At 36.2% G+C, this 119,304-nt stretch overlaps 2 protein-coding genes and 1 long non-coding RNA gene across 4 annotated transcripts; all 3 read left to right on the forward strand.

Annotated features, from left to right (window-relative positions):
- Positions 1-305: 305 nt before the first annotated feature.
- f11r.1 (F11 receptor, tandem duplicate 1) lies at positions 306-13,927 on the forward strand. The gene is made up of 10 exons (XM_028466904.1): positions 306-516; positions 8,688-8,747; positions 9,021-9,137; positions 9,944-10,093; positions 10,931-11,133; positions 11,232-11,334; positions 11,443-11,550; positions 12,094-12,106; positions 12,213-12,282; positions 13,261-13,927. The coding sequence occupies exons 1-10, from the start codon at positions 468-470 to the stop codon at positions 13,294-13,296; spliced, it is 909 nt and encodes a 302-aa protein (XP_028322705.1). The 5' UTR covers positions 306-467; the 3' UTR covers positions 13,297-13,927.
- Positions 13,928-15,734: 1,807 nt separating this feature from the next.
- Positions 15,735-42,032, forward strand: ubash3ba (ubiquitin associated and SH3 domain containing Ba). The gene is made up of 14 exons (XM_028466496.1): positions 15,735-16,197; positions 30,486-30,539; positions 32,210-32,396; positions 33,238-33,436; positions 34,572-34,741; positions 34,815-35,023; positions 35,873-36,011; positions 37,797-37,917; positions 39,082-39,204; positions 39,280-39,372; positions 39,958-40,102; positions 40,178-40,284; positions 41,106-41,215; positions 41,302-42,032. The coding sequence occupies exons 1-14, from the start codon at positions 16,055-16,057 to the stop codon at positions 41,437-41,439; spliced, it is 1,938 nt and encodes a 645-aa protein (XP_028322297.1). The 5' UTR covers positions 15,735-16,054; the 3' UTR covers positions 41,440-42,032.
- Positions 42,033-49,043: 7,011 nt separating this feature from the next.
- On the forward strand, positions 49,044-108,157 carry LOC114476233 (uncharacterized). 2 transcript variants are annotated; one of them, XR_003675549.1, is made up of 3 exons: positions 49,044-49,389; positions 73,669-73,720; positions 107,662-108,157. It is a non-coding gene; the product is annotated as an uncharacterized LOC114476233 (long non-coding RNA). The 2 variants fall into 2 exon arrangements; XR_003675548.1 differs by lacking the exon at positions 107,662-108,157 and adding an exon at positions 74,727-74,863.
- The last annotated feature ends 11,147 nt before the right edge of the window (positions 108,158-119,304 follow it).

The following is a 119,304-nucleotide window of genomic DNA, read 5'->3' on the forward strand; positions in this document are numbered from 1 at the left end:
TAAAAAATTATTGCATTAACTCAAAAAAAAAAAAAAGAAAAAGACGAAAAATATTTCATATAAAAAAAAGAAAAACATGTCAATTTAATTTTATTTACTAATTTTTATCTCACCAATTCACAAAAAACGAAACTTGTTCTAATTCTGTGATTGCAATAAACTTCCGTCAAAACCAAACTAAACAAAAACCCAGTGAAAGAAACCAGTGTCAGGCGCTGGCTTCGCTCGTGCTTTCTTTAGTTCCGGTCGGACCTGTTTTTCCGGAAGTCACCGTGATGTCACCTGGCCAATGGGCGGGCTGGGCTGGGCTGGGCGGACTCCTCAGGTGAGGGCGGACAGTTTCTGCCTCAGTAACCCTCGGTACCGACCTGTTCACCGGAGGAAACACCGTGTCTACACACTGCTGGGACCGTCCGTTTGTTGGAGGACTTTTATCCGGAGAAGAAGGCTCTGTGACCGGGGACACGATGACGAACCACGGCCTGGTTTTGGTGCTTTTGTTGTTCGCAGCCACAGGTGAGAACAGCAGCTCTGCTTCATAACGAGGCCTTTGTGAGGCCATGAAGCCTCTGGAAATGTTCTTTTCTCTACACTTACTATTAAAAATACACACAATAATGCAAGTTTAAAGCGTGTCAATAATCACGTTTGCTTTGGCCTGTTGTCCTGTTCTGAACTAGTGAGAAATGTAATACATTAGAGCAGAAACAAGAAACTTTTCATCAAAGCAGGTCCATAAACTGTGATATTAATATTCATGTCAGCATTTAGAATAATGAACAATCTAAGCAGTGCTACATTAATCAATTTAGACTTTCTTATATGAGTTTTTGGTGTCGTTTTGTATACTTTTGTTTCAATTTGTGTTGGATTTATTTTGTGCATATATTTGATCGTTTTGTGTAATTTTGTTGTCTCTAATATGGTTTGTCATTATTTAGCTTTGTTTGGTATTTTGAGTCATTTTTGTTTTATTTTTCCCTTATTGTTTCCCTCCTCCTGGCCGCCAGTTGCTCATGTCTGATTTAGTATAATCTTTGTTGTTTTGTGTATTTTTTAATTTCATTTTGAGTGTTTTATTTCGATTCATTTGTGTATTTGTTTGGTTGTTTTATGTAAATTTGTAATTATTTTCTGCATTATTTGTTTTTGTTTTGTGTTTTGGCGACATCTTTTTTAATTATTCTGTTATTTTGTGTCATCTGTTTTTTTTATTATCATTTTGTAAATTTTTATTTCATTTTTATTTGCATTTCTTTGGTCATTTTGTGTAATCTTGTATTTTGAAGTCTTTTTTGTTTAGTTTTTCTATTATTGTCGTGTATATTTATAGTCGTATTGTTATTTTCCTCATTTAGAATAAATCACCACTATGAGCATCAACAGTACACAATATAGATCAAAGGGTTTTGTCTTTATTGCTGGTTTTTTTGTCTCATGTTGTATATTTTTCTCTCATTTTATGTGTTTTTTGTTTTGTATATTCTGTTGTATTTGTGGCGTTTTCTAGTCATTTTTGGGGAAAATCTTTGTGTGATTTTGCATGTTTATGTTGGGGACGGCACAAAAATAGACCTAGAGCCACATGTGGCCCCCATGTCTAAATTATAGCCTATACATTACACCAACAAAATAAAAATTCTTTCCTCATTGAAGAAGTCCTGGGAAACCTATATATAAATTAAAGCTTCTCCTTTACACAAACACAATCAACTTATAGTTTCCCTTTTCTGTAACACAGCCCTCATTGTTTGTAGTGACATCATTCTCAATATTTAAGTTAAATATAATGCACTAAATCACATTGTTTATTTTATATTATATAGCACATTTTTAGCACAAACTGGTCTTATTCAATACTAGGTTGTTAATAATTCTTCAACCAATTAGATCTTTCCCACTGACCTCATCAGTGCATTTGTCTCAACTTCCTGTCTTTTTTCCATTCAGTTGTTTTTAATGAATATTAATATTATACAATGAGTGAGAGGATAAATTGACTTAGTGATTAAATAGGGTTCAGTGCAGACCACACAACTTCTTTAGAAACTCAAACTTCAGTTTGCTTCAGTTCTTTGTACTTTTAAAAAAATCTAAATCAGTCACATTATCTCCTCCAAAACATTGGCTCTAACTAAGGCTGAAACAACGAATCAATAAAATCCATCAAAAGCGACTAATTAAAGCATTGGCAACAAACGTCATGATCAATTCTTTGCGTCGTGCATTTTACATGCAAGCACCAGTTTTTCTGTGTGCACACAAGTGTTTGTGCGCCCGCACAGGGTTTGTTCTTGCGCATTAGTGTGTGCGCACGTCACGCGTGTTTCTGTGTGTGCATGTGCCATCAGTGTTTGTGTGCGCACACGAGTGTTTGTGTGTAAATGTATCATGAGTGTTTGTGTTTGTGCGCAGATTGCTTGTGTGTACACGCACAAGTATTTCTGCGTGTGCACGCCAGTGTTTGTGTGTGACTTGCTTGCGTGAGCGTTTCTTTGTTTGTGAGAGACACTTTTATTTCAGTTGAATCAGCTTAAGCAGGGTTTAAATGTGCTTTATAGATAAACTGTGTTTTAAAAAGAAAATCTGATTCATCGATTATTGACCGATTAATCGTTAGTTGCAGCTCTAACAATAACCTGGAAAACAAAGTTATTTCTACATTAATGCTCCCAAGTTATAACAATAAATAGTCCTGGTTCACAGTAAAGCTCAGAGGGCTGAGGCAGACAAAGAGGAAGCTTTCAGGAGTGGAGACAGAGACAGAAAGTCAAAGTACACGTTTGGCAAAGAGGTGAGGAAAACCAAACGTCTGTACTCTGAGAAACTTCAACACCAATTCTCAGCTAACGACTTTGCCTCTGTCTGCGAAGGTCTCAGAGTAATAACAAACTACAAGCCCAGAACCCCTGCTGCTGCTAACGACCTCCGTCTGAATGACTTCTATTGTAGATTAGATACACATTGGCCACGGTTACATGATGTTTTTTTTAATTCAAAATGAGTTATTCTGAATTTATTAATAAATAAATAGTCTCAGCTCCAGTCCGGACGGCCGTCTTAGATTAAGTAGCCATCGCAGTAAATCGTGCATGCACAAAACGACCCGAATTAACTTAAAGCGGAATTAAACAAGTTCAGTGTTTACAAGAAAGAAGAATTATCTAATTCGCAATTGGAATAAACCAGCCACTTAATTCAGATTTAAATTTAATTCTGAATTAAATTAGCATTAGGAATTAAGTGTTTACATGGTTTGTTTAAAGAGGAATTAAATTTTATTCTGCTTTAAAGAGAAATTAAAGCTCCCAATGGGACAGCCCTGACTCCATCCCCCCTCACACCTATGACCAGCCACATTCCAACACCCCCCCCCCCCCCCCCCCCCAATCACAGCTGGAGCCTCACCACAGCTGCTCTCTCCCCTCACCCCCTCACCCTGGGAGACTCTACAGTGAGCTCTGTGGAGTCCTTCTGCTTCCTGGGGACCATCATCACTCAGGACCTCAAGTGGGAGCTGAACATCAGCTCCCTCATCAAAAAAGCTCAGCAGACGATGGACTTCCTGTGACAGCTGGAGAAGTTCAGTCTGCCAACAAAGATGATGGTGAACTTCTACAGCTCCATCATCCAGTCCATCCTCTGCTCCTCCATCACCATCTGGTACGCTGCAACTACGGCCAAGGACAACGTCAAACTGCAGCGTATCATCCACTCTAGAGAAGGTCATTGGCTGAAATCTGACCCCTCCCACCCCGGACACAAACTGTTTCAATCTCTCCCTGGAAGGAGGTTTGCGTCCATCAGGACCAGAACCTCCCGACACAAAAACAGTTTATTTACCTCTGCCACCCTAGTCCCCCACTGACCCCTCCCCCCCACCCCCATCATCACCTCCATGAAGACAATATTACCTGCTGCACTGTACATATATATTTATCCTCTATCTATTCTTTATTTATCCTTCATCCTTTATACTTATCATTATTAATATTATTGTTGATGGCTTGTTTTTTGTTCCAACTACCAACTTAAATTCCTCGTGCTGTTTTAAAACTGTATCTGGCAAATAAAACATTTGTGATTCTGATTCAAAATGTAATTTTAAAGAAATATATGTGATTACATTTTTAGGGCCTCATCACAATAAAATGCACATAATCTGCAGTTGATGACAGTGTACTTGTTTTGTAAATCTGAAATTAATAACAATAGTTAACTCAAATAACCATAATAAGCGTGTTTGGCATGATTTCAGGAAGTTTAACAGCCTGTAATGATGAGGAAAACATGATGAAAAGGGAACAAAACGTTAATGTGTGAGTCAGAGGATCTACTTCATGAGGTGTGATGCGCCCTGTGGTTTGGTCTGAGTGTGTACTGTAGTAAAAACCTTGAGCATGGTGTTATCTATGTGTGTCACTGTCACAGATGTGTGTGTGCTGCCGATGGCTTTAAGGTCACTCTGAACAAACAGAAGCTGTTCTGTGAGAATGAGGACACTTCACAGCTGAAACTAGGGCTGCACGATTAGTCACATTTATTATCGTGATGACAAGTTTGTCTGCCACGATTAAATTAACCTGATTGTGGGCGACTTTCATTTTTAAAATGCCAGCTATTATTATTGTTATTTAGTAGCTTTTTAGTTTATTTAGTAGCTTTTTAGTTTATTTAGTAAATTTTTAGTTTATTCAGTAGCTTTTTAGTTTATTTAGTAGCTTAAAAAACAGTTTTGATCTGAAAAATAACCTATGACCACAATACCAACTCTGCGGTTTGGTAGTAGACAATGAAGCAGAGAAGAAGAGCTCTCCTAAATGACCTTTACTCTTACGCTGACGCGCTCTGGTGGCTGAAGTTAGAGAGTAAATCTTGTTGAAGATGCACAAAAAAATGACAGCGAATCAAGAAAAGTTTAGAACATCAAGAAACACCAGCGTGTTTAACATTTACACTGGAACGGTACAGGGACTTTGTGAAGCAACATTAGCTTTAGCCTTCATGCATTTATTGTATTTAAAGGGATGATCCACTCTTTTTTACAAATGTGGCCTAAAATCCTTTTAAAAAAATACAAATTATCAAAATTACTCTAAAAATCCCCAGGACTTTAAAGTATTTATTTCTATTGTTGTTTAAACCTTTTATTTTGCATTCTTATACAATATTGATCCAAAAAGAATTTAAATTATCAATTTGGCCATAACTGTGCAGCCCTCGCTGAAAGTAGGAAAAAATAAGTTATTATTATGGGATGGTTCTCTAACTATCATAGCTCCACCCAATCTTAAGTAACTCTACAGAAGCCCTTCATAAGATTGCAATACTTGCTTTAGATTTATGGATTATTATTATTATTACTGTATTATGCTAGCTTTGCTAAAGTGTGTGAGGAAGCCTTTGGAAATATGTTGCAACATTAAACTTGTCTCTTTAGTGTGGATGCTTTGTGATGAGCTGGTGTCTCCAAAATGTAAATATGTAAGAATCAGTAGCTCCTTTGGAGGGGTTCTCAACCTTTGGGTCAGCACCCCATTTGGGGTCGCAAGACACTGGGAGGGGGTCGCCAAATACCTTCAAGAAACAGAATATATTTGAGCCCGTTTTTGCTTATTTTTACCCTTTTTTTGCAACTACACCAAACTTTCCATATTTTAACCTATTTTCATCACTTTTTCTTGCCAGATTTTTGCTTCTTTTAATGTATTTTTGCTACATTACTCCCATTTCTGACACTTCTACATCACATTTCAACGCATTTTCTGCACATTTTTTCCACTTTCTAGAGATGTTCAGCACTTATAAACCCTTTCCACCACTTTTCCTCCTAATGTCACATATGTCGACCCATTATTGTCACTTTTAACCTATTTTCACCAAATTTCATCCTTATTTTGGCCAATTTCTCCACATTCATGATTTGTCATGGCCGTTATTTGCCAGTTTAAGCTAATTGTTCCAACTTTACCCCCTCCCTCCATTTCTGCCACTTTTAACCCAATATTGACACTTTAAACCCTTTTTTTAATCACTTTTTGTCTCTGTTTTTGACCACTGTAGTGTCTGTTTCTCCATTTTTGGTCATTTTTAACCTCTTTTCACCATATTTCATGCTTAATTTAGCCAATGTAACTACATTTACGTTTTGTCATGCCCATTGTTTGCCAATTTGAACTAATTGTTTCAATATTGACACTTTTAACCTTTTTACCACATTTTCTGTCCGTGTTTGGCTGCTCTAATTTGCAAATTTCTATGTTTAAAGAAAAAAAAAAAAAAAAAATCACCACCTTTTTGTAATTTTGAATCCATTTTATTTGTGATTAAAACAAGGATTTCCATCTTTAAGATGACTATAATAATAATAATAATAATACATGTTCCTGGATAACAGTGGATATTATTCATAGAACAATGGACCATCATTTTACTGACTTTATGGATGGACCCCAAAAATCTCTCCCCTTAATTCCCCCTTATAGATGGTCCTGTCTCCACATGACTGTTGTTCAATGTTCATGTCTGTGTTCAACTTTTATTTTGGCGGTCTCGGGGCTGAGAAGGTTGATAACCAGTGCTTTATTATAGTAATGCGTGTGCTACGCTGTGTGTGTGTGTATGTGTATGTGTATGTGCGTGCGTGCGTGCGTGCGTGCGTGTGTGTTCACTCTAGACAATCATTGACCCACCCCACACTGAAACTCAAAGAATGCAAACAAGGAAGTAGTCACATGCTTTCGTTTCAAACTGAGGCTCAAAGATTATTGTAACCACTCATTTATATATTCACAACATTGATCTAAAGCTGCCTTTTTACGTAGTTTGGCAACACATTAATACTGTGACTCTGTAGTTAATGATCAAAGCTGTGCAGGAGCAACACATGGAGTCACTCATATATTTATTTATTTCTATTACTGTCTGTGTATGTGTGTGTCTGTGTCTGTGTGTGTGTGTTGTGTGTGTGTGTGTGTGTGTGTGTGTGTGTGTGTGTGTGTGTGTGTGTGTGTGTGTGTGTGTGTGTGTGTGTGTGTGTGTGTGTGTGTGTGTGTGTGTGTGTGTGTGTGTGTGTGTGTGTGTGTGTGTGTGTGTGTGTGTGTGTGTGTGTGTGTGTGTGTGTCACTCTGTCCTGAACACAGTTTCACCAGAAGATAGCTGACTCAGCACATTGGAATGAGGTGTCTTTATTATTTAGGATCCACACCCTTAATGCTCATAAATTAATTAATATACAAACCAGGAGATGTTTTTAAAGGTTAACCTGCCTTTTAAATGGTTTTATGTTTTTATTTTCAAAAGTATCACAAACACCTGTATTTGTTTGATTTGTATCTTGTCATTTTAAATATTTTCTCTTAATTTAAGGAAGTTTATTTATTTAACTGTTAATTTTTTTATCTTCCTTTTTAGACCTTTCTTTTACATGGCAATATTTGGAATATTTCTAGTTTTTTATTCACTTTATTCCTGTTTTGTGTATTTCTATTGTCATTTTTGTGTATTTTTGTCAATTTATTTGTCAACTTTATTATCATTTTGTGTTTTTGAAGCTATAATGTGTGTTTTTGTTGTTTTGTGTTATTAGTCATTTTCTGAATTGTTGTTTTTTTTTGTTAATTTCAATTCATTGTCATTTAGATTTATTTTTTAGTTATTGTTGTTCTGTTTATTTTCTTTGTATTTTTTTAAGTATTTTCTCTCATTGTGTATGTTTTTGATCTATTATTGGAATCATTTTTATGTTGTATTGTTAATTTCATTTGTTTGGAGTCATAATGTGTGTTTTTGTTGTCAATTACATTTCTTTGATACTTTTTTGTTTGTTTTTGAAGCAATAATTTTTGATGTTTTTGTCTTTGTTGTTTTGTGTATTTTTTTAAAATAATTTAAAAAAATATTTTGTCATTTTTTGTGTTTTTGTTGTTTTGTGTGTTACATTGAATTGGAGTCATTTTCTGTTTTTTTTTTGTTGATTTATTAATTTCATTATCTTTTTTTATTCATTTAGATTTAAAAAAAAAAAAATACGTGTTGATTGTGTTGCTTTAGTGTTACATCTCAATGTTTCAAAAAGACACAAAAATACACAAAATGACTTCAAAAATACACAAAAAACCAACAAAATGACAAAAAAATACTCAAAAATACACAAAATGACAAAAAAATACTCAAAAATACACAAAATGACAAAAATTACACAAAATGACTTAAAAATGTACAAAAGGACAAAAATACTCAAAAATACACAAAATGACAAAAAATACACAAAAGGACAAAAATACACAAAATGACAAAAAATACACAAAATGACAAAAAATACACAAAAGGACAAAAATACTCAAAAATACACAAAAGGACAAAAATACACAAAATGACTTAAAAATGTACAAAAGGACAAAAATACACAAAATGACAAAAAATACACAAAAGGACAAAAAATACACAAAAGGACAAAAAATACACAAAATGACTTAAAAATGTACAAAAAAACAAAAATACACAAAATGACAAAAATACACAAAAGGACAACAAAAATGTGTGCGTGTGCACATAGGGCTGCATTCATAAAGCCTTTAGGAAAATGTCAACATTAGTTTAAATACAGGGATAAAATAAAACAAATAAAAGATGATTTTTGTTGACACTGAACTTCATTTCTTCTCTTTTCTTCTTTTATTTTGTAGGTGTGAGCAGCTTCACTGTTAACACCAAAAATGCAAACGAGAAGGTGAAAGAGTTTGAAGGTGAGAAACATCTGAAATTACTTTCTAATGGTACAAATGTCTTTTTATATTTCAGCCTGTGCACGAATTATTCCCATCTGCTGAATTGTATTTTTTAAATTTATTTTTTGAAAAGTTTGTTGGTTTTTAACACTAATAAACACTGAAACAATCACTTCCTTGATGTACATTTATTCAGTTTAAATAGTAGATAGTAAATAGAAAGGGTTTGATTTCATTCATTTAAATTTCTGTTACTGTGTGCGTGTGTGCGTGTGTGTGTGTGTGTGTTAGGAGTTGACCTGACGTGCTCGTATTCAGCAAACTTTGGCTCCAATGCCAGAGTAGAGTGGAAGTTCTCTAATGTCAAAGGTTCACAGACGTACGTGGTTTATAACGGAAAGGTCACACGTAAGTTTTTGTTTTGTTTTGAGTCATTGTGTGTTGTTGTTGTCGTCATTTAATGTGTTTTTGAAGCCATAATATGTATTTTATGTTTTTCTTATTTTGTTTACGCTAATGTATGCTGTTGTTTTATGTGTTTTTTGAGTCATTTTCTGTTGTTTTGTGTGTTTTTGTTGTCATATGTGTTATTGGAGTCGTATTCAGTATTTATGTTGTTTTGATAATTGTATTGTCATTCTGTATTTTATAAGTCATAATGTGTGTTTTATTTTTGTCGTTATTTTGTTTGTATGTTTCTGTTGTTTTTTGTGTTTTGTTTTGGAGTAATTTCTGTGTTTTTGTTATGTTAAAAGTATTGTTTTGTTTATTTTTTTAAGCCGTAATAAGTGTTTGTCGTCATTTTGTATATTTTCTCTCATCATATGTGTTTTTGTTGTTTTATGTAATTTTTTTGGAAGTAATTTTCTATATTTTTATTTTTTTACGTATTTTTGTTGTTTTGTGTATTTTCTCTCATGTGTGTTTTTGTTGTTTTATTATGTGTTATTGACATCATCTTTTGTATTTCTGTATAATTTTATTGTCATTTTGTGTCTTTGGTAAGCTGTGTTATTTTTTGTTGTTTTGTGCTTTTTGTGGTTGTTTGTGTGAATTTTATTGTCATTTTGTGTGTTTTTGAAGCTACAATGTGTCTTTTTGTTGTCGTTTTGTGTATTTTCTCTGATTATGTGTGTGTTATTGTTGTTTTTGTGTGTTATTGGAGTGATGTCGTGTATTTTTGTTATGTTAAAGTTGTTGTGTATGTCCCACAGAGCCGTATGCTGACCGTGTGCAGCTCTACGGTGGCAGTAATCTAAGATTCTCTAAAGTGAACCGTAAGGATAACGGATTCTACGACTGTGAAGTCACTTCAAGTACAAACACTGAGTTTAAGGAAACCAGAGTAACTCTGACCGTTCTGGGTAAGAACAACATTATGAAGTTCGTAGATTTTTTGATCATTTTAATTGTTTTTAGAGTCATTTTATATCTTTGTTCTCTATTTTGATGTGTGGTGTTTTTCTTTTTGGATTATTTTGTGTATTTATGTTGTTTTTTTGGGGTTTTCTGTCATTTTTGTTCATTCTGGTAGTTGTTTTGTATATTTTTCTGACACTAGGAGTCATTTTTGTGTATTTTGTTTATCGTTTTGTAGATTGTTCTGTCATTTTGTCATGTTTTTGTGTGTTTTGAGTCATTTTGTATATGTTTTTGTTTATTTTTGTAGTAGTTTTGTGTGTTGTTATGTTTTTGGAGTTATTCTGTATATCTTTGTAGTCATTTTGTATATTTTTCTGATACTTTAGTAGTTGTTTTGTGTATTTTTGTTGACCATTTTTTCAGTTTTCCTGTAATATTTTATTTTATGTTATTAGAGTCCTTTTTGTGTATTATCTATTATTTTGTAGATTTTTCTTTCATGTTGTGTTTTTATTGGAGTCATGCTGCTTATTTTAATTGTCATTTTAAATATTTTTATGTCAATATGTGCAATTTTGTTGTCATTTTGTGTGTTTGTTCTTTCATTTGGTGTGTGTTGTTTTGCGTTTAAAAATGAATAATAATTTTTTAGTGTCTTTGTTGGGTTTATTGTGTGTTTTGCTGTTATTTTTGTTGTCTTATATATTTGTTTGATACTTTTGGAGTCGTTTTGTGTATTTTTGTTCTCCTTTTCTGTTTTTCTGGAGTCATTTGTGCTGTTGCATGTCTGCTCTGAGGCTTTGTGCGTTTCTAATAAACCTGTGTTTCCGTCTCCTCAGTGCCGCCGTCTAAGCCAATGTGTAGAATTCCAGTGTCATCGACCACAGGCAAACCCGTCACTCTGACGTGCTTCGATGGCGAGGGTTCTCCTCCTCCCACCTACAGGTGGTACAAAAATGGAACGCCTTTACCAGAGAACCCCAGTCAGATTGCTGCCTTCAAGAACCTCACCTACACGCTGGATCCTAAAGCTGGGAAACTGGTGAGGAGTGTTTGCTTTTGCTTTTACTACGTCTGTGGATGTTTCTCTGATTTAAAAAAAATAAATAAATAAATATATGAATAATTTCTCTGCTGCAGACTTTTCCTTCTGCTAAAAAGACCGACACGGCCCAATACTCCTGTGAGGCGTTCAATGAAGCTGGGCCTCCTCAAACCTGCAAAGCTGTGAAGATGGAAGTTCGTAAGTTCCTTAGAAGTTTTTCCTTAATTTGATTTCTCTCCAAAGAAGAAGAAAAACATGAAGATGTAAACGTAAAAATGAGCGTCTGTGTGGAATGTTCTGTTCAAGGTGACCTGAACGTTGGAGGAATCGTTGCTGGGGTGATTGTGGCGCTGCTGCTTCTCGCCCTCCTGGCGTTTGGGATTTGGTTTGCCCACAAGAAAGGATATTTTCCTCGTGAGTTATCTTCACTTGTTTCTGCATCGTCTGCTCACATCATTTTTAAAATAGACAAAGTTATGAGAAATGTCATCAAGTTTTCATTTCGTAAGAGGCTTTAAATTAGGTTTGCAAAGGAAAAAAACATTTCTGGTTAATTTCCATGAGAAGCTTAAGAATTTTGGGAATTTTCAAAAATAGAAACTTTTCGTGGGAATTAGTTATTGGCATTAACCAGAAATTGGGAGTCATTTTAGCTAACTAATGCTGATGCTAAAAATATAACCTTTTCTGTTTTTTGTGTTATTTTGAGTTGTTTTCTGTAGATTGTTTTTATTTATTTTTTCTATCAATTAGTTTATTTTTGTTGTCATTTGGTATATTTTTCACCAGTTTTGTGTTGTTTTTGTGGGGGTTTTCTTGGGAATCATCTAACATATTTTTGTTGGGGTTTTTGGAGTAATTTTGTATATTTTTGTTTAGTTTGGTAGTTGTTTTGTGTATTTTTGTTGACATTTTGTATATTTTCTTAAATCTCTTTTCTCTCTCTTCCTCTTACAGAGAAAAGTGAAAGGTGAGCAGAATATTTGAATGACTTAACATCCATCATATTTTCTGTTTCCATGTTTATAATGTTCATGATAATCTCATCACATGCACTTTTTAAACTCCTCCTACAGCAAACCCAGGCCCAACGTGGTCTACCAGCCTTCGTCCGTGTACAGTGGCGCTGCTGATAATTATGATGACGTGAGTAATACCGCTGCATCAACGAATTGATAAAAATCAATAAAAATTCACTATTAAAAGCGTTGGCAACGAATTTCATTAACGATTTGTGTGTGTGCGCACCACGAGTGTTTGTGTGTGTGTGCGCGCACCATGAGTCTTTGTGTGTGTGTGCACACCATGAGTGTTTGTGTGTGCGCACCACGAGTGTTTGTGTGTGTGTGCGCTCACCACGAGTCTTTGTGTGTGTGTATGCGCGCACCACGAGTGTTTGTGTGTGTGTGTGCGCATTTGTGTGTGCGCACCACGAGTGTTTGTGTGTGTGTGCGCTCACCACGAGTCTTTGTGTGTGTGTATGCGCGCACCACGAGTGTTTGTGTGTGTGTGTGCGCATTTGTGTGTGCGCACCACGAGTGTTTGTGTGTGTGTGCGCTCACCACGAGTCTTTGTGTGTGTGTATGCGCGCACCACGAGTGTTTGTGTGTGTGTGCGCGCATTTGTGTGTGCGCACCACGAGTGTTGTGTGTGTGTGCGCTCACCACGAGTCTTTGTGTGTGTGTATGCGCGCACCACGAGTGTTTGTGTGTGTGTTTGCGCATTTGTGTGTGCGCACCACAAGTGTTTGTGTGTGTGCGCACATTTGTGTGTGCGCACCACGAGTGTGTGTGTGCGCGCACCACGAGTGTTTGTCTGTATACGTGCACCATGAGTGTCTGTGTGTGTGCGCGCCCCACAAGTGTTTGTGTGAGACTTGCGTGCGTAAGCATTTGTGTGTGTGTGTGAGACACTTTTGTTTGAGTTGAATCATCTTAAGCAGGGTTTAAATGTGCTTTATAAATACACTGTAAAAAAAAAAATCTGATTCATCTATTAATTGATTAATTTATTGACCTGGTTAATCTATTATTAATATAGTCGTCAGTTGCAGCTCTAGTAAGTAATACCTCATGTTGAAAAAAAGTGTGCACGTACTGACCTGTGCACGTGTTTGTGTTGCAGGGGGAGTTCAAGCAGAAGTCTTCGTTTGTGGTTTAGTGCATGTCACGTCTCAACGAGCAGAAGTGCACGTGTCAGCATCGTTCAGCTCTACTACAACCATGTACAGTTTAGTCACAGTGAGGTTTAACTCACGTTTGAAGTGTGAGTGACTCGTTTAGACCAGTTTTTACTCATTATTATGTTTTTAAATAACACCCATTGACCTTAAACACATTATGCACTAATCACAGTTTCAACACAGGATGTGTTGTGGTTTGGGTTGGTTTTTTAAATACAACTACTGTGTTTACCCTTTGTGTTTGGTTTTTAATTTAATTAAAAGTTGACAGTTAAAAATTAGGTCTTTCATGTACTTTGACCAAAGTTTATAATTTGACTTAAGCAGTTTTTGATTTGTTCACTGTACTTCAGAGGATCTGTCAGCGAATAACAATGTGTGGTGAAAAAACCCTCATCCCATGAATTTGTTTTTGTTTTTTGTTTTTATGAATTGTTTATTGATACTCAGGTTGTTTGCTCAGATTTCATCATGTAATGTAGACCACAAGTTAGAATATTTAGAATGTGTGAATTTTATGTTTTGTTTTTAGGTGTGATTGTTTCTGTATATAGAAATGTTACTCTAAGATTTTTGCTGTACATTTATTAAAAATTAAAACAATCAAAATGTTGTTGTTGAGCTTAATTACAACAAAGTAACTCCCTTGTCACCTTTTCAATTTTATACTTTATAGATTACGACAAAGGACCTGCCAAAAAATGAATGTTTTATACTAACACTAATGAGATTATTTGAAAAGGTTCATAAACCCTAGAGATGTTAGCACTCCATTGGAAGCTACTTGTGCTTCCGTGTTTTGCTGAAAGACACTTTGTGTATTTTTTCCTCTCATTTTATTTGTATGTGTTTATTAGTTTTTTCTGTTATTTTTGGTAGTCGTTATATGTATTTTTCAGTAATTTTGTATGTTTTTTGGCGGCCCTTTGTGTATTTACGTTGTCATTTTGTATATATTTTGTAGTTTTTTTGTTTTTTTCTTTGATTTTGTATGTTTTGCAGTTTTTTGTTTGTATGCAATTTAAAATTTTTGTTGTAATTTTGTCTATATTTTGCATAATTTGGTGTTTCTTTGGGAGTTGTTTTATATATTTTTCTGTAATTTAGTAAGCTATTTTTTTTTTTTTAGGCCCTTGTTTAATTACGTTGTCATTTTGTATATTTTTGTGTGTTTTTCTTTGATTTTGTATGTTTTTGTGTGTATGTAGTTAAATTTTGCATGTTTTTTGGACACATTTTTGTTGTCATTTGTGTATTTTTTTTGTGTCGTTTTGTATATTTTTTTTTATTTGTGTGTTTTGACAGTAATTTTGTGTATTTCTACATTGTGGATCATCCGGTTATGTGTTTGTACCTAATGAGCCACCGTACTCGGAAGTTCACCCGTGTAGCCAATCAGAGCGCTCCTAGGTCTGTTAGCGGTTGGTTGCTAGCTGCTGTGCTAGCTCGTCTTAAAATAAAAAGCTCCGTCAAACAAACGTCAGATTTGAATGTTACTTTACATAAAGCTTGAAAACCGCTCCATTATTAAAGCGGATTTAACAGTTTAAATAAAAAAGATTTTTCATTGGCCTCCTGTGTTTACAGACCATTTCTAGTAGAAAAATACAGGCAGGAGATGAATTTATTGAGATAATAATTCATAGGTTAAGGATGTCTAGGCTATAGGATTGAAACTGAAAGCAATATTTAACGTAAAGAAATAAAATAAAATACAAAAATTAAATAAATGGACACAAAAAATCAACTCAAATCTTAGGGTAATTTATTAAAATTATTTTTTTTAAAAAAAAATAATAATTTGGAAAATAGATTTAAAATAAAAAATAATTATTTGAAAAACGGATTCAAAAAAATAATTCCGAAAACGAATTAAAAAAAAAAAAAAAAAATCAGAAAACTGATTAAAAAAATATAGAATTTGGAAAACGGATTTTAAAATAAATTAATTCGGAAAAATGATTTTTTTTTTTTTCCTTTTCTTTACAGACTACAATGCTCCATCGTAAGATTTTGCAGCTTTGGATAAAAATAAAACAGTTCCGACTGCTTTTTTCTTTCATCGATACATGGTTGTCCAAAAGCGGCACATAGGACCTTATTCATTTTAATTATTTTTTTTTCAAGTTATATTGATCTACGAGGCTTACACTGTCTTTAATGAGTTAAAAAGAATAGTCTCCAACAGTTTTGAATTAATAATGATAATAATAATAATAAACCAAACAATTTAGATAGATTTTTTTTTCAGAACGTAAATTTCACGTTTTCTGTCTGTTTTCCCATTTTATTACAACTTTATTCTCGAAATTTCAACTTTAATCTCGATATTATATTTCAACGTTATTGAAATGTCAAGTGTCTGCGGTGTGCGTTAATGTGAGTACTGTCCCTTTAATTAAAGGGGCCGTGCACAGCCAGGCTGAAGCTAACACAGCAGGCTCCTCAGTCGGAACCCATTCATAAATAAGACATCATTGGAAGCGGAAGCCGCTCACAGATCATGTTCTGATTTGTCGGTGAGTCACGCAGCGAACGACCGGATGCGGGTCGGGTTCGTGGGGACTTCTCATGGCTGACGGCCGTGGATGCACGTGCGGAGCGTCAAGCGGAGGCTTCTCGGTCCAGTTCGGAGGCTTCGAACCCACCACCACCTCCTCCACCGCCACCGCCACTATGCTCTGCTTCCGCCTCAGCCTGGGCTCGTGAGCAGCCGCTCCCACCGACCGTGAGTCCATGGACGTCGGAGCCATGGCCGCTAAGGAGGACGTTTACGCCAAAGTGACCCCGCGGAGGCAGCGCCAAGCCCGGGGAAACACCGTCAAACACGGCTCGGCTCTGGACGTGCTGCTGTCCATGGGCTTCCCCCGAACCAGAGCGTGAGTACCACTGTTTACTGCTGTCCTACTTTACCCTTACTGTTACTGGGCTAATGGGCTGACTGGTTAGTGGTCATAGCAGCACCCAAGTTTCATCATCATCATCATCCGCCATACAGCCACGTCCTTCCAGCTGTGTGTAGTTCTGAAAACACACACACACACACACACACACACACACAGGTCAGGGTTTCAACTGTGTTGTAGAGCTGCAACTAACGATTATTTTCATACTCGAATCAGATTCTTTAAAATAAAAACACAGTTAATATAAAAAGTACATTTAAACCCTGCTTAAGCTGATCAAACTGAAATAAGTCTCTCTCACACACACAAACACATGCACGCGTGTACACACAAACACTCGTGCACACACACAAAACACTGGTGACACACACACACAAATATTCATACGCACACACAAATGCACTCACACACAAACACTTGTAGTGCAGGCACACACATACAAACACTCGTGCAAACACTCATGTGCGCACACACCTGCAAACACTTGTACGCACTCGAGCGCACGCGCACACAAGCACTCGTGTGCACACACACAAGCACTCGAGCGCGCACACACACTCACTCGAGTGCGCACACACGCAAACACTCGTGCGCACACATAAGCACTTGTGGTGCGCACACTAAGGATGCAGAGATTAATCGATACAAATCGGTATCTAGATACAAACGTGTGCGATGCGAGTGTATCGTTTTCTTCAGTGTGCATCGGCACAATTTACGGGTGAAATTGAGAGGCATCGGTCACTGCGTGCCTGCATCGGTAAAATCCATGGTTGCATCGATTTTGTTTTTTTCATCTATCCATCATTTTCTGATCCACTTGTTCCTGTTTTCAGGGTCGCGGGGTGATTATTACATGTTGTCCTAGCACTAATACAAATAATGTAGTAGTACAGGGACTAGGGGTGGTAACCTCTGGGTCCCTCACGATACGCGATACAAAGCTCACGATATGATGATACTGTGATTATCGATATAATGGTCAGAAATCAATCTACGAGAATCTGACATAACAAGAATTCGTTATTTTTAATTTTATATCTGAAAGACAATAAATTGAAAAAGTGTCCTATGAACAGTGACACTATTTTAGTGCAACATTTCTGTAAAAAAGTGTCAACATACAAATGTAAATGAATAAGTATCTACAATAGTGATTACTGTAAACAATAAATAGGGTCTTTATTACCAGTGACATCATTATAGTGAAATATTACAGTAAACAATATATTGGTTCCTTCAACAAACAGTGACATGTCTGTGAAGACGTACCTGCACATTTTAGTGAAAAAAACAAGAAAAGGTTTTTGAAAATAATGAAAATACATCTTAAATCTCCCAACAAAAAAAAATATATTTTTAAAATCATACTTAGCGCGCATATCGATAATCGAAAATATTGCGATATAACGCCGTATCGAGATATTGTCACACTTCTAGCAGGGACGTCAAATTCATTTTAGTTCAAGGGTCAAATACGGACCAGTTTAATCACAAGAAGGTGGAAAACAAACAAATTCAACATTAATGAGCCCAACTTTGCACTTATCTATAAATTAGATATTAAGTATGGAAGGAATCAACAATAACAATGCAATAAGTGACAGATACTTAAATGTCCTTTTCTTTATTTATTTTTTGATTTTATTTATTTGGGGAGATTATAAGTAATAATTCAAGGAAAATCTGCAGAATTTTTGAAAAAAAATTTGTTCATTAATTTGACACAATCCTTCATGTTATATTTGTTACTTTCACTTTCTCCTGCGGGCCGAATCGGACGCTCTGGAGGGCTGGATTTGGCCCCTGGGCCTTGAGTTTGACACGCATGTAGTAGTGTATTAGAAGTTTGTGTTTGGATCAGATTCAACACAGTAAGGCTACAACAACCAATCAATAAAATTGACTATTACAAGCATTGGTGACGAATGTGTGCGCCCATGAGTGTTTGTGTGTGTGCGCCCACGAGTGTTTGTGTGTGTGCGCCCACGAGTGTTTGTGTGTGTGCGCCCACGAGTGTTTGTGTGTGTGCGCCCACGAGTGTTTGTGTGTGTGCGCCCACGAGTGCTTGTGTGTGCGCGCCCACGAGTGCTTGTGTGTGCGCGCCCACGAGTGCTTGTGTGTGCGCGCCCACGAGTGCTTGTGTGCGCGCGCCCACGAGTGCTTGTGTGCGCGCGCCCACGAGTGCTTGTGTGCGCGCGCCCACGAGTGCTTGTGTGCGCGCGCCCACGAGTGCTTGTGTGCGCGCGCCCACGAGTGCTTGTGTGCGCGCGCCCACGAGTGCTTGTGTGCGCGCATGTGCGACTGTTTGTGCGTGGGTGCGCACCACGACTGTTTGTGCGCGCACCACGACTGTTTGTGCGCGCACCGCGACTGTTTGTGCGCGCACTTGCGAGTGTTTGTGTGCGCACCACAACTTTTTGCGTGCGCACCCACGACTACTTGTTTGCACGAGCGAGTGTTTGTGTGTGTGCGCCCACATGTCATTTTTTGTGTTTTTGGGGCCATAATGTGTGTTTTTGTTGTCATTTGGATTTTTAAATAGATTTTTAAATAGACAAATGAAATCCACAGAGGCTGGATGGGGAGCACCGCTCCCCTCCATCCCCCTTCTTTTAATCACACCCCATACATTCACCAAACACACACATTCACACAGGGGATCGGGAAGTGCCTCTCCATTGGGGAATGGAGAGGCACCATAACAGGGTGGTGGGTTGGTACACACATTTGGGCCTCTCCGGTGGGGGCCTGGCCCCTCTGTTGGTGGCTGGGCCACTGCATAGAGTAAAAATACATCACGATGGTGCGGTCGGGCGTGGCGGTGGGTCTCGGAGGGGCTTTGCCGGGGTCTCTCCTTGCGGGGTCTTTCCGGGCGGTGTCGGCCTGGTGGGGCGCGGGGGTGCCTCTCCCCCTTGGGTGTGGCTTGGTGCTTGTTTCGTCTCCTGGTGGCCTTGGGGGCGGGCCCCGCGGTGTGCGGGCCCGGGGCGGCCTGCCTCGCCGGTTTGGGGGGTGGGTGTGCTGGGGGGGTGCTGGTGTCCTCACCGGGGTTGGGGCGGGGTTGTTTGGCGCCTCGGGATGATGCTGTTTACTGGGGGGGCGGCGCTAGCTGTTCCGGTGGTTGAGGTTGCTTTCGGCCGCCTGGTGGGTACGTCCTGCCATCTGCGGACTGGTGGGTGGGTCCGGGGCATCTTTGGCTGGGGGCTGCTGTCCCTTACTTGATGTGTGCCGTTGGGGTGCCTCCGTCCCCGCGGTGGGGGTCGCCGGTTGCTCGCGGGCCGGCGGGGGGCGCTGCCCCGTGGCTTGCGCCGTCCGGGGGACGGCGGGCCCTGGGCTGCTGGCCTTGTGCCGTCTGGGGCTGTGCGGTTCTGCTGGGCTGTGGCCGGGTCCTGGGCCGGGGTGGGGGGCGCGTCCCGGGGGGCTTGGCCCGGGGGCTTGCCCTTGGGGGGTCCTGTTCCCGGGGGGTGCTCCTGGGGCCCGGGGTGCTTGGCCTGCTGGCCGGGCCGGTCGTGGCGGGGGTCTTTCGGGGCGGGTGGCGCGTGCCGCGCCCTTGCGTACCTACTGGTACGGCCCCTGCTTGGGCAGTGCCCCGTGAGGCAGGGTGTCGGGGCCCGAACAGGGGGCCACATCCCGGCGGGGCGGTCTGGCTTGGCCCTTGGGGGGGGCCCTGGCTTTAAAAAAAAAACTGAAGCTCAGCGCGGGCGGCATCAGCAGGGGGTGATCTGGGGCGCCATGGGGGGCTAGGTTGGGGTGCCTGGGGGCCGGCGGGGGGACTCCCAGCGGCCCCCTGGTGCCTTATGCGGCTTGGGGTGTGGTCGTCCTCCCTGGGCGGGCTGCTCCTGGTGCTGCATCCATTCCGGGTCCTTCTGGCCTGGGGTCGGGCCCCTGCTGGCTCTGGGCTCGCCGGCGGGTGCCCGCCGGCTGCCCGTTCGGCGCGGCTCTGGTCGTCTGCTGGGCGTGGGCTTCGGTTCCTCCGCTGGGGCCTCGGGCAGGGAGTTCTCTGGGCCCTCCCCTCGGGGGGTTGGGCGCGGGGGTGTGTGTGGGGGGGGGGGGGTCGGTGGGGTGGGGGGTCTGGGGGTTGGGGGTGGGATCGGTGGCGTGGTGCGCTGGGTCCTTGGCTCCTTGGGGCTTTCTCGGGTGTGTATGGGGGGGGCGATGGCTGCCTCTCGGCTTGGGACCTTGGGGGCGTGCGGGGGGCTGCTTGGCCGTGGGGTGGTCGCCGGGGGCCCTTAGGCTGCCCGCTCTCGCTGCTGGCCTGACTGCTTCTTCGGGCCCGGGGGCGGCTCGTGGGTTTTGCAGTGGCGGTTCTTGGAAATACATTTGTCATGTATGCACTGGCCTTGGGCTGTGGGATAACACTCATACTGGGCTCAACCTTAGACACCTTGTTCCCAAATACCTGTTTTATGGAATTTCCACTCACCTCTTCCTCTGTTCACAGCCACCACTATTATTCCTAAACCGCACACTGGTCACCAAACTGCACAATATACACAACCACAATTTCACATCGCATCACTTGGAACCTAACAACTATTCCCCACTCATTCCATATCCTATCTTGTATCCCTCTTCCCTGTTAACTTCCCCACCCCCCTCCAACCCCTCACCTTGGTGTAAACACTGCCCTCTCTTTTTTTACATCCTCCCTTTAATAAAGTATTTCTTACCCTTCCCTAGGGAGGGCTGGTGATGGTCACAATTATGCAATGAAATAAATAAATTTATTTAATTGCAATAATAAAATATGCATTGCTGTTAAAAGATTGCACTTCTTGTAGTGTTAACCTTCGACAGCATGTGCAGACAAGGTAAAAAAATAAAAAGAAAAAAAAAAAAAAAAAAAAAAAAAAAAAAAAAAAATAAATAGACAAATGAATCCAAAAGCAAAAAGGGAAACTCAACAAAAATCCACATTAAAGCTTCAAAAACAGACAAAATGACAATAAAATGAACAAAACAACAGAAACACACACCATGAGAGAAAAGATACATGATGATGGTTATTCTTGGTTTTTATGGTTATTCATCCACTCACGGTTGTTCTTTACACAAATTTAATAAATACACAGCATCATTTGTTCTTCACTGACTGACAGGAAGTGAACATTGGACTTTAGATGAACATGTGAATATAAACTGGCCTCTAAATGTGTTTCTAGTAAAGGATTAAGGAATGTAGCTCCAGATGTAAACATCTGGACTGTATCTAACCACTATATGTTATTTACAGCAAGAAGAGATCAGTCAACGGATAAATATTTGTGTGTGAGTTGGACGCGTTCCCTGACATTCACAGATAATAAATAGTAGAGATGTGGTGAAAAATGTGCTTTAGTCAGCGTTGCTTCATTCATTTATGAGTGATGAAGTTGCCAGGAAACAAGCAGCGTTATGGGCTGGTGAGTCCTGGAGTCTGTGGATTATATAAGAGTTGTTAAAAAATCACAATGAGGAGAGACATTTTCTCCTTTGTCCTCAAACAGCTGATGAGAAAGTTCTTTATTTAGTGTTTAATGGCCGTTAGGTGGTGGGTCTCATGGCACAGTGTACAGATGTTATATTAACAGATGTTACAATAAGTATTATTATAATATTTGATGTTATAATGGTAAATGTCTTTTTCTGAGGTTTTTGTCTTTTTGTTGTTGCTTTGTATGTTTTCAGGAGTAGTTGTGTTTTTGTCTTTTTGTTTATTTTTGTCATTTTTTTTGAGTATTTATCTTGTGTATTTTAATTTTTTGTAAATTTGATATTTTTTTGTATATTCATTTCCTATTTTGTGTAATTTAGTCTTAAATATGTTTGTCATTTTGTGTATTTTAATTTTTGTACCTTTTGTTTTTCTGTCCTTTTGTGCATATTTCTCACGTTTTGTGTCATTTTGTTGTTCTGTGTGTGTTTTTAGTGTTTTTGTTACTCTTTTAAATAAAGATGTTTCTGTCATTTTGTGTATTTTAGTTTTTTGTGTTATATATAGATATAGTTTTTCTGTCAAGTCTTTGCGTATTTGCAATCATTTATGCATATTTCTCACGTTTTGTGTATTTTTGTTGTCCTTTTGTATTTACGTTTTGTTGTTTGTGTGTCTTTGTTGTCCTTTTGTGTATTTGTGTGTGTGTGTGTGTGTGTGTACAACACTAAACAGTGTGTTTAACTCAGCAGATCCTTTTCTTTTCCATTTGTTTGTTCTCCATTTATTACACAGGAAGTTGTACTCATAAACAGGAAGTAGTGGTCGCCTCACAAGACTAAGCTGAAGAACAGCAACCTTAAAGTCCGTCTGTGTGTATGATATCTAGCACTACATATAAAATGAGATTTAATACAATTAATGGAATTGTTGTGGCATTTACAATAATAATAAATAAAATAATAAAGGGGAGAGATTTTTGGGGTCCATCCATAAAGTCAGTAAAATGATGGTCCATTGTTCTATGAATCTGTGATAACCACATTTATTTATTCATCTGAATAATATCCACTGTTATCCAGGAACGTTTATTATTATTATAGTCATCTTAAAGATGGAAATCCTGGTTTTAATCACTAATAAAATGGATTAAAATTGACCCAAAATGGTGGAAAATGTGCTCAAGTGTGATTTTACAAACAGAAAATTGGTTTAAATTTGTGAATTAGAGTGGCCAATAGTAATGTTGTCTTTAATTTTGACCTATTGGATGACTAATGAATAATAAATACCAATTAATAGATTAACTAAAAATATTTAAGTTATTGTTGGCTGATAAAATCAGCAATTAATCCAGATGTTTTTTGGCTTGTTTTTACAAATTAAAATAAAAATCTGTGTATTTTTTTTTCTGGATTACAGTATCTGTGCGTGCTGCCTGTTCAAATAATCATGGTTGAATGTTTTATTTTTGTGTACTTGTGTGTTTACTTTGGATTCTGCACAAAATCAAATAAGTTTGTTTTTTTCGGTTGTGTTGTGTGTTTTTGAAATGATTTTGTATATTTTTCTGTTATTTTTGTTTAATTTTTTTAATAATGTTGTCTAAAATATCTACATTTTAATATAGTTTTAAATATCAGTGAATAGATGAAGTTATATATATATATATATATATATATATATGTATATATATATATATATGTATATATATGTATATATATATATATATGTATATATATATATATATATATATATGTATATATATGTATGTGTATTTCTTATAAAATGTTATTATTATTGGCAAAAAATAAATAAAATAGTCAACATTTAATCCAGATGTGTTTATTTTTTCAAAAAATAAAATAAATTATTTATTTATTTACTTATTTAATGACTAATAAATGGTATTCAATGCAAATTAATAGATTAACTAAAAAAGAAGAAAAAATGTAAAATACTATTGTTGGCAGAAAATTGAATCAAATCAGCAATTTAATCCAGATGTTTTCATGTGTTTGTTTTTCAAAAAATAAATAAAATGTGTTCTCCTTTCAAATCTTAGCTGTGTATTTCTTTTTAATATCTGGATATGAATGAAAATCCAATATCCTGGTAACTTGTGTTTGACACAAATAAAGTTGTTTAAAAATATGTAACAAGTTTGCTTTAATTTTAACTTGATGAATAATAATAGAAAAATACTATTGAATACCAATTAATAGATGATCTAAAGTTATTTTAAAAATATTTTGAATATTATTATTTAGAACAACAAAAATATAATAAAATCAGCAATTTAATCCAAATGGATGTTTTTTAAACAAATAAAAAAAAAAAAAAAAGTGTTTCTTTCCATATCTTAGCTGTTAGAGTTCTTATAGACTTAAAACGTTCATGGTTAAACCTTTTTTTTCACGCAGTTGGTTTTCTCTGAACCTGCTTCTGAGGTTTTATCTGAAAAGCCTGAGAGGAAGTTAGTTATTTCCGGTTTTGGGCTCATGACCTTTAACAAAGCTCAGTTAGAGACTAAATAGAAGCAAAGAACTCATTCACATTGTTTTTATTCATTAAACTGTCATTAAAAAAAACTCATTTTGTGAATAAAAACAAAACAACTGATAAGGTTGTGTGTGCGTGTGTGTGCGTGCGGTTCATTGTGTCTGTTCTGGTCTTTTAAAAGCAGTGTTTCTCAAATGGGGGTACGCGATGGCACTACAGGGCGTACGGGAGAAAGAGAGGAAAACTAAAAAATTAAAGTATTAAAATTATGGGGTTTTATAATTTATTTATTTTTTAGTTAAAAATGATAATCACACTAAATATTACCAGCAACTCACAACACAACAAAAACACACAAAACAGGAGAACTTTTACTGAATGATAAAAATAACAAAAGACAAACAACAAAATACACAAAATGACACCAAAAACACGTTAAATGAGACAAACACACAAGATCACTATAAAAATACTATTAAAAAACATAAACAAATGACAACAGAAACGCAAATAAAACAAAAATATACTGAATAATAAAAAGATCAGATAAACAGCAACAAAAAACAACAAAAACACACTAAATAAGAGAAAAATATACTTAATAATGAAACTATCAGGGGTGTATTCCATAAAGGAGGGTTAACAAACTCTGAGTCTATCCATAAACTCTGGGTCAACATACCCCCCATGGGAAACTCTGTGTATCTGATTCCACTACAGCTGGTATGAAGTGGGTTAATCAACCCTGAGTATGTAAACCTTGGGTTACTTACGTGCACGTGCGATAACAAGCCATCATCAGTGGATCGAAGATTACATGAACTACCATGGTAACCACCCGGAAGAGAGTGATTTATTCAACCTGATGGTGAAATAAGCAGGTGTTTGAGGAATATGAGCCTGTTCCAAAGTGACTTTAGTGACAATAGTGCCTTAAATCACCCGTAATTAGTCACACTTTTTGGTCGCTTTGTCACTTTATCTCTCATTTAATGTAATATTGTCGCCAGAGTCCAAAAAATGTGTCATAAAAAAGACTGAAGCAGGATGAGAACCTGTGACCCTATTCTTCTAAGAGCTGTGTCATATTTGTGTGTCAGAGAAAAGTGTCAAGGTAAATTAAAGTGTTCAGAAGCGGCGTTCAGGTGGGCGGAGCCAGGTAGAAACCCAGGGTTTCTTTGATAAAACCTGCCAGCGACCAGGTTTAGTTCATGGGTAATGTTGCCATGGTGACAGACTCAGAAAAGAACATATATCACATTCAGGAATGGAATACTCAGTTTACCTCATTTGAGCACGAACGTACTCAGAGTTTGAACGAAACCAGCTTCATGGAATTCCCCTCTGACATACAGCAACAAAATACACAAAAACCACAACAAAAATGACGACAAAAACACATTGAATAGGAGAAAAATACAGTTAATAATAAAAAAAGATCAGACAAACAACAAAATACACAATTATTATGAGCTATAGTTTTTGTTTTTACAGAATTCTTGTAAAATGTAGGAGTGGAGCATAAGGGGGGACTTAGAAAAAGGGGGAGTTGAGCTGATAAAGTTTGAGAACCACTAAAGTGTTGTCGTGTTACTGGTTGATTATGTCACACGTCTCCCTCTGACACTGATTGTGTTACTGTGTGGGTTCTATTTAGTGTTTTCATTTCATTTACAGCACTAGTGTTGTTTAGTGTTAGTGTTTTATTTACAGCACTAGTGTTGTGAATAAAGCAGTGAATGGTTCAGTGCTGCTGTCACACAATCCCTCGTTGTCTGCTCAGCACATCCGGACCTGTTTTTTTTTTTTTTTTTTGCTGCTGTTATTGATACATGATAAATGTGGCTTTATGCGAAGCTTTAATCACGTATTTCCTTTCTACTGTTGCTCTTTTGTTTCCTGTATGTACTGCTGTGTCATACTTTCCACTGAGTCCAAGTGTCTTAAAGCTGTAAGCCCCGCCCCCACGGCTAAAAATAATCACCAAAACACTTTACTGTTATTAAAATTTAACCAAACGTGATAAATAGGGTTTATAGAGACAACTAATATTTTATGTTTCAGATAATTCATGTGAAGACGATAGCGACGTTAGCCACAATGCTAACCCTCAGCCTCCTGTTGGCTATAAACAATAACAATACAAAAGTAAGTAATAAAATAGGATATTCATTAAAATACATGTATATAAAAAGTAAAGTGATTGTAGTAAATAAAAGCTGGGATGATTAATAGATATCACAATAAATAATAGAAAGACAAAAGTAGGTAATACAATAAAAATAAAAGTACTTTTAAATATAAAGATGTAAATAAATATAGATGTTAAAAAGTCAAGTAATTGTAATAAACAAAATCTGATAAAAACCAAAGCAAGTAATAAAATAAATAATTTAATTTTAAAATAAAATACTTAATTTAAGTACACATAAAATATAAGTGTCATCACTTTTAAATATAAGGGGATATGTATGTATAAAGTAGGCCTTAAGTGATTGTAATAAATAATACTGTGATGAGAATAAATGACAATAAAATGACAAAAGTAAGAAATAAAATGAATAACTTAATTTTGTGTGTGTGTGTGTGTGTGTGGGGATTATTTGTCGTTTAACAACAGTTTTACTGCAGTTGGCGTCCAGGCTAAGTCTCAGTGAGCTGTGATAAATAGTTGGAAGAGGAATGTTTACATCATGTTAGAGCTGCAACTAACCATTAATTTCATCATCAATTAATCGGTCAATAAATGAATTGATGAATAAGATTTCTTTTTTTAAACATAGTTTATCTATAAAACACATTTAAACCCTGTTTAAGATGATTAAACTCAAATAATAGTGTCTCTTACACACAAACACTGGTGCGCACCCACACACACATTTGTGCGCCCACACACAAACACTCATGTGCGCCCACACACACACACAAACACTCATGTGCGCCCACACACACACACAAACACTCATGGTGTGCCCACACAAACACTCGTGCGCGCCCACACGCACATTCGTGTGCCCACACACAAACTCTCATGCGTGCACACACAAACACTCGTGGTCGCGCACAGACAAAGCTCTGCAGGTAAACAAACGTCTCTGCGTCACAGTCAGTGAAATATAAATCATACGACGCAACGAATCGATAGTTAAATTTGTTGAAGATGCTTTTATTATGAAAAAGAAAAACGCTTTTAATTGATTTTATGAATTAGTTTTTGCAGCATTAATTCATGTTTGAAGAAGACAAAAACATGCAGCAGCCTGAGTCAATGTTCCACAGGATCCATATGGGGGTGAAAATAAATCTGTGCTCCAGGCATTAGTGACTAGTAGTAACAACCCAGTAATAGCTGTGCTCTAATCATGATGTCACTGTCACTGTGTTCTCTGTTCAATGCTTTCAGTTTAGAACTGGAAACTATGTTACACAGTTGGTGATTTGTTCTTTATTTTTAGTAATGGAATAAATGTTTAAAAAACTTTAAAGAAATGAGATTTATTTGGATAGAAAAAAAACAATCAAAAACAAAACACCCAAATATTGCAATTTAAGAAGTTGGAATGAATATGAAACAACATAACTCCAAAAACACACAAAATGACAGAAAATGTTAAAAAAAAAAAAAAAAGTTTTAAAAAACTCAAACATTCCAAAAAAACGACACACATACGAAATACACAAAACCACACAAAATGATTCAAAGACAGTGTCAACCAAAAATAAATACACAAAGATTCCAAAATTACACTAAACTACTCAGAAAATGACACACATACAAAATAACTCCAGACACACAAATATACACAAAATAACCAAAATGTACAAAATGATTTAAAAAAAAAAAAAAATGCTGAAAAGTAGAAAGAAAAAGACACAAAACCACAACAAATAAACACACGAAATGACACACATACAAATGCTGTGAGTAAAACAGTAAATATTATTCTGCTTAAATCTGCCGTTGGCTTCACATTCTAGGAAAATGATTTCTAGTAATTCCAAAGACCTTAAAACTGAAAAGATTAAGTGTGTGTGTGTGTGTGTGTGCGTGTGTGTAATCCCATCATGATGTCGTACTCCACGCGCTGCTGGAATCTTAGCAGAACCAACAAAAGATGGCTGAACGTAATCCTTCAATCTGTTGATTTTTCGTCTGACCAAGGAAATAAACACACTGTGTGTGTGTGTGTGCGCGCGCGCGTGTGTCATCTGTAGGCCTCACTGCTTCAGGGGTCGTGACCCCAGGACCCTCTGCACTGGGACAAATGTAAAAAGAGTTGATTGAATTTAAACGCTACAGCGACACAATGTTAGTTTCTCTCTGGTCTCACATTTGACCTTTTCTACACTCACTAAGAAAACATGTTTTTGGAGTAACATGTGTTTTTAGTACATTTTTTCAGTCATTTTGTGTATATTTGTTTTTTTTGCATAATTTTGTTGACATTCTGTAGTCATTTTATATATACTTGTTATCCTTTTGTGTATTTTACGATGAATTTTATAGGTTGTGATGTTGTTGTGTTTTTCTAGACTCATTTTGTTTGTTTTTTGAGTAAAATTGCATATTTTTTTTGACATTTTCTATATTTTGTACATTTGGGCCACAGTCGGAACTTGTCCTGATGACTAAATGTTTTTGACTAAAAACTAAGTAAAGATTCCACTGGTGTGAAGCAACAGACACAAACATCTCTGCTTAGATGAAAAGCTGGTGTTTGTTATGTAAGAAACGACACACACACACACACACACACACACACACAGTCTCCTGTATTGACCCAGTTTGTGAATGTGACTCACTGGTGCTGCTGGAAACTCACATTCATTGAAATGAAGTGGAAACCTCGGCTCATTTTGTCCCCGATTGTTGAAGAGAAGATGAAGGTTTTATTTTATTTAAAAATCTCTCAAAGATTCTATAATATTTGGACTTTCACTTCCTATTTTATTTCTTAGTTTTGGTACAATCAACTACCTGCTGCACGTCTCTCTATAAAAGCAAGGAACGTCTGCGTGTGTGTGCGTGTGGCACATACTGTATCTCCCCGACACAGTGTTAAAGCTGTTAAACTTTTTTAACGGCTTGTACATAGCCAGAGTGTGTGCATCCATTATTTTTATTTTATTTCTATCGCAGTACCTCCAGTTCCAGTTTAAAACGTAACTGTGTTGCAGTTTGTTTATACGTTTAAACCATAGATGGTCACACATTCCAGCCCCACCAGATACATTTATTATCAGCATCTTCAGACAACCTACGTGTGTGGAAGCTCTTCTTAAGATGATGATCTTTCAGATTCTTCTGATTCACCCAGAAAGGAATTAAGATAGGACCAATGTTCCGTTTCAGCTGGTGCCAGTGTTACCTGGTGACTAACTACCAGTCGCGCTTGGTCTTTGCTGTAGAAAACCAGCAAAAACAACTCATTACACAGAAAAAAAAAATCTAAATTACATAAATTCTTCATTACTTTTCTATAGCAATTCATACTTCCTACTGGCACTGCACTAGTTTAATTATTCACAGGAATATCTGCCAACTTTAAACAGTGTTATGATCCAAATAGTATCCAGATAATCTGGTGACTGACTATCACTGTGAGGAACAATAGATGTTAGAACTTCTACCATTTGACACTTATGCAAAAACAGTTACAGCTATTGTGAGAGCAGTAAAAATATTTGTTTTGCATGTTATAAATACCACTAACAGCAGCCGTCAACATACACGGAAGTTGATCACAAGAAATGAGGAGCGCCAATTTATTCATTACACCACCTCTGGTTCTGGATCATGTGCATTCTTTACTTAACATCCATTTTTTTGGTTTATTATTAATTTATCAATGTATTAATAATGTTTCTATTCTCCAGTTCATCAGTAACGTGACTTATGCATTGCTCCTTTTTTTGTCCTGGAGTAAAAGTCCGCCCCCCTGTGTGTCCCCTCTGTGTGGTGAGATTAAAACATGAAACTCTCATCCATAGTTTCCCCTTAAATATCCAATTATCACACAAACAGAACAATATTATTTTCTGTGGTGTTGTTTTGGTTTTAAGTCAGTAAAACAAAATAACCACACTGTTTATTTGTTCTTTTGATTTGGTTTGAAAATGGAATAACCAAAGAACGAAGGGAACATGGATGAGATAAACACACTCGAGGAGAACATGCAATCCCTGCACACAGGGACAGACCTTAGAATCCAATTTTATTTTTTACTCTAACAGTTCATGGAGGAAAACGGGAAATAATGTGGAATAAATGATGTTGTTTTATTTTGTAGGAAAAGCTGCTCTCTTCATTTTTTTTTCTAACTCTTTTTCTTTTTTCTCGTTGCAGTTTAAAAGCACTCGTTTCAACAGGAGGAAAAAACGTCCAGGCAGCCTGTGATTGGTAAGAGAAAATGTTGATTTTTAACTGGCCAATCAGAGCCCACTACAGTATCCTACTGATATTATTAGTCCATTTTTCCTTTTTTTGATTATATATTATTATAATTTTTTTTCTTTTCATTTTAAGAATGTATGAGAAAATATAGTCTAACTTAAGACTCAAAATACCATCTTAATGTGATCCAAATTAATCTGTTGGATTGAATATGAGCGATTAGTAATTACATCACCACTTATTCAGATTAATATGTAAAAAATAGAAATAATCAAAATATAAAGAAGTACATATGATGGACAGGAAGTGTTTCTTACACTGGCACAAATAATATGTACAGTAGAATCTGATTGTAATGTTTTCTAAATAGTTGTTTTAGGTGATTTGTGATTTAAAAAAAAAAAAAATAGAGGTTTTATGGTGAGATATAAAGTTTTGGGACAATTTGACACTTTCAGTGTCTTAAAGCATCATGAATTAGGATTGTTTTATGTTTGAGTTGATCTAGGTTTAACTAAGACCGACTCTTAGGTTGAACCTGTAAATCAGGGGTTCTCAACATTGGGGTCATGAGACACTGGGAGGGGGTTGCCAGATGCCTTCAAAAAACCAAGAATATTTTTTAAATATAATTTGAGCCCATTTTTCCTTTTTCTGCAACTACACCAAACTTTCCATATTTCAACGTATTTTCATCACTTTTTTTAATGTATTTTTGCTGCATTACTCATTTTCTGACATTTCTCCATCACATTTCAAAGTCTTTTCTGCGCATTTTTCCCGCTTTCAAGACATTTTCAGCACTTACAGTATAAACCCATTTTCCACCATTTTTGTCACTTTGAACCCATTGTAGTTCTGATTAAAACAAGGATTTCCATCTTTAAGATGACTATATACTATGGCCCAAATAATAATAAACTTCCTACCACTTTCACATCACATTTAAATGACATTCTGCACATTTTTTCCACTTTTAAGACATTTTCAACACTTATTTTTCTACTTTTTCAACCTAATGGCGCATATATTGACCCATTATTGTCACTTTTAACCTCTTTTCACCATATTTCATGCTTATTTTTGCCAATTTAACCACATTCACCATTTGTTATGCCCATTATTTGCCTGTTTAAATATTGAATTACCCACAATTTGCAACTTTTAACTATTTTCTGTGGTTTTTAGAATCTCATTTCACCACCTTTTCCACCATTTTTGCTCACTTTGAACCATTTTATTAGTGATTAAAACCAGGATTTCCATCTTTAAGATGACTATAATAATAATAATAATAAATGTTCCTGGATAACAGTGGATATTATTCAGATGAATAAATAAATGTGGTTATCACAGATTCATAGAACAATGGACCATCATTTTACTGACTTTATGGATGGACCCCAAAAATCTCTCCCCTTTATTCCCCCTTATAGATGGTCCTGTCTCCAATGTTCATGTCTGTGTTCAACCACCTTCAGCTACAGTGGGGGTCCCCGCTCTCTGGGACTTTTATTTTGGCGGGTGACAGACTAAAAAAGGTTGAGAACCTCTGGTTTAAATAAACTCTGATCTGGGTTTGATTAATTCTCCTCTGCTCTGAGCCGTAGTGATTTTGCTGCCCTCTGTTGGTCATCATCATCATCACCAGTATCTTCCTCTCCTCCTCGTCCCAGGCTCTTCTCCCACGTAGACGACCCGTTCCTGGACGACCCTCTCCCCAGAGAGTACGTGTTGTACCTGAGGCCCAGTGGAGCTCTGCTACAGCAGCTTTCTCACTTCTGGAAACAATCCAGACTCTCCTGTGGGAAGAACAAAGCCCACAACATCTTCCCTCACATCACCCTCTGCCAGTTCTTCATGGTCAGCACCAGCCATCATGCTCTTTATGTGGATGTTTTTGGTTGTTTTGGTTGTCATTTTACGTGTTTTTTGTTTTTTTTAAGTCATTTTGTGATTTGTTTTTCTTTCTGTTTTGGGTTTTTGTCATTTTGTGTCTTTTCTGCTATTTCTACATTCTATTTTTTGTGTTTTTGTTGGAATTTTGTGCTTTTTCTGCTGTTTTTTTGTTTTGTTTTGTGTTTTTGTTGTCATTTTATGTATTTTTTCTGCCGTTTTTTTGTTTTATTTCTACTATTTTGTGTTATTTTATGTTTTGTTTGTTTTTTAGTCATTTAGTGATTTTATTTTTTACTGTATAGGGTTTTTATTTGTGCTTTTGATTTTGTGCATTTCGTTATTGTCATTTTGTTTTGTGTTTTTTTTGCAATTTTGTGTTTTTTTTTTTTTTTGCAGGTTTTTGTTTCGTGTGTCGGTTGTCATATTTAGTCATTTTGTGATAACATTTTCTTTCTGTTTTGGGTTTTTGTTGCCATGCCACAGCTTTTTTCTGCTGTTTTTGGTGTTGTTTCATGTTTGTTCATGTTTTTGCCAATTTTTCAGTATTTTTTTAATTATTTTGTGTCTTTCGGTCATTTGGTGTTTTTTTTTTTTTTTTTTTTTTTGCCGTCATTTCTTATTTTTTTTAAACTAATTTGCACTTTTTAATTTATATTTTGTGTCGTTTCGAAGTCATTTACATATTTGTTTGGCCCATGTATTCAATAGACAGTTTTATGTGTGTTATTAATTTGACAATTCTTAAAAGACTGAAATGATTCAGAAGTCACAGAATACTAAAGTACAATATCTGCGTTGTTGTCAGTGTGCAGATGAAAAAGTGGAGGCTTTGGCCGATGCCGTGCAGGCCACCGTGTCCAAATGGAAAGGTCGCATCCCGATGCCCCTCCCCCTGGAGCTCTACACCTCCTCCACCTTCATCGGCCTCTTCGTCGAGGAGCAGATGGCTGAAGTCCTGAAGAGTTTCGCCGCTGATTTTGCCACCGAGGCTGCTTCTAAAGCAGGTGTGTGTGTGTGTGCGTGTGTGCGCGTGTGCATTAGAATAATAATCTGATCATTAACAAAGGAAACTAAAAAGGGTTTTTGTGGTTGTTTAATATATTTTTTTTGTTATTTTTGTTGTAGTATTGTTTTTTTTTTTTGTTTTTTTTATTGTTTAGTATATTGTTCTTTTTGTGTGTTTTTGTAGTGGTTTTGTGAGTTTTGAGACTAATTTTTTGTGTTTTGATTTTTGTTTTATATAATTTTTCTGATATTTCTTGAGTCATTTTGTGTTTTTATTTAATTTTGTATGTTTTTGGAGTCATTTTATTTTTTGTTTTGTATTTTGTTGTTTTTGTGTTGTTGGTGAAATTTTGTATGTTTTTGTTGTAGTTTTTTGTATTTTTAAATATATTTTTCTTATTCTTTTGTGTGTTTTTCTGTAATGTCATTTTGTGTAATTTTATGTAGTTTTGTATGTTTTTGGAATAATTTTTGTGTGTTTCAGTTATTGTTTTGTATAGTTTGTCATTTTGTGTATTTTAAATTTTTGTGTCATATATTTCTTGAGTTATTTTATGTATTTTGGTTCTCGTTTTATATATAGTGTTCTTTTTTGGTGTATTTTTGTTGTAATTTAGTGATTTTTTTTTTTTTGTTTTTCTCATCCTTGTTTTTTATTTTATTTTTTTATGCGTAATTTTGTGTATTTTTATGTAATCTTGTAGTAATTTGTGTTTCAGTTATCGTTTTGTATATTGTTATTTTTGTGTCATTTGGTGTATTTTCATTGTTGTTTTGTGTATTTTTATATATCTTTGTATCTTATTTGAATAATTTTAGTTATTTGATTGTTCTTTTATTGTGTTTTTATCATCGTTTTGGGAGTAATTTGGTATATTTTTGTAGTAATTTTTATAAAAGTGATTACTATTGTTAATATTTATTGATCCTTGATGTATTTTTTTATTATTTATTTATATTTTTCTGATATTTCTGAAGTTATTTTGTGCTTTTGTATGTTTTTAAAAAAAAATGATTTTAGTTATTTTACTGTGTTTTTTGTTGTCGTTTTGGGAGAAATTTTGAGTATTTTTGTAGTCATTTTTATGAAATTGAATTACTATGTTAATATTTATCTCTCTTTGATTCATGCAGACGTTCACGTGGAGCCTCATAAGAAACAACTACACGTGACCTTGGCCTATCACTTCCAAACCAGTCACCTTCCAGTTCTGGAGAAGTTGGCCAAACTGGTGGATGTGTCGTCGGGCTGTGATTGGCTGGCCGTGCTTTTCTCTCGGGACATCCGCTTCGCTAACCACGAGGTGAGAGCGCTGATCGTTTCCTCCCCCCTGGGGTGAGTGACACTCTGTGACCTTGTGTGTTCTGCTCTTCCAGACGCTCCAGGTGATGTACCCGTACGGGCCTCAGAACGACGACGAGCTGGAGCTGATGCAGGGCGACTTCATCTTCATGTCTCCAGTGGAGCAGAGCACGGCCAGCGAGGGCTGGGTGTATGGCACCTCGCTGGGCACGGGGCTGTCCGGGCTGCTGCCTGAAAACTACGTCAACAGGGCCGACGAGTCCGACACGTGGGTCGTACACGGGTGAGCATGAACAATACACACGTTTAACAACAAAAATATACATTATTACTCCAAAAACACAGAAAAATAACAGAACACTATACAAAAGAATAAAAGAAATACACAAAAAGGACTCCAAAAATACACCAACTTACATAAAAATATTACAAAACAAGAACAAAAACACACAAAATGAGAGAAAAATATACAAAATGACTCCAAAAACAAACAAAATTAACAAAACAATGTCATATGTAATTTTGTATTGTTCTAAAATCATAAAAACTCAATAAAAAAACCTCCAAACATACAAAACTTCATAAAAATACACAACACAACTACCAAGTAAACAAAGTAATAAAAAATATTACAAAACACGAACAAAAACGCATGAAATGAGAGAAAAATATACAAAATGACAAAAAACAGACAAAATAACAGAAAATACTTCATATGACAATAAAAAACACATCAGAGAAAATTATATAAAATTAGTATAAATATACAAAATTGCATAAAAATACTCAAAAATATACACAATGGCATAAAAATACATAAAACAACTTCAAAAACAGGCCTTTATGAGAGATTTGTGTTCCAATTTAAAACTCCAATAAAGCAAATAACAGCAAAAATATACACTATGACTCCCAAAACACACAAAAAAACAACACATTATACAAAACATTAACTGAAAGACACAAAAATTAATCAAAAAACATACAATATTTCATAAAAAATACACAACACGACTACCGAGTAAACAAAAGTAAGAGAAAATATTACAAAACAAGAACAAAAACACATGAAATGACAGAAAATACAAAAATAAGTGAGTTGACTGTTTAGATGTGTTGTTTGTTTGTGCAGATCTCACTCCTTCGTCAGCTCAGCGTCTCCATCCAACTGTAGCTCATCCAGAGGTTTAATGTTGGATGGAAAAACCAACGAGACTCTGGACAGCATGGTGGATTCCTCCAGCCTCACTGCTCTGTGTCCTCCTATGACGGTACATTCACTCATTCACCAATGTTTTCATCAATAACTTTGACTCAGCACATTTTTGCTGCCATTTCATGTTTCTGGCAAAAAATGTGGTATTTTTGTTGTCATTTTGTAAAGGAGCATAGGGCACGATTTGAGAAGAAACTAGGCAAATATGTATTTGGCAATTAAAAACAGTACGTCATCTTATAGGGTCAACGTCAAAGATGTGCAGTTGACCCTTTTACGGAGCCTTAAGGTCGCGTCAAGTGTCAAAAACCAACATTTTCTCTATATCTTAACCAATATTTATTATACAAGTTTGATGCTTACATTTATGAAAAGCTCATCTTAAGTGGAGTATTTTATTTAATTAGACGAAAGCTGTACGAGGTCAAAGTTCATGAAATATGTGTTTCCCTATAATTTGGCCACTGGTACCATTGAACAACATTTAAGTGAGACCTCCACGCTCTCAGGACGACGAAGCTCAGCCAAAACAAAAAAAGATTCTTTTTTTTCCTATAACTTGGTCACACATTGAGATCCAGAGCTCAGACTGGTACCATTGAACAACATTTCCTTTCAATGTGTGACCTTGACCTTTGCTCAAGGTCATATTTAAGGTCAAGGTCAGTCTTGTGGTTTTTAATTTCATGAGTAAAATTGTCAAAAACTTGTCAACAAATCTAGATACAGGTTGTTATTATTACCAGTTACTGCATGTAAACCACACCATGTGATCCAACACCACCACCAGTTCTAAATATCTGTCTGAACCCGACCCGTCCGGTGCCTTGGGGTTCCGTTAGGGTTCGGTCAGGTATTCATCTTCATTTTGTTTATTTTTTTGTTTTTTCGTTTTGTTTTGTCTGTTTTTGGAGTCATTTTGTGCATTTTGGGGTCGTTTTGTATATATTCTGTTCCAGGTATTGTTGTTTTTTGGACTAATTTTGTGTATATTTGTTTCATTTATTTTTTAATTGATTTAATGTATTCTTGTTTTTATATATTTTGTTATTTTGTGTTTGGACTCATCTTGTGTATTGTTTATTTTTCTGGTATTTTGTGCGTTTCTGTTGTCGTTTTGTATATTCTGTTCATGTTTTTGGACTCATTTTGGGGGTGTTTGTTGTCATTTGATGTATTTTGTATATTTTTGTGATTTTGGGTGTTTTTGTGTTTTTGTATATTCTGTTAGTTTGTGTATTTCTGTCTGTTTTTCGACTTATTTTGGCTGTTTGTTGTGGTTTTGTGTTTTATATTTTTTCTGTCTTGTGTGTTTTTGAGTCAGTTTGTGTATTTTTGTTGTTTGCTGTGTATTGTTCTCTGTCTGTATTGTTTTGTATATTTTTTCTCTCATTTTGTGCATTTTTGTTGTCGTTTTGTATATTCTGTTCATTTTTTTCACGTTTTTGTACTCATTTTGGTTGACTTTCTTGTTGTTTTGTATATTGTTTCTACATTTTTCTGCAATTTTGTGTGTTTTTGTTGTTTGTATTGTTCTCGATTTGTATATTTCTGTCGTTTTGTGTGTTTTTGCTGTCGTTTTGTGTGTTCTGTTCATGTATTTTAGTTTTTCTACTCATTTTGGGTAAGTTTGTTGTGGTTTTGTCTTGTATGTTTTTCTGTCATTTTGTTTTTGTTGCTGTTTAGTGTATTTTTTTATTCATTTTGTGTATTTTTGTTGTTTGGTGTGTGTTTGGACTCATCTTGTGTGTGTTTGTTGTGGTTTTGTATGTTTATTGTGGGCGTCGCCCGTTGCCCTGGTTGAACTCTCTCACTGAGATGACTCCCCATGGTCCTGTAGGTGTCCAAAGCAGCGGCCCCGTCCTCTCCGTCCAGGATGAGACTGTTTGTGTGTCGTCATGGTGAGAGGATGGACGTGGTGTTTGGAAAACACTGGGTCACTCAGTGCTTCGACTCCAAAGGTTAGAACACACACACACACACACACACACACACACACGCACACACACACACACACACACACGTTATATTAGAATTGTAATCATGTAATTGATAATTAATTACAATTATGGCATAATTATAGTTGTAATTGAAAACATCTGTTGCTGCTGTAATCATAATTGAGTTTAGATAATTGACTTTGTAATTGTAATTGGCATTAAAATTATATAAAAACTACAATTTAATTCAATGCAAAACTATAGTTTTATGTCTCACAGATGTGTAGTTAATAATTATTAAAATATGTTTCACATCAACTTTTCTCTCATTTTGTCTTTAAATAAAATGAAATCGAGGCGGATAGTGACAGAATAAGTTCAGTCGCCCAAACCAAAATTATTAATACCAATATTTTCATTGATTAGGAAGCCTAACAAGGTAACCAATAGATTAGAAATTAATTAAATGATAGATAATATTTATAAGTGTATTTTACAGCTGATTTAGGACCAGTTAGCTTAAGAGATGCTAACAGAAAGCTAACATAAGAGGAAGGTTATGTTATTTATTAAAGGCTCAGTAATTGTGATTAATTGAATTTGAACTTTAGTAATTGAGAACATAATTGTATAATTTTAATTGACTTTCAATTGTAATTTTATTTATGAGAAATATGCTCAAAATGACAACAAAAACATACAAAATGAGGGAAAATATATAAGAAATTAGAAGAAAGACATATCGAATGAGAGAAGATGTACAAAAGGTCAACAAAAATGCAAAATGACAAGAAAAATGCACAAAATTAGAACAAAAACACTCAAAATGAGAGAAAAATATACAAAATGACTCAAAAAACAGACAAAATAACAGAAAAATAACAGACAATAAAGAACACATCAGAGAAAATTATATAAAATTGCATAAAAATATACAAAATGACATAAAAATGTATCAAATGACTTCAAAAACGTCTATCAAAAAAATAACAAACAATAAACACACAGCATGAGAAAAATACATAAAACAACTTCAAAAACAGGCCTTTGAAAAATGATGGTCACTGTAATCGTAATTGAGTTGTAATTGAACATGGATAACTGAAGACGTAATTGTGATTGAAAAATGTAATTGAGCCCAACCTTGGTACACACACAGTAAAGCTTGTGTTCCGTTCCGTGCAGGTCGCTACGTGCGCTCTAACCTCAACATGCCCAGCAGCCTCCCAGCCAGGGGGGGGGGGCACTGGGACTACGACAAAGACTGTCCCATCACCGTGTTTGGCTCCACTCAGGCTAGACTAGTGGGTCAGTGCTGCTCACACACTGTTATTATGGTGTGTGTGTGTGTGTGTGACTCACTGTGTGTGTGTGTGTGTGCAGGTGAAGCTCTGTTAGAAAGCCGTACAGCCATCGACTTTGTTTACTGCTCTCCTTCACTGCGCTGCATTCAGACGGCTCAGCACATCCTGCAGGGTGAGAACATTCTGCTTTTATCCACAGCAACATTAGCAGCGTCTGCACTAACACACACAGAAGAGCGGCCCCCAGGGGCCACGGGTGGCCCTCAGAGGACAGGCACAAAGTCGCAACAAAAACAGTGAAAATATACAAGAAAAACACTCAAATTGAAGGAAAAATATATTAGAATGTCAACAAAAATGCAAAATAACAAGAAAGAATCACAAAAAAGAAAAGAAAAACACAAAACAACATAACATAAAATAAAAATATACAAAAGGCCTACATAAATGCACAAAATAACAAAAACATAAAAATTAGAAAAATAAAAACACGCAAAACACAAGTTAAGATAAAAAATACACAAAATGAAAACATAAAACACACAAAATCTGTTGAAACACACTAAAGTCAATGACTTTCTGATCATTTCCATGGTTATTGTGAACTATTGATGAAAGTACCGATCACATGACCTACTCTTACTTTCATCTTATTATTGACACGTGTGACTGATCAGGATAACGTTATAATGATTGGATGAGGAGGAATCCCATCTTTAAGTGTGTGCGTGTGTGTGTGTGTGTGTGTGTGTGTCAGGGCTCCAACAGGAAGCTCAGACTAAGATCCGTGTGGAACCAGGTCTGTTTGAATGGACCAAGTGGGTGTCAGGCTCATGTCTGCCTGCATGGATCCCTCTCCCTGAGCTGGCTGCAGCTAACCTTAGTGTGGACGTAACCTACAGGTACGTGTGTGTGTGTGTGTGTGTGTGTGTGAGAGACCAACCAATGAGAACCCCTGTCCTCCATCTGCTCCACAGACCTCATGTTCCACTCAGTAAGTTGGTGGTGTCGGAGTCGTACGACACGTACATCAGCCGGAGCTTTCAAGTGACCCGAGAGATCCTCACAGAGTGTAAAAACATGGGTACGTCATCATCATCATCATCATCATCATCAATCACAGGAGTCACACTACAAGTTTAGATCCACTTCATCAATCACAGGAGAAAACACAAAATAACAAAAACACAAAATGACAGCAGAATAACACAATAATAGTAGAAAAACACACAAAATAACAGAAAAACACACAAAATAACAGAAAAACACACAAAATGACTCAAAGAACCCATAACATTTCAACATAAACACCCATAATGGCAACACACAAAGGGACAGAAAAATAAACTACATCACTAAAACACACAAAATCACTTTACAAACACTGAAAATTGCAACCATAACACCCAAAACAACAACAACAAAAAATGAAACGAAAGGTGTGGTCCTCCTGAGGCCGAATATGTGCATCCCTCACAGGTAGAGTCAGAACTGCGCCCGCGAGAGGCGAAAAACTCAATGTGGCACCAGCGGACGCGTTTTATTCCCTGAGTCTGATTGTGGTTTGTTTTTGACGAGAGGCCGATTTGCGTTCGCAGGAGTTTGGTGTCATGATCCGTTTTGATCTGTTCTGCGTATGTTAGCTAAGGTTAGTTTAATACTTTATTTACAGTCTCAGTCACATTATGCTGAGCTGCAGCACTGATCCACAGGTTAGCGTACACAAGGTCAGATCTGATCGTACCGTACCATCACGTCAGAATTGATAAATATCAGATGAATTTGTGAATTTGGTCAAACGCACATTATACGCTCAGATCTGAACGTAGGAACAGTTAATAAATGAGGTCCAAGGTGTAAAAATGTATGTAAATGTAAAGCTTTAACTCTGTGTGTGTCTGACAGGAAGTGTGGTTCTGATCGTGGCCCATGCTTCCTCTCTGGAGGCCTGCACCCGTCAGATCCAGGGCCTCAGCCCCCAGAACTCTAAGGACTTCATCCAGGTGGTTAGAAAGGTCTGTTTGGAGCTTTGACTTTAGCTTCTGATCACACTGAACCTCATCCATTGATCCATTGATCCATTGATCTCCTCTGTGAACAGATTCCATACCTGGGTTTCTGTGCGTGTGAAGAACTGGGGGAGACGGGTGTGTGGCAGCTGGTGGACCCCCCCATCCTGCCTCTGACCCATGGACCCAACCACAGCTTCAACTGGAGGGAGCTGCTCACACAGGACTGATAAACGATCACTGGTTCTATTTATTAATCAAGCCACACAGCTGTTAATCAATACCAAAAAGCTTCCATTAACGGTGACATGAAGGACTAAGCATGACTCAGCGTTCAGGAATGAGGACGATGCAGCGACAGACACGTGTGTGTGTGTGTGTGTGTGTGTGTGTGTGTGTGTGTGTGTGTGTGTGTGTGTGTGTGTGTGTGTGTGTGTGTGTGTGTGTGTGTGTGTGTGTGTGTGTGTGGGGGTGGGGTCTCCTCGTTCACACTGTGACCATAACTCCTCCCACCACTGAAGTATTGATCACATGGTAACTGATTGGTGATCAAACTGTGTTTAAACTCTACTAGTCTCACATCTAGAGCACATGCACCAGCTTCAGGTTCACAGTGACACCAGTGCTACTAGTTAGCGTCATACGCTAATACAGGGGGTGGGGAAAAGCACATGCAGGCTCCTCATTGGCTTTAGAAAGTATTCCAGCCAATCAGAGAGCTGGATTTGGTTGTAATCCTTCCTACTTGTTTTACATGATGTGTACTAGTACTACTAGTAAGAAACTAGTAGTAACACAAAACTGTCTACTAGTTAGTAGATCCTTATGATTGACTAGTAGAGACTAGTAAGTACTGGTGCTACTAGTAAACTGTTTTTAGTCTACTAGTAGTACTAGTAAACTGTTTTTAAGTCTACTAGTAGTACTAGTAAACTGTTTTTAGTCTACTAGTAGTACTAGTAAACTGTTTTTAAGTCTACTAGTAGTACTAGTAAACTGTTTTTAAGTCTACTAGTAGTACTAGTAAACTGTTTTTAGTCTACTAGTAGTACTAGTAAACTGTTTTTAAGTCTACTAGTAGTACTAGTAAACTGTGTTTAAGTCTACTAGTAGTACTAGTAAACTGTGTTTAAGTCTACTAGTAGTACTAGTAAACTGTTTTTAAGTCTATTAGTAGTACTAGTAAACTGTTTTTAAGTCTATTAGTAGTACTAGTAAACTGTGTTTAAGTCTACTAGTAGTACTAGTAAACTGTGTTTAAGTCTACTAGTAGTACTAGTAAACTGTGTTTAAGTCTACTAGTAGTACTAGTAAACTGTGCTTAAGTCTACTAGTAGTACTAGTAAACTGTTTTTAAGTCTACTAGTAGTACTAGTAAACTGTGCTTAAGTCTACTAGTAGTACTAGTAAACTGTGCTTAAGTCTACTAGTAGTACTAGTAAACTGTGCTTAAGTCTACTAGTAGTACTAGTAAACTGTGCTTAAGTCTACTAGTAGTACTAGTAAACTGTTTTTAAGTCTACTAGTAGTACTAGTAAACTGTGCTTAAGTCTACTAGTAGTACTAGTAAACTGTGCTTAAGTCTACTAGTAGTACTAGTAAACTGTTTTTAAGTCTACTAGTAGTACTAGTAAACTGTTTTTAAGTCTACTAGTAGTACTAGTAAACTGTTTTTAAGTCTACTAGTAGTACTAGTAAACTGTTTTTAAGTAGACCTAATGCAAATGAAGCCTGATATTGCCTGCCCCGCCCCCTTATTAGCCTATAATGCTAACTAGTACTCTTGGTGACCCGTTTTTCTTGTCCATGTCCTTTAAATGTGAGACTAGTGGAGTTTAACACTGGTTGGTTTTCACTGGTATTAGATGAAGGCTCAGTTTTCCAGTGAAGAAGGAAAAGCACAAAAAGGAAACGTTGACAATCAATCACAGGCAGCGGGACGTTTAGTTTGTAAAGCATGTTGTTTTCCTGCCTCACGCCAATATATTTATGTAACCGTATGCATCACTGCAGCATCTGTAAGTACCGTACGTAAGAGTTTCACAGGAAGGTTACATTTCTACATTAAAATGCTGAATGAGATCTATGTGGTCGTTTCTCTGTGTCCCAATCAATGAAAGTACACATTTATATCATATTCATAAAGAACCACCACAATCTACCCAAATTGTCCACTCATGGTTTAAACATTCAGTGTTTTTGAGGAAATATGCTTCCTTTCTTTGTAACATTATGTTAATATAAGCTCTGACCTCAGCCTGCTGCAGCTGATCAATTAAACTCTTTTATATTGTCTGATTTGGTCAGAAATAACATGACGTGAGTAATAAACGCTGAACAAATCAAGGACATGTATGAGGATGAAAGCTTTAATGTAAGCATGTAATTTCCCTTAATTGAAAATAAATAAAACAAATATATTTTATTAAACGTTTGCTGTTGATGTAGATGGTGATTCTATATTACATGGAGGGATGTACAGTAGTTAAATAAAATGACCCACTGAACACTGTAAACTAGTAAATGTAGAAAAGTTAATTTGATACGCCAATTATTTAAAAAGCTGAGTAATTTAAACTATCGTTGTGCGGAATATGAAAAACTGTTCAGAAGTTTTGCAAGTAATCAGAAGAAAGATGACACTGGAGAACCGTTAAGATTTGGATCAATAGTATTTTGAATTTCTTGCTTTGACTCGGACGCATTCCAAGTAAGTTCAGTTAAAGACATGATTGTATCCTAACATTTTATACATCTATTATGCTAAGGTTACTATATACAGTATGTTAAGGTTATAAACCCATCTTGTGCTAACGTCAGTTGGTTTTCTTTGGTACTGGTGGTAATTATCCAGGACGTTTTCCACAAAACTTAGTATTGGACGAACACAGTAAGATAGGACCTAAAATACACACACTATTGCACAAGTCTTTTTTTGCCAGTTAATCCAAATTTGGAGCCAATACAAAACTCCATTTTAGAAGATCTAAGACCATAAAAGAAGTATAACAGTGAATGACTAAACTCCAAGCTTGGACCCAACATAACTCAGAATTTAAACTCAATCTAATAGATACGGATTATAGAAAAATACATCAAAACAATAGAATAGTTAAACTATAAATCATGTATTTTCTGAACACAGTGCACTCCCAGTTGGAGAAATATTGGTTCACCTGTAGGATTAATAACCTTTCTGTATCATGGAGGTACCTAAAGAAGAGTGCAACTGCAAATTTAAGCCTTGGTGGCAACTCTAGCCCAGACTCCCAACCAAGTAGAACAAAACTAATAAAGTAGACGACAAAACTCCAGCTTCAACCCAAATAACTCAGAATCAAAACTTAGCCCCAAAGGATTTATGTATTGTACAGTATTGCTGTATCATGGTTATGAACATTCCTTGGAGTTCTGTTGATGTTTCGTCAAGAACAAATTGGCAAACATTCATATCCACGCTTTTTATGATGGTTGGAAGGTTGCCATCTCAAACTACTGGATGTTTTATGGATGATTGTCTTTCGTTGGAACCTGGCAGTAGAACCTTCCTGGTAACGGTCTTTCGTTGGAACCTGGCAGTAGAACCTTCCTGTAATGATCTTTTGTTGGAACCTGGCAGTAGAACCTTCCTGGTAACGGTCTTTCGTTGGAACCTGGCAGTAGAACCTTCCTGGTAACGGTCTTTCATTGGAACCTGGCAGTAGAACCTTCCTGGTAACGGTCTTTTGTTGGAACCTGGCAGTAGAACCTTCCTGGTAACGGTCTTTCATTGGAACCTGGCAGTAGAACCTTCCTGGTAACGGTCTTTCATTGGAACCTGGCAGTAGAACCTTCCTGGTAACGGTCTTTCGTTGGAACCTGGCAGTAGAACCTTCCTGGTAACGGTCTTTTGTTGGAACCTGGCAGTAGAACCTTCCTGGTAACGGTCTTTCATTGGAATCTGGCAGTAGAACCTTCCTGGTAACGGTCTTTCATTGGAACCTGGCAGTAGAACCTTCCTGTAATGGTCTTTCATTGGAACCTGGCAGTAGAACCTTCCTGGTAACGGTCTTTCGTTGGAACCTGGCAGTAGAACCTTCCTGGTGTCTGTCCATGTTCTTGCTCAATGGGCCACTAGAACTGTTTCTTTTGTTTCAATTTTTAAGCAGCTTTAGTCAAAGACGTTATGAAAGTTATTTTGTTTTGGTGAAACGATCTTGTTCATTCGCTGCTGCTACATTGATCTATTTTCTTATGTTTCATTTTAAAACTTTAAAAGGAGACAAAAATCAAAACTATGTTTTCAGTTCATGTCATCAAGATTATCACAGATGTTGAACTGTGTACATTAAAATGTTTTTCTATTCATAGCTTAGAATAGATTTTATATTTTTATTTACATGTATGTGATGAAATGTGCCTTTGAATATGAACTCACTCCAAAAACACATAAGACGAATACTCTGTTAGTATTTATTATATACTGTGTAAATGAGAATTTCTCCTCTGTGGATCAAAACAGGTGTATTCTATTATTTTCTATTCTACAAATATACATAAAATGAACAAAATCACATCAATAATACACAAAAAATTCATAATGTAGAAAACAAGAATACATAGGACGAAAAAATTGTGATTAAAAAAAAATTCACAAAATTCGCAAAATGAGTGGAAAAAAAATGCACAACGAATTTTAAACAAACGCACCAAAATGAAAGAGAAAAATACAAAATGACAATTGAAATAGACAGAAATCAAACGACAGTAAAAACAGCCCTTCACTTGATATTTATGATGTCATGTATAATTTTCCTTTATTCATATAGTTGTTTTGGGTAATTTCCTCATTTCTTATCCTTTTGTGTTTTTCTTTAATTTTGAATTTTATGTATTTAAAAAAACATATATATATATATATATATATATATATATATATATATATATATATATATATATATATATAAAATTGTCATTTGGTAAATTTTTATATAAAATTTTTTTGAGTCATTTTTAAAATGTATTTTGGTTATCGTTGTTTATGCCGTTCCGTTATTTTTGTGTGTTTAATTCTGTGTATTTTGTATATTTTTGTTTGGCGGAAGCATATGTCGTGATTAGACCTCAGGGTCTCAATGGCGCGCATTGATATGTTTGCACCGATTAGAACCAGCCGGATCTTCTTTAATCAGTCACACCTGTTAGCAAACGGCTAATGCGAAGAAAGTTTACAGGTTTGTAAATATTCTTTATATTTTCATGTTTTTATCTGGTTTTGGAGTTAATTTGTAACGTTTTGACAAAACTAATTAACTTTATAACATATTTGGATGATAAAAGGAAGACTTAGGGCCGCATGTTTAATTACGGAAGCCGACACGGAATAATTGAGGTTGTTAATATAAAATAGGTCAGAGATTCACTCTTCTATTAAATAGTTATAGTATGAATTATCATAAGAATTGGAAAAAATTTAACAGTAAAATATTGTCATTGTGGACTTAAAACGCTCACAGAAATAGACTTATTTGAACAGTGAAGAATCTTTGTTTTTTCTAGTGTGTGTGTGAAGTGAAACGTAAACCAATCTAACACTAGATGGCGCTATTGACCAGGATCAAAATATACAGACGTTTAAACGTGTGATTGTATTTAAATCTGAGGGTCACGTGATCGATATTAATATCAGCAGTACAATATTAACACAGGAAACTACAAAGGCTTTGTCATTTTCTATATTTTTGTGTTTTTTTAGTTTAAAAAAAAAATAGTTTTGTTTATTTGTTATTTTCAGTGTTTTTGTTAATGTTTTGTATATTTTGTAGTTATTTTTGTTTATATTTGTTCTTTTCTGTATTTTTCAATAAACTTGTAATTTTTTTTTTAGAATGTCTGATGTGATTTTGTGTTACTTCAGGGGCTGCACTAGACCGAGGGCCACCAGTTTGTGTGTTTTTGTTGTTGTTTTGTGTGTTATGAATTTATTATCGTCTGAATTTTTCTTTAAAGTTAAATTAAAATAAATACATAAACAAAGACCTATTAAAATATATTAATTTTTTTGTTGTCTTATAAAAAACTAAACTATAATGTCCACCATCAGAACTAAGTTTATGTATTCAGTCCACCATAATCTTAATATAAATTATTAATGCTGTCAAGTTTACCACTGATTTTGTGTTTTTGGAGTAATTTTTTGTGTGTTTTTCAGGTATTTGTTGTCATCTTGTGTTTTTGTTGAAGTTTTGTCATTTTGTGTGTTCTTGCTGTCAATTTTCATGTTTCTGATATACATTTTTTTTTTTTTAGTAACACTAACCAGTCTACGACTAATTAAAAAAAATAAGACTATATTGAAATATATTGAATTTTAACTAATAAAAACATGAAATCCAATCAGAACTAAGTTTCCTTTTTGGAAAGTATTCAGTGCACCACAATCTTAATGTCATTTAGTTGATTAAAACAATGAAGTTTCACACTGATTTTGTGTTTTTTGGAGTCATTTTTTGATTAAACCTCTACTATTATATGATCTTTCTAAAACTGTAACATTAGCTAGTGTCGCCCCCTGGTGGTGTCTCTACACACACATTTACTAATTATTGAACACAGACTCTCCTGTAGCAAAAGTGTTTGTAGCAAACGTCATGAGTGCATTGATGAGATTCTCACAGGAAAAGATGCTTTTATTTATTTTAGGATTTTTTATTTAGATTTTCTGTATTATTCTCTGCACTGGAAACCTTTCAAATGTGATTAAATAATCCATATCTTATTAAATTATTGTGAATCTGAGCTCTTTCCTGTATTGTTATGAAATAATTCAAAGGCAATCAGGTTTTTTTTTTTTTTTGGCAAATTGACCAGTTTAGGCAAAGTTATAGAAATTAATAAAACAGACATTTGCCATTGGCGGCCCCGGGGCCACATGCGGCTCTCGGTCTAATTTTATGAGGCCCCTAAAGTAAATGTACAAAATGACAGAAAATACGTAAAACAAAAGCAAGAATACATAAAAGAAACAAAGAATGACAACATTGCAGAAAATACAGTAAAAGACAAGAGAAAAACACAGAAAATACTTCAAAAAACACACAACTACTACAAAAATGAAACTACAGGAACACACTAAATTACTAAGATACAAAATTACAGAAAATGACAACAGAAGTAAACAAAAAGACAAGAAAAAACGGAAAAACAACTCCACAGTACTAACAAACAAGTAAAATGAACACAGAAAAAATTATGCAAAAAAATGCAAAATGGCAGCACTAATGCACAATATGACTCCAAAAAAACCTCTATTTTACAGGAAAAATACACAAAAGGACAACAGAAATGCACAAAATGCCTCACAACGATCAAGCAAGACAACAACACAAGAAAAACACATTTACATTACAAAATTAATATAGAAACTTAGTTATTTCCTATATTAATGCTCAGATCACGCATTATTCTAAATGCTGACATGAATGTTGATCATGTGACCCTCCAATCATACCCACCCGCTATGATAAAAGTTGCCTACCTCTGCTCTAAAGCATCAAAACAGTTTTTTAAAAAAAGCTGCTGAAAAATCAAGCTTTTTAGGCCACAACGATCACAGAAATTGGCCAGAAGGACTTAAAGTTTGGACTTTATATAAAAATACTGACAGCAGGTTCTATTATTATTCAATAAACATATTCAATGATGTAGTTAAATAGAAGTTGAGGAGCAGCTGCTGTTGTGGAGTTCTTTTTCCCTCTGGTGTCCTGGAGCTGTTTAGGAAAGAGAGAGAGAGAGAGAGCGAGGAGGGAGGGGGTGCAGTAGGTGGAGTATGGTTTGAGTCCCACACAAGGGAAACCACTGGCAAAGGCTTCTTTTCATACTCTGTGTGTGTGTGTGTGTGTGTGTGTGTGTGTGTGTGTGTGTGTGTGTGTGTGTGTGTGTGTGTGTGTGTGTGTGTGTGTGTGTGTGTGTGTGTGTGTGTGTGTGTGTGTGTGTGTGTGTGTACGCACGCACCTGTGAGCTCTCTCTCACTGCGTGTCCATGTTGTTATTTCGGCAGCTCAGACCTGGAACCACTCACAGCTGGAGGAACTGTTTGAACAGCTTCTGCCTCCATCTTGAGACCAACAAAATGTGAGGAACAAACTTTACCAGAGTCGCAACGAAGAGCTGACAACTGTAGCAGACGAGTGACAGAAGAAAGTAAGTCTATCACACAAACTGCTGCTGCTGCCTTCATCTTTGTTTACCCCAGGATTAGTGAGAAAACTACTTTATTAAGGCATGTGCAGCTGGACTTATTGTGTGTGTGTGTGTGTGTAGATAACATTTTATGATTTGTTGCCTCCGCCGTGCTTCAACTTTTGTAGCAGACTCACTTTTGTTGTTCGATTGTTCAGGCATCGCAAAGCTCCAGATATAACACACACACACACACACACACACACACACACACACACACACACACACACACACACACACACACACACACACACACACACACACACACACACACACACACACACACACACACACACACACACAGGACAGAAGCTGGCTTGTAATTGGACGTATCAGTGTATCACAGCTGCTTTGATTGTATAGAGATATTGAGGTTTTTTCATTGGAAATGTTAATTTGTGTTTGTAGATGTTTTGTGTGTTGTTTAAATTATTTATATTTCTTTTTTTTATGCTTTGTGTATTTTTGTTGTCTTTTTGTTTTTCTGGAGTCATTTTATGTAGTTTTGTTGTTCTTTTGTGTATTTTTGTTCTTTCTGTATATTTTTGTTGTCTTTTTGTGTATTTTTGGAGTCATTTTATGTATTTTTGTGTATTTTTGTAATTTTATGTAGTTTTGTTGTCCTTTCGTATATTTTTCTATCATTTCGTGTATTTTTGAGGAGTCGTTTTGAGCGTTTCCTTTTGGGGGTTGCACAAAATTTGACCCAGGACCGCTTGTGGCCCCCATGCCGCCTGTTGCCTATGTCTGCTTTAGGATATTTCTGTTGGATTGTTCAGGCATCTCAAAGGTCCAGAAATAACACACACACACACACACACACACACACACACACACACACACACACACACACACACACACACACACACACACACACACACACACACACACACACACACACACACACACACAGGAGAGAAGCTGGTTTGTGACTGGACGCGTTAGTGTAGCACAGCTGCCTGGACTGTTCTGGTATAGATGGTGTTCATGCTATTTGATGACCATCACTGGGGCTGTTCCTGAACGTTCTCCATCATTGGTTCTAGTTGAAATGTGAGCGTTTGAAAAAAATTCACTTGCCAAAAAAACGTTGTTTGCAAACATTGGTGAGGGAAGAATTTGGCATGCGACGCATCTTTTTCAGGGTGTAACCAACGTGTCTGTTGAACCCAGCAAATAAAGTGTTTAATTTAATGTTCTGTTTATTCAGCTGGATACAAGCAGAAAATATAACTAATATAAGAGAAAATGATTGGCCTTCAGTCAGCTCCTAATGACGTGAAACAGTTCTGATCAGAGGGTCACGTGATCAACATTCATCTCAGCGTTTTCAGAAATGACCATTGATCTGAGCATTAACACAGGAAACAACTGTTTTTTTTACTTATACTTGTCTTTTAGTCGTCTTGTGTATCTTTTGGTTTGTTTTGTGTATTTCTGTCTCGTTGTTCTTTTGTGTGTTTCTTTGTAATTACGTCCCTCAAGAAGGTTATGTTGTTTATTTATTTATTTGTCTGGATTTTGATTAAACCTAAAGGAATTAAGGAACAAGTGGTAAATTAATCATATTATATTGTGTATTTTTTATCATCTTGTCTGTTTTTTAATTATTTTGTGTAAAAAAAAAAAAAAAATTGTGATAATTTTGTATAGATTTGCTGTCCTTTTGTGTATTTTTCTGTCATTTTCTGTATTTATGTTATTTTTAGTTGTCTTGTCTGTTTGGTTAATTTTGTGTATTTTTACCAGAATCAGTTGTTGTTGTTTACATGAGTTAAAATCACTCCTGTTATTCATGAACAGATCGGGCTGTAAGACCAAAAAAACAAAAGTCGATTTCTCATTTATTTGTGAGTCAAATAATACGACTGTTGCTGGTACAGAATCATTGGCACATACCAATATATAAAAGGGGTTCATTACCCCGTACGTGTCACGGGGGCCCCAGGGGTCCCCATTTTTCAAATCACTACTCCTTTAGTTCTCGTTAGAATAGTTTGTTATGAATACTCTATGAATGAATATGATGAGACACTCTGAGCCCCTTTTTTGAAATGGGGCCCAGGGACGACGACCCCCCCCTCCCCATTTTCAGTAATTTTCACATTTATGGGAACATAGTCGTGTGATATATCGTTTCAAAGGTAATTCAATGTAAATTACGATTATGCCTTAGGGGCCCGAGGGCCCACCCCCCTTTTTTGGCAATGTCTATTAAAGTGGTTTTCTCATTTATTTGTGAGTCAAATATTGTGACTAGAGGTGTCCCGATCCGATATTTATATCGGATATCAGCCAGAAAACGAATATCGGATTTTATCGGCCTGCATCTAAAATCACCAATATAAGCTTCTCCAATAAAATTTTCCACTCCAGCACTTCTATCCATATGGTTCACACTCCAACAAAGTAACTACTGTTAATGACTATTGATCTATGTTTGAGTGACATCACTTGATCAAGCCTTTTCTAACATTCCACACTACAAAATAAGTCATAAATGTATGTATGATTTGTGCTGATATCATATCTGATCAATATCGGTATCGGCTGATACGCAGGGCTGCAGTATCGGTATCATATCGGAAGTGAAAATTTTGTATCGGGACATCCCTAATTGTGACGGTTGGTGGTACCGAATCATTGACGGATACCAATATATGAATGGGACCCATTACTCCGTATGTGCCCAGGGGGCTCTCCGGGGCCCTTTTTTTTTACTCTGTGCAACCGAGTAATTTGACTAAATAATCAAACTTGGTACGTGCTTTTCGGGGCGGAGATGTTCCACGGGCCCGGCCAAAGTTCATCCAAACTTGTTTTTGTAATCCTATACTTTGTTGTAGTTTTTTTTATATTAATGGAGTAATTATGTGTATATTTATAAAAAAAAAAACAAAAAAACTTTTGTCTGGATTTTGATGAAAGGAAATTTCCAAAATGGGATAAGGAACAAGGGGTTCAATCTAGGGGATGAATTTTGTGTATTTTTAGTTGTCACTTTGTGAATTTCTCTATTTTGTGTATTTTTTGACATCTCGTCTGTTTTTTTGTAATAAATTCTTATTTGTGTTTTGTCATTTTGTCTAGTTTTGCTGTCCTTTTGTGTATTTATTTTGTCATTTTCTATATTTATGTTGTCATTTGTTATTTTTTTTAAAATCCTTTCTTTGTTGTTTTTTGTATTAACTGTAATGGAGTAATTATGTGTATATTCGTGGTCATTTTGTGTAGTTTTGCTGCCATTTGGTGTATTTTGCTCTTATGTTTTTGTTCAGTGTATTTTTGGAGTATTTTTGTGTATATTTGTAGTCATTTCCTGAACTTTTTCTCCTTTCTTTTTTTTGTATTTTTCTGTCATTTTATGTGTTATTTGGAGTCATTTTGTGTATTTGTTTTGTGTATTTTCTTCTGTCCTCTTTTTTTGAGTCATTTTGTGCGCTTACTGAGAGGGTCGTACAGAATTTGGGCCCCGGACCATCAGTTGCGCTTGTCTGGAGTGGAGGATGCAAACAGTCACATGATTTTATTTTTTTATCATTACATATGCAGAGAACACATTTCCACATCATGAAAACATGAAGTGTGCATCTCTGTTTCATGGTCTTTACCTGCACGTTAGCAAACATGCTATTTATTTATTTATTTATTTATTTATTTATTTATTTATTTATTTATTTATTTATTTATTTATTTATTTATTCATTCATTTATTCATTTTTGTGTTTGAACTATTGTTTAAACTGACCAGTATCATCATCACACAACAATATATCACACATTTATATCAGGAAACTCTACATGTTTGACAAATTAAAACATAGTCACGTATAAAAGTCCATATTTAGTGTACAAGAGCAGCAAAAAATATGTAGAAAAAGTGTTGGGGGAGGCTGAGTTTGTGTGCGCGCTGCATGCTTTACATTCTTAGCGTTTGACCTCTATGGAAAATAACAACAGCAGCGTTGAAGGTCAAACTGCATTGGCCACCACCTGAAGCACTAAACCAAAGAGCTAAGTTAGCTTAGCATAGTTCTGCTCTGCTACAGCAAAGAATACAGTATATTAAGGTTTTACTAGGAGGTGATTTTTATCACATTAATACAGGAAAGAACAAAGGCTTTTTGTGCTTGTTTTCTGTATTTTTGGAGTTAATTTATGTATTTGTGTAAACGTTGCATGTTATGTGTCATTTTTAAGTCACATTTGTGTTATTTTTCTTTATGAATGTAAGTTTTTTGTATATAATGTTGTTGGTTGTTTTGTGTGTTTAAGTCATTTTGGATATAATTGTTGTTGTATTTGGAGACTTTTTGTGTATTTTTCCTGCTATGTGTATTTGTTGTTGGTGTGTATTTGGTGTCATTAATATCATTTTTTTGTGTTTTTTGTTGTCATTTTGTCTATTTTTCAGTCATTCCATGTGCTTCAGTTTTCTTGTTTATTACCACAATTTCTGTGTTTTTTGGAAACGATTTGTGTAAATTTTTGATTTTGTTTGTTGGAGACATACATCTTTGTTGTTTTGTATATTTTTCCCTGTGTTGTTGTTGTTTTGTATAGTTTTCTCTCATTTTGTGTGTGTTTGGAGTTCGTTTGGTACAATTGTTGTTGTATTGTCTTTGTGAAGTCATTGTGTATTTTAGTTGCTGATTTGCATCATTTTTCATTTTGTGTTTTTCTGTTATTTTTGTGCATTTTTGTTGTCGTCTGTGTGTATATGGTTTTTACCTTTATTTAACCAGTAAAGTCTTTTCCACTACAGGAGACATTATAACTGTATAAATAAGTGCTAAAACCTGGACATGTTGACCAGCTTGTGTTTTTTCAATAAAATCTAAAAATAAAGTTCTAACTTTCAGCATTTATTTATTGTTATAGAGACATAAACCTCAGTTAAGTTACACTAAAGTCAAAGGCAGATTGTTATTATTTTTATATTTTAAGTTGTTGGCACATGGCATGTTAAAGCCAATGTTGTGAGTGTAAAATGTCAATAAAATATATTTCATACTTAATGTTCTCATGTAGGTGTACACATTTACAGATTAGTTGTTTCTTGAGTCATATATAAAAAAAATCGCAATAATCACCTTTTACTTTAATATCTGGATATATTGTATCGGGATACGAATCATATCACCAGATGCCAGGCAATACAAACCCCTAATATGGTGTCACTTTGTGTATTTTTGACGTTTTGTATAATTTTTGGTCATTGTTTGTTTTGTGTTTTTTGAGTGATTTGGTGTTTTTGGATTTTTTTTTTAATGTATTTTTGATATTTTTATAATTTTTTTTTTGTTTTTCTTATATTTCTGTAGAGGTCTTAAGTGTTTTTGCAGTAAATTTTGTCTTTTTTTGATTTAACACCTGTGCCAACACCGTGGCAACCTTACAAACCAGCATGCCCCGCCCCCATCAGGCTCAGATGAACACACATACAAAATAAAATACAACAAAAGTCTAATGTGAGAAAGAAGTGATGAGAACAAGGTGATGTGACGGCGTTGTGTGGAGCACATATAAAACGACTGGTTTGAACCTGCTCATTTTCTCTCGTAAAAGGAACAAGTCTAATAAAGCGGCTGCCAGACCTCACGCCTGTCATTGGCCGTAAAATACCAGCACTACTTCCCTTTTTCTCTCCTCACAATAACCTTTTGACCTCTCTGACTCTCTCCTCTCGCTCAACGTGGTTTGTTTTCTTGGTTTCTGACTGCGTCTCGTTTCTGCCCTCAAACACAAACTCGTTGGTCGACTTTGCCGTGAACCAGTGTTTGGAATCCGTTCGTGCTTGTTGTTCTAAACAGAGAGAACTGATTAGGTCTCCTCCTGTCTTTGTTAAACCATGGCTTGGCCCTCGGACTAATGTTGTGTTGCTCCCAACGTAAACACACCAAATGACTTCAAAAACACACAAAATGACAGAAAAACACCAAATCATAACTATGATAAATCCCAAAAACAAAACCACACATAAATTACAGAAAAATGCACAAAATAACTCAATGTATAAAAAATTACAGAAAATGACTCCAAAAACACACACATAATCCTAATTACTCCATAAACACGAGATGACAACATAAATACACAAACACACAAAATTAAATCAGAAATACATTCAATAACAATAGATTATGTAAAATTGCATCATAGCAACAAGAAACACTCAAACTGAGAAATAATATACAAAAACACTAAAAATACACAATATGGCAACAGAAATACACACAATGACCCCACAAATACACAAAATGACAAAAAACACCAATTATACATACAAAATTACAGACAAATACCAAATCACAACTAACACACTGACTACAAAAATACATGTAAATAACAGAAGAATATATAAAATACACAAAATTATTCCAGAAAAACACAAGACAACCAAACAATCACATAAAATTGCAACAAAAATAAACAAAATGTCTCTAAAACAAATAACTTTTTTTTTTTTTAACCGGTTGAACTTTGAGATTGTTTTTTAATATAAAGTGTATTACAAATAAAATATTATTATTGAAAATTCACAAAACAATAACAATCATATAATAGTAACTTACCACCACTAAGTGTGGAGTGAAAGAATAATGCATTCATTCTGTAAAGCACTTTGAGTGTCTATGATAAAGCTCTTAATAAAATCTAATTATTATACACAAAATGTGAAATAATGTACAAAAATACACAAAATGAAGACAGAAATACATAAAATGATGATAAATTAAGCAAAACAGCCACAAAAAGGCTCCATAAATACACATAATGACACAAGCCTGCCTTCTGTGTTGTAGTAATGCTAAATTTGGTCACTTTATAACTTATGAATGTTTAAGGATCTGTTTGTATTCTGTAGAATGTGAAAGTGTAACAGGGAAGTTTTATTAAAGCTTTAAATGGTGTAATTTAGTGAAGTAGCCCCCCCAACACACACACACACACACACACACACACACACACACACACACACACACACACACACACACACACACACACACACACACACACACACACACACACACACACACACACACACACACACACACACGTTTCCTAGTCCTAACCTGGTGCTGCTGCTGGTCCCTGTTTCTGAGAAATCTGGCTATTGACCAGAGAACAGGACCAAAATAAACAACATACTGTGCGGGGATTAAGGGTGTTGGAGAGCTTCTTAAATTACAGCCCTCAGAACATATCCAGATGTTGCCTCCCTGATCCTCGTCAGGTAACACACGTGAGAGGGGGGAGGGGGGTTTCTGCTGTCCGTCTGTAGTTTAAAACCATGAGAAAAACCACAGAAGACGACTTTATTCTGTAAATGTAATGTTTATTAGCATTAACACAACATTTAAGTGCTTTCAATCATAACACTAATGCTAATGCTAAACCAGCCACGTTGATAGCAAAGCTGCACCAATAGATAATTACCTCCACCTACCAGTAGGGTTGGGCATCGTTTGGATTTTAACGATTCTGGATTCCGATTCTTTGAGTTGTGCAGGTCACAGATTTCACAAGATAATTTTTTCATTTGAAAAAGCCTTTAAACAGGCCATTTTTATTAATTCACTAAGTTGACATAGTTTAATATGGTTGCTGTAATGTAACTAGGGTGTTCAATTACAAAGGTCCCAACTGTAACTGTAAAAGTGAAACTTTCTGAAATATAACTACAAACAAGTTGTCATCAGTGTAAAAAACATAGAGCTACAGGTAGATGTGAAACTAAATAAAACAAACTCGAACCCTGGAACAGTCATGTGACAAATCAATCAATAGTTCTTGTTGAGAATTATTATTATTCTGGATACAGTGGAAACAGAAACTATAAAAAATAGTTATATTATGAATTATGAATATATTATATTTATATTGTATGGAACATATATACATAAATGTAATTGGAGTCTAAAGCCACAAAAAAACACCACTTCAAAAAGAAAATAGACTAATATAAGACCTCTTTACAATCATTTGAGTCATTCTGCGCTTGCGCGACTTGCGGCGATGACGCACTGGTGACGACATAATCCAAGATGGCGGTGGCCCGGACTACAGCCGACACTATGAAATAAGAGCCTTAAAAGACATGGATATAATGAAAAGAGTGGATGGACAGAGGCATAAACATGCAGACTTATTAAACACACACAGACCTCGGTAAACGGAACAGGCTTCACAGGACGGCTGGCACTAGGACCCAGAAGCGGAGTAACTGCATTCACAGGCTGTAATATCACCAGTTTATCATTTTACTTGTTGTTAGAGCTACTGTCTTTACCAGGGAGATAATATTTATTCCTGGTGATTGTTTTCTGGAGTTTTACTTGGCTTTTTACTGGTGATTAGTTCATATCTCCCTTCTGCTCCGCAGTCCAAACTATAACCGTACACACACACACACACACACACACTGCAGTCGCGTTCTGAACGCATCTTATACAAACTTCGCGTAAACAAACAGAGCAAGCCGCGAAAACAAATTAGTGCGGGCATTTAGGAATCGAAAGAAGGAATCGAAATGTAAACATCTTTGTCACGGTTCCGGAACCGGACGTACGGAATCGGTTCCTATTTGGAAACGGTTCTCAGTGCCCAACCCTAGTCCACACATACACAAGTTTATACACAGCTATTTACAATTTTATCTGTAAAATTGGGTGTTTTGTCTTTTTTTCTATTTATTTTTGTCATTTTGTGTAATATAGTTTTGTGTTTTTGTTGTTTTTATGTGCTTAGAGAATTATTTTTGTATTTACTCTTGTCATGTCCCTACTAATTATTCTCTGTGTTTCTAACAGTCATTTTATGTATTCTTCTTTTATATTAATGTCAATGTGTTTTTTAGTCATGTGTTTCTGTGATTTTTTTATTTTTATTTTTATTTTCTTTGCCATTTATTTATTATTTTTCTACTTATTTTGTTTGTGTTTTGTGTGTGACATGAGGTAGTTTTGTGCATCTTTGAAATCTTTTTGTTTTGTACGTGTTTCTCTCGTTTTGTGTTTGAGGAGTTTTTTTTTTTCCTGTATTATGTTAGATTTAAGATTCATTCCAACTTCTTAAACTCAAACAGATTTTGTGGGTTTGTTTTTAGGGGCCAAACTAAATTAGATCGATTGTGTTGATGAAGTTGGTTAACCTCTGAATTTTGTACATTTTTATTGATACTTGATTTATTAGTCTACATTGTTTCATACCATTTTTTTGACACATTTTGTATGTAATTTGGGCACATTTTGTGCAATAATTTGAGGGAAATTAAGAGGTTTTTCAACAATTTATTTATGCATTTTATTCATTTGTTTATTTATTTGACAGTGTCGACAATCAGTTTCTTCTCCCTATTATAAAAAATGTAGCAGGCTATAGATGGCAAACATATCAACGCTAATAACGACACCAGACACAATAAAAGTCCTCTAACACAGAGACGGGGAATTTTTATCACAGCGAGAGCCACAAAAATGACTGTTTCTGATCTGAACGCCACTTTATTGATTTTAAATATCAGCATTTAGTATAATGCACAATCTGAGCATTAATACAGAAGGATTTTGTGTATTTTTGTTGTTTCTTTGTGTATTTTTGAAGTCATTTTATATATTTGTGTTAATGTTGTGCCCTGCGATGGACTGGCGCACTGTCCAGGGTGTACCCCCCGCCTTTGGCCCAGTGTGAGCCGGAGATGGGCACCAGCAGACCCCCGTGACCCTAAAAAAACAGGAACAAGACTATTTGAAAAGGGATGAATGGATAATGGTGCGTGTTGTCATCTTTGTGTGTTTATGATTGTTTTGTGTTTTTCGGTGCATGTTTTGTAAGTTTTTCAGATATTTTATGTATGTTTGGAGTCATTTTATGCATTTGTGTTAATGTTGCGTGGCATGCGTCATTTTTGTGTCTTTTTATGAATGTTTTATACATTTGTTGTTTTTGTGCGTGTTTTGAGTATTTTTTGTTGTAATTTTATGTATTTTTGATAATGTTGGGTTTGTCATTTCTGTGTTTTTATGAATGTTTTGTATTTTTTTTTTTTTGTGTTTTTGTTGTCATTTTGTGCATTTTCCTGTAATTTTGTATATTTTCTGGAGCTATTTGCATTTATTTTAAGGGGGTGCATGAAGTTAGCCCCGGAGCCCACGTGTGCTGCAGTGTTTCGTTACCAGACAAGGAGGACAGTGATTGGCTGGACATGACATTTTTGTTCTAGTTTGTTCCTGTGATGTTAGATATTCAATGTCAGACAGATTCAGATCTTTCTGTCTAATCCCCTAAATAAACATCCTCCATTGATTTACTGCAACTTTCAGTGTCACTTTGGCAGAGTGGAAATGAAGTAAAAAGGACTCCACATCCCACAATGCAATGCACCAAACTTTTCCGACAATGTCAATAAGAGAGTGAAGTTAGTTTTATCCTCCACTATAAACAGTGGCAATTTCACCTTTTATTCCCGTGCAACATATCTCTGATTTATTGATCTTTAGGGGCTACACTGTCTGTATCTAATAATAAATTAGCACATTTTCACATGATTTCAGGACGTTCAATAGCCTGTAATGATGTCTAATGAAAAAGCAAATGGAAATGACTAAAGCAGGGGTCTCTAACCTTTTTCAGGATGAGAGCTACTTAAAAAAAATAAAACAAATGCAAGCTACTTCTACTCCCTTTATTTTTAATTTGTATTTGCAGTGTATATTATCACATTTTTACATTATTATATGCTTACCTTTAATGTAGGGATGTAACGATTAATCGTAAGGCAGTTAAAAATCGATTCATAGGTATCACGATTGACATCGATACTTTGAAAATTGAATCGCAGTACTTTTTTTAAACATACGATGTATTTATCCCTTCTCTTGTCCAGCAGTGTACGCGGCAGGTGGAATCTGCTACTACTTTCTTTCTGGCCGCCTACTACTCTTAAACATGTTAATAATTGATTCCTTACCCCTTTAGCACCGAAAGAATATCTGTAATATTGCGTGAATATCTGTAAAAGTCACATTTTTCTATTAGCTCTGTCTGCTAGCATAGCATCTCTTCTTCACTGCAAGAATTTCTGCATGCCAACCGACCACTGGGTTACCAGTGCCCTCTGCTGGTCCAAACAAACATCTGACGTAAATCAGTGAAATTACTGTTTTTTGTTTTTTTTTTTTAAAGTCCAATTGTTAAGGCACAAAATACATTTTCAGTTGCACTTTTAAAAAGAAAAATAACTATTATGCAGTTTTGCATTGTTTACTATAGAACCAGAATTTAAATTAATAGGCTTCTTCTTCATTTGTATTATTCCTTTATTTATTTCATTCAAGTTTTATTTTTAGTTAAATTGCATTATTTTGAATAGTTTATCAAGGGATTATTTTGACAATGAAAAATAAAAATATAATAGTACAGTATTTTTTAGTTTTTTTTCCCAAAACAAATAAAGGAATATTTTTCAGTCATCATTTGCCTACAGTCCCATTTTGTAAAATGAATCGTATCGTGAACCCAGTATTGTGAATCTAATCGTATCAGGAGTTGAGTGAATCGTTACACTCTTACTTTAATGAGATTTCTGACACTGCATGCTGTTGACTAGGGTATTATAATCTGGTACGTATCCCTAGAGGTTCACTCTAATGCGCTCTGACTTAATAAAGTTCATGTCAGAAAAGGCAGATTTGTTATGTTGAGTCAAACAGGGTAGCACATTCCATGGCTTCTGTGCTAATGTTGGGGTGCTTCTTTGCATCCACCCTAGGGCTGGGATAAACGATTCTTTTTTAAACGATTAATCTAGTGATTATGTTTTTGATGCATCGATTAATCAAACAATTCATTTTTCCAATTCGATTATCTCCCCATTAATTGACTGAAAGCAATTTATACATGTTGATTTACATGTCTAAAATTAAAAATATAACATGAATTCCTTAACATTGCAATATGTTTATTGCTCTTCAACTCAAAATTCCAAAATAAAGTTCAAGTAAGAATATAAAAGTACAAAATAATGCGTTCAGAGTCAGAGGTAGCATTCAATAAAAAGGCAGTGGGAGGCGACAGCCTGTCATGGTGTCCTTCCTGAACCAATAGAATTCAAGATTTATGTTAAACACACAGGCCTAGCTTACTGAAAAAAGGGCATCTTTTAAGTCTTCATTCACATGAAATTAACAACAACTTAAATGAATAAACTCTGCCACTCAGTTTTCTTAAACTCAAATTCCAAATACTAAAACAGAAAGTGCTTTTCCAACAAAAAATAAACTTTCCTTTTACCTTAAGAATTGTGTGTGTGTTGTTGCTGCTGATGTCACGGTGGGTGTTTCCTCTTTGTCCCGTCGACGCGCTGCCGTCCGGTCACACCCGGGATAAAGGACGAGGGTTACAGGGAACAGCTACCTTGGACATACGAGTGCGTGCCTTCACTGCCTTTCACTTTTGAAACTCTGAGGAGCCACTCTCGTTAGTTGGTCTCCGGAGACGCCATCTTTGTTTTGGTCGGACGACGCATCAGCGTGCATATTTTGCGTCGACGTTATCGATTACGTTGACGCTTTGTCCCGGCCCTAATCCACAAGCTTCCAGAAATCAACAGCAGACTTGTGACTTCAACGGGATTTAATTTTGCAGACCGACAATTTCATTCTCCAAATCAACAGCACTGAGACTGAACACCTCACCCATCTGTTCACAAAGTCAGATATGTCCACATCCATGAAGGGGTTTGAAATTAATGTGGCACAGGGCTCCAGCCTCACAAAGTCTCCTCCCCCAGCCTGGTTAAGAGCTCTATGTATTTCTGGATGTCCATGGCCCCAGATGCAGCATGATTTTCCTCCAGCATTTTGAGCACAGAGGGGAAGTGCTGCATTTTCCTATTCTTCACTTGTTGGAGAAACAAAGTTTAGCCTTGGCAGCACTAATGTCACTGATTGTCTGCAGTTCAGGTTGTTTAATTTCTTCATCACATCTGCTAGAAATGCCAGGTCCAGTAGCCATGCACAGTGTCAGACAGCAGAGTTGTATCATTTCTTGCTTCCATAAGCTTTGATCCGTCAGAAGTGCTAAAAAACTGATGCAGGACGTTTCCTCTGCTAAACTATCTGATTTGTGTAAGCAGCAAAAGATCGTAATCCGTGTATCATTCGTTCATTTGTTTTTCATTATGTAACAAAAACATGAAAAATTTAAAAAACACTCATTATTTGATATTTGTTTCCAAAACCAAAATGAAAAAACAGAAAACTCCTTGTTTTTCAAGTTCAAGCTCTTTTGCTTCGGTACAGGAAACGAAAAACGGAAAAGGAACACCTTTATTCATTTTCTCCATTACCGATTGGCCAACATACGTGAAGTGTTACACATTCTGAGATATCTTTAGCTCTGCAACACTTAAGAGTCTCTAAATCCTCCTAAATGTCCGTGAGGAGGTTCTGTGTTCAACACCAGCTAAAACGAAAAGGACACGTTTCTGATGCACAGTTGGAAGCAGCGATCTTGTCATGCCGAACTGCTGTTAGCATAGCCGTTAGCGTCGGATGAGAGTACACTTCCGGGTCACGTACTTTGACCAATCTGTAATGGAGAAAACAATAAAGGTGTTTGTTTTTTGTTTTTTTGTACCGAAGCAAAAGAGCTTGAATTTGAAAAACAAGGCATTTTCTGTTGTTTCATTTTGGTTTTGGAAACAAATATCAAATAATGAGTGTTTTTTTTTTTTTCATTTTTCATGTTTTTGTTACATAATGAAAAACGAATGATACACGGATTGATCGCCATATTCCATAATTTGTCCATAATTCCAAAAATAACTTCAAACTTCAGTGTTGTTTGGCCTTTGCTTGGATATGATTTATTATCTTTATAGCAGGTGTCAAAACATGTTCAAACCCCATGACTTTGGCACAAATGAACTGTTGGTGGATGATGCAATGATAGTTCAGAAAACGAGGTCATGGCCGGGAATCTATCAGTTGTTGACACCAAGTTTTCTAACGGCTCATTCCTTTCGGTAAAGTAGTTCTTCATTACGTTGTAAATGTCCAGGCCTCTTGTTGTTGTTTTCAAACGTAGCAATGTGAGAAATTCCTCTTTAACCGAGAAGTCATCAAACACCGTTCCTATGAAAAGCGCCAACTGAGCCGTGTCGCTTGAGTCCATCGATTCATCACATTGAATTGAAAACCATTTTTCACGTACCTATGTCATGTTCCAGCTGCCCCTTTGCGTCTTCTGAGAGCGCAGAAACTCTCCTTACCTTGGCATTCACGCCTTGCTGCACCTCTGATATAGCAGACAGGATTTCAGGACCATTTTTGTGATCTTTGAACAAAGAATTAGGCACGAAAGTCATTACATCCTTGACAAAAAAGTTTTTTTTTCTTTGCTAAATGATGGGCCACTTTGAATGATGCTTCAGTTGCAGCTTCAGCTTCCTTCTCTGGTTTGGTTAACAACCATTGCTGCCGTAGAAATCCCACTTTCAGCTCCCTCGCCTTAGCTGACCGCAGGCTGCTGCCAGAAGGAAAATCACGGTCAAACTTCTCCACATTGCCTTTCTTCCAGACTGCAACGCTCGTCCCGCAAACCAAGCACACACACCTGTCTTTTACACTTGTGAAGAAGTACTCAGTCTCCCACTCTTGATGGAAATGGCACGCCTTCTGTTATTTTCCTCGGTGGCTCTGCCTCACTCGTTGTTTAGTTGTTGGCTAGCTTCAGTCCCGTTAAGATGAAATCCACTTTTGTTCTTTAGTTGCGTTCAGGTTTGGCTTGGAAATATTAGCGTTAGCCGGCGGCTTGCGTCACTATTACTCAAACGTGATTAATCGATATTCATTTTTGGGTGGGGTAGGGGGTGGGGCTGGTGGTTAGATATATAGATCTAACCACCACTATCTACAATTTAGAGTTGTAGTAAGTAGATAGTTTGCTAGGAGTGAGATTTTGTTTTTGCATAGGGTAGATTATTTTTTTTCTTTTATTTTTTGGATTTGCTTGGCGAGCTACCGTTAGCTCCCTGTGGGAGAGCCCTGGACTAAACTCTGACATGGAATTAATGAAATGTTGGAGTGGAATGTGATTGGATGGATAATCTCTAGTTAAAAACCAAGTTTGTTCTCTTCTTAATCTGCAGCTGCTGACGTTTCCCTTTGTGCTGCTTTGATTGTGATCATATGAGCAGATACATGTGTGTTATGAGCCACAGTAATTATGCTAACAGTGGGATTTCCCTTTCAGCTCCAATGCACTATTTGCATTTAATGGAGTGCAGCTGTTTGTGACTCCATGGGAGATTAGTGTGTGTGTGTGTGTGTGTGTGTGTGTGTGTGTGTGTGATCGCTAAAAGAATCCCATCATCTTTCCTTCTCTTTGTTTGACATGTGATTGTGTGTCACACATGTAAACAACCAGTTGGCCGTGCTAACAGGAGCTTGCTAGCTAACTGTTTATTTAATTTTATTTATTTGTATTAATGTTGTGTGTTTTGTGTCATTTTTTTGTATTTTCATGAATGTTTTGTACTTTTTTCTATTTTTGTGCACATTTTGTAAGTTTTTCTGATATTTTGTGTATTTTTGTTGTTGTTTTGTGTATTTCCTTGTAATTCTGTGTTTTTTCTCTTTGCTTCTCTTTGCATCCGACATATTTGTTTGACATGCGATTGTGTGTTTCACACATGTAAACAAACAGATGGCCATGCTAACACAGGAGCTAGCTAGCTTGCTAACTGTTTATTAAATTTTGTGTTTGTGTTGCTTGTGTCATTTTTGTGTATTTCTATTATTGTTTTGTACATTGTTATTTTTGTGCACGTTTTGTAAATTTTTCTGTTATTTTGTGTGTTGTCGTTTTGTGTAGTTTTGGAGTCATTTTTTGTATTTGTGTTAATTTGTGTTGTCATTTTGTTAGATTTGTTAGTTTTTCTTAATGTTTCATGTATTTCAATTTTGTGTATTTTGATTAGCGTTTTGTACATTTTTTCTGTTATTTTTGTGTATGTCTTGTGTTTTGTGTATTTTTGTCGTCATTAATTTTGCTTGTTGTCATTTTCATTTGATTTTCTGAATGTTTTGTAAATTTTTCTGAATGTTTTCTGATACTTTGTGTATTTCTGTTGTCATTTTGTGTATTTTCCTGTAATTCTGTGTGTTTTTCCTCTTTCCTTCTCTTTGGATCTGACATTAATATGACATGTGATGGTGTGTGTATCGTGTGGCCGTGCTAACACAGAAGCTAGCTAACTGTACATGGAGCACAGAGAGGCGAGGCCACCTGGTTACTGTGGTTTTAACAGAGCTTTACTTTGAGGGCGAGCCTCGCTACTTAGTTAAACAAAAGGGCCTCCATGTTGGTCCTCTAGATAAACACACTTTCCTGAGAAAACACGGGCACGGTTACACTTTAACCTGCGGCGGGGACGGAGAGGGGACCGGGGGGATGGAGGGTACATCCTCCTTGTGGACAGTTTAGACCATGAGTTCAGACCTGCAGTGAGAATCATGCGCTACACGTGAAACCTTTCTGGCCTGTCAAACAATGGAGCCTTTGACGAGCACCGCCCCCACCCCACCCCTTCCTCATCCTCATCTTCAGTACAGTCAGAGCACTGTCTCAAGGGCTTGGATGTCACTCCCCATCTCTGTTGTGCTCCCCTGGAGCTGACCAGCTGCCTCTGAGGCTGCACAGAGGAGCTACAGTCAGAGTTCAGCTCTGCCCGACCGCGTCAACACGCTGCTCGCACATAAATAACCTGATAGGCCCAGCCTCATGGGAGAGGGATGAACAGAGCCTTTTAGCCTGGCCCCGCCCACATTTTTATCATCCAGCTGTGTTTGTCCAGCTTTTTACTGAGGACTGGACGTCTGGAGGTGAGGTTCATTACAAACACAATGCACCACGTAATACGACCATTTAGCTTCAATGAATACAAAACTAGCACAAAAATGTATGCAAAAAACAAGCTTTTTATTAAGAAGTTTATTTCACTTCATTGAGTTTACATGTTTCAGTGTCACTTTACATCAATGGCTCCTAAACATTTTCTGATGCGCTCCCCCATTGAAGAGTGAAACATTTTCAGGGCCCCCCCATCCCAACAAAATTGGTCAAAAATGTAACTGACTATTCTTCTTCAAAACTCATTAAAAAAAACTGCAATCACATACTTTAGAACAGGAACAATAAAGTCATAATCATGAATATTTAAGTCTTAATTTTTAGACCATGCTACCAAACTCAAAACGCCCTCACTTTTCTCTTGTTGTTGTTGTTGTTGTTGTTGTTGTTGTGCACACGAGTTCAAATCACTACTCCTGTTATTCATGAACCGATCAGGCTGAAATGTAGTAGCTATAATCTATGGATGTGTACGCATTGACACACGGAGCCTGATTTTTGACCTGGACCCCAAAAGAAACAAAAAACGAAAGTTGATTTTTCATATATTTGCCAGTCAAATATTATGACGGTTGGTGGTACCGAATCATTGGCATATACCAATATATAAATGGGTCACATTACCGCGTACTCTATGAATGAATATGAGATGCTCTGAGCCCTTTTTTGAAATGGGGCCCGGGGACCCACCCCCCATTTTCGGTAATTTTGAAATTATGGGAACATAGTCGTGTGATATATCGTTTCAAAAGTAATTCAACGTAAATTATGATTATGCCTCGCACAATTCGATGAGGGGCTCACCCCCCTTTTTTCAGCAATTTCTGTTAAAGTTGTTTTCTTATTTATTTGTGAGTCAATTATTGCGACAGTTGGTGGTACCGAATCATTGACACATACCAATATATGAATGAGGCTCATGACTCCATATGTGCCACGGGGGCACCAGGGGGCATCACTACTCCTCCGTTAATGCTCGTTGAATCGGGCTGTAATTTCACATGGATATTCTATGAGTGCGTGTCAGTGAAACCGAGTCATTTGACTGAATTCTCCGGAACATGGTACATAATATTTGGCGTGGGTGAAGTTTCGCGACCCCGGCCGTAGTTCATCCGAACTTGTGTTTTTTTATCATTTCGCGTCATCTCGTCATCCTAGTGCGGGACCAAGACTGACCCTCGTATTTTCAATTCATGTTCTAATCAAGATCATTTACTTCATCATTATTACATTAAAATTTTTAACTTAAAATTAACATTATAAAACCACATATTTATTTGTTCATTTTCCAATTTATCTCTTTTTTGTTAAAAAAGCACTTTCTGTTTTGGCATTTGGAATTTTGCGTTTAAGAAAAATGTGAGTGGCAGAGTTTATTACTTTTAAGTTATTTTCATGTGAATGAAGAATTACAAGATGCACTTTTTTCAGTAAGCTAGGCCTGTGTATTTTCAACATAAATGATAAATTCTGTTGGTTCAGGAAAAACACCATGACAGGCTGCAGCTCCTTTTTATTTTTTTATTAACTCTGAATGCATTATTTTGTACTTTTGTTTTGTTACTTAAACTTTATTTTGTAATTTTGAGTTAAAGATCAATAAACATATATTGCATTGTTAAGGAATTCATGTTTTTTTTTTTTTTCATTTCGATATGTAAATCAACATGTATAAATTGCTTTTAGTCAATTAATAGGGAGAGAATTGAGCTGGAAAGTGACTTTTCAGAGGCTGAAACTCTGGAATACAGACGAGTTTGGGAAAATAAACCTCAAATACTATGTTTTTATGGTTCTTAGAACAAATGGAGATGGGTGAAAAATGGCATGTCTCATTTAAGTCAGTATTTAGTAAGTAATCTTGTGGATTTTTGATGTGAAATTGTTTTTTTTGTGCGTTTGTTGTCTTTTTGTGTTATTTTGAACTCAAATTTTGTGGGTGTTTTTAGTAATTTTGTGTATTTTTTGTGGTCATTTTGTATAATTTTTTCTGTTTGTGTGTTTAACTTTGCACATGTTTATCAGTGGCTTTAATGTTTAGTGTTACTAATTTTAATGCTTCTTTGTCTTGAATCACATTTTGGGTTTTATAAGTACTTGTGTTTATGTACAGTATATATATCCTGTGTATGTATGTTATTGGCTGATATATCAGTTATAAGCTTTTTAAAACCCCAATATTGATAAAATTTATTAAATAAAATCTCATATCGGTCATGCTGGAGTTTAATTTGTGATAATGTCCTTAAACGTGCATGTGAGATGATTCTGTGTCATGTTGGGGCCTGATCTGATTCTAAATATAGAGAAAAACAGGTTGGATTGATTTTTGCGTTTCAGAACGTGAATTCTGGTTTTTTTTTCCGTCTGTTTTTTGCGATGGTGGGAAACGGCTATGATTGGGTTGTACCGAGGCGATCCAGTCCAATCACACGTGCTTCCTGCACACTGGCGATACATTAAGCAGAACGGAGGAAGCTCACAGCGTGGCGTCAATAAATAAAAGTGGCCGTTAGATGTGGCGTGTAATCAGCGTGGAGGGGCTGATCCTCAACATGGACACCATCCAGAGTTCAGTAGAACAATGCATAAAGGCTGAAGATAAATGTGTTATCTGATGGCGTAGCTATGCCGAGCTGCTGCTTCTGGGCCTGGGGGGGGAGGTGGCAGCAGCAGTCGTGTAAACAGACAGCGCTCTGGAGGAATGCTGGACTCAGTGACCTCCCGCCCCGAGTGCTTTAGCAGTCACTGAGTTCAACCAACCCACAGCTCCGCCTCAGCCGCTCCGAGCCTGAGGCCCCTTAGGGTGGAAAAAACACACCTCCTTTACTCAACACCACCGTCTTCCTACACACACACACACACACACACACACACACACACACACACACACACACGATGAGCGCTCACTCACTCTTTACTGCCTTAACTGTCAGAACATACAGTTCTTTTATTTTCACTCTCCAGCCGTCTTTAAATGATGCTCCACTTCACTTTATAGAGACAAAAGCAGTTACATTATATCGCTTTTACATGAGTCAGCATTAATACTAATTATTTATTTAATGAGTGCAGCAAAAAAAAAAAAAAGGCAACGGAAAACCAGTCTTTGCATTTCTAACATTTTTTATTCAAACATGTCACGTGTGTATTTGGTGTTTTATAGCTCACACTTACAACATTACAACAGGCGGCTCCACAGAATAACACAAAACGATGACTACAAACTCTTAATGAATGAAAAATATACAACACAGCAACAAACGTACACAATACGACAACGAAAGTACACACAGTAGCTCCAAAAAAGACAAAATCACACACAATTAAACATTAAAAACACAGAAAATGGGAGAAAATACACAAAAACCAACAAACACATAACGACAAAAACAGTCATGACTCCAAAAACACATAATATAACAATAAAAACATGGAAAATAACAGAAAAGCATGCATAATGACTCCAAAAACACACAAAACAATAATAAAAACAATTAAAATGAGAGAAAATACACAATGATTTCAATGGTCGCTTTACATGAGTCAGCATTAACTATCTATTTAATGAGCGCAGCTAAAACAAAAAAAGGCAAAGGAAAACCACAGTATTTGCATTTCAAACAGTTTTTATTCAAAGTCACGCACGAGAAAACTTGTATCATGTTTATTTGGTGTTTTATAGCTCAAACAAGTAAACGCACAAAATAACTCCAAAAGCATGCGAAATGAAGACTAAAAACACTTCATGAACAAAATATATAACAAAACAACAACGAAAAACACAGAAAAGGACAAAAACACACACAAAACAACAAAAAACTGAAATTGGGAGAAAAATATACAAAACGACAATTAAAACATACATAATGGCTCCAAAAACACAGAAAAGGACAAAAACAAAACAAAAACACAAGAAATGAGAGAATGAGAGGGCCTGTGTTACAAATCTAGATAATTATATCCTGGATTAATCTCCGTTAGTGGGCTTCACCTAACCAAACATTCTCTGTCAGAAAGACGCTGTCCTATGAAGCACGATACCAACAGGCTGAGTGAAGCGTGTTGATTTCAGTCTGGTTAACCGGCGCACTCTAGTTACAGAGGAGGATATTACAGCGTCAGATTCTTTAAAAATATGAAGAATTAAAATCCATAATTTAGTATTTTCAGTAAATGCAGAAAGTAATTAATGCAGGAATTGTTGAGTGTTAATTAAATTAGTGAGATTATAAACAAAGAATAAACAGTTTCACTTTTTTAATTTGTCTGTGTCTTTGAAGCTGCGTTCATACAGATCAGCCTACATCATAAGGTGGAATATTTTAATATTATCTACAGGACTGAGGCTCTTTACATTACCACAGAATACATGAATTAATGAATTAATTTATGGGTGTGAAAGTGCTCGATGCACACAGGTTTTATCAGCTGATTTATTTAACTTCTTTTACTTTATCAGTCCATCAGATATAAATCTATATGTTTCCTAAATGATGTCATCGGTAAATGAAAGGATTACATCAATGTCTAAATATTCTCTCTCCTGTCAGCGTCACATCAGATCCACACAGCGACGTGTTCACACATCACCTTTTGTTGGACAGCTCGCTTTCTAAGAGATCTGATTGGTCAGGAGGCGGGGCTTTCGTACTCGCTAAAATCTTAGCCAGAACAAAACCTGGTCCCAACCAGGTTAGACGTTCAGCCTAAGTTACCGTGGTGATTTAGCTCCGTCAGACGTTAGCGAGCTTTGTTGTCCAGCACACACTGATTAATCTAGATTTGTAGCGTACCCCGTAAAAGTACACACAATAATAAAAACACAGAATATGAGAAAATTCACAAAATCATGACAGATGTCACAAAACAGTAACATTTTTTTTCCTCCTTTTTTTATTGTCATCTTGTTTATTTTTGGTGTATATTTGTTAATTGTATTCATGTTATTTTGTATATTATTATTCTATCATTTTGGGTTTTTTTTGTATTTGTCATTTTTTGTTGTATTTTTTTATAATAATAATGATGATGCATTAGATTTTATGTAGAGCTTTTTCATAGACACTCAAAGTGCTTTACATTGATGTGCAATTTTTTTAATCCACACACGGTGGTAAGCTACTATTGTAGCCACAGCTGCCCTGAGGCAGATTGTCATTTTGTACATTTTTCTATCATTTTTTTGCATCCTAGTTGTTTTGTGCATTTCTGGAGTCGTTTTTATCGTTTACCTTGGGGAGCTACACAACATTAGCCTGAGGGTCGCATATGGTCCCCACGCCGCCTGTTGCCTACAGCCTGCATGAGTTAATACTGCTTTAAATGAACATCCTGTGTGTGTGTGTGTGTGTGTGTGTGTGTGTGTGTGTGTGTGTGTGTGTGTGTGTGTGTGTGTGTGTGTGTGTGTGTGTGTGTGTGTGTGTGTGTGTGTGTGTGTGTGTGTGGATCTTTGCAGTGTCAAGTAGACAGTGCCATCTGCTGGAGTAGAATTTAAGAATCAGCAGGTCACGTGGATGAAATTCATATGGCATCATACAATATGAATCTCAGTATTTTTAAACTCAGTCTTACCAAAGTGAAAAGGAAGAAAAGCAGAAAAAAGAAAAGACAGAAGGAAAGAAAAGAGAGAAATAAAAAAATCAAAATAAAATAAAAAAAATCCATCCTGCACATTATGTGCTACTTTAGTCTTTTTCTCTAAAATAGACTTTCTGTGTTAATTCTAAATTAATTCCATGATTTTCTATAAATACAAGCTTCAGTTTTAAGTAGAAAAATGCCATTAATTGCAATTAATTACAAAAAATAGTGCGATTAATTTGTTCATTTATTTTTTCAAATCGATTGACAGTCCTAAAAATAAGCTATACAATAAAATTATATTGTTATTGGTGAAATTGTGATGTTTTTTTTTAATATATATATATCACCAAAATAGAAAACTCGATATATGTTGAATTGTGATATATTGCCCAGCCCTAGTTGGAGATGGTTTTAGATGGAAGTGGTTCTTCAACACATGGATTGAGGAAGATTATAACTTATTATAACTGTTATTATCACGTTATTAAAATTGTTATTAAAATTGTTATTAAAACTGTTATTACTTTTATTATAACGTTATTAAAACCATTATAATAACTTACTACTTTTATTATAATGTTATTAAAACGGCTATAATAACTTTATACTTTTATTATAATGTTATTAAAATCGTTATTATAACTTTTATAACTTATTATAACATTATTATAACTGAGAACGACGGACACTAATATCACTTAACTGCAACTGAACACATGTTTGAGATGTTTCCTTAGACAGTTTACCATTTGGATACACACACACACGCACACACAATCACAGCTAGCTGTTGTCTGAGGAAATGAGGAGCTGTCTGGTGCCATGGCAACCATTGCGGATATCCTACCCTATGCGTGCGTGTGTGTGCACGCATGTGTGTTTGAGAGAGGGGTAGCAGTGACTGATTGACAAGACCTTGTTACTGTCCCTCCGTCAGTCTGTCCGTTCCTTTGTCCGTCTGTCCCTCCATTTGTCTTTCCCTCCCTCCATCCGTCCGTCCATCTGTCTGTCAATTCTTCCCTCTGTTTGTTTCTCCCTTTGTCCGTCCGTCCATCTGTCCCTCTGTCTGTCCCTCTCTCCTTCCATCCGTCTGTCCCTCCGTCTGTTGGTCTCTCCCACCATCCGTCGGTCTGTCTGTTCGTCTCCCTTTGTCTGTCCCTGCCTCCATCTGTCTGTCTGTCTGTTCGTCTCTCCCTCCATCAGTCCTTCCGTTTGTCTGTCCCTTCGTCTTTTCGTCTCTCCTTCCATTCGTCTGTCCCTCTGTCCGTCTGTTATAACATTATTAAGGAGACATTAGGGACTGTTCATAGCATGAGGCAATACCAAAACAGAAGTGATACAAAGCCAGAAACAGACGGTGACTTGTGTGTGTGTGTGTGTGTGTGTGTGTGTGTGTGTGTGTGTGTGTGTGTGTGTGTGTGTGTGTGTGTGTGTGTGTGTGTGTGTGTGTGTGTGTGTGTGTGTGTGTGTGTGTGTGTGTGTGTGTGTGTGTGTGTGTGTGTACAGTGCTGCTGCCTCCTCTCACACTGTGACTCTGGTTTGAACTGCAGCTCATTGTGGCCCATATAGTGTGTTACATAACACTGAGAGACAAATCCTGACCTGGATTTTCACCAAAGCGTCTCCAGCTCTATCACAGCGTTCTCCTGCTGTTTGTGCTGTCATTAGTAACACATCAAAGCCTAATTATTAATCACTATTTGTTCCTCATACTGTGTTTACTCTCTTCCACAGGATATTGAAATATCAGTTGATTATGGGAGGAAAACACCAGTCAGTGACTCTGGTAAGTCGAGTCTCCACTAATTCTCACTTCCTGAGCTAACCTGTTGCTACAAGTCACTCCTTAATGCACTTAATATGTTCTCAAACTGGAAAAACACACAAAATGACAACAAAAACACACAAATATAGGACAACAAAGATGCACGAAATGACTCCAAAACCACAAAACGACATATCAAACATACGAAATGTGAGTAAAACACATAAAATGACTCCATAAACACACAAAATGATGGAAAAACACACAAAATGCACTAAATAACAACAAAGACACACAAAATGGCAAGACAACACACAGGATAACAAAAACATCATTCCAAAAACACAAAACAACATATAAAACATACAAAATGTGAATAAAATGCACAAAATGACAACAAAGGTACACTAACTGACTCAAAAAACACACAAAAATCTCTCCAAAAAACACAAAACATAAAAAAACAATACAAAATGCCAACAAATGCACACAAAATATGAGTAAAATACACAAAATAACAAAGACACACAAAATGGCAAAAGAAAACACAATACAGGACAACAAAAACACACACAATGACTCCAAACACCCAAAACGACACAAAACATACAAAATGTGAGTAAAATACACAAGATGACGACAAAGATATAAAACCTGACTCAAAATACACATAAAAATCTCTACAAAAAACAACGTGAAAATCATACAAAATGTGAGTCAAATACATAAGATGAAATTAAATATACACAAAATGATAGAAAAACACACATTATGATGGAAAACACACAAAAAAACTCCAGAAACACAAAACATTAAAAAAAAACATGCAAAATGTGAGTGAAATACACCCACTGACAACAAGAACACACAAAATGAGTCCTAAAACACACACAAAGCCTTTGTTGTGTTATTGCTCAGATGGATGCTACCCTGATAATAAGCTAGAATTACTGATCCACGCCCTTTATCATGTGTTGATAATATCAAAGGCTTTTGATGACTCCATGTTTTCTATGTGTCTGTGCAGTAATCCTGCTATTTCTGTCACTGGACCTCACATAGAAACCTGCTGGGCTGACGTGACCTCCTTTCCTCCAACCACACTGTTGTTGGATGTGGTTGGATGTGTAATGTTCAGCTTTGATGTGATGGCCTGAAGTCAGCTCAGAGCGTCACTCAGTGTGTGAGAGAGTGTCGAGCTTTAACTCACACTACATGAATAAATACGTTTAGTTTATTCAGTCTGCTCCTATATTTGGACGATTAATGCTGTTAGTAATATTAATAATGAATAAAACCATAGTGTGTAAATAAGTGCTCGTCCCTACTTTAAAGTGATAAATTCAAATTTTAAACAACCAACCAATGTTAAAAGGCTTTTGTTAAACTATTTATCCAATGTTAAAAATAGTCTCTGTTGTTCTGTAAACACTGCAGCATTATTTCATTTAACTTCCACAGACGGGGCCACATGTGGCCCCCAGAGTAAACACACAGAATGACTCTTAAAACACACATCAAAATCTAATAATTACAGCAAAAATCCACAAAATGATTTCAAAAACATACAAAATGAGAAAAGATCTACACATCAACAAAAATACACACAATGGTTTTAAAAAAAACAACCAAAAAAACATACAAAATGAGAGAAAATATAAAAATGACAACAAAAATCCACAGAATGATTTTAAAAAACTCACTAAACATAAAACTAATGACTGAAAATAGACAAAATAAGAGAGCAATTTACAAAATGACAATGATAAATCCAAAAACACACTAGAATACCTAAAAACACTGCCTAAATGACAGCAAAAACATACAAAATGAGAGAAAAATATATAAAATGACAAATACATATATCATAGAGAAAATACACAAAATGACAACAAAAACATTCAAAATGGAGAAAATATTCGAAATTAGTTTAAATACACAAGAATACACAAAATTACTCCAGAAAGACACAAAATGACAACAAAACGTGTGTGTGTGTGTGTGTTTCAATTTCCTTTTTAAAATCTGTCTCACAGCTTTAAATAAAAATTCATTGACTTATATTAGAATTCTCCACATTTTTCCTTGTTCAGATTCAGTTTTTTTCGGTAAATCCCCTGCGTTAGCTTCCACCGCAGCACATGCCGAGTGGGGGGGGGGGTTGGGTTTGGTTGATGTGATTCATGCTGATTCACTAGTGAAAGTAGATCTGAGTCATGGAACAAACACAGACAGTAGAGGAAACCACACTGCTGTCCACACACACCCTGGGCTGATGCATGAGCACACTTGGTTTGTGGAATGGAGGCTCGCTTGCTCATGATAGCGTTCCCCCGTCATTAGTCATGTCTTACGCCCTGTAAAGATCTCTGATTGGTTTGAGTGAAACTAAACATGTAGTTTTTCTAAGGGACGGGAGAGAATGGTGGGAATCACTGACTTACAGGTGAGGACGAGGCCCCAAACTCACCAAATGACAACAAAACACACAAAATAGTAGAAAAATGCCACAAAACAACTGCAAAAACACACTGATTGTGTAAAATAAATACATATTATAGAAAAATACAAGAAGTGACGACAAAAATACAACAGAAATACACAAAATGACTCATGACAAACAAAAAACAACAAAAATGCACAGAATGATTCCAAAATACACACATTACAGAAAAATACAAAAACTTATAACAAAGAAAGTTACATCAAAAACACAACACAAATACACAAATTAAGACAAGTCAACACAAAACGACTGCTGAAATGTTGATCATGTGACCCTCAGATCAGTGTTTCGACTGTGATTAAAGTTGTTCGTCTGTGGTTCTTCACCTGAACCTGTTGGTGGTTATAATTTCATTTCAAACCTCATTGTTCCAGAATAAATCTCACACTTTTTCTGCTGCTGTTTGTTTAGTTTTTTACGTTTTGTGGATCTGAAAGTTTGGAGGTTAGTTTCTCTGTGACTGTGGATGAGGTGATAGTCTGGTTAACTTTAGCTCACAGTGAGCACGCTGTTTGTGAAGGGACGATTTCCAAAAGTTATTTGCAGCCTGTTAGTCGTCTCACTCTGAGCTTTGCTTCTATTCTGATCAAATACTGTGTTCTCACAGAGCGAGGAGGCGACAGTCTGCCCCACGGCTGCTCCACCGCTTACAATGACTCAGCGTTAGTTGGTTTGGAGGTCAAACTCAGCAGAAAGTTCACTAACTGTCAAGGAAAGTCAATGATTTTATTTACAAATTTGTTTTTATTCTAAATATTCTCATCATTAACATAATGATGAAGTTTGGTGCATTGCATTGTGGGATGTGGAGTCCCATAGATGTATGCATAGAAAGGCTTTTACTTTATTCTTACAGTGATTTCTTGGGTAAATTCATAAGACAAAGACAGTGTTTGTTGGAAAGTCACTTTGGCGAAAACACGAGAAACACATGAAATGATGCTAGTAAAACACACAAAATTAAAGAACGATACATAAAATGACCAGACAAACACACAAAAGACCACTATAATAATGAAAAGATGATGACTATAAAAACATTAATTACATTAAGTTATGCAAAACGGCAACCCCAAAATGACTCCAAACATACACAAAACAACAACAAAAATACACAAAATGAGAAATAAAATCATAAACACCAACAAAATAGCTCTAAAATGTATGCAAAACAACAAAATTGAGAAAATATACAATACAACAAAAATACACAAACAACAAAAACACACAAAATGACTAAAAAATTATGCGAAACGACACGCAATGACTCCAAAAATACACAAAACAACAACAAATATCACATAAAATGAGAAATGATATAGTAAACACCAACAACACAAACAAAATGACTCCAGAAATATACAAAAACATAGAAAATGACTCCAAAAATACACAAAAAATGAATTTGAAAATATACAAAACGCCTACAGAAACACAGAACATGACGCCATAAATGCACAAAAACACAAAAAATGACTCCATAAATACACCAAATGACATCAGTTAATAACTGGTCATTAATGTATTCCTTTTACTGTTGTGCCTTTTAGCCTCTACTCCCGAACTGTCTTTATTTATATATTTTAAATCCTATTTATGACTACATATTTTAATCTTTCTGCTGTTTGACTGACTGACTGCTGCCAAAGAGATGTAATTCTATTGTCTTATCAGTGCAATGACAATGAAGCTTCTACATCTTCTAACGCTGACATGAATGTTGATCATGTGACCCTCAGATCAGATAGTCACATGCGCTGTGATAAAAGTGGTCCATCTCTGGGTTTAAATTGGATTCTAAATCCAGAACATGTTTTTGATGGCTGCGTGTGAGTCCCACGGCCACTGAGGGAGGGAATTAGAAGTCTCTGAGAAGTTGTTAATCACCTCAGTCACTAACATTCCACATGTGGGGCTTGTGTGAGGCAGAGGGAATGCTGGGAGATGCATTTGGACCCAGTGCTTTTTAATTAGACGGAGATGCTGGCAGGGCCTGATGGAGGAGAAAGAGAAAGGCTCTCAGGACGTTTGAGCTGCGTGAGAGGGTTCACACACACACACACACACACACGCACACACAAACGCTGCATGACTCATTCAGTCTGTGTGTAAAGCACGGTGTATGTGCGGCTACACGTGCACGCGTCTGATGCAGGGAAAGTGAGTGTGTGTGTGCGCACGTTCTCCTTACCTCACTGCTCAGGCATTCCGGTAGAGAAAGTGTTGTGAAGAATAGAGAGCGGCTCTCACAGTGTGGGCATTCATGGGTCGGGCCCCCATGGGCCCGGCCGGGCTCCAGTGTTCGCAGACAAAGCCTCTCCTGCAGGACCCAGACACACTCACACACAGGACAGGGGGTGTACGGGGGGCGCTGCTCAAGGTAACAACGAGGGAGAGTGTGTGTGTGTGTGTGTGTGTACGTTCTACTCCTGCTTCACAAACAATACACGTAATAATTGATAATCATAGATTCAGTCCAGACGCGCTGCCCTCAAAGTAAACACATTAAATGACTCAAAAAACTGATAAAATTACAGCAATATTCACAAAAAGACAACAAAAGCACACAAAAATAACCAAAAGAAAAAAATGGACAAAATGACTGAAAATAGACAAAATGACAACAAAAATACACAAAATAACTGAAAAAGACACAAAAACCTGACAAAATGACAACAAAAATAGATAAAAACAACATAAAACCAATGTCTGAAAATAAACAAAATAAGAGAGCAATTTACAAAACGACAGCAAGAATACACAGAATAACTCAAAAAACTACAAAAAGACACTAGAATACCTAAAAACAATGTCAAAATAACAAAAAACCGACTCAATAACAGATACATTTACAAAATGACAACAAAAATACACAAAAATAACCAAAAAACTAACAAAATTACAATAGAAATACACAGAATAACTCAAAAAACAACAACAAAAACAAAGACACACACAAAACACCTGACAAAATCGACAAAAACAACATAAAACCAATGACTGAAAATAGGTCAAATAAGAGAGGAATTTACAAAATGGCAAGAAATACAGAATAACTACAAAAACACAAAAAATTACAAAAATAACAAAAAATAGACTAAATAACAGAGAAATTGACAATATAACAAAAATAATCAAAAACACTGACAAATTGACAACAAAAATACACAAAATGGCTCAAAAAACACGAAATTACAGAAAAATACACAACCTGACTCAAAAAGCATACAAAAGTACATAAAAACACACAAAAAGTAAACAAAAATAACAGAAACACACAAAACAACAACAAATGACTAAAAAAAACATACAAACTTACAGAAAAATACGCAAATGGACAAAAATGCAAAACACAACCATACAAAGTTTAGTATGTTTTTAGTCATTTTGTGTATTTTTTGTTATCTTTTTGTGTGTTTTTTTTTTGTTATTTTGTATGTTTTCTTAGTCATTTATTGCATTTTTCTGGGGGTTTTATGTTTTTGGATTGCTTATTGTGTATTTCATTACAGACAAATACACAAAAGAATGATGAAAAAACATACAACAATAACACAAATAATTACAGTGACAACGAAGTTACACAAAATGACTCCCAGAACACAGCAAGAACAGAACAATATCCAAGACGGGAATAAAATGCACAAAAAAATAGAGAAAAATGCCAAAAACACACGAAAATACACAGAATTACTCCAAACACACAACAGACGAGTACAAAAATAACTAAAGTAAATGAAACCACAACTTAAAAAATGACTTCAAACACAAGGAAAACATCAACATATACGATTATATACGCACACACCATTTGTAGTTTCCTGTGTTAATGCTCTGATTGCTCATTATTCTAATGCTGAATTACTGTAAATACTGATCATGTGACCCTCAGATCAGACGCAATCACGTGTTTGTGAATTTTGTGTTGCTTCGATACGTGTGTTGAACTAAAACTGTAGATTAACAGTTAAATGTGAGTAAATGAAGTTATTTGTGTAAACAAACAGAATCCTGTTTTTCCTCTTAATGATGAATTAGAAACGCTGGCAGATGAAGACGTCCTCTGTGTAGAAGCAATACTAAAGTATTCATTACTTTGCCTTTTACGTGTGTGTGTGCGTGTGTGTGTGTGAATCAACGTTGTGCACGGAGCTTTGTGGCAGTAATAAGAATGATTACTGCGGCACATGGTGGTCCGATGTGAGAACGCTGGTCAGAGAGCGGTCCCTGTCCCTGTGTGGGGGCCCCTTCCTACACACACATACACGCACACACACACACACACACACACGCACACACACACACACGGGTTATCTAAGGACACAGTGAACCAGCCTACCCCATGGAGGGGGGAGGAGGGGGAGGAGGAAACTCTGGTGGAATTCTAAGAGCTGGAGCTGCAGGCTTCACGCCAGAGGCAGCAGAGACTGAGCGCTGCAGACCACTGATGATTGGCTGCTGAGAAAGAGAAGGGGTGGAGCTTGAAGGCTGGAATCTGAGCAACACAGATACCTGCACTTCTCCACCACAGATTACATGATTTAAAGTGATCATAAACATAGACGTATATGACTAGATCAGAGATGAGAGACTCTGATCATGTGACTGTGTCTGATGTGAGTGTCACATGATCAACATTTACTGTACGTCAGCATTAGAATAATGACCAATCAGAGCATTAACACAGGAAACAACTAAGGGATTGTGTGTATTTTTGTTTGAATTTGTAGTCATTTTTGTGTATTCCATTCTTGTTTTGCAAGTTATTTTGTAATACAGTGGGGCAAAAATTTTTTAGTCAGCCACCTTTTGTGCAGGTTCTCCCACTTAAAAAGATGAGAGAGGCCTATAATGTTCACCATAGGTAAACCTCAACTATGAGAGACAAAATGAGAAAAAAATATTCAGAAAATCACATTGTAGGATTTTTTATGAATTTATTAGTAAATCCCTTGGTAAAATAAGTAGTTGGTCATCTACAAACAAGCCAGATTTGTGTCTCTCACAGACCTGTAACTTCTTCTTTAAGAGGCTCTTCTGTCCTCCACTCGTTACCTGTATTAATGGAATCTGTTTGAACTGTTATCAGTATAAAACACACCTGTCCACAACCTCAAACAGTCACACTCCAAACTCCACTATGGCCAAGACCAAAGAGCTGTCAAAGGACACCAGGAACTAAATAGTAGACCAGCACCAGGCTGGGAACACTGGATCTACAATAGGTAAGCAGCTTGGTGTGAAGAAATCAACTGTGGGAGCAATTATTAGAAAATGGAAAACATACAAGACCACTGATAATCTCCCTCCATCTGGGGCTCCACGCAAGATCTCACCCCGTGGGGTCAAAATGATCACAAGGTGAGCAAAAATCCCAGAACCACACGGGGGGTCCTAGTGAATGACCTGCAGAGAGCTGGGACCAAAGTAACAAAGGCTACCATCAGTAACACACTACGCCACCAGGGACCCTGCAGTACCAGACGTGTCCCCCTGCTTAAACCACTACATGTCCAGGTCCGTCTGAAGTTTGCTAGAGAGCATTTAGATGATCCAGAAGAGGATTGGGTGAATGTCATATGGTCAGATAAAACCAAAATAGAACTCTTTGGTTAAAACTTAACTCGTCGTGTTTGGAGAAGAAAGAACACCATACCTACTGTAAAGCATGGGGGTGGTAACATCATGCTTTGGGGCCGTTTCTCTGCAAAGGGACCAGGACGACTGATCCGTGTACAGGAAAGAATGAATGAGGTCATGTATCATGAGATTCTGAGTGAAAACCTCCTTCCATCATCAAGGGCATTAAAGATGAAACGTGGCTGGGTCTTTCAGCACGACAATGATCACAAACACATCGCCCGGGCAACAAAGGAGTGGCTTCGTAAGAATCATTTCAAGGTCCTGGAGTGGCCTAGCCAGTCTCCAGATCTCAACCCTATAGAAAGTCTTTGGAGGGAGTTGAAAGTCCGTGTTGCCCAGCGACAGCCCCAAAACATCACTGGTCTAGAGGAGATCTGCATGGAGGAATGGACCAAACTACCAGCAACAGTGTGTGAAAACCTTGTGAAGACAGAGAAAACGTTTGACCTCTGTCATTGACAACAAAGGGTACATTACAAAGTATTGAGATTAAATTTTGTATGACCAAATACTTATTTTCCACCGTAATTTGCAAATTAATTCATTTAAAATTCTACAATGTGATTTTCTGGATTTTTTTTCCCACATTTTGTCTCTCATAGATGAGATTTATCTATGATGAAAATTACAGGCCTCTCATCTTTTTAAATGGAGAACTTACACATTTGGTGGCTGATTAAATGCTTTTTTGCCCCACTGTAATTGGTGTCATTTTTGTCGCTCTTTTGTGTTTATTGTACATCTTTGAAGTCTTTTTGAAGTCTTGTTTTGTGTATTTTTTGGAGTGTTTTTTTTTTATATATATATTTTTGCGTATATTTTAAATCATTTTGTGTGTTTTTCTGGTGTTTTGGGAGTAACTTGTGCCTTTTCCTGTTTTGTGTATTTTTGTCATTGTGTTAATTTTTAGTTTTGTACAACATTAGATGCTCGTATTGGGTTTAAAGTGAACAAAAACAAATGGTAAATAGTTTTTTCATCCTTTTGTTTTTCCTTGAAACACGTCTGTGCTTTGAACTCTGCAGGCTTTGCATGATTTTGAAGGGAATCGATTCTTTTATTTTGTGTAAAAACAATCTTTTCTTCCTATGGGCTGAATATTGGACGGAAGCGTTTGAGGTCATGAGTGCGTGCGTGCGTGCGTGCATGTATGTATAAAACGCTAAGTTACATGTATTTAAGTGAAGCTGTTCCTGCAGGCTGTGAAATCTCCGTTGCTGCAGACAGTCTGGGGCTCAGTGGTGATGGCGAGGGGTTTGGGGTTGGGGGGGGGGGGACAGCGGACATGGCAGCGGGCCAGAATCAATTGGCAGTGTAATGAGATGGCTGGGTGCCAGGTAACCATGGCGCTACCCTCTGTGCCCGTCTACCGGTGCACAGTTCAAAATGAAAGTGAATGAATGAGAGGGAGAAGTGGGCGGAGCCTGTGCTCTTTCAAAGACTCCTGTGAAGCCCGACTTAAGCTCTCGTTTGATGAAGGTTACGATAAAAGGACGACGAACATCTGGAAATGGAGAGAAGTTGGTGCACAGCTGGATAGAGGTAAAGCAGGCGTTCAAAAGAAGGAACAAGTGTAGAAATAGGCTCCTCCCCCTCCCCGTGAGACCCTGTCAGCAGAGATGTGTTAATACATCCAGCGTTTGGCTGCATTCTTTCACTGATTAGTAGAAGCCAGTGAATCCTGCAGATAAAAAGACATTAAGCAATTAATCCACTAATTGGATCATTTTCTCCTTCCTGCGTTGTTAGCGCGGCCTTTAAAGCTCCTCCCACCACACAGCGGGCCGCCATGAATAGTTGGTCATTTCCTCATTGTGTAGTGGATGTGTATAGCTGCCCGTCTGTAGACACACAAACTATATATATATATATATATATATATATATATATATATATATATATACTGCATTCTTCATAAATGTTGAACCTTTTTTATTTGTTATTTGTTTTAAAATTTTAGATTGTTCTGTTTTTGGGCCATTTTGTGTGTTTTTGTAATGTTTGTGTAGTTTTGGAATAATTGTGTATTTCTGTTGTTTTGTGGGTTTTTTTAGAATATTTTTTTGCGTATTATCTTTAATTTTATGTATTTGTTGTCGTATGTTTTTTGTTTTGTTTTTAATAATTTTGTGTATTGTCATTGTGTAGTGTATTTGATCTATTATTCTGTGTGTTTGAATGATTTTGTGTTTTTCTTATTGTGGTTTTGTTGGTTTTTGTAATTTGGGTATTTTCCTCGTTTTGTGTCTGACATTATTTTTTTGTATTTTTGTGTTCACTTTGAGTGTTTTATCTGTCCTTTTGTGTGTTTTTGTCATGTTTTGTGTGTTTTTAGAATCATTTTTTGTACTTCTGTTGTTTTTATAGTTTTTATAATAATTTTTCAATCATTTGATATTTTTTTGTCGCGTTTGTGTAGAGAATCATTTTGTGTGTTATCTTTCATTTTGTGTTTTCACATTATCTTGTGTAGTGTTTTTGATTTGTTATTCTGTGTTTTGGCATATTTAGTTTTTTCTTATTGTGGTTTTGCTGGTTTTTGTAATTAATTTGTGCATTTTCATCGTTTTGTCTCTGATGTTATTTGTTTTTAGTATTTTTTTTTTTGTTTGTTTTGTATTTTATGTCCTTTTATGTGTTTTTGGCATGTTTATTTTTGTTGTTTTGTGTGTTTTTGGGGGTTATTTTGTGCTTTTATGTTATATCTTATGCCTGGAGTAATTTAGTTTATTTTCCAGCAGCTTTTTGATTTTCTTTTTGTGTTCTTGGAATACGTTTTTCCTACTTCTGTTGTTGTTTTGTGAGTTATTCTAATTATTTTGTGTATTTTTGTCAATTTTTTGTGTCTTTTACCTGTTGTTTTGTGTGTTATTGTAATTATTTTGTATTTTTTTTTTTTTTTTGTGTGTTTTACCTGTCATTTTGAGTTATTGTTATCCTTTTGTGTATTTTTTTTTCATCCTTTCCCGTGGATGTGAAAGTAAAAGCTGTGCGTGGTTGAACATGCTGATAAGATACTGAGTGTGTGTTAGCTTAGCTGTGTTAGCGTCTGTTATCCTGACGTGACCTTTGCTTTGATTGTGATTCTGTGCGTTTCCCATAATGAGCTCTTACAGGATGATAGTACTCTAGTGTGTGTGTGTGTGTGTGTGTGTGTGTGTGTGTGTGTGTGTGTGTGTGTGTGTGTGTGTGTGTGTGTGTGTGTGTGTGTGTGTGTGTGTGTGTGTGTGTGTGTGTGTGTGTGTGTGTGTGTGTGTGTGTGTGTGTGTGTGTGTGTTGGGCATGGGGCCTCACTGAGCTGAAAGTGCCCAGACATTGAGACGTTGGAGTGCTGGCTGACAGGGAGAGGAGACGCTGGGCCAGAATGTCTGTGGTGTGGATTAATGGGGGGAATGGTTGCCGCAGTTGTGCGTGAGCAGAATATTTGATGATTGTAGTGAAAGGAGGGAACAGTTAGGGACATGCAGACAACTGCAGAAAGGGCTGAGATCACACACACAACAATGAAAAGGTGAATAAAAGCAGCTCCTTCTGTCTCCTGTTGGAGCATAAATAGGTTTCTTTATGACGATACCAAGCGAGATTTGATTTGCACACAAAATAAACAACTATGATGGCTTTAGAATGAGGTTCAGCTGGAGTTCACCCGTCTATGTTCAGCTCAACTATTGTTTTTATTATGTCCTGAAGTCATTTTATGTGTCTTATCTGTCATTTTTTATGTGTTTTTGTCATGTTTCATGTGCATGTTTTTTTACATTTCTTTCTACGCTTTGTGGGTTTTTGTAATGATTTTGTGTATTTTCATCATTTTGTGTATTTTATCTGTCATTTTGTACATTTTTGTCATGATTTGTGTGTGTTTTGGAATCATTTTGTATATTTCTGATGTCCTTTTTTGGGTTTCTTTCAATTGTTTTGTATACTTTTGTTGTTTTGTAAATTTCATTTGCCATTTTATAGGTTCTTGTCATGTTTCATGTGCGGTTTTGAAATCATTTTGTGTAATTTCATCATTTTGTGTATTTTATCTGTTATTTAGTGTGTTTTCGTCCTGTTTCGTGTGCGGTTTTGTAATGGTTTTGTTTCTGATGTTGTTTTGTGTATCTTATCTGTCATTTTGTGTGTTTTTGTGATGATTTGTGTGCAGTTTTAGAATCGTTTTGTGTGTTCCTGATGTTTTGTGGGTTTTTTTTTAATTCAGTGTATTTTATGTCATTTTGTGGGTTTTGTCATGTTTCGTGTGTAAACAGTGAATTTTTTGGCCGTTACATTCATGTGCAGTTTTAAAATCATTTAGTGTATTTCTGATGTTTTACGGGTTTTTGTGATTTTGTCCATTTTTGTCATGATTCGTGTGTGTTTTGGAATCATGTTCTATATTTCTAATGTCCTTTTTTGGGTTTTTGCACATAGTTTTTGATATTTCACTTCTTAATTTGTCAGTTTTTGTAATAATTAAGTGTGATTTTGTCTTTTTGTAATTATTTTGTGTATTTTCATCATTTTGTGCATTTCATCTGTCATTTTGTGTGTTTTTGTTATGTTTCATTTGTGGTTTTGTTGACATTTTGTGTATTTTTGCTGTTGTTTTGTAGGTTCTTGTAATTATTTTGTATAATTTTGTCATTTTCTATATTTTATCCATCATTTTGTGTGTTTTTATGTTTCATCTGAGGTTTTAGAATAATTTTTTGTATATCTGCTGTTGTTTTGTTGGTTTTTGTAATTATTTTGTGCACTTTTGTGTATTTTGTGGGTTTAATGATCTTAGTGAATTTCTCAAATTGTGTGTTTTTGTAATTATTTTGTGTAATTTTATCATTTTGTGTATTTTACCAGACATTTTATGTGTTTTTGTGATGTTTCATGTGCGGTTTTGTAATCATGTGTATTTTCATCATTTTGTGTATTTTATCTGTCATTTTGTGTTTGGAATCATTTTGTGTATTTCTTTTCCATTTTGTGGGTTTTTACATGCATTTTGTTTAGTCAATTTGTACTTTTTGATGATTTCTTCTGTCTGTAGTCATTTAGTTCATTTTTAGAAGTTTTTAGTTGCTTTTCAATCAATTTGTGTATTTGTTTGGGGGCCATACAAATGTAGGCTGAAGGCCATATGTGGCCCCCGGGCCACCAGTTTCCCATATCTGGTGTATTAATACAACTTTGGTTAGTGAACCTTGTGTGTATGTGAATGAAATTTCTTCTCATCTTCATCTTTTTATTTTATTCTGAAATATTTCTAGTTCCTGTTTCTCATCGGTGTTTAGCAGCTGTTGTCGGTCGTTTATTATTATTTTCTTTGCTACAGTTGTTGAAACATCAGCTAAAATAATGGCTTGAATCGTTAAACAAAAACATAAAACATGATTTATGTCTCAGTTTAGTGAGCGACAAGAAATTTCTTTCTCACTCATTCATTTTTTTAAGGAAATCACTAATGTAGCTGCAACTTAATGTTAGCTATTAAATGCTAAAGTTTTGTATGTGCACCAGCTTGCACGAGAACGAGGGGTGGGAACCTAAAAAAATATATCGGTTCCTTCAACAAACAGTAACAACATTTCTGTGAAGATGTATCTGCACATTTTAGTGAAAAAGCAGAAAAGGTTTTGAAAATTAAAAGAATAAATCTTAAATAAAAAAATTGTAATCGATTGATAATCGATCGTGGGGAAAAAATATTGCGATATATCGCTGTATCGAGGTATTGTCACACTCCTAACGAGAACCCTGGGTAGATATTAAACTCTAAACGTTAGTGATGTTGATCGTCTTGCCTCGCCCACTTTTACACATTGTGAGAGATGCATTGTGGGTTGATTTTTGAGAGGTTTGGGGTGTCGCCTGTTTTCAGTGTGTGTGTCTGCAGCGTTGTTAGCGACTCGCTGAAAAGTGAAATTCTACTAATGTCTGACACACACTGACTTTTCTAGGATTTCTGTTGTATTTTTGTGTGGTTTTTGGGTTATTTTGTGCTTTTTTTTTTTTTTTTTAGTTATTTTGTGTTTATGAAGTCATTTAGTTTATTTTTCAGCTCCTTTTTGACTTCTTCCTGTTTTGTTTTTTTGAAGAATTTTGTGCATTTTATTTGTACATTTGTGTTTTTGTCAAGTTTTGTGGTTTTGGAATCATTTTGTGACTTAATGTTTTCGTTTTTATGGATTTTTTTATTCTTGTCATTTTGTGTGTCTGGTATATTTATTTTTAGTGTTACGTTGTTTTGTGTGTTTTTTTAAGTAATTTGTGCTTTTTTTGTTATTTCTTATTTCTGGAGTTGTTCAGTTTATTTTTCAGCTCCTTTTTGACTTTTCTTTTTGTTTTTGGAATCATTTTCTGCATGTGGTTTTGTATTCATTTTGTGTATTTTTCTGTCCTTTTGTACACGTTATCTGTGCATTTTGATGCTGTTTTATGTGCAGTTTTAGAATCATTTTGTGTATTTCTGTTGACATTTTTGTGGGTTTTTGTCATAATTTTAAAACACTGAAGCGTGCACCTGAACACAGACCGTAGTGCACGTTTACAGTGGGTTTCAATTCATCTCCACGGTGGGCTAAGCAATTTCTCACGCGTAGACCTCCAGCTATTTGTTCCCTGTGAAAGACGGCTGATGGGACAAAGGGCACGGGTGAGGAGTGGGACAGGAGGACGAGGCGGAGGACAGGGACAGGGACAGCAGCCTGGGCCCGCCCGGCCCTCAGCCATTTTGGAGTTGGGGGGGTGGCAGGGGGGACACACACACTTCAGGTTTACTCTGGTATGAAAAGATAATCAGATGCAGAGTGAGCTTCGTAGCGTAGCGTCTTGTTTCGCTCAGTCTGTGTTTCTTTGCGAACTTGCACTGTACTCGTCTTTCTTTGAAACTATTTCTGCTCTAATCTCTCAATTTGACTTTATGTAACAGAGACTTTAGACAAAGGGGTTTGTCCAGTGTTTGGCAGCAGTAGAAGGAGACAGAGCAGCAGCCAAAGATCCTGCTGGGATCCCAAAAAGCCAAAGCAAGAATGAAGCACCCAAAAAAAAAAAAAAAAAAAAAAAAAAGGGAAAGAAAACACCACCCTTTCCTTTGCTCTGTCACAAATTCCACTTTCCTCGTAGCCAGCCCTGCCTGCGCCGCTGCAACTCCTCCTCATTCACATCTTACCGCTTTCAACCTTTTGCCATTTCTCTCTTGCCGTACCTTTAAAAAAAAAAAAAAAGATTTGAGATTCTTCCATGCCCGGAAAACGGAGACCGGACGACGACAGGCTCACGAAGGCGAAACACAGACAGAACGAGGAACGTTCCTATTTTTTGTTTTCATTTTGTTGCACTTCTTCTTTCTCTTTTTTTGGACTTTTTTTTTTAGAAAATTAATTCCAACTCTTTTCCTCCTTTTTTCCCCTTCTCACTAAATCGCGCTCCTGTTTTTTGTGCTGCATGCAGTTTTTAATCAGCGATGTGATGCAAGGTCGCGGCAGGATTACCACGTGTTTGTGAGTGTGTGCTTTTTTAGGAGTATTCCTCCTCGCTGTGGTGTTCGCTGGCACTTTAGACTTGTTTTTCCTCCGTTTTAACACACGCTGAATCCATGGCCTGTTACTGGATCTGAACCGGCTCAGTCTGAGGCTCGGGGTACGTTGGGTTTTATTCATTAGACGATCTCAAAGCTGTTTCTGTGGCTCGTCTTTTCTTTATTTTGCGCTTTTTTACAGTTTCAGATTGATGATTTGTCGCAATTATGAACGTTTAGATTTTGAAACGAAATAAAAATTAAAGATTTTTTAGTTTTTTCTACAGGTATTTGAATTTAAGGAAGGCGGACTGAATGTGATTGTGATAACTAAGCAAAGAAATTAGGCTTTTGGGGGTTTTTTTTGTGAGAAATGAACTCTGTTTTGATCGCGATTGTCGTTAAAAACCAAGTTCTTGGTAATAATCTTTTATCCTCTGACATTTTTACATTCCAATGGTGTTTTTCATTCTTCTGCGCAACTATTGGCTGATTGGAGCTAGAAAATCATCTTTAATCGCCTTAAAATATGTGAAAATACATTTTAATTTATTTTCCTCCACTTTCATGCAATTTTTGGCTGATTTCATAAAGAAAAACATCTTTAATCGCCTTGAAATATGTGAGAAAATACATCACTCTTGAATTGTATTCAAAAAACTTAAGTTTTGGTGCACTGCGTTTAAAAAAAAAAAAATGTTTTGTTCATTTTACTCTTTACTTTTTTATTCTTTAAGTACATTTCAGGAGCAGAGCACCAGCTGACGCTAACCCGTAGATCCGAACTTGTGTTTAACTGGCTGCACAAGCTCGTATCTATAGGTGGGCGTCGCCCTGGGCAACGCAGCAACATCTACAAAGGTTTAAAAAAAAAAATCTCCAACACAGGTTTGGGAATTTCCTTTTTGGAGAAACCGTCTGTCCTGGTTTGACCTTGAATGAGTTGGATTTTGCTGATTCCCATCATAGCAGACCCCACCCAAAGGCTGGGGGCGGGGCTATACGACCTTGAACGTACTTGATTGAATGTGAACATTGAGTCAGCTTTAAAATTCAGGTTCTCCACTCATTTTTGGCCTCATTTTCTGGTTTTAAACTTGATTTTAAAAACGTTTGGCTATTTAAGACTTTCTTGTACATTTCACTGTTTTCGCGGTTTCCTTCCTGGTTTTCCACAGGTTGAGGTAGTAGGTTGTATAGTTCAGAATGACATCACAGGAGATAACTGTACAGCCTCCTAGCTTTCCCTGAGGAAACGCCGCACACGCCCACTAGGATTGCCAATGTCTCCGTTCACTTCCGTCTCACGTGGCTTTTCACATTCTTGTTCTCACTTTGTGAGACACTGATTCCACTTTTATTTGATAAAGTCAAATAACAGAAGGGGGCGGAGCTTTTCTAACCAAAATGATAGATTTCTTTCATGTCACTGTGTGGTGATCACACTCAGGGATTCTCATGTTTTACAGCTGCTGATGCATGTGGGTCATTCAGTGTTATTTAAATAAATACATCCAACGCGCTTGGATCTAAAAAAAAATTCTGAAATTTTTACCAATTGTTCTGTGATCAATAGGGCTGGTATTGCTACCTCATGATACAATACATCGTGATAATTTTTTATTTTTCTTCCACGGTAACGATATTATTATGATACAGCGATAATCGATATATTGCGTGAAATTTTATCCACGATACATTACAATATCTGTGTCACTGAAGAAATTCAGAATTTATCTACTCACTGAATCCATTTCACATGAATAACAGCCAAGTACAACAACGTGTGTACTGCACAGTGGCTCTTAACACACACACAAAAAAATAAATCAATATTTGGCACCAGTGAACTGATAACGTATCGCAAGACGAAACATCGCAATATATCGTCGTATTGATATTTTGGCACACCCCTAGTGATCATTCAATAGACACTCTGTAGATTTCTAATTTGATCTGATGGATACTTTTTGAGATATGCACAATGTAGTGAGGGGGTGTGTCCTTATTGTTCTTTCATGTTCATCTTCCAATATGTCAGGAACTCCATCACATAGAAAGGTAAATATGGTATAGTACTAAGCTCCTCCCACTCTCTCAGAATATAGAAATAGATCTGCTATACATCCTATCTGGTGGACATGTCAGCTCCTCTAAATAGTCACAAAGTCAGTGTGTGTTTGGGTCTGGAACATGTTTGGGTCTTCAGTAAACTACTTAGCATATGTCTCAGCTCTCTGTAATGTGATCAGCTTAGAGCTATGAACATAGACTGTTCACATCACTAATGATTAGTCACAGATATGCATTGGTTTTAGGCTCACACGCTCTGGAAATAGTTAAAAAAATAAATAAACTTTTTTTTTTAAACTATTTTCATTGGCCCATAACTGTCTGTGAGAATGTAAGAAAACAAATCTGATTTCACTTATAGTTTATAGTATAAAGGTTATTCTTTTATGGGATATAAAACATTTTTTCTTTATGCGACTTGACCCCAACTTTTGTTTTATTTCACCAATTGTGTAAATTGAAAATCCTTTGCATGAGGCCATTGTAGCTTATGCTAATTGTATAATCACGGAACAATTTGTAACAATTTCAGAATTTTTTCAGACCGATGTGTGTGGGATGTGTAATATATAAAATACAGAGCGGTTTGCGCTAAAGTCAAACGCAGATTAAAGGCGGGAAAACAAGTCGTGTCAACATTATTGTGCCCTAGTTTGTACTTATATGTGTAAAAGATACATAAAGTAAGTAAAACACCAAGCACTGAGTGACATATCAATCCCAACAGGAGTTTCACTTACATTTCCTTCATTTTGTCATTCATTTTTTATTTATTTTGGGTATTTTGAATAATTCCGAAGAAAAATGCAGGATTTTAGGAAAAATTGAGTTCTTTCAATAATTTGAGATTAAAAATGAGCCCAGCAGATATTGTGGAGGGACTGGGATGAAATATGTACAACTGAATTAGTTTATTTACAGGGAACAAATGGTGCTTGGATGTTTGTTTTTTCAAACCCAACACAGCAGAAGTTAGATTTCTCTAAAATCTCCCTTTACGATTATATTTTACCTTTTTGTTTTATTTTCCCCCTCCAGCTAAAATCAGCGTTGGTCACATGGTACGTTTATATGAGATAAATGAGCGACGGCGGTATCCAGGCGGTGCGGCGTGCTGCTGTGTGCAGATGTGCAGAGCTGAGAGCGTCACGGTGATGAAAGACTGTTTCCATGTAAACTCGCTGCTCCCCGGCCCAAGGCCACCGGGTTCGACGGAGGTGGGGTAAGACACAATGAGGAAGGGGCCCCTGGTACGGGGCAACTTTAGTCAGCGAGGGAGTGAGCGAGAGTTCAGTCACAGACAGAACGAGCTCAGCTTTTCCTTTTCACCCACGTTTCTCAGCAGCTTTACATCTAAAGCACTAAACAGTTTTTCACAAAATTTACACCAAAAATAGACCTTAGGAAACGTGTCAAACTCGAGGCCCGGGGGCCAAATCTGGCCCTTTGGAGCACTGTTTCTCAAATGGGGGTACGCAATGGCACTACAGCTGTACTCGAAAGAAAGAGAAATTAACAAAAGCATTAAAAATATGGGGTTTTATCAGGTTTATTCTTAGTTAAAAATAATAATCACACTGAATATTACCAGCAACTCACAAAACAACAACAAAAACACTCAAAATAAGAGAAAAATACACTGAATAATGAAAAGAACAGACAAACATACATCAAAATACACAAAATGACACCAACAACACACACACACTAAGAGAGAAAAATACTCACTATTACCAGCAACACAAAATGACACACACTAAATGAAATAAAAAATACACAAGATCACAACAAAATACACAAAAGAAACATAAACAATTACACCAAAAGCGCGCACACTGAGAGAATAATTTCAATAATACCAACAACACACAAAATAAAATAAAAATATTCTGAATTATAAAAAGAACAGGCAAACATAACAAAAATAAAGAGATTCTTTATTCATCGCGCAGTGGGGAAATTTATTGACATGACATAGAAAACATAAGTCAACTCAGAAAAACCCAGAAGACGCCTGAAAATAGTGCAATGCAGATAAAATAATCTAAAAAAGAATAAAGTATATAGATCAATAAACAAAATGACACCAAAAACACAAAAAATGATGATAGAAATTATGTTGATTAGAACATGAAGTTAAAATACAAGAGTCAGTGTTGGTTCCACACCAGGAGGGAGACGACAGGAAAAGATATAAACTAGAAATAAATCTATTCAAGGGGCATTAAATACTGTTTAATTCACTCATTTTTACTAAATGAGATCCTTTAAGATGTGTGTTATCACTCATTATGATTTATAGTTGTATTTAAATAGTTTTCTGACCAAATGTTGTACTTGGACATAAGGGGGGACTTGGATTCAGAAATACGAGAAATGGGGGAATAAAGTTTGAGAACCACTGCTTTAGAACATTCACTTCAGCCCGCAGGAGAAATTAAGAATGACCAAGAAAACATGAAATATTGTGTAAATTACCAAATAATCCAGTTGTAAATGGTCAAATTTATCAATTTAATGAAACTCCACTACATACAGTATTTAGGGGCTTGTATGTTTCCTTTGTTTATTAAACATGTTTTCTGTCATTTTTGATCAATTTTTCACCAACAATGTTACGAAATAACAGAAAATTGGTGACAAAATCCACCTATAATCTGTGATTTAGGATCAAACTGGTCCGTGTTTGGCGTCTGAACACCCCTGCTTTAGGACATGGAAGATTCCATGGAGGAAATCTACATCAATATACTTCTGATTCTGAATAAAGTTTTGAAAACCAAGAAATCCCTATCGCTCATCGTTGAAACTTTAAAAATTCATATCTCGGTTCATAATTGACCGATCTTTGTGAAATTTGACTCCATTATGTCGGGTTGGGTTGGTTAGTTTAATTCAGATTGGATCCATATCTCACATTATTGTGGTTACAATAATCAGATAATGATCCTGATAATGGTCAATATCTGGCAATGAGGAGATTTGGCGCCACACGGAGGTTTGCGATCGCTGACCGTTATGTTTTGGTTTAAAATGGGTTGATTTGTTCTGTGGGGTTGATTGTATGAGAGGTGTTTTTTACTAATATATCTATTTTCTTTCCGTTTCATTGTCTTTACTTGTTTAAATGTCTTTATTGGTTATTCAACTTCCTGAAACTGTACCAAACATGTTAAATAATGTCAACTACTGTTATTGATTTTACATATATATGGTCCAGAGGACTTAAATAAACATGATAGTTATGCTGAAATCACGGGAGCGACGTTAGCCACAATGCTAACCCCCAGCTAGCGGTTTAACAGGAAAAATCCCATAGAAATGTGTGATATGATCCCAAAACATGATTTATTAAACCTTTGATTTATGTATTGGACAAAATCCAAAACATCAGTGTGATTGTAGATGCTACTACTGTGACGTGTCACCAGGTAACATGATCACCAGTTCAGTTATTACACCATCATCAGCTAAACCTGACTTTGAACCAGAGCCTTTTCACATTTAAATGCAGTCATAATAATCTGAACCAAAACATTAAAAACACATTTCAGATGAAGATCTGCGTTCATTTCAGTCACATGATAACACGATCACTACTTTAACCTTAACACATGGCTACAGATGTTGAATTATGGGCAGAATTGAACACATTTGTTCATTTTTTACACTTTATACTCATTCAATCAGATGTTTTCTGATGTAAAATATCACTTAAATTAGCAGTGTCCCGTTCCGATATCGGTTATGGGTCCGATATTAGCCTGAAAACGGATTCAAATTTCCGGATTTACCGATATATATATATATATATATATATATATATATATATATTTTTTTTATTTTTTTTTTTTTCCCCAATTCATTTTTTATTTATTTTATTCCATTGTAGAATACTGTAGATATTATGTTGAAGGTTAAAATGTATGTAATCAATAGGTTAATAATAAATGGGTCAATTTTTCTCATCCCTACTGTTGCTGACTATTGTTAACATCAATTGATCAAGTCTTTTCCAACATTTCACACTACAAATAAGTAATTATTAATTTATTATTAAAGAAAAAAAAAAAAGTAAAAAAATGTATGATTCATGCTGATATTAGATCAATATCGGTATCGGCTGATACTCAAGGCTGCAGTATCGGCATTTTATTGGAAATGAAAAAGTTGTATCAGGACATCCCTAACTTAAATGTGAGACATTTTTCCTGTCATGTTGGGGATGAATTTTTAATGAATAAAGAACAAAAAAAATATTTTTTTCCGTTTTGGAACGTGAATATTTATTTATTTTTTTTCCCCATCACAAAAAAAACAAAACAAAAAAAACCGTTGGCCCTATTGATCGTTGATAGATTACACACTCAGCTCACTCACTCGCTCTTATTGTGAAATCAAAGTGAAGGTTTTTTTCTGTCGTCTCTGGAGACGTCACCAGGTAACATGATGACCAGTTCAGTTAGTACACCATCAGCTAAACCTGACTTTAAACCAGAGCCTTTTCACATTTAAATGCAGTCATAATAACCTGAACCAAAACATTAAAAACACATTTCAGATGAAGATCTGCGTTCATTTCAGTCACATGATAACACGATTACTACTTAAACCGTAACACGTGGCTATAGATGGTGAATTATGGGCAGAGTTGGACACATTTGTTCATTTTTTTTTCTGATGTAAAATAGCGTAAATATTTTCTTTTCCTAAAAAATTAATGCATGTGAGGAATTTTCTGTGTTTATTTTATTAATTTTAAATAAAGAAAGAGAATAAAAAAAAAAATCTATTCTTCCGTTTCGGAACGTGAATTAGTTTTTTCCGTCTGTTTTTCGCCACCACAAAATGAAATAAAAACGTTGGCCCTATTGATCGTTGATAGATTACACACTGGACTCACTCACTTGCTCTTATTGTGAAATCAAAATGACGGTTTTTTTCTGTCTCTGGAAAGAAAACCGTCTTAAAATAGCCTGATTTTTCTGTCCCAGTGTCAGTTTCTTTGTGTCGCGGGGAGAGAGGAAGCAAAACTAAAAATAGAAACGACACGAAGGCCTCGCACTGAAGCCAACGGTTTCATAGTGATTTCTGTGACACAAAGAGATGATTTTAGTGAAATACGTTAAATCTTAGATTGGAGAATAAGACGTGTGTGATTAAAATAATAAAGACCACACAGAGAGAGATCCATTAAACACTGGAACATAGCGGGACCACACAGACCATTCCTCTGCTGTCACTGGTTGTAGCTTTGTGTCCTGATGATGAAGCCCCCCCCCCCCACCCCCCCACCCTTCTGTACATTTCACCCCTTTCTTCTTCTTTTTCTGCCGCTTTAAACGCAGCGGACACTGAAGTATTCGTCTCTCTCTCTCTCCTGTGCGCCCTCCTTTCCTTTCCTTTCCTCCTCTTGTTCCCACCCTCTCTCCCAGCGAGTGTACGCTGTAACAGCGCCGTCACTCGCGCACACACACACACACACACACACGCGGGGGGAGACACGGGAACAGAATACAGGACTTGCCGAATGGACGATTCTTTTTTCTTCAATGAAAAGGAGCTTTTGGAACAACAAACACCGTAAGAACAAAAAAACGTAGTTTCACTGCTTTTCTCCTCATCTTTCTCTGTCTGAAGTCATTTCAGCTGTTGGAGCGATGACATTTATGTCTTTCTTTCTTTCCTTCTCTTCTCCACTGCTGTTTTTGCTGCTGCTGTTTGACACAGAGCTGTGATAGAGTGAGGAAAGAGAAAAAAGAGAAGGTGAGATAGATGGACCCGGGGAGGGGGGGTGACGACGATGGCCGTCTCAGTCCCAGTGAAAGGAAGGCGAGCGCAGAGGGATTAAAGCAACAGGCGCTACAAAGATCCACTTTTTAACTCCTCTTACTCGTCCTGCTTTACTATTACAATCAGAGCTGGTGTTGTTGTGAGTTAGTTCTAGTGCGTTCATGTCTGTGGGAAATTAAAACGCTGATTTAATATGAATATTCTTTCTCCATCTCCTTCACTCTCCTTTTTCCATCTAACGATGCCGCCAGCGGCTGCACACATGCACGAGCCGTGCAGCGCAGGCCCCGTCGGCTTTTCCACCTTTTCGTTCACGTCGTTCACGTGTCACGCTAGGGCTGGGCGATACGGACCAAAAACTCAGTGTACGATATAAATCTCAATAATTTCAAATGAAGTCTGACCAGAAAAGGGTTAAATTTGCTGCCACAAAAGCACATTTATTACTAAACAGTTGCTAAATGTGTGCCACTTTTGGCCTTTTCTTTTCTAAAGGACAGCACGTGTGAGTGAGTTCTGTAGTGTGGCGTGTTTAGGTGAAGGTCTGAGTTAGAACGCACTCAGAAATCCATCCATCTGAGCATTTCATGATGCTCTGAGAAGTATTTTAAAACAAAATAAGCTATAAAAAATATGTATATATCCATATAGGCATTATTGTAATTTTTTATAATCACCAAAATTTAAATCTCGATTTATCGAACAGCCCTATTTCACAACTCACCTCGCTGCACCTTTATCTGCTTCCGTTTGTACGTTTTTAAGTACGTGTCAAACTCGAGGCCTGGGGACCAAATCCGGCCCTTGAGAGCGTCGTATTCGGCCTGTTTGAGAAATTAAAAATGACAGAAAAAACATGAAACGTTTTGTAAATTACCAATTAAATTAGTTGTAGATATATCAGCCCCTCCAAATACAAACATTACAGTAAAATCCACAATATTTGCAGAGCTCAGTTTTCCAGTTCTTATATCACATGACAGTCATTTTTATTTTTATTTTTATTGTAATTGTTGAAAAAAAGTCAAATATTTTAAAGAATTTGGCACATTTTTTCCAAATTATTCCACAAAATTTCCCCAAATCCCCAAAAATCAGGTAGTCCTGCAGGGCCTGATGTACTCACATACTTTGTTGTTATTATTATTATTATTATATCATTTATATGTGGAAGTGCAAACCAGCACATTAATGTAGTAATAATAATAATAATAATAATAATTTGTAGGCCACTTAAGGTCAAACTCATTTTAGTTCAGGGTCCAAATATGGAGCAGTTTGATCTCAGGTGTGACACAGATTTTATCCAGGAAAATGAGTAATTTCAATATTATTGTGCCCTAGTTTACACTTCAGCGTATTAATAAAATACAAAATATGTAAGAAAACAACAATATTCAAGCAATAAGTGACAGATATCAGTTCCAACAGGATCTTCACTTTAAATTTCTTAGATTTTGTGACCAATTTCTATTTAATTAAAGCAAATATTACGTAATATTTAAGGAAAATTTAAGGATTTTGTAAGAATTTTGAGGGTTTTTTTTCTCCAACAGTTTAACATTAAAAATGACTGTAATCATGTGATATATTCACTATCAAACAATAAGTGACAGATATCAGTCAGAGTGCAGAGCCCGTATTTTAAATGTAAACATTGTAGACGATCAGGTTCATTTATTTGTTGCAACCAAAATCATGATCACAATTAAAATTTGATTAATTGTGCAGTCCTATTTCTGCGGGCCGAATTGGATGGTCTAAAGGGCCGGATTTGGCCCCCAGGCCTCGAGTTTGTTCTGAACTGAAATTAGTTTGACATTTTTGTTTTAAAGCTTTGGTTGCACTCGTTTTTTTTTGTTTTTTTGTTTCTCGCTCGTTTCACCTACTTTAACCCTTTCACCTCAGCTGTGTGTGTGTGTGTGTGTGTGTGTGTGTGTGTGTGTGTGTGTGTGTGTGTGTGTGTGTGTGTGTGTGTGTGTGTGTGTGTGTGTGTGTGTGTGTGTGTGTGTGTGTGTGTGTGTGTGTGTGTGTGTGTGTGTGTGCGCACGTACAGTCTTGCATGTCTGAGCAGCAGACGGCGAGACAGAGCAGCAGTGGTGATGATGTGCTGCTGCAGCCATGTGTGTGTGAGAGAGAGAGATTTCTACGTTCATCAGCTCCTTTCTCGTCTCGTTTGTCGTGGCTCGGGCGTCGTCTCGGACTGCGGCAGCTGGGTGAGTCTCTGCTTTTCCTCTCCTTCCTCTCAACCTGCAGGACATTTGACTCCATGGCGTCCTCGTACCTTTGTCACCTCAGGGAAATCCTCCTGACGCAGACATTTTGACTGTAAAAAAAAAAAAAAAACATAAATAAATCAAAGATGTTTTGCTATTGTTGCATCACAGTCCATCCAGCGTATGGACAACATGTGCTAATGAGCGTCATGTGACCACAGCAGCAGCAGCAGCAGGGGACGGAACCATGACGAGTACAGTGAGAGTTCATCCACATTCTCCCACTAATCAGCTTAGAGCGACGGCTAATGCGAGCTAACGCTAACACACAGGTGCTGGTGCAACGCGCGCTGACCCCCTCGCCATGGACTGCGTGAGTCGTCGTCTGCTTCCATTGTGTGTCGGCCATGTTGGCTCCACAGACAGACAGACAGACCTGTACCTCTCTCACTCCCTGAGACCCTAACTTGTGACGTTGTGCTTGTCATGTGCACGGGTTGGGTTCTCGGGAGCTGCGAGGGGCGCTCACTCATCTCTGTGACCCCCAAAAACGTTTAGGAAACAGCAGCGAACACTGAACGGGAGCTGGTGGAGCAGCGCGGCCTTTCCTGGTCAACGAAAACGCAGATATGAGGTAGAAATGAAGGAATTTTACAGGATATGAAGGATTTGAGCTCAGAGTGGAGACAGAGTATGTTTGGGGGGGGGGGGGGGTCAGTGGAATGTGGGTATGAGGGACACGTGACTGCGGCGTCCACTCGAGCTGCAAAACGATACTATCGCTGCTCGTGGTTGGTCACGATGAATGAATGAATGAATAGTTTGTGACTAAAGTTACGCCCACAGGGAGTGTCGTGTTACACTCGCACGTCACAAAGTAGGGCCTCCGATTTTACGTTTCAAAATGGACCAAAGTACGTTCCAGGGTTTACATCAGGGGGGGTCCAACTCATTTTAGTTCAGGGGCCAAATACGGAGCAGATTGATCTCAGTGGGCCACAGATTTTATGTAGAAAAATGAGTAATTTCAACATTATTGCACTTGTACGTATACATAAAATTAAATTGAAGGATTTTGTAAGAATTCAGAGTTTTTTTTCAACAGTTTGACATTAAAAATGACTGTAATCATGTGATATATCCACTATCCAAGCAATAAGTGACAGATATCAGTCCCTGCAGGAGCTTCACTTTAATCTCCTTTATTTTGTGACCAATTTTTATTTAAATGACATCTATCTTGTAAAATAAACATAAGGAAAACTGATAAATATTGTGGAGTTTCATTGAATTTCTGTATTGGTGAGATATCTACAATTGAATTATTTGGTAATTTACACAACCATTAATGTTTTCTGTCATTTTTACTTATTTCTGCGGGCTGAATTGGACAAATTTAAATTTCTTATATTTAGAGACCATTTTCTATTTAATTAAGGGAAATATTTTGTCTTAATTTGAGGAAAATTGAAGGATTTTGTAAGAATTTTGAGTTTTCAACAGTTTAAAATTTAAAAAAAACTGAGCCCTTGCAAATATTCGTTTAAACAATTATTTTTGTTTTCTCTTTCATTTTTATTTTCTCTTGTGGGCCAAATTGGACTTTTCAAAGGGCTGGATTTTGCCCCCGGGCCATGATTTTGACACGTGGTTTACATATTTCTGCGTCACGTTATACTTTTCCGTTTTTTCATCTTTACCTGTTTTGATGACTTTACTGACTAATAAACTTGCTGAAACCGTGCCAAACATGATACATTGTCAACTAATGTTATTAATTTGACATTTTATATCCTTCAGATGATTTATGTAAACAGGAGAGCGACGTTAGCCACAATGCTAACCCCTCAGCTAGCTGTTTAACAGTAAAAATCCCATAGAAATGTGTGACATGATCCCAAAACATTATTTATAAAACCTTAAATTACCTCCAACCCGAGAGAAATTCTGCACATTTGTGCGATTTTAGATGTTTCTACTGTGACGTGTCACCAGGTAACATGATCACCAGTTCAGCTACTACACCGTCACATAAACCATAGCCTTTGATTACATTTGAATGCAGTCAGCCAATCATAATCTGAACCCAAATATTAATAGATGAAGCCCTGCATTCATTTTCACTCACTAGACCAGGGATTCTCAACCTTGGGATCAGGACCCCATTTGGGGTCGTGAGACACTTGGAGGGGGTCACCAAATGCCTTCAAGAAACTAAGAATATTTTTTTGAACAATTTGAGCCCATTTTTCCTTATTTTTACCTTTTTTCTGCAACTACACCAAACCCACCATATTTAAACCTGTTTTCATTACTTTTTCTTGCCAAATTTCAAAGCCTTTTCTGCACATTTTTTCCACTTTCAAGATATTTTCATCACTTAAAATCCCTTTTCACCACTTTTTCCACCTAATGTTACATATGTTGATCCGTTATTGTCACTTTTAACCTCTTTACACCATATTTCATGCTTATTTTTGCCAATTTAACCACATTCACCATTTGTTATGCCCATTATTTGCCAGTTTAAACTAATTATTTCTACTTTTTCAATGACATTTCTGCAAACCTCCCCATTTCTGCTGCTTTTAAGCCAATATTGACACTTTGAATCCTTTTTACCACTTTTTCTGTTTTTAAAATCCCATTTCACCACTTTTTCTACCATTTTTGGTCACTTTGAACCCATTTTATTAGTGATTAAAACCAGGATTTCCATCTTTAAGATGACTATAATAATAATAATAAACATTCCTGGATAACAGTGGATATTATTCAGATGAATAAATAAATGTGGTTATCACAGATTCATAGAACAATAGACCATCATTTTACTGACTTTATGGATGGACCCCAAAAATCTCCCCTTTATTCCCCCTTATAGATGGTCCTTTCTCCAATGTTCATGTCTGTGTTCAACCACCTTCAGCTACAGTGGGGGTCCCCGCTGTCTGGGACCTTTATTTTGGGGGTCCCCGTGGTCTGAGAAGGTTGAGAACCCCTGCACTAGACGATCTGTTACATGTTTTCTGATTTTTACACTTTATAGACATTAAATCGCTCATTTTCTGATGTAAAATAGTGTGTAAATGTGATATTGTCCCAAAACATGCATGTGAGACGTTTCCGTGTCACGTTTGGGATTTTAAAGAAAGACAAATAAAAAGAATTTATTGAACGTGAATAATGTTTTTTTCAATCGGAGGCCCTGATGAGCGTTATGCTAACATGAGAATTGTCATGGATGCGTTCCGTGTCCTCCTGGTGCTTTAATTATCTTGAGAGCAGCACAAAGTACCAGTGAGAGCGTAACTCTGAAAGCTCAGTACACTTGTGTTTGACCTCATGAGAACTCCTCGAAACATGTTCTAGCTTCTACCTGATGTGTTCTATTGTAGACATGCATGTGTGAGCTGTTTGATGTTTTATTATTAGATCATAGGATACCAGATTATACTGTTATTATTGAATTGACTTTAGTTGCTGTTTAACATTCTGTTTGTTTACAAATGAACAGTAAATATGAATTCATGTGACATTAACCCTAGTTAAACTCTACTAGTACTCAATTTATGTTCACTAGTGCACATGAGCACTAGTGAACATAGGGGGCGGGGACAAGCTAATTCAGGGTTTCTATTGGCTTCTAAAAATATTCCAACCAATCAGAGAGCTGGATTTGGTTCCAATACCTCATACTTCATTTACATTAGAACTACTAGTACTACTATTGAATATTTAGACTATACTACTAGTGAATATTTAGACTTTACTACTAGTACTAATAGTGAAATTTTAGACTTTACTACTAGTACTACTATTGAATATTTAGACTTTACTACTAGTACTAATAGTGAATATTTAGACTTTACTACTAGTACTAATAGTGAATATTTAGACTATACTACTAGTACTACTATTGAATATTTAGACTATACTACTAGTGAATATTTAGACTTTACTACTAGTACTACTATTGAATATTTAGACTATACTACTAGTACTAATAGTGAAATTTTAGACTTTACTACTAGTACTACTATTGAATATTTAGACTATACTACTAGTACTAATAGTGAAATTTTAGACTTTACTACTAGTACTACTATTGAATATTTAGACTTTACTACTAGTACTAATAGTGAATATTTAGACTTTACTACTAGTACTACTATTGAATATTTAGACTTTACTACTAGTACTAATAGTGAATATTTAGACTTTACTACTAGTACTACTATTGAATATTTAGACTTTACTACTAGTACTAATAGTGAATATTTAGACTATACTACTAGTGAATATTTAGACTTTACTACTAGTACTACTATTGAATATTTAGACTATACTACTAGTGAATATTTAGACTTCACTACTAGTACTAATAGTGAATATTTAGACTTTACTACTAGTACTACTATTGAATATATAGACTATACTACTAGTACTACTATTGAATATTTAGACTATACTATTAGTACTACTATTGAATATTTAGACTTTACTACTAGTACTAATAGTGAATATTTAGACTTTACTACTAGAACTACTAGTTTATATTTAGACTATACTAGTACTACTAGTGAATATTTAGACTTTACTACTAGTACTAATACTGAATATTTAGACTTTACCACTAGTACTACTAGTGAATATTTAGACTTTACTACTAGTACTACTATTGAATATTTAGACTATACTACTAGTACTAATAGTGAAATTTTAGACTTTACTACTAGTACTACTATTGAATATTTAGACTTTACTACTAGTACTAATAGTGAATATTTAGACTTTACTACTAGTACTACTATTGAATATTTAGACTTTACTACTAGTACTAATAGTGAATATTTAGACTTTACTACTAGTACTACTATTGAATATTTAGACTTTACTACTAGTACTAATAGTGAATATTTAGACTATACTACTAGTGAATATTTAGACTTTACTACTAGTACTACTATTGAATATTTAGACTATACTACTAGTGAATATTTAGACTTCACTACTAGTACTAATAGTGAATATTTAGACTTTACTACTAGTACTACTATTGAATATATAGACTATACTACTAGTACTACTATTGAATATTTAGACTATACTATTAGTACTACTATTGAATATTTAGACTTTACTACTAGTACTAATAGTGAATATTTAGACTTTACTACTAGTACTACTATTGAATATTTAGACTTTACTACTAGTGAATATTTTAACTTTACTACCGGTTTATATTTAGACTGTACTACTAGTGAATATTTAGACTTTACTACTAGAACTACTAGTTTATATTTAGACTATACTAGTACTACTAGTGAATATTTAGACTTTACTACTAGTACTAATACTGAATATTTAGACTTTACCACTAGTACTACTAGTGAATCATTAGACGTTACTACTAGTACTAATCGTGAATATTTACACTTTACTACGAGTGAATATTTAAACTTTACCACTAGTACTACTAGTTTATATTTAGACTATACTACTGGTTCTACTAGTGAATATTTAGACTTTACTATTAGTACTACTAGTTTATATTTAGACTATACTACTAGTACTACTAGTGAATATTTAGACTATACTATTAGTACTACTAGTGAATATTTAGGCTATACTACTAATACTACTAGTGAATATTTAGGCTTTATTACTAGTACTAATAGTGAATATTTACACTTTACTACGAGTGAATATTTAAACTTTACCACTAGTACTACTAGTTTATATTTAGACTATACTACTAGTACTACTAGTTTATATTTAGACTTTACTACTAGTACTACTAGTGGATATTTAGACTTTACTACTAGTACTACCAGTGAATATTTAGACTTTACTACTAGTACTACTAGTGATATATTTAGACTTTACTAATAGTACTACTAGTGAATATTTAGACTTTACCACTAGTACTACTAGTGAATATTTAGACTTTACTAATAGTACTACTAGTGAATATTTAGACTTTCTACTAGTACTTCTAGTTAATATTTAGACTATACTACTACTACTACTAGTGAGAAAATCAACTATTTGACAATTTTGTGTCACTAGTAGTACTAGTAAACCTTCGGGTTTTTACAAGTAACATATTAGTAATACACTGTGTACTAGTAGAGGATTTTGTACTATTACTCACACTAATAGTGCACCAAAAACATTTACTAGTACAAAAACAAGTTTTCGTTTACTAGTACTACAGGTTTGGGTTTAATTACATTTTTTAATTACAATTTCGTCCTAAATGATCCATTTTCAATTACATTTCAATTACCATTACAGTGACGGGCATCCAATTACAACTAAAATTACAATTATCAATTTTCCACTGAAAGCAAATTGGGTGGGAACCGGAGGGTCGCCGGTTCAAGTCCCAGTACGGACCAAAAGAACAGAGGTGCCGGGGTGCCCTTGAGCAAGGCACCGACCCCCCAACACTGCTCCCTTCTTTGTAAAGCGACTTTGAGTACCCAGAAAAGCACTGTATAAAACTGATGTATAATAGTAATAATAATAATAACTGTGAACTAATTATGAGATAACTATGAGCTTACTGTTGCTAGCTGTGAGCTAACTATGAGCAAGCCGTGTGCTAGCTGTGAGTTAATTGTTGCTAGCTGTGAGCTAACTATGAGCTTACTGTTGCTAGCTGTGAGCTAACTATGAGCTAGCTTTGTGCTAGCTGTGAGCTTACTGTTGCTAGCTGTGAGCTAACTATGAGCTAGCTGTGTGCTAGCTGTGAACTTACTGTTGTTACCTGTGAGCTAACTTTGAGCTAGCTTTGTGCTAGCTGTGAGCTTACTGTTGCTAGCTGTGAGCTAACTATGAGCTAGCTGTGTGCTAGCTGTGAACTTACTGCTGTTAGCTCTGAGCTAACTGTGAGCTAACTATGAGCTAGCTGTGAACTTACTGTTGCTAGCTATGATCTAGCTATGTGCTAGCTGTGAGCTAACCGTTGCTTGCTGTGAGCTAACTGTGAGCTAACTGTTGCTAGTTGTGAGCTTTTCTGTGTCAGCGTGGCGTTGTTGTGTCAGTAATAACAGAGTTTAGAAAATGACACGTAACGACATCTGCCTGTTTTTATTCTATTTTTATTGTTATTATTCAATGTTTAATCAGCGTTTCACCATCGTTTTATGTCCTTTATAGCTCGTTTCTCCTTTTAATCCCAACTTAAAGCATCTTTAGAATATCAGGTTTCAAACCTCACCTCTATTTTAATCACTCGTGAAAACAAAATGAATATAGATAAGTGTAATTATTATTTCAATGTTAGCATTGTTTAGTTACACACTCAATGCTAACATCTGGTAGCTCTACAGACAGAGAATGAGATGTTAGTTTTTAGCTTTTAGCTAACAGCAAAGCAGCAGATGCTCTGCTTCCATTTTTAGCCACAAAGACAAACTCCACTACATTACATCATCGCTGTAGTTATTATTGTAGCAGAATAATATATTTATCTTTTTAGGGCATCAGTTCTAGTCACTCAGTGAGTTCAAAGAAGAGTTCAGATGAGGACAAACTTTCTAAACCACACATTAAATTACCTTATTTAGTGTTTTATTTTCAAACTAAAATAAAAACAAATTACATAAAGATTGGTTTGACACCCATATCACCCCATGATTCATTACAATATTACTGTTATTTCCTTTTTTATAATGAATATATATATAATATACAACATGCATTGATATATAATCAATTAAATGTACTAATAAACAGAATATAATTATAACATAGACACAATATAAATATATAAAACATGCATGAACAGAGTATAAACATATATAACATGCATAAACAGAATATAATTGTAACATATAGACAGATTATAAACAAATAACAAACATAAACAGAATATAAACATATATAACATATAACATACATAAACAGAATATAAACATAACATATATAAAAACAATGCTGTGTTACAAAAACATACACGAGAGGAAAATATCGAAAATGACAACAAACACAAAATGACAAAACATAAGAAATTAGAGAAAAATTACAGTAAAAATACACAGAATAAAAATACATAAAATGAGTGTGCTCTGATTGGTCATTATTTTAATGCTGACATGAATGTTGATCATGTGACCCTCAGATCAGATGCAATAATTTTTTGTGTGATAAACCTGTGATAAGCCCGTTTCTGGTCGTGTGTGTGTGTGTGTGTGTGTGTGTGTGTGTGTGTGTGTGAGAGCAGGTGTCTCTACCTCCTGTACCCCCCCCCCCCCCCCCCACTCTTCCTGTTCCCCATCACTGCAGCGCTGCAGCAACCATTCCATTGTTCCTGACGTCCCTGAACCTATCACAGCTTCTCTGGAAAAGCTCTGACGTCTGGTTCCAAATCTGTGTCTGACTTGGCATCGACGGAGCCCTGAGCGACTCACGCTCACCACTCTGTGTCTGGACTCACATTGTTACTATTACTACGCACGGCGCCGCCATCTTGTTACAGTCTGGGCTACAGTCTGCTGCTGCGTCTGCTCCATAACCAAACACCGTCTCTCTCTCTCTCTCTCTCTCTCTCTCTCTCTCTCTCGGAACATTTTATTCTCTTAACTTTGTGCAGTTTATTCTTCTTCTAACTTATATTGTTTATTTTCTGCATCACTGCAGCTTTTAGAAAGAACTTCATTAGTTGTTTATCGACTGTAACATGTGGAAATGTTCAGGAACTTTACATTTTTTAATGTAAATCACACACAGTTTTCAGTATATTTTGTTTTCACAAAACAAAGTTATTAAATTATTTCATAAAAAATTAATGTAAAATAAATATTAATAAAAATGAAATATTATTAACATTATGAACTAAATGTAAAATAAATAATACATTTGATGAAAAAAACTAAATATTAATACTAAATTAAATAATAAAATTATAAACGTAATGTAAATTATATATGAATAAATAATAAATGTGATTAAAAACCTAAATATTAAGTATTAATTACATTTATAAATTAAATGTAAAATAAATATAAATAATACATTTGTTTAAAAAATAGATCATATATTTTTATTAAAAAGAAATACATAATTAATATCAAATAAATTAATACAATTATAAAGTTGATTTCAAATAAATAGGAATTATTAAACCCTTTGATTAAAAAACTAAATATTAATTAATTAAAAAATCAATAAATTACATTTGAAATAGATGATAATTATACATTTGATTAAGAAACAAAAATAAATTATAAAATTTTAAGTTAAATGTAAAATAAATGGAATAATTAATAATAAAAAACAATTATAAATATTCTAATTATTGTCTCCTAATGTCAGAAGTGTTATGAAATGACCTCTACAGCATCTGTTAATATTTCTACTCTAAATTACAAGAAATTACAGTATTTAATTGAGCAATATTATTGTTAGTTTGTGTTAATTTTCTCCAAACATTGGCTTAACAGGGAACCAGGATTGTTTTCCTTTTATTTTGAAATGAATTGAGAGCTGTTTCTGGGTGCCCCCCACAGTGAGCTCCTATACCCCTGGTTGGGAATCACTGCCTCAGGCCTTAGAAGATGACATCACACTTTGGAGGGGATTCTGATTAATATATTCATTAATTATGGATTAGTTTTGAAAATCTTTAGGACTTTTTCCTTTTATCACGTGATTGTTACATAAATTCAATGTTAAAACCACAACATTGTGTTTTATAAACCCTGGTAGTTTGTCTGTGAATGAAGTGATCTTTTTAAATCAATTAAATAAACTTAGCGCTCGTGAGTGGGCGGAGGCCGGGGGTCAAAGGTCGACGTGCGTGATGTGGTTGTTGTGATTGTTGCACGTTTAGTGAATCGATGGTGGGAAAAGTGTATTTACAAGGTCAAAGGTCAGGATATCAGAGTGAAACTGGTGCTGACTTGCTCGAGGGCAGTGGAAACTAAAGGATGGAGCACGTTTGGATGTTTGAGGAAACAACATTTCAGTGTTTAGAGACGTCAGAAAAAAAGTTGAAGGCTAAAACATGCCACCGCTCTGCACCGATGCCTAGGGGGGGTCGGGGGGGCGTGCCCCCTCTGGATAGTTTAGCAAAACTGATGCTATATGGTGGTTTTTGGTGCATTATATTAATGTAATTATGGCTTTTCTTCTGTCTTTTTTGTAGCACTTTTTAGCATGATGTATTTTCTCACCTAGTTTTTGTTTACATGATGCATTTACAAGTTGAAATCTGGTATCCATGGTAACGATGATAAAGAATTGAGCGTCATTATCAGTTTAACACTTTCCAGTTGAAAATGTACCAACTTATAGTATAGCAGTAGTATGGGGCCAGTATGGTCTCATAATATCTTACATATACCTTACATACTTGTAACCCAGTACCCTGGACGCATACAGAAGAATTAAAAACTCCTTCAAAATCAACTTTTTTTCAAATTTGTTCTGTGAATTATTCTTACCAGCGACTCTTTTCTTTGTTCTTAAAGATCATGTTTATTTAATTTAGTTGAAATCAGCAAAGTTGTGAATGTTGAGATTTATTATATTATTGTGGAAATATTTAGAGAGAATATTTGTTTTCCTTCAGTTGCAGCCGCCAGATATTAGTTTGGACCAGCAGAGGGCGCTGGTAACCCAGTGTTTGGTTGGGATGCAGCTATTCTGTGCATTGAAGAAGAGATGCTATGCTAGCAGACAGAGCTAATAGAAAAACCTGACTTTTACAGATATTAACATAATATTACAGATATTCTTTCGGTGCTAAAGGGGTGAGGAATTATTTATGAACATGTGTAAGAGTAGAAGTCGGCCACAAAGAGAGTAGTCGATGATTCTGCCCACCACCTAAGCTCTGGACATCCCTGAGTATTTTACCAGACTTAAAATAAACTGACTGCATCAAACCGTCAACTTTTAAAGGTCTCGTATTTTGCTAATTTTCTCCCAACAACATAGAATTTAAAGTTTTTACAGAGTTTTAGACCTCTGAATAGTGACTTTCTGAGTAGTTTTTTAAAAACAGGCTGTTTTGTGGCCTACTTATACATATTCATGAGTGAGCCAACTATGATCACACAACAGCTGATCACTAGCAGTTTTCTTTTGCTATCCACACACTTTTGTTATTGTTTTCAGCTAAAAAACTGCACATTATAGGAAAACACATGGATATTTAAGCAGCTATTGTGATTGTGAGTCAGACAAACACTGTTTCAGGGTGTGTGCGGAGTTAGTCAGCTTCAAACACTCACCGGAGCTGCTATAGCTACGTCGCTTTCTTCTCATTTCCACTACGTATTTCAGGAATTGTGCATTCTAGGTGATAGTCACTGTCAAAGGCGAAACAAGGCAATATAACGGCTACTAAAAATGGAACTTCTCTCTGGGTGCTACATTGTTGCTGCCCACTGCTCCTCAGGGACGGGTTAAATGCATAGAACACATTTTGTGTATGTAGCTTTACGTGTATGACAAAGTGTAATATATATTATACTGTATCTTCAACCACAGTGTTTGTTTGAGAGGGAGGAGCTCACATTCTAATTGGGTAGGAGGAGCCAGATTGTCAGGAGGAGTTTCCGCTATGTGATGCGAAAAAACCCAACTCGCCCGTTTGGAGCTGATTTTTTACAAAATGTGGAATAACAAGAGAGGGAGGAAACAGAAGTTTTTTACCATAGTTCCTCTGAATGAGGCTAAATGAATGTATATCACTGTAACCATTAGAAAGTGACATTTTCATAAAACTGGACCTTTAAAATACCGTAAAAATGTCAACGAAGCATCACTTTGCAAAGAAACGCCAATGCTGTGCCTTTGAATTGAATTATGGGTAATAATGTCAAATAGAATATTATTTTTACAACTTTTCAAAAAAAAAAATCATATCGTGACCAACTTTAAAATTAACATTATTTACTAAGCGTTGATTCTGACACCAGTATTATGTTGAACGCATCGTTCAAAGAAACCACGAAAAAATTCACTTAAACATATTTTTCTCTCATTTTTTGTTGTTCTTTTTGTGAGTTTTTTCCTGATATTCTTTTGTATTTTGGAGTAATTTTGTGTGTTTTTGTTTTCCTTTTCTGTTGTTTTTTTGTTTTTTTTTGCACAAAATTAGACAAAGATTAAATAGATTGCTGTAATTTTGTGTTTTTTGTTGTCATTTTTATATATTTTTTGATTTTCACTTTGTAATTTTTGTTGACATCTTATGCATTTTTTCCTATTGTTTTCTGTTTTTTGTGATTTTAGTTTTTGTTTAGTAGTTTTGTTTTACTTTTGTGAGTTTTTCCAATGTTTTTGTTTTAGTGAAAATTTTGTCTTATTTTTTTCTTTTCAAAAATATCGTATCGTGACCTGAGCGTATCGTCCCACCCCTATTAAACACTAAATAACATACTGTGATTCTGGTGCTTGTGGTGCGTTCAGAGAAACCACGTAAAACTCACTTACCAAACATATTTTTCTACACTTGAAATGTGATGTAGAAGTGTCAGAAATGGGAATAATGTAGCAAAAATGCATTAAAAGAAGCAAAAATCTGGCAAAATAGGTTAAAATATGGAAAGTTTGGTGTAGTTACAGAAAAAAATGGTAAAAATAAGCAAAAATAGAATAAAGAAAAAATTTTTTAGTTTCTTTAAGTATCGTATTGTGAGCTCAGCGTATGGTCCCACCCCTAGTGGACACATTTTGTGGATGGTGAAAGCCATAGTTTCTATACTATTTATAATCTATATTTCCTATGGATTAATGTATTCGCCTTACAACCTGTATCTGGATTTGTTGACAAGTTGTTTTTTTTACTAATGAAATTGAAAGTAATAATGCAGGACAAACAGAAGTCTGACCTTGACCTTAAATATGATTTGAGCAAAGGTCAAGGTCACACATTGAATGCAAATGTTGTTCAATGGTACCAGTCTGAGCACTGTATGTCAATGTGTGACCAAGTTATAGAGAAAAAAGTCTTTGTTTTTTTGTGATGTCATGAACTTTGACCCCTGCCAATCTTTTTACTGGTAGGTCGTACAGCTTTAGTCTAAGTAAATAAAATACTCCACTTGAGATGAGCTTTTTATAGATGTAAGCATCAAATGTCTACAATAAATATTGGTAGAGATAAAGAAAATTTAGGTTTTTGACGCTTGACGCGACCTTGACCTTGACATTTTGGCTCCAAAAAAGGTTAAATTGCCAAATACAAATATGTCAAGTTTGGTGTAGTTGCAGAAAAAGGGTAAAAATAAGCATAAATGGGCTCAAATTGTCCCTACAGGACTCCACATCCCACAATGCAATACAGTAAACCAACAATGTCCATCAGAGTGTTTACAGTGAAGGTCAGAATTAACGTTGGAGCAGAAATTTCAACCGTTTACATAGTTTTTTTTTTTTTTTTCCAGGCAAATGATCTTTGATTTATTGATCCTGAGTCTGATTAAAAATGATCGTCTACTGTAGCTTTAATAGTTTTATTTTAGTTCAAATGTTTCTAAAATTCAGTCTTCTTCCTTCTGTGTGTGTGTGTGTGTGTGTGTGTGTGTGTGTGTGTGTGTGTGTGTGTGTGTGTGTGTGTGTGTGTGTGTGTGTGTGTGTGTGTGTGTGTGTGTGTGTGTGTGTGTGTGTGTGTGTGTGTGTGTGTGTGTGTGTGTGTGTGTGTGGAGAAGTTTTCCTTTAGGAATGTAGAAAGATTCCAGACTCAGTGATGGAGGCCAGATGTTTAACGTTAACGTCCTGCAGAGGAAGTAACGTTGTCTTCTACAGTTACAGTGTGTGTGTGTGTGTGTGTGTGTGTGTGTGTCCCACTGTAGTCCATAATAATAACCAAACAAGCACAGAAGAATAAATAATAGGGTTAATTATCATGTGTAATAAAAATAGAATAACGAGGAGCTGCTTTTCGATCACTTAGTTACAGTTTACATAGCAACTAATAATCATCAGATTTATGTTTTATGTTGCACATTTATAAAGTCCAGGAAATGTACTTCTTTTTTCCATTTTTTAATTTATTGTTTTCCCTGGAGAAGCAACAGTGTTTGATGGGACGTTTTGTGTGTTTTTGCTGTTATTTTGCATGTTTTTCAGTTATTTTGTGGTTTTGTTTTTCTTTGTTGTTGTTTTCTGTGTTTTTATTTCATTTTTGTGTATGTTGTAATTTTTTGTTTTAGTAGTAATTTTTTTAGTATTTCTGTTGCTGTTTTGTATTTTTTTTCTGATATTTTTGCTTATTTTAAAGTCATTTTATGTGTTTGTGTTTTCTTTTTGTGTGTTTTTGTAATTTGTAGTTTATTTGTGTATTTTGGAGTAATTTTGAAACTTTTTAGTATTTTTTTTAATGTTTTTTTATATCATTTGGTTGTCACTTATGTATTTTTGCATTTTGTTTTTTATGTTTTTTGTGAACTTTTTTTGTCCTTTTGGGTTTTTTTCTGATATTTTTGTGTACGTTGTATAACTCTTGGTTTTTGGAGTCATATTTGTGTATTTCTGTTGTCATTTTATATATTTTTTCTGATATTTTTGTGTATGTTTTGTTCACGTTAATTAAATCAAAATGACGTTTTCATTTGAGAGGAGTGAAGAAAAGAAACAACACGAGACATATGAATTATTTCTACAATAATCTGTTGTTTTGTTTCCTTGAACAATATAAATATAATTGTCTTTCAGGAAGAAACAAAAACAAGAACTTTCCAGTGTCAGAACTATGTTTAAAATCACATTTCATTAAAACAAACTGATACTTTTATTGTGTTGATTAGTAAAATAAAGTGTGTATTTCTGTTAAAAACTAAACCCATTTCTCCGTCGACGCTCTCTAAGTTATTTTATTTATCGCTCCGTGCACAGAGGCTGAACTCTCACTGAGTGGAGCTGAACTTTGCAGCACTATTGTGCACTTTTTTCTTTGCAGCCATTCATTACTTTTGCTCCTGTTTCCCAGCTGTGAGCAGGAAAAATGCCGTGCACTGTCCTACCCCCCCCCCCCCCCCCCCCCCCCCCCCCCCCCCCCCCCCTCGAGTCCTTTCATAATGAATGCCAAGGTACGATAATAGTATTCAGGTTGCCATAGAAATGTGTGTGTGTGTGTGCGCGCGCGCTCAGGTCTTACTTTGTCTCCGTTACCTTCTTCAACTGTACATAATATACACTAACCTATTCCAAAAGTTTTACAACACCCTCATTATTTATTGCAATTCAAGTCCAATGAATAACTTCAAAGGTAAGAACTGAACAGTCAGAGGTTCAAAGAGAAAGTTTGGTTTCCCAAAACTGAAAAATAATGTACATTTTTAGAATTCTACAAACAGGAATTGTTCAGGGAACATGACGTGGGTTAATAATGTAAATGTGTTTTGCAGCATTAATAATGTAAATGTGTTTTGCAGCAATGAAGGTTGAAAAAGCTGGTGCTACTCATTCCTAGAGCTGTTCCTTCTTGTGTTAGAACACACTGTGGCACCAGACCCTCATGAGCACCAGCTGAACAGTATTGGTCCTGGATTCCATCATTTCTTTTTACACTGTAATTACTTATTTGTTCTATGTTTTCATGTCAGAGTGCAATGACACAATAAACTGAATCATTTTCAGTGTAGTGTAGATATGTATAAATACAGTAGTACAGAAACTATGGCTGATGAAGCGTTTTTCACCGTCCATCCACACAAGGTGTCCACTAGGGGTGGGACGATACGGGGAGCTCACGATACGATACTTCATGAAACTAAGAATATTTTCGGAACAATTTGACCCCATTTTTGCTTATTTTTACCATTTTTTCCATTACTGTTATTTTTGCTCAAAAACTTAGGAATTACAATCAGTGCTTTTATTGTTTTGTGCAGTGCTTAAAATGATGATCTAATTCAGGGGTTCTCATTAGGGATGTCCCGAGACAACTTTTTCACTTCCGATACGATACCGATAATGCAGCGTCACGTATTGGCCGATACTGAGCCGATACAATATCAATATGAATCGTGCATACTTTTATGACTTATTTTATAGTGTGGAATGTTAGAAAAGGTTTGATCATGTGATGTTAATCAAACAGAGAACAATAGTCAACTATATTATTTTATACTGTCAGTATATGGTGGGAACAACTGAGGGCGGGGCCAAAAACAACGCTTATAATATCAGAGATTTTAGATACAGTCTGATCAAATCTGATATTCATTTTCTGGCTGATATCGGACCGATATCTGATATCAATATCGGCTCGGGGAACCCTTCGTTCTTAACTTTGGGGTCACTAGATTTTTGCCAATTTTTGCTTATTTTTACCATTTTTCTGCAACGACACCAAACTTTTCATATTTTAACCTTTTTTCTTGCCATATTTTTGCTCCTTTTAATGCATTTTTGCTACATTTCTCTTATTTCTGACACTTCTACATCACATTTCAATGACTTTTTTCCACTTTCAATGTATTTTCAGCACTTATAAACACTTTTATCACCTAACTTCACATACGTTGACCCATTATCATCACTTTTAACCTCTTTTCACCACAATTTAACCACAATATATATATATAAATATATATATTGTGGTTAAATTGTGGTGATTAATGGGGATATATATATATATATATATATATCCCCATTAATAACCACAAATAGTAGATGACTTCAAAAACACACAAAAAGATTAAAAAAAACACAAAATAACGACTAAAATACACAGAGCAACAACAGAAACACACAATAAACAAATATACACAAAATGACAGAAAAATACACAACAGAACTCAAACTAAAATCAGACCAAACTCTTTTTTGAATGACAACAAAACAATTACTCCACAAACAAACAAAATGACATAAATATATATCAAATAAATGCAAAAACATACAAAAAGACTGTAAAATTACACATATATACTCCAGAAACACATAACACAAAAAATATAAATATAATTATAGAAAGACTATGAAAATACACACAATTACAGTAAAATACAGGAAAACACAACCAAAATAAACAAAAACACACAAAATTACTCCAAAAAAAGATTTAAAAAGTACAGGAAAAGATTCAAAAAGCACAAAATGACAGAAAAATCAACAAAGCTTCAATGAAAACACAAAATGACTTCAAAAGATACAAAAAATACACAAAATGACTCCATAAACAACAAAAATGCACAAAATGACTCAAAACCCCAAAACAAAAATAGAAAAAATGCCCCAGAAGACATAAAAAATACTCAAAGGAAAACTCGAAACAACCAAAATATAGCAGAAAAATACACAAAAATGACTTTAAAAAACCCACAAAATCAACAAAAACACAAACTATGTAGTTTCCTGTGTTAATGCTCTGATTGGTCGTTATTCTAATGCTGACGTGAATGTTGATCATGTGACCCTCAGATCAGATTCAATGAGAGTTTTGTGTTTTTTTTGTGCGTCTCTGCTTTAATAGATCAAAGACACACTTTAGCAGATGAAACGTTTGTCGTAACGTTCAGATGTTTGTCACTCATTGCACCGCGTCTGATTCTTCTTCTTCTGTGGTGGTGTTTTCGTGCTGCCAATGGAAGCTCTTTTGGCTAAAGTCCACGTGGCACAAACATGCCGCGGCATTCCTGACGTCTGTGGCTAATCTTCGGTGTCAGCTTGTGTTAACGCTGCATCGACGATATTAAAAAGTCCCATCAGCAGCATTCCTTCAGAGTAAAGGTCAGCGCAGGTCGAGCCGTGGCTGTGTGTGAACTGTTCCTACTGTAACGGTTTGATCCGGCAGACAGAAGGTGGATTACGGGCAGGGGGGCGGACTTCAAAGAGCCAGCACTTTCTCCTTGTCTATTTCCATTGAAAACAGGCTAAATGAGCTTTGTGTTCCTGCTGTGAGACGATTCAGGAGGACACGAGGTCATACGGCCACTTAATTATCTGCTGCTCAAAGCGCCGCAGTCTGTGCATCTCACGCCGATTGACCTTTTAATAACCACGAGACTTTGAGCTGCAGCCTCCGACTTTAATCTGAATCATAAGCAACTTTTATGGACAGAAAGTTTGTGTTAGGTTTGGTTTAACAACATGATCAACAGCAGACGTCACGCCAGATAACAGGAAGTGACAGGAAAACACACAAAATAAACCAAAGTTACACTAAAAATGTTAAACAATAGAAAAGCAAAAATCAAAACAATTACTCAAAAAAAGAATTTTAAATAACAAAAATATTCAAAAAAAACCTCCAAAAAACATGCAAAAAGACAAAAAACACAAAATAACCAACATAATACAAAAACTGACTCCAAATGACTCACAAAATTACAAAAACACGCCAAACAGCTCCAAAAATAAACAGAAAGACAATAACACACAAAATTCCTCTAACAATCCACATCACGACTTAAAAAGTACAACAAAAATACACAAAGTACTCCAAAAACACACAAGACGTCTACAAAGATACACACACATATACAAAATGGCAAAATAAATTCAAAAATACACAAATTATGCATATTTACTCAAAACTAAATGACATAGATTCACAAAATGAAACAAAAACACACAAAAATTGAAGAAAAATACACAACAGCTAAAAAAATAAACAAGAATAACAGAAAATTATACAAAGCAACAACAGAAATACACAAAACACACAAAATAACTCTAAAATCAGCCTTTGTTCCTTCCTGTGTTAATGCTGTGATTGTTCTTTTTTCTAACGCTAACATGAATGTAGGTTTAGATCTGATCACACGTTGTGTATTCGTGTTGTGATGAAGTTGTGCGTCTCTGATTGATCTACAGTAAGTGTGTGTGTGTGTGTGTGTGTGTGTGCAGACATGTAACATGTGCTGCTGTCCCAGAGGGGTCAGGGGTCGGCCACGCACACGCACGTACATGTGCAGCTTTGTCTCCTATGGCAACAGGTGCCTTTGATCACAGACCAACTCGTTACTGTCTGTGGTTTGTGGTGTTTTTTATTTATTTTTGCTTCGTTTCCTTGTTGTCGCTCCTCAGACGGAGGCTTTTATTGTGAAAGGGAACATCTGCACACACACACACACACACACACACATACACACACACACACACACACACACACACACACACACACACACACACACACACACACACACACACACACACACACACACACACAGAGGGAGAGGGAAAGGATCTCTGTGTGCCAAGGTATTGCTTCTCCCTCCTCAGAGGCCCCCGCCATTCAGCGCCGAGGTCAGCGAGTACAGTCCATTACCCACAATGCCCCTGGAGCCTTAAATATGCAGCACTGTTCTTTTAAGACGGTCAGACTGTGTGTGTGTGTGTGTGTGTGTGTGTGTGTGTGTGTGTGTGTGTGTGTGTGTGTGTGTGTGTGTGTGTGTGTGTGTGTGTGTGTGTGTGTGTGTGTGTGTGTGTGTGTGTGTGTGTGTGTGTGTGTGTGCTGCCAAAGATGGAGAAGAAGAAGAAAAGGAAACAAAGAAGTGAAGTCATCGTTCATATTGTAAACGATAGTTAGCTAATTGCTCTGAGTCTTGTTGCTATGGAGACCAGAGACTCAGGCTTTTTTTGATTGGCCGCCAGAATGTGTAAGACGGTCCAATGAGGGGCGGGCTCTGAGAGGCTCCACCCCACACACACACACATGCAGACCTGATGAATATGTCAGACATGTTTTATTGGTTAACGTGAATCTGTCTGGATGAAGACAAACGTGCACGTGGTGTCCAAGCTGTGGGGAGCGGTGCACGCTGACATCACACACTACCCCTCAGCCTATAAAGTAGTGGTTCTCAAATGGGGGTATGTGGTAGCGCTACAGGGGGTACTAGAGAAAGTGGAAAAATGAAAAGAATTAAAAATATGGGGTTTTATCATGTTTATAAGGGCGTACGTG

Source organism: Gouania willdenowi, chromosome 14 (genome assembly GCF_900634775.1).
Source record: "Gouania willdenowi chromosome 14, fGouWil2.1, whole genome shotgun sequence".
In the NCBI taxonomy this organism is placed as follows: domain Eukaryota; kingdom Metazoa; phylum Chordata; class Actinopteri; order Blenniiformes; family Gobiesocidae; genus Gouania; species Gouania willdenowi.

What these genes read in the sequence shown, in the direction of transcription:
- f11r.1 (XM_028466904.1), top strand. Translation starts at nt 468, where the DNA reads ATGACGAACCACGGCCTGGTTTTGGTGCTTTTGTTGTTCGCAGCCACA. An exon ending in TTATAACGGAAAGGTCACAC is followed by an intron (nt 9,138 to 9,943) that starts GTAAGTTTTTGT and finishes TATGTCCCACAG; the next exon opens with AGCCGTATGCTGACCGTGTG. An exon ending in AGCTGTGAAGATGGAAGTTC is followed by an intron (nt 11,335 to 11,442) that starts GTAAGTTCCTTA and finishes GTTCTGTTCAAG; the next exon opens with GTGACCTGAACGTTGGAGGA.
- ubash3ba (XM_028466496.1), top strand. Translation starts at nt 16,055, where the DNA reads ATGGACGTCGGAGCCATGGCCGCTAAGGAGGACGTTTACGCCAAAGTG. An exon ending in GACACGTGGGTCGTACACGG is followed by an intron (nt 35,024 to 35,872) that starts GTGAGCATGAAC and finishes TTGTTTGTGCAG; the next exon opens with ATCTCACTCCTTCGTCAGCT. An exon ending in CACTCAGGCTAGACTAGTGG is followed by an intron (nt 39,205 to 39,279) that starts GTCAGTGCTGCT and finishes GTGTGTGTGCAG; the next exon opens with GTGAAGCTCTGTTAGAAAGC.